Raw genomic sequence first — 144,179 nt, 5'->3', positions numbered from 1 at the left:
TCATCCTCATCCTCACCTGTGCAGCCTTAATCATCCTCATCCTCGCCTGTGCAGCCTTAATCATCCTCATCCTCGCCTGTGCAGCCTTAATCATCCTCATCCTCGCCTGTGCAGCCTTCATCATCCTCATCCTCACCTGTGCAGCCTTAATCATCCTCATCCTCGCCTGTGCAGCCTTCATCATCCTCATCCTCACCTGTGCAGCCTTAATCATCCTCATCCTCGCCCTCGCAGCCTTCATCATCCTCACCTGTGCAGCCTTAATCATCCTCATCCTCGCAGCCTTCATCGCCTACACCTTCTCCTGCTCCACCCTTATCTTCGCCCTGTGCTGCATCCACACCTGTGGTTCACTCATCACAGGTGTCTGAGACACACTCATTAAGGGAGGTGGGTAGAATCATTGGCTGAATTATTGGGATGGTCGGAGTATATTGCACTGGTAGAACTAGCGATAGATTTAATGAAATTATATATTATTAATATTTGTTTGTATTTCTCCTCTTCCAGATACCCTCTTTAAGGCCATCAAGAAAAAGATAGGTATGTGACTTGCCATGTAATACTTTATATGCTAATTTTTTTTTGTTGCATAATTAGGACTTTGCTTGCCAGTATCCACAATACGATGAAATTTAATGTTACAGGAACCACTGCCATGTACACTATGCCCACATACTCCCTGTTTTGTTAGATTCTGGCAGTGGTGTACTCGTGTGATCACTAAAAAATATAATAGAAAAAAATATTTTGTACTATTTGAGTAAGTGTTAAATTCTCTCATTCAGTATTCAGGAAGTGCTGTATGTGACACAGACTACAGCGATGTTGACTACATACCAAAAATCAGCTCAGAGGAATCTGATACATCCAACATCTCCCAAAGAGGCAGGTGATTCATCGGATCAATTTATAACATCACCAAAAAAGATTAAATGCCAAACTAAAGAGACAAGCACCTTTTCTGGTGACAAGACTTTTATTCAGTCAATGCCATCACCAAAGCAGGAACGGAAGGCGTACAACAAGAAGCGGTGTTGCCTTTATTGCTCTAAGCCATATTAAAAAAATGACAAGACACCTTGAATTTGTCCATCGCATCGAAGTGGGGGTTATAAAGGCAGTAGCATTTCCAAAACATTTCAGTTAAACCTCCTTAGAAAAAGGGGCAACTTTGCCCACAACACAGATGTGGTGAGACAAGGACATGGGGAGATGATTGCCTGCTACCGTCCAAAAAATAGATAAAGAGCCAAAGAATGTATTCACTGCATTTACTGCCAAGGGCTTTATAACAAGCGTAGCCTTTGGAAACATATCAAAAACTGTCCCCTGAAACCTAAAGAGGATGATGCCCTGGGCCGGAAAAGAGTTCGATCTCTGTGTGCTTTAAACACACCAGTCGGCTTAGAAGTGAGCAAAGGTTTCAAGAAAATACTGTCCTTTATGAACTATGAAGTTTCGCGTGTAGTTCATTCTGACAGATCCATCATGCAGCTGGGGGAGCACATGTTCAACAGGATGGGGTCTGATGTGACCAAACAGAGTTATCTGGCTACGATGAAGAGAAAAACTCCTACCACATTCCTTCTTTAGCTCTCAAACTTGGGCATTCTTTAATCAAGATCTGTAGCATTGTTGAGAGCAATGCCATGATGTATGGAGATCATGATCGTGCTGAGTGTGCCCGAGACTTCAGGAGAATACACCAGGCAAGGTGGAATGAGTACATTTCTGCTGGTGCTATAACTACATCGAAAGAAGCCAAGTGGAACACACCACAGATCATTCCTTTCACTCAGGATGTCAAAGTCCTGCACACACATCTTGAAAAGAAACACGATGGGCTCCTAAGTAAGCTCAGAACTTGCCCTTCTGCTGACAGCTACTCTGCTCTAGCCAAGGTCACACTGTCCCAGGTCATCCTGTTCAACCGAAGGAGAGAAGGTGAGGTATCCCGTGTGCTTTTGTCAGCTTTTAAAAGCAGGGATTCTTCTGAGCTACATGAAGATATTGCCATCTGTCTGTCTGAGTTTGAGAGGAAGCTGTGTCTGCACTTCACAAGAGTTGAGATCCGGGGTAAACGAGGCAGAAAGGTTCCTGTGCTCCTCAAGCCTTCCATGGTTTCTGCCATGGAGCTGCTCGTTGAAACGCGGGAGCTTTGTGGTGTTCCAGCAGAGAATCCCTTTATGTTTGCCAGATGTGGAGCAATGTCAGCCTACAGAGGTGGAGAGTGCATCAACAAAGCTGCTTGCGAATGTGGCATAAAGAACCCTGAAGCACTGTCATCAACTAGGCTCAGGAAACACATAGCAACCATGTCTAAAATTCTTAACCTTGATGAGAATGAAGCAGACCAACTGGCTGATTTCCTTGGTCACGATATCAGAATCCACAGACAGTATTACCGGTTACCAGAGGGAACACTGCAGCTGGCAAAAATGAGTAAAGTCCTAATGGCCATGGAGAAAGGAACACTGTCTGACTACAAAGGAAAGAAACTTGATGACATTGAAATCGACCCAAATGGTATGAGTATTTTTTGACTGTCTGTGTATCTTTGCTGTACATATTTGAAAAACAATGTATGTGATCATGTCACAGATGCTAAGTATAAGCAATAAAGTGTTATTTTTTTTGTCAATGAATTAGTTGAGGCCCAAGGTGATTCCATGTCAAGTGATGAGGAGGACTACAGTGACCTATCTCAGACAACAGCACCAGCAGAGACTGATCAACCTGTTCAATCTGATCAATCTGTTTCACAGGAGGATCAAGGTAAGAAATATATCTAAACTACACAAACAACAATAATCAAATAAACATGAATTAGCTCCATGCAGCAATATCCAGCCAAATTCAAATAATCAACACATTTGGACACAATCTTGATTTGGTCTTTACTCACTGATTTAGTTGTAATGAGAATGTGTAATGAGACTTTAAAGTTACTGTAATATAACTAACTATTTCGTAGGTTCTTCAAATGCTCCAAAAAAGAAATGGGAGGACAGTGAGGTAAAAGCAGTAGAGAGACACATGATGAAGTTCATCAAGACATGCAAAGTTCCTGGTAAGCAAGACTGTGAAAGATGCATTCACGCAGAGCCAGAAGCTTTGAAGCAGCGAACATGGACTGGTGTGAAAAATTATGTGCGGAACAGGATCACGACTCTTAAAAGAAAGGGTGGTTTGTAGAGAGCCATAAACACTTCAACACTTTGCATATTATGCTCTTTTTGTAAGAAATGGAGCTAAATTAAAGAAATGAGGATAAAGGTGTAGAAATATTTTGAGGATGGAATGAAACAGAATATAAAGTGAAAAGTTAGAGTATAAGAAAGCTAATGAAGAAGGAGAGGATAGTAAGATAATCAATTTTCATTATTCAGTTTTCTTTGTTCAGTTGCAAAGAAGTTGGATGGAATGCCATGTTAAACTTTTTGATATTTCTGTTATAGAGGGAGGAGAGAATGTAAAGACGATAAAGTGAAGAGTGATTAGCTGTGTTGGACATGGGCTGTGGCTGGATGTAACCGATCGGTGAGAGTTGCCGTGTGGAGGCGGGAGGAGCTGAAAACTGAGACGTGAGTTTGACACTTTCTGCTTCCCGTAGTGACGCTTGCGCTGTGTTTGCATACTTTACCACAGCTGAAGTGGAATAAATGCATTATTTGCCAAATACACAGATATTTTTTAGAGACATTTTGATTCAATACATGTACTGCTTAATACAGCGTCTGTTTGTACAAGAATAAAGTTCAACATAAGCCTAAATACCAATGAAGTTGTATCTGGCTACGATGAAGAGAAAAACTCCTACCACATTCCTTCTTTAGCTCTCAAACTTGGGCATTCTTTAATCAAGATCTGTAGCATTGTTGAGAGCAATGCCATGATGTATGGAGATCATGATCGTGCTGTGTGTGCCCGAGACTTCAGGAGAATACACCAGGCAAGGTGGAATGAGTACATTTCTGCTGGTGCTATAACTACATCGAAAGAAGCCATGTGGAACACACCACAGATCATTCCTTTCACTCAGGATGTCAAAGTCCTGCACACACATCTTGAAAAGAAACACGATGGGCTCCTAAGTAAGCTCAGAACTTGCCCTTCTGCTGACAGCTACTCTGCTCTAGTCCCAGGTCATCCCGAGGCTACATTGTATCAGTTTTATTTTGATAAACATGACAATATAACATTGCGACTACATGAAAAGAGCTTTCACTGTTATAAAAAACAGATTTGTGAGCATTAGTGGAACTGAAGCTGTGAGAATAAACACATGATCGTTGTCATGCGGAGAATCCAGCCAATCGTGGATCAGTTGTGTTGTCATCAGAGCTTGTGAGTCGCTCTGGAGAAACTGCTCTGGCTGAGTCTTCCTGCTCTCCAATCGCTCTCAGCGGACTCTGATGTCATACGGCAGTCACACGGCTTCGCTGTCTGAAGTCGGACACGAGTTCTAACCATCATGCACTGCTTCAAGTCAGCCGCCGATCAGTCTGTGCAACGCTGCATGAAGTCCAACAAGCCTTTTCTCTCCTCTCCTCCCTCTTTACATTCTCTCCCTCTTTCCATCCCCTTTACATTCACTTCCTCTTTCCATCCCCTTTACATTCACTTCCTCTTTCCATCCCCTTTACATTCACTTCCTCTTTCCATCCCTCTTTACATTCTCTCCCTCTTTCCATCCCCTTTACATTCACTCCCTCTTTCCATCCCTCTTTACATTCTCTCCCTCTTTCCATCCCCTTTACATTCACTTCCTCTTTCCATCCCCTTTACATTCACTCCCTCTTTCCATCCCTCTTTACATTCTCTCCCTCTTTCCATCCTCTTTACATTCTCTCCCTCTTTCCATACCCTTTACATTCACTTCCTCTTTCCATCCCTCTTTACATTCACTCCCTCTTTACATTCACTCCCTCTTTCCATCCCTCTTTACATTCACTCCCTCTTTCCATCCCTTGAATGTAAAGGGTATGGAAAGAGGGAGTGAATGTAAAGAGGGATGGAAAGAGGGAGTGAATGTAAAGGGGATGGAAAGAGGGAGTGAATGTAAAGGGGATGGAAAGAGGGAGTGAATGTAAAGAGGGATGGAAAGAGGGAGTGAATGTAAAGGGGATGGAAAGAGGGAGTGAATGTAAAGGGGATGGAAAGAGGGAGAGAATGTAAAGAGGGATGGAAAGAGGAAGTGAATGTAAAGGGGATGGAAAGAGGGAGAGAATGTAAAGAGGGAGGAGAGGAGAGAAAAGGCTTGTTGGACTTCATGCAGCGTTGCACAGACTGATCGGCGGCTGACTTGAAGCAGTGCATGATGGTTAGAACTCGTGTCCGACTTCAGACAGCGAAGCCGTGTGACTGCCGTATGACATCAGAGTCCGCTGAGAGCGATTGGAGAGCAGGAAGACTCAGCCAGAGCAGTTTCTCCAGAGCGACTCACAAGCTCTGATGACAACACAACTGATCCACGATTGGCTGGATTCTCCGCATGACAACGATCATGTGTTTATTCTCACAGCTTCAGTTCCACTAATGCTCACAAATCTGTTTTTTATAACAGTGAAAGCTCTTTTCATGTAGTCGCAATGTTATATTGTCATGTTTATCAAAATAAAACTGATACAATGTAGCCTCGGGATGACCTGGGACTAGAGCAGAGTAGCTGTCAGCAGAAGGGCAAGTTCTGAGCTTACTTAGGAGCCCATCGTGTTTCTTTTCAAGATGTGTGTGCAGGACTTTGACATCCTGAGTGAAAGGAATGATCTGTGGTGTGTTCCACTTGGCTTCTTTCGATGTAGTTATAGCACCAGCAGAAATGTACTCATTCCACCTTGCCTGGTGTATTCTCCTGAAGTCTCGGGCACACTCAGCACGATCATGATCTCCATACATCATGGCATTGCTCTCAACAATGCTACAGATCTTGATTAAAGAATGCCCAAGTTTGAGAGCTAAAGAAGGAATGTGGTAGGAGTTTTTCTCTTCATCGTAGCCAGATAACTCTGTTTGGTCACATCAGACCCCATCCTGTTGAACATGTGCTCCCCCAGCTGCATGATGGATCTGTCAGAATGAACTACACGCGAAACTTCATAGTTCATAAAGGACAGTATTTTCTTGAAACCTTTGCTCACTTCTAAGCCGACTGGTGTGTTTAAAGCACACAGAGATCGAACTCTTTTCCGGCCCAGGGCATCATCCTCTTTAGGTTTCAGGGGACAGTTTTTGATATGTTTCCAAAGGCTACGCTTGTTATAAAGCCCTTGGCAGTAAATGCAGTGAATACATTCTTTGGCTCTTTGTCTATTTTTTGGACGGTAGCAGGCAATCATCTCCCCATGTCCTTGTCTCACCACATCTGTGTTGTGGGCAAAGTTGCCCCTTTTTCTAAGGAGGTTTAAAGAACTTTGGAAAGAGGCTTTTCCAAAGAACTTTATTCTTGTTCAAACAGATGCTGTATTAAGCGGTTCATGTAGTGCATGAAAACGTCCCTGAAATATCTGTGTATTTGGCAAATAATGCATTTATTCCACTTCAGCTGTGCTAAAGTATGCAAACACATCGTGAGCGTCACTACGGGAAGCAGAAAGTGTCAGACTCACGTCTCAGTTTTCAGCTTCTCCCGGCTGCACACGGCAATGTCCAACACAGCTGATGTAAACGATGAAAAGAGGGAGTGAATGGAAAGAGGATGAAAAGGATGAGTAAATGTAAAGGAGATAGTAGAGAGATTTTGAAGAAGGGTGGATGGAGGAAGCACAGAGGATAGTTGGACACTGAGAATCATTCCCACCTCCAAGTTATTAGATTTGTCATTGTTCTTTTTTATTTTTTTATTTTATATCTTTTTGAATTTCTGTCATTAACTGCAATGTGTACTTTCAACACAATGTTTAATACTGTTAATATTAAAGAGTCATTAAATCGGAGTGTGTATCACTAGAGTCCCCAAAGAGTCATTTAATCGGAGTGTGTGTCATTAGAGTCCCCAAAGAGTCATTTAATCGGAGTGTGTGTGTCATTAGAGTCCCCAAAGAGTCATTTAATCGGAGTGTGTGTGTCATTAAAGTCCCCAAAGAGTCATTAAATCGGAGTGTGTATCACTAGAGTCCCCAAAGAGTCATTAAATCGGAGTGTGTGTGTGTCACTAGAGTCCCCAAAGAGTCATTTAATCGGAGTGTGTGTGTCATTAGAGTCCTCAAAGAGTCATTTAATCGGAGTGTGTGTGTCATTAGAGTCCTCAAAGAGTCATTTAATCGGAGTGTGTATCACTAGAGTCCCCAAAGAGTCATTAAATCGGAGTGTGTATCACTAGAGTCCCCAAAGAGTCATTAAATCGGAGTGTGTGTGTGTCACTAGAGTCCTCAAAGAGTCATTTAATCGGAGTGTGTATCACTAGAGTCCCCAAAGAGTCATTAAATCGGAGTGTGTATCACTAGAGTCCCCAAAGAGTCATTAAATCGGAGTGTGTGTGTGTCACTAGAGTCCTCAAAGAGTCATTTAATCGGAGTGTGTGTGTCATTAGAGTCCTTAAAGAGCCATTTAATCTGAGTGTGTGTGTCATTAGAGTCCTTAAAGAGCCATTTAATCTGAGTGTGTGTGTCACTAGAGTCCTTAAAGAGCCATTTAATCTGAGTGTGTGTGTCACTAGAGTCCCCAAAGAGTCATTTAATCGGAGTGTGTGTGTCATTAGAGTCCCCAAAGAGTCATTTAATCGGAGTGTGTGTGTCATTAGAGTCCCCAAAGAGTCATTTAATCGGAGTGTGTGTGTCATTAGAGTCCCCAAAGAGTCATTTAATCGGAGTGTGTGTGTCATTAGAGTCCCCAAAGAGTCATTTAATCGGAGTGTGTGTGTCATTAGAGTCCCCAAAGAGTCATTTAATCAGAGTGTGTGTGTCATTAGAGTCCCCAAAGAGTCATTTAATCAGAGTGTGTGTGTCATTAGAGTCCTTAAAGAGCCATTTAATCTGAGTGTGTATCACTATTTTTATTTGTATAAAGTTTTTCTTTGACAGTTACTACACTTTACAGAAGAAATGCCTAATGTCATAAAGCCCCAGTGAGTAGCCAAAGATGACTCTGGTGAGGAAAACCCCTTAAGATGTTTTTGTGATGATGATTAGTTTGCAGTCGATGCTAAATTAACTAGAGGGATGCTGGCCGTGGCCAGTGAAGTGTTCTCTGCCATGAAGTGAAGTCAGTTTTATTTCTATAGCGCATTATACAATACAGATCGTTTTAAAGCAGCTTCACATACATAAAATAACTTGCAAATTTCAACAATTATGTTCATCTTTTGTTCTCTGATAGTCAATACAGTCAAATCAATAATATTTCTGAATGTTAATTGTCATTCCCCGACTGAGACAAAGGCACTTGATCTCAAGCTACAAATCAGACAAAAATGTAGACTACCCATTTACAGTGATCATGAAGAAATGAAAAACCCAGTTTACTCTCTCACACCTGTATCTCTGCACTAGCTTGATTTCAGTGTCCAGTATTGGAACTTTGAATTGTAATATTCTACTTCTGTCTTCTTAGGATAAATAATATAACATCTCAACAAAGTCCTGAAAGTATACATTAACCAGAGTTTGTGTATCACCATGGTCCTCAAAGTATGACTTAACCAGAGTTTGTGTATCACCATGGTCCTCAAAGTATGACTTAACCAGAGTTTGTGTATCACCATGGTCCTCAAAGTATGACTTAACCAGAGTTTGTGTATCACCATGGTCCTCAAAGTATGACTTGACCAGAGTTTGTGTTTAATGTCCCCAAAATGGACATAAAAAATACTGTCCCTAAAGTGAAGGCAAAATGTCAGGTCTTTAAGGAAGGCTTTTATTGATAAAATCAAGTGATAAGTGTGATGACAGCTTCTCCAGAAGTGCAGTCATGTCTTTCTTTTGTCTCTAGACCCTTCAGAAAGGGGTGTCCCTAAAGGTAGGGTTCCCAGTCATACGTCCTCACATTGTGGTTAAGTAGGTATGTGTGTGTGTGTGTGTGTGTGTGTGTGTGTGTGTGTGTGTGTGTGTGTGTGTGTGTGTGTGTGTGTGTGTGTGTGTGTGTGTGTGTGTGTGTGTGTGTGTGAGTTGTGCATAAAAATGGCAGTGTATGAAATAAATGGCAGTCTGGATCCCAATGGAACATTGAGTGTAAAGAAGATCAGTTAGCAGCAATCATGTTATGCATGAAAGCAGCAATTGTGACAGAAATAGAGCATTGTGGGAAAGAGGCTGAAGCCATGTCAGCCACTATTAATACAGCACGGCCAATGGTCAGCAGCTCAGCACAAAACAGCTACATTACACGAGATTGAGAGAGACAATAGAGAAAGACAAGGTTTCTGGTACAGGATGAGCTCATTTGAACTCAGAGTGAAGGAAATGGTGGAATTATGTTGCTTGCACCCTCATAAATGTAAAGCCACTGCCTCTGAACACCTTTTACATTTTAGCAATGTCATTGAGGACAAGAATCAGATACACTTTGTACCCTTAATTTGCATCCTTCTGCAGTCTATGCACCAGAGAGCCAATGTGCGAATATACAATGTAAAATTGGTCTGGTGTACTGGTGTAATGATATGGATGCCTGATGCCCTTCTGGGATGATAAACACACTAGGATGAGAGGCACTGTCTCGCCCCTGTATACAAATTAAAAATTGAGAGAGGCTTGAAAAGAGAACCAGAGGACGTATACACGGCTTCAGGTATTCATAGAGGGAAAAGGCACCAATAAAAGATTATGCATGAAGTCCATGAAAATCTGTAATTTTTATTCATGGAAGACTGTAGTGGAAACAAACAGGGGCGTCATATTGAGACAGTTCGCTAAGAGGCTCTAACACTAGACTGGAGTCCCTGGAGTGGCTGTATCGCTTCAAAAGATAATTGAGTCTGGTAGTTTCTCCTTTTTCCCTGATATTTGTATATGGTCATGGTCACATTATTTCCTCAAAGCTGAGATGCACTAGAGGTACACTGTTAGTAAGAAACATTCTTCATCTCTTCAGTTTTCAAACTCTTTCTGTTATCAATGTATGTATATTTCATGGCTATAAGGAAGGAGTATTTTGTATTATATCCTTCAAAGCTTCTAAATGGCTGAACATTTTAAATATTACTTTCTTCCATCTTTCTGGGATAAAGCTAGTTCATACAAAGAATAATAATTATAATGGTAACTAATTAGCATCCACACTAATAGACAATAATGCTATTTATCATAAGCGCGTGCTACAGACGTCATCTGCCGCTTTATATTCTTAAGCTTTTTAAAGTCCCTGTAAAGGCAATTTCAAAAAAAAGTCCTAAACTTTTTCCGGATTTTCTGGGCGGGGCTAAAACAGGGCTCGATGATGCACTGGAGCCCCTGAGCTCCTAGACACGCCCCTACTTGATGACGCACTGGAGCCGCTGAGGCTGGCCGCTCCTAACAACATTCACATCAGTTTGCCGCTCATTCGCGAGTTACTGTCAGTAGTCAGTACTATTATTAGTAACAGCCTACAGATTGCTAGCTAGCTCTGCCTTCGTCACGGAAATGCGAACTACCTGGATGCGATCACCGGATCACGTACAAAACAGACCGGTGTCCTTATTTACATTTCCGAAAAACGATTAGATCAAGAAGAAGTGGATTAATTTTGTGAAGAGCCACCTTGATGGAGAGCTGAGGATCACCGCCAAAACCCGCCTCTGTAAGTGATCATTTTACACGGGATAGTTTTATAAACTTTCGTCGGAGACAACTGGGATTCACTGATAATCCGCTGTTACTGGTGAATGGGGCCGAACCGACTCCCGCCTCGACCTTCATCCTCCCGTCGCGCCGACAACTGGTGCCATCATCAGCAGTGCGTGCCCACCGTGCGAGCATCCATTCCGGCTGTAGAGTTCAGTGTGGCGACGGCAGCTTTCCCGCGAGTGGGCGTGGTTTCAACGCAGCCAGTGGACACGCCCCCAGCGTTTGAGAGCAGAGATTACTGCTCATTTTTTCAAGATTTTGATAGCTTATTTTATGTACTTGCTGGCTTTTTTTATCATTCAAATTTGGCTGAGTGACTAATAACACATTTTTCTGTGGTGTGACAAACTCAGAACACATACTTAATTTTGACTTTACAGGGACTTTAAGGTAACACTTTGTTTTGATGGTCCTCTGGTGTGTACAGAAGACCAGGAAACAGAGAGTTCTTTTTTTAGCAACTTCGTGATTATTCGTTTACTCAAGATCAGCGCACTTCACTTTCATAACAGAACAGACTTGACTCACATACCCAGACTTAACCAATAAAACACTTCTCTCTAGACATGCATAGTGATAACCGATCAATCAACCACCATAGAGAACACTACAGGTCCCTTTAGATTGTGATGGGCAACTTCGGTCCTGGAGGGCCACTGTCCTGCAGAGTTTAGCTCCAACCCTAATTAAACACACCTGAACAAGCTAATCATTGACTACGTTTACATGCAGCCAATAACCCGTTCAAAACCGGGATATTAGCAATAACCCGGTCGCGAACGGCCATGTAAACATCGGCAAAAACCCGAATATGCTCATATCCCGGATTTTAAAAACCGGGATATTATACCTGGGGTACCCCTTTTCTAACCCGAATTTTTGGTCATGTAAACGCGCATCGGCATATCCCCATAGTGATGTGTGTTCTGCGCATGTTCTATTCGCAAGGAATCTTGGTCTTTTGAGTAGAGAAACTTCTCGGCGCATACAAAAACCCGCGTGCAGTATACCAGAAGTAAACATGGCGAGACGCAGCACAGCATACTTTTGGAGCGAGGTCAGTACCAGCACCAAAGCGCAAACAAAGGCAATCGCTATCTGCCCCGAACTATTCATTATCCGCGTGCTGCTGTTGTTGTTGTCTTTAGTTTGGATACAGGAAGAAGAATCGGAAATGACGCATATTGCGTCTTAAGGTTGTCCGTACGTCCAGACGCTAACCGCGCGTCGCGTTTACATCGGGATATTGCAATTCCATGTATACAGGAGTAACTCTCTCTGCTCACGCATGTAAACGGGGTATCCCTAATGTTTCAGAAACCCGAATAGTGACCTTAACCCAACCATAACCCGAAATTTGGCTGCATGTAAACGTAGTCAATGTTTTCAGGATTACTAGAAAAGAGTTTTTGTCAGGGTTGGAGCTAAACTCTGCAGGACAGTGGCCCTCCAGGACCGAAGTTGCCCATCCCTGCTTTAGAACATTCTGTTACCAGTCCATAAGCAACTTTGCAACTACATGTCAACTAACTCCCATTAGAGTATCAGTAGACTGTCTGTTTAATATCTGCTAACTCTTTATTGTGGTGGTCCCCCAACAGACATTCTACTGACTATAAGTAACTTTGCACTCATGTCAACAGTCTAACCCTAACCCTAACCCTTACCAGTCTACTAATACTCTACTAATCTAATGAGAGTTAGTAGACATTTAGGTGCAACGTTACTTATAATCAACAGAATGTGTTCAAGGGACCATCAAAATAAAGCAGAACCCTCTTTCAAGCTGGATGGATTCTGATTGGTTGTCAGTGGTTTTTATTGTTCATCAGCTGGAAAATATTATTCTGAAAGTGATTACAACAATATTGTTAATCTGTGTCGTTATTCTTATAGTTGTAGTGTGGACTTCGATATTATTCTGATCAAATTAGAATGGTTATTAAAACTTTAGTGATAGTTTGTGTCCTTGGTGTGAACTGTTAGGCCTACTAGTTTCATGCCTCTCGAATAACACTGGATCGCACTTGTAGTGTAAATGACCACTGAGGACTTCTGTATATTAATATTAGACAGGCTACTGTAATATTTTTGCAATTCCAGGCACTTGGAAAAACAAATATTCTTATCTTTTTCACTCATGATAGACGTGAAGTCATTTATAAACATAAGGCTTTTTTTGACATTTAAGGAATTCTTTTTTTTATTTAAACGCTCTTTGAAAAATCTAGAAAAGTATAGAGACTGTGAACGATAAATTAACCTGTAATGGATTAATACAAAGCATACATATTGAAGGTCTGAGAGGGGGGAAATGTTAGTTCCTCACTCTGTGATTCAAGAGAGAGATTATGCGCTTGTGCCAGGTGCGTTAGAATAAAATGTTATTTCCGGCCTTCCAGAGATAGCTTTAATCATTTTCAGATTGGGTCCAGGAGATCTAATTCAATTTTGTGTTGCTATGGAACGGGGCCATGTGTATAAGTGTGTGTGTGAGTGAGTGAGAGGCTATGAAGAGACAAAGAGGGATTTAATCACACATCATACAAAGCCAGAGAGACAGAACGCGAGGGTGTTTTCCACTATCCCAACAGTTTCTTTGCCATTTACTGCTTCCCCTTTTGTTGTGTCCCTCCGCAATGGACGTGTGTCCAAAAACAAGAGATTAATGACAGCCCTTAATTATGCAGTTGTCGTGAACAAAGTATCATTAGAGCCAAATATAGTAAAGCAACATAAAATGTTTTAAGTACTAATTTGAGAGCCAACTACATCCACTAGTATTTCAGTAGTTCAGTAGTGATCAAAAGCTGTATGCATTTTGTATTTAGTATTTTATATTAGTGAATCACCATTCACTATTGAAACACTTGCATTTAGGGAAACCAGTTGGGAAAAGATTATTTCCATTTGATGACGCTAGTGCAGAAATAACATAGGCTACTTCCTCATTAACTTAATATGATTGTTGAAAGCAATACATTTAACCATTTGCTTGGGTTAGTGACAATATTTCCAACTTTTAAATTTCACTGCTTGGTTTTTCATGAGCAAAATATTGTTCTCAAGGTACTGTTATTTTAGTATTACTTATACTATTATAGTATTAACAGATAAGCCATAATGGAGATAAGAGCTGGTCTGAGGTCCTAAGGCTTGCGTTCTATGCATGTATAACCGCAATAAAGTGGACGGACAGAGAAAGCCAGGGCTGGGTCTGCCTCCTCAGGGGCAGCGCTTGCAGGCTCACCACCTGGTCCCAGTTTAAGGGAGAGGTAGGAACCTTGGGCACATATCCAGGCCGGGGTCTCAGCTGGTGAGAGTTAGTCGGCCCGAATTCCAGGCACAAGTCGTTGACCAAAAGCGAGCAAGTCCCTACCCTCTAGTAGAGACCATGCGAGCAGGAGAACTGTTTAAAAACAGAATTTTTAACTCACTGCCTGCAGTGGCTCAGGGGTGGTCTCTGCATTGCAGTAGCACCAGAGATAGGCTCAAGAGGATAAAGAGGGGCGCAGGGATGACCCTTGCTTCCTCAGGAACCTGACGATCAGGACATGCTTCCCATCCTTCTGCATATGATGTTTGTCATCATATTGAGGGTGAAGGAACAGCCTACTCCAACCCAACTTGCAGGAAAGAGAGCACTGAAATGACCAAACGCTCTCAGGATCTCCTCACCTGATAGAAGACTCATTCAACGAATAGGTTCCACTTCTAACTTAGCGAAGCACAACTGCCTTATCTTAAGGGGGTGCCTGCCCTTAAGTGATGGTCACTACCACATATCCTTGTGGTAGCCACCTGAACCTCCCCGTCCAGTTTTTTTAACGCGGGTGCCATCATGCCCCGTCCCTGAAATGTATTCAGGGGAAGTCAGGAAGGCTGTCGAGGGTACTAGGACTGGTTGGGCCAATAAGGGGCAACTATCAAGACCTGTTCACTCCTGACTTAGCACAGTAGGTGCAAGCAACATTCGCGCACAAGACAGGAGGACTGCTCATCACTATGATGTGAAGATCACTGAGCTTCAGGAGCATTTCTGCTCAACACCTGAGTGTGATGACATTCACTGAGCTTCAGGAGCATTTCTGCTCAACACCTGAGTGTGATGAAAATCACTGAACTTGAGCAGGGCCAAGCGATAATGAATCACATAGCCGTTTTTAAGAAGGCTCACTGGGGAACACATTTCTGCGTCAGCTGAGATCCAGTGTCTGTCCAAGGGATGTTCGCTCAGACAGAAAACACAACTGGCAGAGGGACGAGTCCGGAGAGGCAACAGATGTAACTGTGCGGCCCCGAAGTGGTCCCTGCCCAGCTGGACCGCCAGGGGATGGAGTCCCCACTCTCCCTGGCCATAGCTGTCGTGAGGCTTGTTGGCGGCACGATTGAGCAGGCCGGAAGAAATTTATAGTGGAATGAAGCGACCTCAGAAGCTTCTGACTCCAAGGAGGAGGTGACGGGCGAGTTGTGACATGCGAGGGAAGCTTAGCGCAACGGACGCGATGTTGTCTTTTCAGACCAGTACCAGCTCGCTGAGCAGCTGTGGCTCAAAGCGAGGTGAACTGCCAACTCGAGGTAAGGAATACCAATGCAGTCGGAGGTCGCCCAGGCCTCCGTTAAAGCATGCCCTTTGTACATGGGGCGCCACTTGGGGCGGCAGTGGCTCAGTGGTTCATGTAGGTTGTCTACAAACCAGAAGGTTGGTGGTTCAATCCACGGTTCCACCCGACCAAGTGTCAAGGTGTCCATGAGCAAGACACCTAACCCTGCTTCCGACGAGCTGGATGGCACCTTGCATGGCTGACACCACCGTCGGTGTATGAGTGAGTGAATGGGTGAATGTGAGGCAAAATGTAAAGCGCTTTGGTGGCCATTGGGTCTGTGAAAGCGCTATATAAATGCAGTCCATTTACCATTTTACCATTTACATGGCCCCTCAGTCTGGGAAATTGGGGAGACCAGGAACCGAACCTTGTCCGCATTCGCCATATCAACCAGGCTGAGCCAACAATGGCGCTCCTGGACCATTAAGGTGGACATCGCCACGCCAGACCGATCGCGCATGCCACGGCACTCGTGCCCCTGAGGGCCAGGTCAGAAGCACTGCGGTGCTCACCTATGAGCGCACGGTCTGGGCTACCCTCGTGCATGTCCATGGGTGCCCTGGCCTGACAGACCTGTAGCAGCGCCATGGGCTCGGGCAACGTTACACTCCCAGAGGGAGATTACACAGCCAAGTCGTCATCTCCAGAGGCCAGCTCACCCTCCGATGCTGCTATCGACATCTTATCCTCTGGGGAACCCCAACTTAAACGGCTGATCGGTCCATTACAGAGGGACCAGCACATCTAACAGGAATTCCATCGGCTGCGGTGTGATGGAGGAGTGAGGAGCCCACAGGGAATGGTTACCGGGCGAGACATCCATCACTATCCTCCGATCACCCATCCCACACGGCACCCGGGGGTGGGGCATGGTAATGGGGACTGGCGCTTTGCGGACGAAGGCGAGTCTCAATCTCAACACCACAACAGTCATATTCCCGCAATGGGAACATGTACCGCCCACAAAAGCTGCTTCAACGTGCTGTAAGCCCAAACACGTGATGCGACAATTGTGACCGTCAGAGAGGAACAGGGAACGACCGCATCCAGAAACATGCGGGTGGAATGACATCTTGAAAAAGACGCAAACGCACCCATGTTGCTCTTTCAGGAAATAGGACCCATCACCAGTGCCGGAGCACACAGGGGAATGACTGCGGCAACACTGAACAGTGAACCGAAACAGTGAAGCACCCACTTTTCCGCCCTCTAACCGGCCGTCAACACACACAAACATTTAGAATTTTGTTGCTGTTAAAACAGTAGTTGAGAGCTCAAAGCTCGCGATCACCGCTGCACTTGTGCTGTAGAAACCACTAGCACTGGGAGAGTTTTCCAGAAGAACACCGACACACTCGCTCGTTGTAAACAACAGCACTCTTCAGAGACATCAAACGATCGGCTCCGAAGCGAAAGGCAACTAGTGCGTGCATCCACTTCCGAGCAGAGAGAGTAATGACCTTTTCTTTTGCCTGTTTTACCTGTATTTGACCTGTGCCTCAGCAAACTAAAAGTAAAAGACTAACTTAAGTCCCGGTACCTTCAAAATTCAAAAGTAACACAGAAACAAGTTTTTTGTAAATGTTTTATTAACAACTGCAAAGTAAATGCATTGTAATTCCTCTGTAATCCTCTGCATAACATATTACAGTACACGATTTATTTTAACAAATTAAAATATAATCTGCATGCACAATAAAGTATAGTCAAATTTATTAACATCTCTCGACAGAAAGGTTTTAATAAAATGTTATTTAATAATAGTAGTCATAAGAAAAATATTTCCAGTACGTGCCTTAGGCTATAGTGTCGTCAACTCACTCATCAGACTCCTCTGTAATCCTCTGTAAACTTTGACAGTTGGTTGAACCAGCTCATTCGGTTCTTTTTGAGTTGGACGTGCTACTCCGGCTGTACGTCTTGCCTTGTCAACCCGGAACTAAAGTTCGATTAATTTCAATTAGTGAATCGGCTTCCTGAGAACCGGCTCAAAAGAACGATTTGTTCAAGAATTGGACATCACTAATTTCCTGCACCCGACATACCTGCCTAACTGTTTAGGTGTGTGAGAGGTGTGTATGGTATTTTGTAGAAAGTTGTAAATAATTTAAATTTCCCATGCACTGGAGTGTTGAAAATAATCAAGAGAAAACAGATTTGCAAACTGTGAGCCATTTTTTTGTCTAAAGACCTTAACTTTCCATCTGCCCCTCAAATCCCTATAAGCCCCATTTTCTCATCGACATGTTATTGGCTTCGTCTTCATGAACACACACTTGCAGGCTGTCATAGGACTTGTGCACTGCATTTGTAGAGGTGATCAATGGGGAACGGTAAACAGAATGTCGGCTCAACATATGTTTGAAACACCATATGGTTGATTAATCTCACTAATCGCTTCCCTTCACCCAATCATTGACGAATAGCACCAGCAAATATGAAGCGACTGGCCTTGGGTGATTACAATGAATCATCTGAGTTATGCGAATGGAAGGTAAGCGTTGTGGAATTACAAAAACTAGGGCTTATAATTTGTTCATGTAGTTGTATATAAAACACAATGAATTGCAACTTTCAGTTATATTCTTTTGAAAATCATACAGTAAAACTGCAAATTCAGAAAGGCCAGAATATCTAAACACCTTTGGCTATGACTAGATTTATTCTTCTTCGTTGCTGTATGGGTCACTTAGGGTAATTTTCACTTCTAACTTGTCAGATCAAAGTACAACTGAGTCAGCAATTATGACCTCAGTCGAAAAGCAGGTCAGCGAAATATCAATCCGCAGTCTATTAGATATAAGGCACAGACAATTTGAAGACTTACAGAGGAAAACACCAACCCACAGTAAGAGTTTGTCCTGAATCACCTTCAGTTTCAAGCTGGGGGATTTTTTTTTTTTAATCAAATCTATTTTATAAAAATGATCCCTATAATGATGATAATACTACTACTACTAATAATAGTAACAATTACAAATTTATCAAATCATTTTTTATTTTATAAAATGATGATGATCCATATACTCTAGGCCTATCATATTTGTTATTCATTATACTTCAGCTTTAATAAATATAATCTATCTATAAATTACTGTAACGTCTGTGTGTCTGTTATTCGCATATCTCTCGAACCGTTAGTCTGATGGATTTCAAACTTGACAGGTGTCTTGCTACGGGCACGAGTAAGTGCAGTGCCAAGTTTGACGTTGTTTGGATTAGAAATGTATCGTTAAATATATCGATAAAAGAAGCACACATTGAAGATGTTTAGATGATGTTTAGAAGGTTGTGGTTTAAAAATAAACATTCTGACATAAACACTCTGTCAGCTAAACATCAAGTCAGCTACACTGTTTACTTCTGAATATTATATTTTATTCACGGCCATCATTTGTAGTAGCCTATTCACAAACTTTTTGTTCAAGCGTAGCATTTTTTCGGAGTTCACTGTGTAGCCTGCTCCCTGAATCGTCATTAATTTGTTGATGTTAACTGAATCTGTAAGTCAGTCAGCTACACTGTTTACTTCTAAATATTATATTTCATTCTGGTGCGCTTAACATTATCGCTGTTTAATAGTAGCCTATGCTATTCACCAACTAAACATATCCTATTCAATGCGTTCACAGTCTCTTTTACGGCCATCATTTGTAGTAGCCTATTCACAAACTGTTTGCTCAGGCATAGCCTGGTCTCAATGCTAAGTTATTACTGTGTCATGCGCGCTGAAGTTATCCTGTAACTATGTCATGTTGAATATGCTATGTTAAATTGCTATGTAATCTAATCTAAACTCCTGCTACCTGCATGTCACCTAATAGCGCCATTATACATTGTTATGCAACCATGTACGGTAGTTCAATTTTCCATATTTATTGTCAGTATCAGTATTTCCTTTCTACCATGCACAAATAAAAATGTCAACTTTTGCTGTGTAATTGTAACAATGAGCACCCAAACACACCAACAATCACTAAAAACACACACAAAAACAGATTTTGCACGGGCACTGCTGCACTAGTTATAATAATGACAATCACAACATTAGATTTAATAAGCTATTTTAAGTATTTTTGATAATAAGCTAATTAAAAAGATAAAGTAAAACATAATTATGATACATGATTGTATTATTTTATAATATTATATTCATAATATAATTTATTATTAAATTAATAATGTATTCATTAATTTGTTTATTGAATTGATTTGAATTGTACTAAATAAACTTAGGCAAGTGTTTACACAAAATTAATTTATCATCATTTTAAACATATTTTTACATATGTTTTATAAATTAGTGTTTTGTTACATCAGTTCAATTATATTGAGCATATTTTAATATATATAAGTCTGTGATTTTGAGTAAAGAACCGTAAAGGTTTTACATTTATTTAGTACGCCTAACGATGTTCTGCAGCACAGTGCAAGTAGAAAATCATTCATAGTCCAACACAAATGGATTAAGTAAACTTCAATTTCAAACATTTGTAAGTGGATTGAAGACAATAAAATTAAGTTAGGACAAAATGCATTGCAATTGTGTTGGTTAACTCAATACATGCAAATAGCAAATACATGCAATTACTTTGAATTCCCATCTTGCCTTCTCACTTGGCATGTCTGTACTTTGTCTGTACATGTCTGAGCCTTTCAGCCTTCATAAAATGTAACAGGTCTGATTAAAATCAAGTCAGCCTTCAATTGTGTGCATCCAATAGCCCTTTCTCGTCTGACCCTCTCAGCTCTGTACCTGTTTAAAATTAGCCCCAAACAAATATGACAAAGCCAAACAAATGAACGGGGATGGGGTATTGATAATGTCACATCACATCCCCGCTGCAGCTCTGTCAGTAATGAGTGCCTTGGCACTATCTCTCTCTTCTACAGGTCAAAAGAGATTTACATGATAGCTTTGCACATTAGTAACACTCTGTCAGAACAAAAGCCTCAGTAAATCTGAATAACCCAACCCCCTCACCAAACATTTCCACTGCCTTTAATTGTGCTTTTCGCCAAGCTTTATAGGTACCACCCATGATTACCACCTGTTTTGCATTCTCAAACACGTGAATCAATGGAAGAGATATTGATCTGCCGACCTTACCAGCACATTGGCCATCATCTATTGTTGACACTCCCCCAACCATTTGCAATGCTGATTGCCCAGGGGTATAGTAACAAATCCTGGGCTTCGGTGCACCCGGGGAAACGGTCCTAGTTGGTCCTTTCCTACAGTTGTGCATGTATATATGCATGGGCAGCTGTTTATGGGTGTCTTGATTGCCAGGATGGTGTTGCGGTTGCTTTAAGGCAATGAATAATGAGAACGGCCTGCAATTTTTTTTATACCACCCTACAAACGAACACATGATGAAAGCTGACATTGAATTGAAAAGAAGGGAATAAGCAGCTCTCCTGGGTTTTTTTTTTTTTTTTTTTGGATAGAACATAAAGCCTAAGACATTCATGAGCATCAGTGCTGTTTGCACTTAAAAATATAATTGTTTTGTCATTGAAGGGAGCTAATGTGATTATCTCTGTCTAATAAGGGCCATATTATGAGAATCAGCTATGGTGAAAAGCAATTGTTTTGGGCTTGGCCTCTTAAACTCTTTTTAAAGTCCCATGTTAGTAAGTAGATGCATCGTCATGCTAGTCAGGTAAACGCAGACGCAGTCCAAATACCAAACAGAATACCGACAGCATGGCATTAATCCCTGCAGCTCCAAGATGAGAGTGGGAGTGATAGAAAGAGCGCAGGAGAATACATATGCTTCGTCCTTACTCATCAAGGTGTAACGAAAATAATAGCCCCATTTTCTGTAATTACCGAGTGCAACCACCTCATGGATAGAATGAAATGGTGATGAAGAAGAGTAAGGTCAGAGAGGCAAAGAGGTTCATTACTTATGACTGAAGTAAGTAAATTGTGTCAATCAGTGTTTCTGTGAAAATCAATCTTAGTTAGAAGTCTTGAAAATTAAACCGTTCATTGCTAGGAATCATCTAAATAGGGAAAATGGAAAGTGTCAAGCAGACAATATGTGGGTATTTTTCTACTAAACTTTAAAATTGGATTCAAAAGTAACATAAAACTATGAAATAATATGATTGACTAAATAAGGATATACTGTGTCGATTTTCTAAATGGCATTCGTAGACAAATTGTATATTACCAGTTTAGACCAGTGAACAATGTTTAAAAACGCAGCTATCAGCTTAAGGTGGATTTTCCAACAGGGATGGCAGGTTTGTGGGAGGAGACACAACCTACTAATATCCTCATTAAAATTGATCATAGGTTCACAGGTTCAGCTATTCCCTCAGCTGCTATATACAGGGTGACTCCCCCTACTTTCCAGGTCCCGCCTGTATTATAATGACCCGTCCACAAAGGGCTATAGGCTCATCTCAGCATGGGCTTAAAGCCTTAAAGTGTCAGTCAGTTCAGTGTGCTTCTGAGCTCTGACACTGGTAATTGTGCTCATCACATGAGCTTATTAGTCATGACTGGTTTGGGATATTCAGGCATGTCAAACGGCTTCTCTAAATCACTGAAAGAAGGGACACTGAGAGACATTAGTATCATGTGATGGAGAAAATGTGCATGTGGTCTTACATTTAAGAATATGCATGAATGAATGTCAGTATATGCATTAGACACACACAGGCTGAGATTAAACCTCTCACATCTCAAGTCTCCTCCAAAAATCGTAAAAACGTTGTCGGTGAGCCCTTTATAAGTCTTCTAAGGAACAGGCATTACATTTTTATTCAATTATTTTATTATCATTTTAATATAAGCAACATTCTTTAGCTTTAGATTTATTGTCTTATTCTTGTTAATCCAAGAACAATGTTACCAACTTGACTCTCCTCCAGGTCAATAATCCAACCATGGCACAGCACAAAAACAGCCAGCTCTCATAAAATTTTTTAAAAAAAACACGTGCTTGGTGGGATTTTTCTCACATCTGTCTTTAGATTGACTGCTCTGGGTGTCTGCGGACTATCTATGCAGCTCTAAATACAGCTGACATAAGTTCCTGCAGTCATCAGAGACCACACATACTTTCACGAAAGTGAGGATGGGCATAAAAGTGCCAACATTGCCTCATTTTTCAATGTTTATCAGCCTTGACAGAGTAACAGAGAGATAGAGGCTAAATAACTTGTGTGCTATGCGAGCTGTGTGAAGCTGCCTCAGGCGGTGAGACTTTCACATTCGGGAGAGATTTTCTGCCTTTTAGTCAGACAACAATTAGATGAACGCTGCATTTTTTCAGGCTGAAATGAAAATGCTTTGAGTATGTGTAGTTTGCTTCAATTTCCAGTGGAAAAGGGCATGAGGATTGTAAAATGCCATGCTGGAACCGTCTATACATCGAATTTTCTTTCTTACATGTTGGTTTACTTACTCCAAGAGCAATACATTATCATATACAGCTATTGATGTGCACGCCATGTCCAACACATGATTTCATAGGAACATTGATTGTGTCCTTTTTTATGTTGGACATGCTTTGAAATGCCCAATGAAATGAGCTGAATCCAAGAAAGATATAAATAAATGAGAAAGGCATTTATGAAAGTGATATTTCCACTGACCAGTGTGAATAAGTTTTTGAGTAATGACAATTAGATATTTGCATAAAATACATGTTACTGCATGAGTGTGCAGAGATAGATCATTCAAACAGCCTGTGCTGACCTGATCATGTCTGGTTTATTCTTTTGTGCTTTGCACTCGGCCTCTCTTGCTATTATTTACAAGCTGATATTTGACAGCCAATGGGTGTGCAGATGCATCTTCTATTGATTCCTCTGTCGGCTCTTTTTGTAACATGCAAATATTAATAGGTTTATTATGAATGTACAGTAACCCACATATTCAGTATTTAGCAATATCGTCTCGCTAATTACACACGGATGGATGATTTTCTTATAGTGTGTGAACTTAATCAAAGACAAAGGGCCAATACACTGTTAATGTATAGACACGATTGACCTATGTAAGCCATTACAAGCATCAGTGTCACCACTCATTACTACTCTTCACTTGCTGTGTGGTTGATTGTGTGCATTTTATTACTTTAAATGCCAGCATATATGCAAGAAGTACATGGGTCAATGACATGTTTTTTTATTTTTAGATTAGATCTATTAAAATTCAGAAAATGCATACATTTAATGACTTGAATATATCTTTTGTCTTCTTTGAAATTTAAGGTTAGTTCAAGTTGTAAAATGCCATGAGGTAAAGGCGAATGACATATAGCCTATTAATTAAATAAAATATAAAATAAATACATTTTTTATATAATTTAAAATGTAATTTATTCCTGTGATGGCAAAGCTGAGTTTCAGCATTATTACTCCAGTCTTCAGTGTCACATGATCCTTCAGACATCATTCTAATATGCTGATTTGGTGCTCAAGAAACAATTCTTGTTATTAATGTTGAAAACAGTGCTGCTTAACATTGGAAAATCATGTTATTGCTTTCTACTTGATAGACCATATGACATTTTACTTTTAAACTTTGTTTTGATGTTTTAACACTTTGTTTTGATGGTCCACTTTAGACATTGGACTAACTATAAGTAACTTTGCACCTACATGTCAACTAACTCTCATTAGAGTATTAGTAGAGTAAGACTGTCTGCATAATATCTGTTCAGACTTTATTTTGACGGTCCCCGAACAGACATTCTACTGACTATAAGTAACTTTGCAACTACATGCCAACTTATACCCGAACCCTAACACCTAAACCTAACCTTATAGCCTACTATACTTTTCTTTATCGTGGACACTCTGTCACTGACCCATATGTTTTTTCTGTAGCCCTTGAAGTTGAATAGATTGGCTGCATTTTTCTCAGCACTGAAATAATAACCATTATTAGACTCCAACAGACTTCCCAGGAGCTGTGAGAAAAAGGTGTGAACCAAACTTAAAATAACAGCAGAATATCAAGGTCCTGTAGTCTGAGTATGGCAAGGTATTGATTTTGAAGACAGAGGGGTAAGTGAACATGAAACTGTGAAAACCTTAGTGGATGTGTCTGCATCATAGTGTATGTGGCAGGGGCCATTACAGAATCAAAGTAAAATTGTGAGCTGCCCTCTGAGTACTGGCACCTTTAAAAGCAATTTTCTACCAAATAGCCGTAGTTCTCCCACAAATGGAGGAATTATGGAAATGGAGCGAATATTTCTGTCAGTCTTTATCCGAGGCATGACATGAGAAATCGGGAGAGATCAAAAAGAGAACAGGGATATCAAAAATACACATGAGCAAACAAACACAGTCAGGTCTGAAGATGTTGAGATAATATAGCAGTCTCTGGGTCAAAGTATGTGTCCACCTCTGAGTCTGGTTATAACAAGAAGAACCTCCTGCATTATTCAGTGGGGTCAAAGTCATACGAGATGAGGAACTTGAGCTCGATAGAAAGTAGATCAGAGCCCATGTGTGATAATAGACTGAGAATATTAAGTGCTCAGCCTCTGAAATGGCAGTGGTATTATGTGTTCTTACACTTGACTTCTGTCCTGCTCCAATGGGTACATTCATGAATTCTTCATTAGGTGCAGAAATCTAAGGATCGAGGTTTTCATAGGCTGTTCTTACCCGCAGTCCCAAGCATTGCTATTTGCTGCAACACAGATCACAACAGTCAATAATTCCCTTCAGGGGACCCTTTACAAACAACTACTTGGTTTTATTCTGTGAGTTCATTTTAAAATAATGATCAAGCTCTTCAATTTCAAATTAATGTCCTTATTAAAACACTTTTATTGTTATTTGTGAGCAATGCACCTGGGTGTGAAAGTCTGAAAATATATCAGAGCTCATTAAAGTATATTTCTACATTTAGTTATAACAGTGTAGATTCAAACACTAAATAGAAGTATATTTTGTAATAACGACTGACTGACAGACTGTACATTTATCCAGCTCATTACACGTCTTGCCAAATAAATAAATAAATATGTGGACATGAAGTATTGATTGGAGTTAAAAATTGTATAATTTTACATGTATACTTTCTTATAGCTTTTGTTAAGAAAAAAAATCCATTACAAAATAAAACAATCAGTAACAAGTTGAACATTTTAACACTATTACGTAATAATAATACTGAGGTCTCAGGTCATTTTCACTACAATCGATTACTAACGGCAAGATGGCAGCAGTGTGAGTCCACAGACCATAAACATGGGCTGTATCCACTGTTACTGAATCATACTTTTGACAACAAATTTGTCAAAAATGTGTATTTTGTTAGTCAATATATTAAAATGGAGACTTTAATGTTCTACTTTTGAATTATAGATGTTAAGGCCCTGTTGTCTTACTGTAATAATTAAGGTTATTACTGCAATAATTCATTTCAGCATTGTACTAATTAGTGGATTTCATGCATTGTAACTCTGCCCAGAGCAAAACGGTTGTTTTATCCTTGTTTTAGCATGTTCACCTATGGCATTTTATTACTTTATTAATGAGTATGTCTAGCACATAACACCTAAAGCATGATTTATTGTGCATTGTTCACACTTATTGTTCACCTTTTAAAACGTTGAATACAAGTATTTTGCTAAAACAGAATATTTACTGTATACGTTCTGTCCCTTTCATATAGAGGTTGTGAAGGACTCCATCACTTGTTCCCTAATTCATTGAGTTTATTTCCATTCTTTTAACCTCTTGAGACCTGACATGCAATATTGACGAAATCCTTTCACCATTTTGCTCCCAAGCTCACCTGCACCAAAATGATATTAACAATTCATATCCAATTAAATGAGAACAGACTTGCCAGTGCTTCAGGATAGCCTCCACTGGTGTCAGTGATCTTCTTTTTTATGCTTATGGTTATGAATAGTCTTTATTTTCAATATTCTCTGTTCCTGAATTTTGCAGTATACTAGGCTCAAGGGAAAAACCATTATGGGGTCTGGTGCTCACATTGTCACTCTGCGTCTCTACGTTCAAATCTTTGAACTTAATGTGTTGCTACTTGACACATTTTTAAGAATTCAGAAATACAGAGAGCTGCATGAGGTGTTCATTATTTTTAGAGCTAAACTTAAAATGAACCTGCTTCCAGAATAGAAACTGCATTGGAATAAGCTAGTGTAGAAAACATTCATCCTCTTTTTGTATATGGATATATTCATAGAATCTAGGCGACCAAAATTGCTTTACTGTTGATTCCTGCATACTGCATTGAGAACTTGATAGCTAAATCATTAGGAATTACATCCATTTTTAGTCAATCACCTTTGCAATCACTGCAGATGAGGATACTGGGGTAAAGTAAAGTGTCGGTCCATTAGCAAGGGAATCCATAATAATCGCAATGGAATTGATGAGAACTTCATGCATGTGTTAGAAGATTCATCCATTTATAGCCCTGTCTGTGAGAGGATATTTGATTATATTATGTGTAATTTTGTCTCTGTGATGGGCAAAAATACCCATTTATTCAGTAGCAGGGTCTCTAAAAAAATAGACATTTCCCTTTCCCTCTGAGATAGTCCGAGGTATTGCATCTAGTCCTGATATCATGCTTTTACTCTCAAGTGGGAAGCTTCATTCAGATAGCCATATTATCTGATATAGACACTGCACATAAAGGCTAATTTGATAATCTTTATAAAAAAAAAAATCTTGGTACCATCAGGTGTTTCAATGAGTAAATTGAAATGAGTTTGTCCTTTGAAAATCTTCCAGATTTACACAAGTATTACAAAAGCTTCAGTCTGTCTATAATATTATCAGGTAATGCTAAAAGCATGTGAAATAGCCTGATAAGTAATGGGATTTTGCTCTGACACCATATAGTAAGCAGGTATTTTTTATTGGTCTCTATGGAAAATACAGTTTATAAAAATTATTCTCTGTATTCACATACAGTACAAACACAATTTTATTTAAAGAAGAAAACTACACAGAAATTGCTGTATCTTATTCCCAATATCGTAAATATCCTAATCTCTATCCACTTTTCAGCATATTTGGCTCATATGAACATCAGACCACGTCTCACAAAAATGAAAGTATGAGTTTTTGATTTTCACAACCTTTACCAAGTTACACCCCAACAAAATTGAGAATTTTGGAACTGTAAGTCTGGTGGTATGTCGACAGTGCTTTTTGACCAATTGAAACATAACTTGGTAGGCATTATTTCCACTATGATTTGAGCATACCAGGCACGTTTGGTAACAGTGAATCTACTGGCCAATAGCATTCCAATAATTTTGTCTGGAATTATAAGCCAAGTCTGATATTGGATGATTTTGTTTTTACTACATTGAAGGCCATGCTTTGCCATGTTTATCAGGCTACATTAACTTATTATATTGACTTTTTGGCTCTAACATGAGACTTTGTTTTGTGTATCTTAAATGTGACATTTGCATAAATTAATCAGTCATAATTGTTTGTTTTGTCCCATCAGACGTTCATTATGTGTTTACTGTTGTCTGTCTTTTTCTACGACTCTACATTATTGGCCTTGGGATAGCCCTGACTTGTATCTGACCTGCATATCTGATGCTCTTCTGCTTGACTACACAGAGATGATCCCTCATACGGTGAGTGCTATGTCTCTGAGCCAAAAAAAAATAAGTAAAAAGACACTGAGCTGATGGAAATCAGACCTCATCATATTCGTTTCGCTTCACATCTGAACAGAAAGACTTTTTTTCTTAGATTGTCAATTAATTAATTCTGTGCTAATGGTAAAGGACCACCCCATGACACTCTTCTCCACTGGGTTTCAAAAGCTCCTCTGCATCAAGGGATTATCAAGTAAAAGATCTCATTAAAGAAGAAAGGAAAGAGCACATTACCCCTTTCCCCACCAGAAGAAAATGGACAGAGAGATGCATAAGTGTCCTAAATGTTTTCAGAGATTTTATCCCACTCCTCACAAACTGAAGCTCTTATAAAAAACGGCAAGAAGACATTTAAGGTTTTAAAGTGCAATGGCTTCAAACAGGCTTTGGGCAATTCTTTCAGGCTTTGTCTATCTCCCCAGTGCCTCTTGAGCCTCTACTTTTTACATTTTTGAAGAAAATGAAAAAATAACAAAGTTTCGCTTTAATAGAAGAATTGTGACTGTATCTAATAAAGGTGATTCCATAATGTGATTCAAAAATGCGTTACCAATCCATGATTCCCCAATGATTTCACTCTGTAAGTGAAATAACATCAAGTAGCTTTATATGATCAGATCTTATATCTGGTTTGTAGGCTACTTATTTTCCCCCTTAATATAATGTAGCAACACTCCTTTTTTCCCCCCTTCATTTTAAAAGAGTATAAAAAGCTCAAATAAACCAAGCATCAATTTCTGTCAAGCAGGGGATCAAATTAGTTGGTCTCACCTGCAAGGATTGCAAATAATTTGCTAATGCAGCAACAGTTGTAATAAAAATTATTCAACCCCCATTGCAAATCAGGTTTATTGGCAAAATTTACAGACTTTCAGCTGTTTGCATTAAACAAATCAAACGAAAGTAATTGCAATAGCTCAACACAACACATGTTTGCTTCTACTGAGAATGCAACTTTTAATGACTTCTGCAGTCTCAAAATTATTCAACCCCTTCATGGCAAGCATCTTTAGTACTTAATAGATCACCATTTTGCTATCATGACCTGCTGCAAACGGGATGTATAACCAGACACCAGCTTCTGGCAGTGTTTCTGAGGAATCTTAGCCCATTCCTCGTGAGCAATGGCCTATACAGGTCAGTAATATTCTTGGGTTTGTGTGCTGCAACCACCTTCAAATCCCACCAGAGATTTTCTATGGGGTTCAAGTCAGGTGACTTGGTGGAATTTGAGGTATGCTTGGGATCATTGCATCCAATCATTCTGTTGGAAGGTCCAATGATGCCCAAGCTTCAGCTTCCTCACTTACGACATGACGTTTCCATTGCCAGAGGATGTAAAGCAGCCGCAGAGCATCCTGAGCCACCACCATGCTTAAGACAGAGTGTTCTTTTCAGGATATGCTTCATTCTTCTTCCTCCAGACATACCGCTGATCATAGGGCCGAAAAAGACCATAGGGCCGAAAAGTTCCAGTTTTGTTTCATGGCTCCACAGAACAGAATCCAAAAATCATGGCTTATGTGATTTTGAGCAAATTGGAGCCTACTTTTCTTGTGCTTTTGGGTCAGTAGTGGTGTATGTCTTGGAGATCCAGCATGGAAACCATCTACTTTTAGTACGTGCCTTTCTGTGCAAGCTGAAACCTCAGTGCCTATTGCCACCAAGTCTTGCTGCAGGTCTTTTGCAGTCACTATAGAGAGTTTTTCTGAACCTGCCTTCTCAGAAATCTGGTTAAAGCAGTTGATAGCTTCCTTTTTCTGCCCGTGTCCTTTAACTTTGAACTTGCGAACTATGCTTCCAACAGTGTCTCTAGGAACATTTAGTGCCTTTGCTATCTTTTTGTATCCTGGTCCTTGTTTGTGAAGGGTGATGATATCTTCTCTTAACTTTTTGGACCATTCTTTTGACTTAGTCATACACTCACCTAAAGGATTATTAGGAACACCTGTTCAATTTCTCATTAATGCAATTATCTAATCAACCAATCACATGGCAGTTGCTTCAATGCATTTAGGGGTGTGGTCCTGGTCAAGACAATCTCCTGAACTCCAAACTGAATGTCAGAATGGGAAAGAAAGGTGATTTAAGCCATTTTGAGCGTGGCATGGTTGTTGGTGCCAGACGGGCCGGTCTGAGTATTTCACAATCTGCTCAGTTACTGGGATTTTCACGCACAACCATTTCTAGGGTTTACTAAGAATGGTGTGAAAAGGGAAAAACATCCAGTATGCGGCAGTCCTGTGGGCGAAAATGCCTTGTTGATGCTAGAGGATGCTAGAATGGGCCGACTGATTCAAGCTGATAGAAGAGCAACTTTGACTGAAATAACCACTAGTTACAACCGAGGTGTGCAGCAAAGCATTTGTGAAGCCACAACACGCACAACCTTGAGGTGGATGGGCTACAACAGCAGAAGACCCCACCGGGTACCACTCATCTCCACTACAAATAGGAAAAATAGGCTACAATTGGCAAGAGCTCACCAAAATTAGACAGTTGAAGACTGGAAAAATGTTGCCTGGTCTGATGAGTCTCGATTTCTGTTGAGACATTCAGATGGTAGAGTCAGAATTTGGCGTAAACAGAATGAGAACATGGATCCATCATGCCTGGTTACCACTGTGCAGGCTGGTGGTGGTGGTGTAATGGTGTGGGGGATGTTTTCTTGGCACACTTTAGGCCCCTTAGTGCCAATTGGGCATCGTTTAAATGCCACGGCCTACCTGAGCATTGTTTCTGACCATGTCCATCCCTTTATGGCCACCATGTACCCATCCTCTGATGGCTACTTCCAGCAGGATAATGCACCATGTCACAAAGCTCGAATCATTTCAAATTGGTTTCTTGAACATGACAATGAGTTCACTGTACTAAAATGGCCCCCACAGTCACCAGATCTCAACCCAATAGAGCATCTTTGGGATGTGGTGGAACGGGAGCTTCGTGCCCTGGATGTGCATCCCACAAATCTCCATCAACTGCAAGATGCTATCCTATCAATATGGGCCAACATTTCTAAAAAATGCTTTCAGCACCTTGTTGAATCAATGCACGTAGAATTAAGGCAGTTCTGAAGGCGAAAGGGGGTCAAACACAGTATTAGTATGGTGTTCCTAATAATCCTTTAGGTGAGTGTATTTCTAACATGCAGTCAAACGTGACACTCAACAAACCTAGCCAGTTCAGATATTTCATATGTTCTAGCTCAACAATGAAGCCCTTGATTAGTTGCATCAGGTGTGCTTGAGACAACACCTGTTTTGCTGATTTGTGTTTTTGTGAGGGATTCTATTCAGGGGTGTCGAATAATTCTGAGATTGAAAGATACATTTTCAGTTGAATTTGGGAAAACCACTTGAAACATTTGTTGAGCGATTTCAATTACTTTTGTTTGATTTGTTCATTGCAAACAGCTGAAAGTCTGTAAATTGTGTCAATAAACCTGATTTGCAATGGGAGTTGAATAATTTCGATTACAACTGTAATTCTACCCATTCATTTAAAGGTTAAATCAGATTGGAGTTGGAAATCTGAAAGAAATATAATCGGCAGACACACAGTACTGTCCGCTAAAATGAACATTCCCATGTTTTGCTGTGCTCAGTGGGTGATTTATTCACACACAGTGTGAGTCAGGCCTCAAATGTTTTCAGCCCATATACAGCCAATGGCTCGTTACACTTCAAAGGGGGTTGAGGCTCAGTTTTTCATTGTTTTGGGTGTATATATCCTTGGTTCTATAAGTTTTAGAGCAATATCTGATTTTGTATTGTCACATTAAAGCCTGTTGATGGAAACCTGTGGTGCTCAACGTTTTATTTTTTATGGAGCTTGCTAGGCTTTCCACAGCTCACTAATGTAATTAACTTTAGCACCATCTGCTGGACAGGCAGTTTATTTTAATGGAAAATCAAAATTGGAGTTAAATGGCAATTACTTAATGACCACGAAATCAAAATTGACAGTTCTTATTTTTTATAGAATATTGCAGAGTTTACAAATAAATGATTTATCCGTGTACATTATTATTTGTGAAAAATAAATGTGCCCTCATAATCTTTAATCAAAAACATGATATCCTCCCCCTGGCAAAAACATCTCTTTTCTGATTAGGGTATGTGTACATTGGTTTGAGGGCAGGACAATAATCTCACCTCTCCAGCAACATGTCACTCAAGTGAGATCTCAACAATCACTCGTATATACGTCACAAAAGGGAAGAAAAGATGATCACAATTTCCGTTTCTTGACGACGTTAAAGGCAGGGTATAGGTCATTTGTTCCAGAAACATTTTTGTTATGCTGGTTGAAAGTCTCTTCACATCCTGATAACAATCATAATTAAGTGGTCTAAATGTACCATAACATGTTCGTCCAATCACTGCATTTGGTCCGAATGCAATGGTTCGATATCCTACCTTCCTGTCAGCGTATGTATTTCCATACCTCAACGCGTGCTACTCGCGCAGACATCACAGTCACCAGATGTCACCAGACAGAAATCAGTCACCCGAGCGCCACAAACAAACAGCAGCCACGTTTTACAGTTCCTCCTGCACCAAAGTTTTGCACCGTGAAGTTATACTCGGAGCGGTTCATGACTCCAATTTATGCGTTTCAATGGCAACACTATGGTCAGTGCTCTGTAAGTTACTGTATGTGGTTCATTATTATTGTAATGTCATGTGCTTTGAGACATGAGGTAATTTAATGGCGTCTCTTGTCTAGTGACGCTTTGCAAATTGCTGTGTTGTGTTCATGTGTTTTGAGGAAGGTGAGGCTTTGGAGAGCCCCCTTAAGGGAGGGTGGGATCTCATGCAACCCTGAAGGGGCTTTCACACAGGACGCGGAATGCGCTGCGCTGGCCGCTGGGTTCAGCGTTGCCCTTCAGATACAACGTGATTTGCGCTGCGCTATGCCAGAGCAAAGTAGGCGGAGTTTTCAAAAACTTTAAGCGGGAGTTCTACACGTCAGTATAATAACGTTAGTTATTTTGATTTTTGTTCCTCCTTTCGGTCAGCAGTAAACTATTTATCTGTCCCGTGCACAGTGCTAGCAGTTCATCCATTTTGATTTCCGTGTTTGTTTGGATGTCCCTTTTCTATTGGCCGCGCTGGTAATCGTCACAGAGCGCAGCGGCAAAAGTTGAACTATTTTGAACTTTGACCGCGGCATGCGCGCGAGCTGCGCACCGCTGCGCTTGCGCTTTGGTCGACGCAGCAACAAAACGTCTTCGCGCGGCGCAAGCCATTGAAATGAATGGGTTTCATAGCGCAGCGCAGCGCTTTCCGCGTCCTGTGTGAAAGGCCCATTACCCTACCTTTAAAGGGATACTTCAGGATTTAGCATTAAGCTTTGTATTATTAGAAAACCTGTAGTATTTTCGAATTACCATGCTTTCCACCCTCATATCCCCCTGAGACGAGAGATTTTTTGTCTGGAAAAAAATCTCCGATGACGCAAAAATCGTCATTTTGCGTTATCGGAGGATTTTTTGGCCAGAGGCTAAAGACTACAGTCAGTAGGGGCTGTCCCGCATGTTTTCAACCCGCCCATAGAGGGTGGGATCTCACTCACAGAATGTACACATAGTGTCAGCCATCTTTTTTTGGAAGCTAAGCTAGCAGGCTCTTGTTCTGTGGAGAAAGCTGAGTAGTAGGGGTTACCATCCTCTTTTTCCCGGACATGTCCGGCCGTCGATGTCCGTGATTCAGCTTTAGCTTTCTGCAGTCGCCATTCATTGTTTACATGCACACCTTTTGTTTCAATCTAACTGAATTCATTCCGATTGGTGAATCTGAATGTAGTGTTTACATGAACGCTAAACAAGTGATCGGTTGATGTGCGTTTTAACATTGCTAAGAAAATTCCCGCTCCTCCGTGAGAGATAGGAGACCGGTGCGTCTCACAGGTGTCGCTCATCGGTAATCACGCCACCGGCCTTGCGCCGGTCTCACGCGGCCCTAGCCTCGGCCTGCTTGCCACAGTATACATAATGAATGGCGACTGTAGAACGCAAAAGCCAAATCCCGGACATTTTGGGCGATCTCGAAACACATTTTCGGGCAGACTCATCACGGAGACTCACTAGTAGCCTAGACTTGTTGTTTAACTACTGCGCTCTGTTACTGGTAGGCGTGGCCTCCTAGGGCAGCGAAGCAAGTGCATTCTGGGAGTTGTTGTCTTTCATCCACATAAGCCAAAAATCAATTTTTTGGCTTTTCTCAGTCTAGAAAGCTCCAAATTCAAAAATAATTTCACATTTCTTCTACATAAATGACCCATTTTAAATACACATTCATCTTTCCAGAGGTGAAGTATCCCTTTAACTCTTTCCCCTCCATTGACGGAGTTTTCCGGCTTTCCTTGTTTTCCCTGTTATACGATAGGGGGTGCTATTACGCATTATGCAGTAGAGAATCTCTGGATCAAAACAGGCAAAAAAGGAGCAGAAACAAATGATAAAAGCATTGCTTATCCACGTTGTAGTCTTTGGAAAAAACGTGATTTTTTTCTTCTTTTGTTCAAAATATTGCTTTTTTTATTAAACTTACCCACATTCAAGTGTTGATAAAAAAGAATGCATGAAGCTAGAATAACAGAAAAGATTCAGATTTTCATACTATCATTATTCTGGGGGCCATGAAATGTTTTGTGAAAATTATAAAAAAAAGTCCTGTGGCTGGCAATAAAAATAAAAAAAAGAGCTGTCGGGGAAAGAGTTAATGTCTTTGAGTGAATGCTATTGCATTGAAAAAGTTGACAAAACACATCGTTATCAGATAAATGGATTTAATGCAGATTTTCTCCTGTAATAATCCAAATTATCAAATAGTACAATAATAATCCAAGCAAATAATCCAATTCATTTATGATTCGTCATTAACTCAATGCAACTCTGGCTTCATCTTGTGTCTCTCAGTTATTGGGGAAAATAAGCTTGCACCACTTCAGAATTAATATTAATATTGTTGCTGTGTTCGTCTTGTTCCTGATCTGTCGCTGTTTATTTGGCGATAATGAACGCTGTCTCACAATAACTTTTACTTATGCTATCGCACTGACTGTAAACCTTGTTGACTGGAAACGTTTGATGAATCATGCAATTTGTAAGCACAGTAGGAACAGCAATAAAAGCATTTTGTTCCACAACAAGTCAACAACCAAACATTTTGCACCCCAAACTATTACGCGTCTTATAAGCATAAATCTTAATATGTGAATCTGCATTTAGGTTGATCTCGAATGCAAATATTCCACACTGTCCCAGTTCAATGACCCATTTAGGGATGTGCCATACCTTTACATGCGTTTTAACACAAGTGAGTCCAGGCTGGCATCCAGGGAGAAAAAAAAGCACAGCGCTGCCCCTAAATCACCATATCTCATCTCTTCATTTCCACTGGTGATCACCATAGCTGATTTATCGCACTGTCCTGCTTACTCTGTTTTATGAGGACATAAGTGGGACAGAAGTGACCGTCCATACTCAGGAATTCATGTGATTTTCACTTCCCCAGAAACAAGCACAAAGTAAATTTGCTTTCACACCCCTATTAGCAATCCGAGTCACAAAATGCTCCGTCCTTAGTGAATTAAAATGTAAAAGCAGAGTGCAAATAGAGCACTCTGTGATTTCCATTCCATTACTTTAGACTAGAAGAAAGACAAATGAAAAGGAAAAAAAAAGTGACGAAAGGCCAAAAGATCTCAGGAAAGGAGAGATAATTGGACCATCTTTGCATATTGCAGTGAGTATGTGCATGTGTCTCCAAGTATTAGAATCAAATTAACTACTATATATATGCAAAACATGTACCAATCCCTTTTACTTTCTCTCTGTTTGTTTTGGCTAGCTCATGTTTCTCCAGGGAATGTGTCAACCCTGATAAGGACATCATTTTCATACGGGCCAATCTGTTTAACAAGCAAGGCACCCACATACTCCCACACAGTTCTTAGTACTATTAGTGTCGTGTCATGCAAGTTTGAGCTTGACAGCGAAGAAGGAATGTTAAGGCTCTAGAGGAAGAGGTGGAGGTGGAGGAGTGTCACAAAACTATGACAATATCCATCATCACATGGGCAAAGGAAGTCCCTTTGTAAATCAAGATCACATGATGTGCCCTCAGATTTCATGTTGTGCATCAGGAAGACGGGGCTTTTCTCAGTCAGCCACGTCAACATTTGATGTATAATTATATTGAGAAAAGTGCTATTTCAGCTGTTAACTGAATAAATGTACATAGGGCCAGACGGAAACTTTTTTTTTTTTACTTATTTATTTCCCATTCTATCATGGATTTATGCATTTAAAAGCATTACATTGAGTACACTTTTATAGCTAAAAGTGTGTAATGCAAACTCATAACGGGCTGAAAATTTCAAGAACTTTGTGAGAAATCTGTTCAGATCAACTTTAATTGTCAGACTCAAGGTTCATTTGAAGACACACATCATTATAACACACTAGATTAGATGCATACAATAAAAACGTATAAATAATTATAAATATTTCCTTTAAATTTAATGATTTATGCATCAAGTTCACATACAGGGGTCGGTAAGAATTTTTTAATGTTTTCAGAGTCTCATGCTCACTAAGACTGCATTTATTTGGTCAAAAATACAAATACATACATTTTCTTTAATAAAATATTTTAAAGTATAAAAAAATTTGATTGAAAAGCAGAATTTTCAGCATCATTACTCCAGTCTTCAGTGTCACATGATTCTTCAGAAATCATTCTGACACAATCATGCTTATTTATTTATTTTGTCATTTTTGTGCTGCTTGATTATTTGCTTAATTTTAAAAGAACTGAATTTATTTGATTTTTTCAGATATAATTTTCACTTTAGATTGTGGACAGAAATAGAAGTATAAAGCTCACCGAGCCAGTCAGACACAAAAGTTGAAAGTGCTTTTCCAAAATAAGAGTGAAAGCAACAAGGTTTGAGAAATCTGATGTCACCAGATACAAGTGACAGTGTGAACGACCAGTGATAAAACGGGGCTTTCATGACACTTTAAAGGAAGCTGTATTTACTGTATGTAACTTATAGCCGCAAGACATATTTTGTCCTCCTTTTATAAACTGATAACCTACTGGTGTGAAACTTGTGTGAGTCTTTAGGGATTTGATCAGGCTGTTCAGCAGGTTTTGAAGACAAATAAGGAGTACAAAATCAATACAACCATTTCAATGAGTTCTGATACCAGCTGGTAGCAAATGCAAAGGGACTACTGCTTCTACACCTCTAGCTTTGGATTAACTGTGTGTTTGTATTTAACTGTATATTAATAATATTTGAATGCCCAGTATCCACCTCTGGTTTGATCATCAGTCCAGGAGTTCTGGGTCAGTGGCGTCTCAGTGACTCATGTGGCATGATGTAATGGACCTACTTCTGGCAATGTGTGTAAATGTAAAATCACTCTTCAAACATTTTCTCCCTGGCACCAGAAGGAAGTCAGGCTTATATTATTTAGCTAACAAGCTCAGTCAGACCAGAGCAATTACACTCTAATTTCCCTTAAGCAGGAAATAATCCTAATGATTTTAATGCTTAAATAGGACACTAATGGTGTTCTGGAGAGAGCCTGGTGCATGGTGAATAGCTAGACTGTTCATTTGTGGGGATTCACCAGAGACTGGACTGTGTACATGAGAAAAGCATAGTTGTGGTTTAAATAGTTTAACATTCATTAGACTGTTTTTCTGTGTAGACTGCAGTGTTTTGTTTGTCAGTGTTTCATTGCTGACTGTTTTATTAAAACTGACTGTTTTATTTTATTTATATGTCATCACTATTGCCAAGTTTCACAGACAAGGCTTAAGCATAGTCCTAGACTAAAATGTCTGAGCTGTCTAAACTGAAAGCAACTTGCATTGACTCTAGAGCTGATAACCACCTGACTCGTTTGTGAGGTCACTTAAAGCTAACACAATATTGCCCCCTAGTGGTCATAACAATTTTAGCTTTAGTGGTGGCAGGGGCAGAAATTAACTTTTTATTATTATTATTAAAAGGCAATCTTTACTTCCACAACTAATGTTTTGGTAGATTTATTTATTTACAAACTTGTCTATTTATTTTCAAACTATTTAAAAACACATTGTGACATTGCAATTTAAAATATCTGTTATTTTATAAAAAGAATAATATTTTTTGCTGAATTTTCATTACTGTAGTCTTCAGTGTCACATATTCCTTCAGAAATCGTTATATGCTGATTTGGTGATAAATAAACATTTCTTATTATTATTAGTGTTATAAACAGTTGTGCTGGTTACATTTAAGGTACACTCTAAAAAATGCTGGGTTGTTTCAACCCAAATTTGGGTCAAATATGGACAAACCCAAATGTTGGGTTAAAAATGTAATTAAAAAATGTACAGTTGAAAGTGAATACCTTTTTAACCCAACATTTGGGTTTGTCCATATTTGACCCAAATTTGGGTTAAAACAACCCAGCATTGTTTAGAGTGTATGTTTAACAAAAAATAGTGACCCCCATATATAACAAAAAGAGAATAATCTGTCAAAAATGCCTTGAATAAACACCCAAATAATGAATACCATATGCTTAGACTAAATGGTTGAGTCTAAAATCAAAAAAAAAAAAAAAAATCAAAAAAAAAAAAAAAGGATTGAGTCTACAGAGCAAGCGTCTCAAAGTTGTTATGCAACAGTTTCTCACCAGTAGGCGCTAAAGTTAACAACAACCAACCAATAAACGTGTCATGATGTTCTCAAGTTTCTGTTGTCAACATTTTCTTTAATCGAACAACGTATGTGACATATGTAATATCATATGCATATGTTTTAAATCAATTTATTTTTTCTTTGCTTGTGCCATAAATGCATTTTTTTAAAGACTAGGCTACACTTGAAATCTGTAGCACTTCAAACTTACTAAGTGAAAGTTTAAGACACACCTCATCTATATCATTTTCAGCATCGTGGCAGAAATGCCTTGAAACAAACAAATACTTGTACGAGTTTGCAGGCAGCACAAACTGTAAACACAAAAACCAAGTGTTTAGACTTCTCTGCACTCGACTCCTCCCAGGCACCGTATGATTGACAGCTGTTTTGAAGCATACAGAGACGTGAGAAGGGGGGACTCTGATTTGGAGATCACATGCTGCAGTTCTTTCGCAGGCAAGAAAGAAGGAGGGAGCAGAGCTCAGAGTCCCAAGAATGCTCCTCTCCCAGCTCAAGGGATCCCTGATTGGCTGCCTGGCTCTTTGCTATGAAACATCCCACTTCCTTTACAGCCCAGCAGTTGTATTTTAACCTCGGCTCTTTGGCCCTGTGCAAGCTTTTTCCGCACACCATGTGATTGTTTGTTTGTTTGAGCTTGTCTAAGCTTTGCAGCCTTGACAGGGCTCCTTTATCAGCTTACTTCCCCACTCATACTGGAATAGTGTGGAATGCCGCAGCTGGACCCAGTGATAACACTCTGGTTTGGGAGCTGCGCACTGCACAGTTTCCCGTGACAGCAGAGGAGAAGCGCGCAGATCGGGTGTGCAGGCTCCGTTTTCACACAGGACAGGTGTTGATATCTGTAGAATACCGAAGCAGCTTGATTTTTAGGTGCTTGTTTTCTCTCTATAGTGTTTCCCTTCTAACTTTGCCTCTGTGTTTTGCTCAGTAGCAGCTGGATATGTTTGCCCTCACTGCCTCTGTGCTCCGGCGAGGAGCTTTGAGGTACCGGGACAGCCAATGCACCATGGCAACCATTGTGTCCGGAAACAAGACCTCGCAGTAAGTTTGAGTGTTTAAGAGGCCCTTCAGGTAGATCAGGGGTCTTTAATCATTTTCAGGTCAAAGTCCCCCTTTTTTGATATAGAAAAGTTACATATTATATGAAATTGAATTGCATTTTAAGGCTGGCCATATGCTCATAATATAATACTTGAATTGTTACATAGATATATTAATATTAAGTAATATAATAATTTATACATTTATTTATTGTTATGCATTGATGTATACACATTGCATTTTAAGCCTGGCCATACACTCATAATATAATAATTGAATTACTAAATGCAGGTATTACTAGTAAGTAATATAATAATTAATATATTAATTTATTGTTATTTATAGATATATACACAATCGTTCGAAAACGTTGGGTCAGTAAGATTTATTTTGCTAGATTTAATGCATGGATGCATTAAATTGTTGAAATGTGATAAAACATTATTACACAAAAATTATATTTCAAATAAATTTTGTTCTTTTGAAATTTATATTCACCAAAAAATCCTGAAAAAAAATGTAGGCCTATCACAGTTTCTACAACATTATTAAGCATCACAACATTGTCATTGATAATAATAAGAAATGTTTCTTGAGCATCAAATCAGCATATTATAATGATTTCTGAAGGATCATGAGACACAGAAGACTAGAGTAATGATGCTCCTTCACAGAAATAAATGACATTTTAAAAATATAAAACAATATTAAAAATTATATTATTTGATCAATAATTTGATAAAGAAAAAATCCCCCCTTTTAAGACCCTGGAGGTAGATCAAATGGCATTCCTCTCTGTATGTCCAGACAGGTGAAGGAGCGATTGAAGAAGGAGGTAGCAGAGATGAAGACTCAGTTCCCTGGCTTCAGGCCTGGCCTGGTTGTGCTGCAGGTCATTCTGGACATCTTGCTTATTATTTTGGTCCATATAATACACCTTGTGGTGATAGCTAGCTTTATAATTTCATCTCTCTTGATATTCTGACTCATCTTTCTTCTTTTTCTCTCACTCTACTCCAGATGGTCATTTGGTAATGTGCCATTTTCTTCTCTCTCACGGTTGTGGGTGTTTTGTTAAAATAGATAATCTCTCTATGGCTTTATGGTCATGCGTTGATAAATGCAAAAGTGTGCAACGTGAAATAAAGGTGTGTTAGTTTAAGGTCTTTGGGATAAGATAACATTGATATGGTGTGTGACTCATGTCTTGATTCATAATACTGTAACCTCACTGCTTGTTATGTGTCGTTTTGTTGTTCTTTTAAATATTTACGGTCTGTTTTGATAAATGCATTTGACCATTACATACAAATAACTAAATTTAAAACAATAAATAAATAAAATGCATTTACATTTCAGTATCAAGATGTAATATATATTATAAATATCTTTGTTTAAATATTCATATACAGTAATTTCACAAATATTCAATGTAATAAATGAAAAATAACATGCAAAATAGTTATACTTGAATATATTTGAATGTTTTTTCATTATATGTATATATTCGTATAAGAAACTAGTATAGAATATTAAGCATAATCTGAATTATTTTTTTTAAATCTCAAAAATATTAAAATACTTAGATAATACAGCATTATTTTTACCAGTATTGTGTGAGATCATAGATATATTAGACATATTAGATCAGTGAGTTTGCTGATTCTGTTTTTCAGGACGTAAACATGTAAAAATATATATATATGTATATATATATATATTATTACTATCCTCTGTGCTCTCATGTAGCCTCATGTAGCCTATGATTTGTTCTAGGTCGGGGACAGAGATGACTCAAACCTCTACATCAGCATGAAGCTCAAGGCAGCGGCTGAGGTTCAGTGAGCTGATTTAATAAACAGAAATCATTTTTAACATAAACCTCTCGCTGACACTGTCTTTCTCCCTTACATAGATTGGAATCAATGCAAACCACATTAGGCTTCCCGAAACAGCCACAGAAGATGAAGTAAGAGAAACAGGCCTCAAACAATAACAAATGTGTGATTCACCTCATCTCATTTTCTATCCTTTCTCCTTTCATACATGCGCCATTGCTCACAATTCATTATAATGAAAATTAGAGCTGTGGGAAATCTTCTGTTCATATCAACTTTGAGCCATGCAGTTCAATCTCATCTTGTTCTGGTCATAGATCAACAGCATTATAAACTATTAATAAAATGTGGCCCACAGCAAATTAAACTTTGTTTTGTGAGAAGAAGTTTGAAGGCTGATGCCACTGATTTTCTTAAGGTCCTACAAAGCATAGTTGCAGTGAATGAGAACCCTGCGGTTCATGGTCTCATCGTACAACTACCTCTTGACTCCATCGGCCCAATAAACACAGAGAAAGTGACCAATGCTGTGGCCCCAGAGAAAGATGTTGATGGGTAAGTCTCTTTTTTTTTTCTTCAAGAAAGATATGGTGCAGCTGTCAAACTGACATGCTTGAAATGTTTGTTTGAGGAGCACAGCAAGAGTATGGGGCAAATAGTGGATTTTATTATTATTAAACTAACTGGAATAGACAGGTATACGGGTCCGACAGACTGCTAGTTCTAGTTTCCAGGTTTAAACACTTTGCTCTCTTATCTGTATTTTTCCACCCAAAGTCAGAGAGCGAATGTCCTCTTTGTAGATGTCTGTGAATATTGGCCCTTTTTTTACTGATTTCAGATGAGTTATCTCTGAGTAAAGTTTGAGGGGCAGCTGAGTCTAAAATCTGCACAAATAAGCAATATCCAGCTGCAGGATCTTTACACATCCTCATGATAGTTTCATCAGCCTCAAGCATAGATCAGTTGTGTTACTGATTTAAAATGTGTTCCTCACAGTGTTTACTGTGATTACTGACAGGAGAACTGAGCTATATTGAGCTTTTTGGGCTGAAAAGGGCTGGTAATCATTTTAATACCTTGGTGAGGAAGAAAAGGGGTTGTAGTAAGACAGAAATCTTCATAACTGTTTGTCAAGATTATGTTTCAAAAATATAGTTCAAATAATCAATAATACAAGCTCACAACAATGGTATCATAAATGTAGCTTCTTTTTTGTTGTTGCTCAAATCACACTGTGAAATAGTGTATTTTTCATGCATTGCGCAGCAAGTATTCATGCCTGCTCGATATCAATTTTCAGGAAAACTTCCTTAATGCATGATATATTTAAAAAACAAACCCTCCACAGAACATTGAACTGTATATTATTTGATTTGTCTTCCTCCCCAGCTTGACCAGTATAAATGCGGGGAAGCTGTCTCGTGGAGACCTGGGCAACTGTTTCATCCCTTGCACTCCTAATGGCTGCATGGAGCTAATCAGTCAGACCGGTGGGTGGGAATCTTGTGAACCTTTACCCAAGAGCTCTAGCTCTTTCAGTCAGAATCATAGCACGATTGTCTAAGGGGCCTTCATACTACAGCACAATCAGTGTGCCGTGTCATTGGATAGGTGTGAGATCTATATATACACACACAGAGAGCAATGCCATCTGATGACTGGGTGATGAAATGAGCTGTCACCCTAAGGAAAGGAACGAAGGATCCAGAACAATCTTTTTTTGCATCACATCTAGATGAGTCAGAAAGGAGCTCTGATCCAAAACCTAGTGAGCTTCCTTATTATCTACTGTCTACATGGACAGCATCTCCATTGATAAGCTTAAAAATACAACAAAAATATTTAATCATACAGTTCCTTTTTATTGGTGTTTTGCAGTCTTTAAAGGACAAGTTCGGTATTTTACACTTGAAGCCCTGTTTCAAGATCGTTTCTGATTAAATAGAACAGTTAAGATTAAAATTTGGACACATGCTGCTGTCCCGAGAAATTTCGGTTTCTGTGGTTGCACCCCCCAACCTCCACCATGGTTGCATAGGTGCACAGAAACAATCCTTCCTAAAACGCATTAAACTTTAGTTTACAAAGACGTTAAACTCACCGAGTGGTCAGGGGTGTTCATTGATTTGCTCACACAAAAATCGCTGAAAAAGACGCTTTCCAACAGGTTTTATCGTAGATTTTGTCCAAGTCAAGTGGAGTTGTTCAAAAACTACGATAAAACCTGTTGGAAAGCATCTTTTCCAGCGATTTTTGTGTGAGTTTAGAAACAGGGCTTCAAGTGTAAAATACCGAACTTGTCCTTTAATAAAATATACACCACCGTTCAAAAGTTTAGGGTCGGTTAAATTTTTTTATGTTTTTAAAAGAAGAGTCTAATCCTCAACGAGGCTACATTTACTTTATGAAATATACAGTAAAAACTATAATGTCCTGAAATGTTATTACAAATTAAAATAGCCGTTTTCTTTTTTAATATATTTTGTAACATAATTTATTCCTGTGATGGCACAGAATTTTCAGCAGCCATTATCCCAGTCTTCAGTGTCACATGATGCTTCAGAAATCACTCTAAAATGCTGATGTCCTGCTTAAGAAACATTTCTTGTTGAAAACAGTTGTGCAGCTTCATATTTTTGTGGAAACATGATACATTTTTTCAGGATTTTTTGATAAATAGAAAGTTGAAAATGAACAGCATTTATTTGAAATTGAAATCATAATAAATGTCTTTACTGTCACTTAATTGCTGAAAAAAACCTAACTGACCTCAAACGTTTGAACGGTAGTGTACACACTTTTATTCGCAACCCATATTTATTTTCTATAACCTTGTCGACCATCTTGTCTTTTTTTTAAAGCTGAACATATTGCAATGAATTCTGCCTTCTCCACAAACCATACATGTGTTTCTGCTTTATAATTTGACTCAAGCAAAGCAGGACATTAAGATACAAGCTTTTAGAATTTTCAGAAAATGCTGCCTCTCTGCAAGTGTGATTCATGTGTGCAGGTGTGAGTGTGATGGGAAAGAATGCTGTCGTGATCGGCCGCAGTAAGATCGTTGGAGCTCCAATGCACGATCTGCTCTTATGGAACCACGCCACAGTGACCACCTGCCATTCAAAGACCCTCGACCTTGCTGAACATGTTGGTTTCATCTGCTTCTCTCATTATCTTTTATATCCCTTTTCCCATTACAGTTTTGAATATGAGCAATTCCTTTTCGAATGGGAACACTGCGTCCTCTAGAGGGCACTTTGTGGAACATCTCCGGAGTGACTGGTGTCTGAAGCAAGTGTTTAAACGCAACAATGTCATTGGCCGACAACAGTCCGTGACGTCACATGATGTTTTATTAACAAAGTTCGGGAGGAGCACGTTCAGATAATTAAACCTAATTAAACACACGTGGAGCACATTCAGATAATCAAACCTAATTAGACACGAGTGGTGCTTAATCAACGAGTTAAGCGCTGTGTATATATACAGCAAACTTACCTCCGTTCATTGACAGTTTAACAGCATGGACAGTTTAACAGCATTTGGCCCCGCAGTACCTTCCTAACATGCCCGAATCGAGCTCTTCCCGTTTGATGAAGAATCTTTCGTCCTTCAGGATTAGGAATCTTTGCCACAATCCTCTGGTATTATCTCGTGGGCGTCAGGCCAAACAAATGGGTCCTCGCCACCGCGGGCGAAACATCAGCAATCTACTTCCGCGTATTTCTTTAAACTGTCCCATTCAATAATTCCTGCCATAGAGAAATGGTCATAAGGCAATGCCGCCCTCTTAATTCGAAGGAACGGGTCTTCCTCCAGCGTCAGGCCGCCGCAGCAGGCCCTAAGTAAGCCGCGCTGCAGATTCAGTCCCGGTCAGTCCACACTCAACATCTGCCGGGTCAACTCTGTGAGTGCTCAGCTCAAAACCTTTCGTTTTCTGTCCCTAATTGAACTTCGTATCACTTCAGCTGTTGAATCACGAGCAAGTTATGCTATCTGGATACTAATTTTGATCGGGGGAACACGCGTTTTAAATAGTTTCCGTACAAATGATTTGCCGTTCATTAACGCGATGCTTCCTTTTGGTAAACTCACACGTAAACAATAGGTCGCACATTACGTGCAGATTGCACACAGAATCATTAAGAACCTTTCGTTAACACCGTCCTGCAATTTATTTACAAAAATCGCTTAGAAACTTAAAGTTATAGCATAAATGTATTTTTATTTTATTTTTATTTTTTGAAGTAGGTAGGCTAGTTTAAAGCCACAGTTTCACTATTGGTTTTTCTGATTCAGAACGAACAAACCGGCAGGGAATATGACCCATAGAAATGATCAAAATAAACGAAATAAACTGAGAAAATAAGAATATTTTCGTACGTTTAATAATCGATCTCTCAGCCCCGCACAGTTTCTGCTGAGCTCGGGATTCCAATTGCACAGGTTAAAACCATGGGTTCAGCCACGCCCATTTGAATTCTGGGCATTAACTTGGATACAGCTGTTTTCCAGGTCTCACTGCACAAGAAAAAATCGATAGGATATTTTTGATCTCGTCCACCTTCCCACTGTTCTAAAACGCAAACTGCTATCTTTGCTCGGCCACTTAAACTTCAGATGCACATAATCCTGCAAGGATTTAATCTCTCACCTCCTCTTCGCGTTTTTGATTAACGCGCAAGAAGACGAGCATCGGCCCACCAGGCCCCAACCTACTCCTCCCTTTGCTCAGCCTCACACCAGAGGAACTCAATTTGTCCAGGTAAATTTCTCCACTGCCGCAGCAGTGATGTCTTCTCCGCTCCCGCAGGAGCTCATTTCTCCAGGTAAGTTTTCTGCTCCCGCAGGAGCTCTGTTTCTCTGGACACAAGTTCGACCCATGCTTTTTGCTTAAAGTTGAAGACCCAACTTTGTGTATGTTTGGTAAAATTCCCTTATCTGTCAAACATGTTTTATTAGATTGTTCTGGCCTTAACGCAAGCGAATGCTCTTTTATGAAGTTTCTTCATTGAAGGACATATTTAATGAGATTATGCCTGAAAAGGTTTTGGATTTTTTATCATGTTAATTTAAATATATATATTATATAATATGACTTGTTTATATTTGCTTTGTTTTTATTGTATTTATATGATATTTGTATTTTTGTGATTGAATTTTTGCCATGAAAATAGCATCTGCTCCCGCAGGAGCTCTGTTTCTCTGGCTATTTTCTCCACTGCCGCAGCAGTGATGTCTCTGCTCCCGCAGGAGCTCTGTTTCTCTGGCTATTTTCTCCACTGCCGCAGCAGTGATGTCTCCTCTGCTCCCGCAGGAGCTCTTTTTTCTCCAGGTAAGTTTCTCCACTGCCGCAGCAGTGATGTCTCCTCTGCTCCCGCAGGAGCTCTGTTTCTCTGGCTATTTTCTCCACTGCCGCAGCAGTGATGTCTCCTCTGCTCCCGCAGGAGCTCTGTTTCTCTGGCTATTTTCTCCACTGCCGCAGCAGTGATGTCTTCTCTGCTCCCGCAGGAGCTCTGTTTCTCTGGCTATTTTCTCCACTGCCGCAGCAGTGATGTCTCCTCTGCTCCCGCAGGAGCCCCTTTTTTTCTCCAGGTAAGTTTCTCCACTGCCGCAGCAGTGATGTCTCCTCTGCTCCCGCAGGAGCTCTGTTTCTCTGGCTATTTTCTCCACTGCCACAGCAGTGACGTCTCATCTGCTCCCGCAGGAGCTCTGTTTCTCTGGCTATTTTCTCCACTGCCGCAGCAGTGATGTCTCCTCTGCTCCCGCAGGAGCTCTTTTTTCTCCAGGTAAGTTTCTCCACTGCCGCAGCAGTGATGTCTCCTCTGCTCCCGCAGGAGCTCTGTTTCCCTGGCTATTTTCTCCACTGCCGCAGCAGTGATGTCTCCTCTGCTCCCGCAGGAGCTCTGTTTCTCTGGCTATTTTCTCCACTGCCGCAGCAGTGATGTCTCCTCTGCTCCCGCAGGAGCTCTGTTTCTCTGGCTATTTTCTCCACTGCCGCTGCAGTGATGTCTCCTCTCCAGTACCTCACTATTCAGAATCAATATTCCTGTTAAAACCCCTACGTGAGGCCTCTTTCTCTGTCCAGCGAGCATTGGTCTCCCAGCGGACGTTGCATACATCTATGTTTCCTCTTTCTCCGTCCAGCGAGCATTGGTCTCCCAGCGGACGTCGTATGCATCTGTTTCCTCTTTCTCTGTCCAGCGAGCATTGGTCTCCCAGCGGACGTCGCATACATCTATGTTTCCTCTTTCTCCGTCCAGCGAACATTGGTCTCCCAGCGGACGTTGCATGCATCTATGTTTCCTCTTTCTCTGTCCAGCGAGCATTGGTCTCCCAGCGGACATTGCAAGCATCTATGTTTCCTCTTTTCTGTCCAGCGAGCATTGGTCTCCCAGCGGACATTGCATAATTCTGTCCAGCGAGCATTGGTCTCCCAGCGGACATTGCATAATTCTGTCCAGCGAGCATTGGTCTCCCAGCGGACATTGCATGCATCTATGTTTCCTCTTTCTCTGTCCAGCGAGCATTGGTCTCCCAGCGGACTTTGCATGCATCTATGTTTTCTCTTTCCCATCCAACAGGTATCGATTTCCCAGCGGACAGCAAGAAATCTCCAGTCCGGGCTTCCAAAAAAAAAAAAAACGCGCCACTCCACCGTCAGCCGGTAGGGCCCATCAGCCCGACGCTGTGAGCTGCTCCCGTCGGAAGCTACATGGGCCCTCCTGGTTGGGCATTCCCAAATCTTGTCAACCAGTAGGGCCCGTCCGCCCAGCGCAGTGAGCTGCTCCCGCCAGAGGCAACACGGGCCCTCCTGGTCAGGCGGCATAAATCACGCTGTTCATCGGCCGGTAGAGCTCGCCTGTCTGACGCTGTGAGCTGCTCCCGTCGAGAAACGGTGCGAGCCCTCCCAACTGTTGTTCCAAATTACGACTGCTCCCCGTTCGTGAGCCAGCAGGCCCTCCTGGTCAAGCAACCAGGCTTATTCTCAAAACGCCAGCCCGCCAAATTCTCTGCGTTTTGGGGGGTCTTTAGTCTGGCGGCTGTCCTTTGCTCTTTTTGCCTTTTGGGGGAGTACTCTGGGTTCGGGAAAAATTCCGAGCTCGGAGCCCTCCCCCCGGACAGCACGCCAAATACGCATAATCTTTACTCTGTTTAATTGATGTAAGTGTGAACTCGTGAAATGATGTTTTATTAACAAAGTTCGGGAGGAGCACGTTCAGATAATTAAACCTAATTAAACACACGTGGAGCACATTCAGATAATCAAACCTAATTAGACACGAGTGGTGCTTAATCAACGAGTTAAGCGCTGTGTATATATACAGCAAACTTACCTCCGTTCATTGACAGTTTAACAGCATCCCTCCACCACCCCATCTCCTCACTTACAGTCCTAATACTCTTACAACAACGGGGGGAGTACTCTGGGTTCGGGAAAAATTCCGAGCTCGGAGCCCTCCCCCCGGACAGCACGCCAAATACGCATAATCTTTACTCTGTTTAATTGATGTAAGTGTGAACTCGTGAATACACTTTTGTTTTGAAAGCGTCATTTGGCTACAATGGATGCATGCTCTGACAAGCATTTCAGGAAGTGTGTGCCACCATATCAGTGTTATCTGACACCAGACGATACACATGACTTGTGCGTCATTTGTTTTGGAGAGGATCATGCGCGTTCTGTTCTCGAGGGTGCAGAATGCGCTGATTGCTAGGGCTTTTATATGAAGAAGCTCCGTTCACATCTATACCCTTTTTTGAGGGAATAAGGACAGGCGTCTACACCCCGCAGTTCGGGACCTGCTGCAGCCGAGGCCCAGCAGAGACTCAGATCGTGGGGATCACTGGTTGAGCTTGTGATTCAGAGGGTCTTTCTGATGAGTCCTCAGCTCCCCAGAGAACCCATCTCTGGGCCATGGTAAGAAGTGGTTATTGCCTGAGTTTTGCATCCCTTCTCACTGGTTGAGCACCCATCATTTGGAGTGCTGGCTTTGCAAGATGCTGACTCTTGGTCGGACGGGGTGGAACATTTTTCTACTAAAATGCTCCCCTGTGGTGTTTAGAGGTTGAACCAGATCCCCCTATATATATTCAAGGCATGCCTCCCCCTCTAATGGCGGGTTTCTAAGTAGGCAGCTTCCTTATGTTTCATGAAGCACGGCTGCCTCCCAACAGGTAGGGTTTAAAAGCAGGCGGCCCCTTCATGAGTCAAATCTAAGGTTGAAGCTGCCTCCCCCTGATTAAGTAGACAGCTCCCCTAATGACAGGAAAGGAAACTACAGTTTTCCTGTGTCAGTTTTCCCTTAAGGGCCCTATTTTAACGATCTAAGCGCATGGGCGTGTCCGAATCCACTTTTGCTAGTTTAACGATGGGAAAAATGGTCGGCGCGCCCGGCGCATGGTCTTAAAGAGTTGTTCCTATACTCTTAGAGTAAGTTTAACGAGGTTCAGTTGGAGACGGGAACCGGCGAACATTCAACAAGTTTAATAAAGAAATAAATACAAAAATTAAAGTATAAGCCAGCAACCCCTCGCGGACGACTGCTGGCTACACAAAACAAACACAAAATCAGGCCTGTTCCTCTCTCGATCTTCACTGTCGTCGCTCCTCCGTGAGAGATACGAGACCGGTGTGTCGCTCATTATCAATCACGCCACCGGCCTCGCACCGTTCTCCCACGGCCATAGACCTCGTCCTGCTCGCCACAGAAATCAAAAATCAATCAAAAACCAATCAGAGTCTCATCTCCCATTGCCTTTAAAAGCCAGTTGTGCTCGCGCCATTGTGGATTTCCTATTTACATGGCGGAATTTGCAAGCGGAAAAACTGAACGCTTCTCTAGCGAGGAAACGGATCAGCTCGTGCGCGAGGTTAAAGCTTGGACCCGCCTATAGGTGCATATTACTAACGCGCTCTTTAAATAACAATTTGTTTTTTACTTTAGACCAGGTTTCAGTTGGTCAATGGCACAGTCTATTTCAGTTGCCTCAAAATAGCAACACGCCAACAATGCGTCCGAACACACCTCGCTTTCAGACCAGCACGCCCATGGGCGCACAAATGGGTGCTAATGCATTTGCTATTTAAACAATGTGGCACAGGATGTGAAAATGATAATGGCGTCGGGTTGAAACTAGCAAAAAACACTTGCGACGCCTGGCGTATGATAGGGCCCGATGTCTGGCATTCAGGCTGACATTACCAGACCTTGAGCTCTGCTCGTTTTAGGGCTTGGAGCTTGGGTGGTGGCCATACGGAATTGTGTCATTGACAGTTCCGAGAACCTGAGTGAGGGAATCTGACTCTGGCATCTAAGTCTGTTGAGTCCTTGCTTGTGCTTGTCACAGTCAATTAGGCAGTCATACCCTCATATAATATGACTTGTTTATATTTGCTTTGTTTTTATTGTATTTATATGATATTTGTATTTTTGTGATTGAATTTTTGCCATGAAAATAGCATCTGCTCCCGCAGGAGCTCTGTTTCTCTGGCTATTTTCTCCACTGCCGCAGCAGTGATGTCTCTGCTCCCGCAGGAGCTCTGTTTCTCTGGCTATTTTCTCCACTGCCGCAGCAGTGATGTCTCCTCTGCTCCCGCAGGAGCTCTTTTTTCTCCAGGTAAGTTTCTCCACTGCCGCAGCAGTGATGTCTCCTCTGCTCCCGCAGGAGCTCTGTTTCTCTGGCTATTTGGCGTATGATAGGGCCCGATGTCTGGCATTCAGGCTGACATTACCAGACCTTGAGCTCTGCTCGTTTTAGGGCTTGGAGCTTGGGTGGTGGCCATACGGAATTGTGTCATTGACAGTTCCGAGAACCTGAGTGAGGGAATCTGACTCTGGCATCTAAGTCTGTTGAGTCCTTGCTTGTGCTTGTCACAGTCAATTAGGCAGTCATACCCTCAGCATGGCGGAGTGGACATTGGTTCCCCAAAGTGTCCTCTAGAGGATGAGTTCCCATTCGAAAGGGAACTTCTTAGGTTAAAAATGTAACCATGGTTCCCTGAGAAGGGAAATGAGACACTGCGTCTCTCTGCCATGCGTCGGGCCAGCCTGTCTACGTCTCCTCAAGACAAAGAAGATGATGTCTATTACAGGGGCCCTTATATACTCACGGTTATACCAGTTGTGACATCACAGACTGTTGCCGGCCAATGACATTGTCCCGTTTAAACGCATGCTTCAATTCAATTCAATTCACCTTTATTTATATAGCGCTTTTTACAATACAGATTGTATCAAAGCGCTTCACAGTGATAACATGAAAACAATATAACAAAAACAATATAACAATATAACAAAGTTTGTTTCTAAAAGAAAATTGCGTCAACGTCCACCTAAGTAAGGCAGATCAATAATATTATTGAATATTAAATGTCCCCAACTAAGCAAGCCAAAAGCCAAGGCAACAGTGGCAAGGAACCAAAACTCCATCAGGTGACAGAATGGAGAAAAAAAAAACCTTGGGAGAAACCAGACTCAGTCGGGGGGCCAGTTCTCCTCTGACCAACGAAGGAACAGTGCATGATTCGGGCAGCATTACAAGTCAGATTGGAATCGGAACATTTAGAGTATTTGTCCATTTCCATCTTTTGGAAGTCCAAGTAATCACGCCGGTATTAAGACGAGTTGTTGAGGATCAGTGCCGTCCACCATAGAGAGTCCAAGATACCAAGATACTTCAGACACCAGTCACGCCAGAGGCATTCCCCAAAGTGTCCTCTAGAGGATGCAGTGTCTTCTTCCCCTTCTCAGGGAACCATGGTTACATGCGTAACCTGAGACTTTCTTCATCTAGATTCTACAACAAAGAAGAGCTCATGACATAGTGAGATGTATTTATCGTTTGCTTTTTTGTTGTTGAGTACAGACCTTGTGCAGTTTGGTGTAATGAATGGAGTGCTGGAGTGAATGGAGTAACTTTCAGTGTCTTGTTTTTTTTTAGGTGGGAAGAGCAGATATCTTGGTTGTGGGTGCTGGCAGAGCTGAGATGGTGAAAGGAGAGTGGGTGAAGGAGGGGGCGGTGGTCATAGACTGTGGTATCAGTCATATACCAGGTCTCTCTGCTTGACTGTATCTGCTTGTCTAAAGCAGTTACGGAATATTAAATAGCTACTGGTTTTAGCTCACGTGTTTACATTTAACTCACACACAGACCGCAGTAAAGCCAGTGGGAAACGAGTGGTGGGGGATGTACATTACTCCTCAGCTAAAGAGCGAGCTGGATACATCACCCCAGTGCCTGGTGGAGTCGGACCCATGACTGTAGCTATGCTGATGAAGGTATCATTTCAGGAGCAAATGACTCTAATTGACTTGTTTGTAAAGTGAACAGCAATTGATCGTTCGCAAAGACCCGCCCCCTTTAGTTACTGTTGCTATGTCCGACAAGCTACGCTGCTCTCACGCCCCATCATGTTGTCACGCAGTGAAAAATACATCACGGAGCAAAGAGGACACTGACAACGCATTGACAGACAGGACAGACCAGGTTACTTTTGATATGAAACAGTCTCAACTTTCAAATGTGGCAATTTTTTAAAGAAATTTAAACAATAAATACCATTTTGTGGCTCTTTAATGTGTCTGACAGATCGCTGTAGAGCCTCAGTTAAAGCTGCTCGTGAACCGATCATCTCTTCCTTCTAGTTAATTTATAGAAGCAAATAAACATGGGGAATGTTGTTTTAACCGCGGAAAGACGTCAGTCAGTCAGCAGTCGATTCACTCCGTTTTTCAAGTTCAAATCCTCCAATGTTAATGTACTAACTCTCCTGACTGACCTTTGTCACAAATTAAAAGTTTATAACGGTCATAGTTGATGCTTCTGGAGCCCCTAAGGGGACATGGTGGTGGAAAAAAATATGAGATGGGAAGAAAAATAATAAGTCACTGGTTTGGCGTTCTCTTGGAAATGTTTTGCTTTCCCCCAGAAACTTTGCGTTAGCTTGCAAAACCTTTACATTCCCTCGCAAAAAATTGTGTTCACTCGCAAAACTTTTTTTGTTCTTTGCGAGCAAACGCAAAGTTTCTCAGGGAACGCAGAAAATTTGCGAGAGAACGCAAAACCGTTGCCTGCCATCTCATATTTTTCTTCTTCACCATGTTCCTTTAGGGGCTCCGTAGATACTGTATTAGAGATGGGTCATTATTAAAATTCTGGCCAGTAGAAATAAGCTTATTATTATTTTTTATTTTATGGCTGATATTGAAATTCTAATTAATGAATAAAAAAATTAAAACCATTGACTAAAAATTAAAACCAAGGGAATCACAACATTATAAAATACACTACTACTACTGTTCAAAATGTTTGCAGCATTAAATAGATCAAAAGTGTCAGTATAGACATTTATAATGTTACAAAAGATTTCTATTTAAAATAAATGCTGTTATTTTGAACATTCTATTCATTAAAGAATCCTGAAAATAAAAATGTTTCCATTTAAATAAAAAAAAATTAAGCAATACATCTGTTTTAAACATCGATGATAATCAGAAATGTTTTTGAGCACCAAATCAGCATTTTAGAAGGATTTCTGTGGGTCATGTGACACTGAAGACAGGAGTAATGACTGCTTGAGAGGCTTCTTCCAAAAACATTAAATCTTAATGACCCCAAACTTTTGAACGGTAGTGTAAAGTATGAAAATGGATGTACATTTTGAGATTGGCTAAATATTAAATGTTTAAAGTGGAGGTTTAAGTAAGCATTTGATGACAAAATATCATCTACATTTAAAAATATGGGGAAGTGAGCTTGCTGAGTTAAATATTGACTAATGGAAATATATATTTTTTTAAAATATAATATTGGCCGACAACTGATATTATTTGCTTTTACAAATGTTTGTTATTCTCATTTGGATTTGGATCAGAATACAGTTGAAAGTGCAAAGCGGTTTCTGCAGACATACACTCCAGGGAAGTGGAACATAGTGTTCACAAAGAAGAAACCCCAAGAGCCTCAGCCCAGGTACTGTCGGGCTTGCTTGCTATTATAAAGATTATTTAATTTAAGCATATTCTGTGAAGTTCATCATGACTTGCTGACCCATGTGATGCCAATTGCTTTTCCTAGTGATGCTGCAATCTCACATTCATGCCAAAGCAAACCAGTCGGTCAGCTTGCAAGAGAGGTGGGCCTGTTTTCCGAAGAAGTGGAGCCATATAGCAGAAGTAGGGCTAAGATACGACTGGATGTTCTGAAACGCATGAAGAAACAGCCTGATGGGAAATATGTGGTTGTCACTGGGTAAGATGCATCTTGAAATATAATTATGTACATTAGCATAATCTTATAGGGTAGTAACTTTCCACAAGCACCAAATGGGATCTTGCAACACTCCATTAAGCCTGGGTCACACAATGCATTCACATCCAGCTTAAGCTCTGTCTCTGAGCAATTCGCCAAACAAACTAAATGCATTGCTTTCAAAGTCAATCCATTCTGTGTTACTGTGACCAGAATTACTTCTACTCCATTGGGCGAGGGAAAGCGCACCACCGCTCTCGGACTGGCTCAGGCATTCGGGGCTCTCCTGAATATCAACGCTTTTGCTTGTGTGCAAGAGCCTTCCCCAGGATCCTGTTTTGGTGCTAGGGGTGAGAGACAAACATTTGTTTTTTTTCTCAAGTTTCCAAGATAACTACTGTAGAAGCTCATTTCCACAACATAAGAAAAAAAATCATGCTTTGGTAAATCGTAATTTTGAGATAAAAAAAGAAGATGTGAATGATGTGAATAATAACAAAAAGTTGAAATTATGAAATAAATTTATAATTATGATAATTACAGTACACCATTTTGAATTTTTATGTTATTACTTATCTAATAATTTTGACTTATGTCATAAATTAAATTGAGATAAAACGTTAGAATTATGACAAACGCTAATAAGTCATACAAAGTTGAAAGTATGAAATATAAAGTCAACTAAACTCAAATCGAAATTGACTAAATAAAACTAAAAGTTATAATTATGACATTAAAAGTCACCAATATCCCTTAATATCTCACAATTGCAAATTGATTACAAACATTTGTAAACTTATATTTCTCATAATTTCTTGCCATGCAACTTAATGTCTCACAGTGTGGCTTACTTCTTATTTTAGTTTACGGAACTCACAATTACCCATTTTAATTTAGACTCTGAGACAAAAAAAAACAGGCTTTTATAGCTTAAGTGGCTCAAAAGATTTGTTGGTTGCTTTTTGTTTACAGGGGTTGCTGTTGGAGGTGGATACTCTCAGATTATCCCATTGGAGGAGGTATGTTTGAGTTCCTCTTGTAGCACAGATTCAATAGAAGATATTCAAGTTCTATTTGATTAAATATGCTAACACGTTGATCCCAGGCCAGCCTTCAGCCTTCAGGCCAGAATGAGCTCATCTCTGCTGCCAGTAGAGTTGTGATGGACACTATTAAAGCACATGCTCACTATGAGACCAAGCTTTCTGATAAGGTCAGGTTTGTGTTTGATATGTGTGTGCGGTTATACTCATGTGTTTGAATGGCTTGTATTTGGTATGATCTCATATGCTTGTATCTTACAGGCTTTGTTTGACTTATTGGTTCCTCTCAAAGAGGGCCAAAGATCTGTCTCCCCAGCCCAGCTTAGCCGGCTGAAGGTAAGTCATAAGCCGCGTTTCCACCGCAGGAACTTTACCCAGGAACTAGGAACTTTGGCCTGGTACTCGGTGTGTTTACACCGCAGGAACCAGGGTCTAAATGAAGTTCCGGGTAGATATTTCCCCCTCCGAAAGTCCCTGCTCGCGAGGTAGTACTTTTTCAAAGTTCAGGAACTTTCGCGGGTGGGGCTTGTGCGCTGAACATGCTGATTGGTTGTGTTCACGCCGCATTATGATTGGATAACTCCGCGCAGCATTTTATTTTAACCGGAATTTTTAGAATCTATTGCAGTTCGTGGCTTCATGCAGTAATGAAGTTCCATGCAGTAAGAGTTGTCTGTCTGCAAATATGGAATTTAATAAAAATAAAAAAGGCAGCTGGACCGACGACGAGATTCAGGCTTTATTAAGCGTATTTGCGGAAGAGAAATTTTCTGCGCGTTCGTCCCAGCCTTCTCACGGTCAATGTCCGCAATAGCTGATAACATACGCTGTCTAATTTTAGATCTAACGTTAGCATTACGAGCTTTCTGAACACGCTTTAGTATCAGTGCTCGTCTCTTTTCTGCCGTTTTGTTAATTACCTGGTTAGTAAACCAATACATCTCAAACAACTGCAGCACAGTGTGAATCTCTTCCATATTTATTATAAATGTGGCGCTCAAAACTGATTACTGTCTTTTACAGTCTACTGTCCGTCACAAGCAAGCAATGAGCAGTCGCGCGCAGTTTACCCGGTACTTTAGACCGCGATGTAAACGCAGAAAGCTACCGGTCTGGGGCAAAAAAAGTTCCTGGGAAAAAAGTTCCTGGGACAAATTGTTCCGGGCAATTGCGGTGGAAACGCGGCTATAGAAAACACAGTCTAGAGTCAAATATTAATTTCAAAACCACTGCAAAAGTATGATGACATGGTCACTGTGTCCTTTATGACCTGTAGAAACTGGGCATTGAGAAATCTGACCCCTTGACCTTCACAGGGACCGAGATAAGACGTTTTGTCCGATTGGACATTGACCCAGAAACTACAGCAGTATGTATCAATATCACAATGTAATTTTGTCTCTACATTTGACCTAGTGCCCTTCTTGATAATGTAATTCACATTGTATTATGTTTTGTGTATATATATATACAGTGTATTTTTGTACACATGCATTTTTTTTGGGAGGGTGATTTGTTTACTTTAAGTATCTGTGCTGTTCAGGATTCTGACTCTTTGGAAAACGAGATCATGGCTATACTGTCACTCAGCAGCAGTGAAGAGGAGATGCAGCAGAGGCTGGCCAAGATAGTAGTGGCTACAAACAAATCTGGATATCCTGTCACCACAGAGGATTTAGTCAGTATGTGTTCATGTGTTTGTGTGTCTGTATTATGCGTGTGATCTAATGCACACAACTTTGTCATCACAGAATGTCAGTGGCCCATTGGCCATGCTATTGAAAGATGCCCTTAAACCTGTCTTGATGCAAACTGTAGAGGTAAGATTTAATAGCGAAAAATGTTGCATGACCGATAACAATGTCATTGTCATTTTTCAGAATAAATATTTTAGAATCACTGCACAGAATCATTCTTATTTATTTCAGCTCTGTCAGATTCTGTCTCAGCACATCTTTCTCTCTAGGGTACACCGGTGTTTCTTCACACCAGCCCATTAGTTGACATTGCCCAAGGCAGTCCTTCCATTCTGGCAGACAAAATGGCTTTAAAAATGGTCGGATCCAAAGGATTTGTAGGTGAAGAAGAATTACACTTTATATTTTTTTATGAATTTTTTTTTATCATTCTTTCATTCTTTTTAAATGCTGTGCACTCATGTTAGAAAAAATACTGCACAAATACACTACCATTCAAAAGTTTGGGTTAGTATAGGTTTTTTAAAGAAATTAATACTTTTTTTCAATAAGGACGAATTCAATTGATCAAAAAAGACATTTTTAATGTTCAAAGTAAGGATTTATATTTAAATGCTGTTCAATTTTCTATTCAACAGAATCCTTCACGTTTGTTTTCCACAAAAATCCTAAGGAGCACAACTGTTTTCAACATTGATAACAATAATAATGTTTCTTGAGCACCAAGTCCTCATATAAGACTGAATTCTGAAGGATCATGTGACACTGAAGACTGGAATAATGGCTTCAAAATTCAGCTTTGCCATCACCAGAATAAATTACATTTTAAAATATCATTTAATATATTTTTATATATTAGAAAACAATTATTTTAAATTGTAATCATATTTCACAGTATCACTGTTTTTACTGAATTTATCATCCTATAAATGCAGCCTTAGTGAGGATAAGAGACGTCTTTCAACGTTAATGTACAATAATTCACATGGTCTAGGTTTCTGGAAAATAAATGGCAAACACAAATAAAACTGCCACAATATTCAAACTCTGGCTAATCTGAAGCTACTTTCCTCTCTTTTCAGTTACTGAGTCTGGTCATGGGGCTAACATTGGCTTGGAGAAGTTCTTCAACATTAAATGCCGCTACTCTGGCCTGCAGCCTGATGTGGTAGTGATGGTGGCCACTGTTCGTACCTTGAAGATGCATGGCGGCGCCCCCCCTGTGAGTCAGATCCACAAATCTATAGATAGATTTCCGTTACGGGTTCAATTGAACAAATGACACATCAACTGTTTATTAAATGATCAATCTTGTGCTTGTGACAGAGGCAATAGCTTACATTGTCTTTATGCTTCTATTCTTTCTTGCTTATAGCTTCAAGCAGGTTTGCCCCTTCCAAAAGAGTATTCACAGGAGGTAGTGCAATCTTTCAGCTGCCACTTTTTGGCATATTTTTAATCTCTTAATATTTTAAATATGTTTATAACCTATAATTTACTGACAACCATTTAATGTTCAGTTCTAAATTTTGATGATCATCAGTCAGGTGGAAGCCGTATTACTGCAAGAAAATTAGGGGCACATCATTCTAATTACATGCATGCCTATGAGTAGATGAGTTTATATACCACATGACTTGAGGTGTTTTCTCCAATGCAGAACCTCAAGCAGCTGGAGAGAGGCTGTCGTCACTTGAGGAGACAGGTGGAAAATGCACAAGCTTTTGGTTTGCCAGTGATCGTAGCTGTCAACAAATTCAGGTACGACATCAAGCAGCCAACAAAAATTATAAATATGTATAATTTTATCGCTAATATCACTAATTATATTCAGATAGTCTCTCAGTTTTTTTATCCATTGTACACTAATCGTATGCTCACAAGCCAATCTGAACCACACACAGCCCTCCCACTCTGAGTGAATGTGTGTGAATATGGGCTCTGATTGTATTTGGCGCAGCTCTGACACTGACGCTGAGCTGGAGCTGGTGTGTGGCCAGGCGAGGCAGGCTGGTGCCTTCGATGCAGTGAAGTGCACTAACTGGTCTAAGGGGGGCGCTGGAGCGTTGGCTCTGGCCGAAGCTGTTCAGAGAGCAGCAGATCTACCTGGACGGTTTAGGTTTCTGTACGACTCGCAGGTAAGAAGTGGCAGAGTGGGTAAAATCTGCTCAGATACATTTACATTTATGCATTTAGAAGGCACTTTTATCCAAAGTGACTTACAAAAAAAGAACATAAAATACAAATAAGGTAACCAAGGTTTAAATCTCACAAGGGATCATACACTAATGTTACCACTGAAATGATATCTGTTAGCGGCATCATTAAATGCCTTATACAAGTATACAGTACTCAGGATTTTTTTTTTTTTTTTTCATTACCTAAGGTCCTTGTGCTGTTCTTTCCCACACATATTCTGAGATCAATTAACACTTTATATATAGAGCTGTTTCATTACCAGCCAATTACTTTATCATGCATGAAATCTTTTTAATTGAAGGTCTAAATATAACCAGTATAAAAACTGTTCATCACACATTATACCAATTTAGGCTAGGAAGACGCCTGTGTGTATTAAAGGAGAACTCCGGTCAATTTTAACATTGAGCTCATTTTTTTGTACATTTGGAGTCCTGTCAGTACAGACAAAAACGACAAAAATCGGTGTTGCCTACACCGTGTTATCCTCTTTTTAAAATTCGCACCCTGTTGACTTCAATGGGGCAAGTTCTAAACCTGCTTTTAGCCTCTTAACAACCTTAATGTGTCATTACAAGTGCACAGCCATGTGAGTGGTGTTATTAAGAGTGACCACGGTCAATCTGACTGCAGCAGATGTGCAAGATATTAATAAAAATGATGTTAATTTAGCCAGCTCACATACCTGTATTTACTTCCTGTTTTCGTTCGAAGTCCACAGTAGTCGATTGTCGAGTTCGCGCGCGCGATCATTTGTAACTATATAACTAATGATCGCGCGCGCGAACTCGACAATCGACTACTGTCTGTACTGACAGCACTCCAAATGTACAAAAAAATGAGCTCAATGTTAAAATTGACCGGAGTTCTCCTTTAAGTACAGAAAGATTCCATAAGCACAAATAAATGTTGTTTTTTTCCTCCAGATTCCAGCTGCTGATAAGTTAAGGATTGTGGCACAAAAGATGTACGGTGCGAAAGATATCGAGCTCTCTCCAAAAGCAAAGGAAAAGCTTGCACTTTATACAAAACAGGTGAGCTTCCTTTACACAATAGAGTTCACACAGAACGCATTTTTCCATTCCAATGCGATACTTTTCCATTTTTTCCCTGTGTAAACGTGCTAGACGGTTGTGTATAACCGTTGCATTTCGCCTCTTGCATCTTTTGCAGCGTCTCTTTCGCATGACACGGTGTTCTAAAAACGCGGCGCTCAAGTTAAAATCAGTTCAACTTAAAAAAAAAAACGTGTCTCGAGACCTTGCACGTTTTCCCCATTTCATTGCCTAGATCTCACATTTTTCAGAGCAAAAAAAGTTTGTTTAATTACATATACATGCAGTGATTCACATAAATTTCTAAGATATTTGCTTCATTATAGAACGAACTGGATTAATGAGAAGTTCTCCATCAAATGCAATATATACTATGACACAAATACTAACACTGTTGGTTAATTAATGTGAGTTGGTTAAAATTAGTGGAAGCAGCTGTTGAAAGTTAATGAGAGGTTTATAAACATATGGTATGACATATTGTGGATACTTTAAGTGGAAAATGTTGTGTACCAGATTGTTGAAGAGATAGGTTTGACTGTTGTGAATATGTGTGTGTTGTATTTTGTGTGTATAAAAAGAAGGGGGGTTCTTGTTATTTTGGAAAATTATTGGACTTCTGGGAAATGTCAATGTGTTCTTTAACACATACTCATTCTGCTTCCAGAAGCTCTAAACTTGCACTACAGTATTTAATGCATGTATCCCTGTCTATCTGAGGGAGTGTAACATTCTCTCTTATTCGACTTCTCTCTTTAATCTCTCTTAAAGGGCTTTGGGAATTTGCCTGTTTGCATAGCCAAAACACACCTGTCCTTGAGTAATGACCCCATGATGAAGGAAGAACCCACCAACTTCATGCTGCCCATAACCGATATCAAGGCCAATGCTGGCGCAGGTTTCCTCTCTTGTCTGACAAACTCGGTGAGATTTATAGTACTTTATCTATCCGCAGCAATATTATATATATACACCACCGTTCAAAAGGTTGGCGTCAGCAAGGTTTTTTTTTTTTTTAAAGAAATTAATACTCTTATTCAGCAAGGACACATTACATTGCTCAAAAGTGACAGTAAAGACAATCATAAATTCTAATGTTACAAAAAATATATATTTTTGAACTTTCTATTCATCAAAGAATCCTGTAAAATATATCAGTTTCCTAAAATTTAAGTTGTAGTAATTACTGTAAGTAGTACAAATGTTTTCAACATTGATAATAAGAAATGTTTCTTGAGCACCAAATGTGACACTGAAGACTGGAGTAAAAAATCTTAACAATCCCCAACTTTTGAATGGTAATGTATGTAAAGGCTATATTTCTCACACCTTGGTGGTGTACATTAAAACACTACATCAAATGAGCCCAGTCACATTAAACTATCTTCCCATGCCTGAAGAATAGAAGGAAAAAAACACAACAATAAAGTGATTGTTGTTGTCAACCGTGTTTATGATAACTGGCTGAACATACTAATGGAAGATTAAATGATGAGATTACATGAACACTAGGGTGGTTAACCTCTAGTCAGATGATGTCATTGACTAATTTCTGTCCCCTTTAGTCAGTCGCTCATCGGGTGAGTCTACATTGCAGAAAAGAAAGAGAGAATATTTGGTCACACTTGTTGTGGATATTTTTATCCAGACACGTTGCTAGGCTGCATGCTGTGCTGAACATGAGCTGTTCCACTGGTGGTCCAAGTGACCTTATCCAACGTTTATGTTCATTACAGATTACAAATGCAAGTCAATTTGTTGAACTGCTCTTCAGGGTAGCAGTCATATCCGTATCCATTTTTGGTTAACTTGGCTCAGGATGGTTTTCTTTAGCTTGTCGGACAGGTTTAATTTTTTTCTGTTCATTGCTTGAGCTAGCTTTTTTTTATTTTTTTTCGTCTCTGGAAAACAAAACATAATGGGGTGTGTTATTAAGATAGTCTCCTTCATGATAACACCAGATTGACTAATTTCTTCAAACTCTCCAACAGACAAATACAGAAATGGATGATCCAATGTGGCCCTGTTTCCATGGCAACAACCTTTACCATGACAGCAAGTAGCTCAATGGTTACTTGCTAAGGTGGGAAAGCTGAAATTGGTTTAATTAATGGTCAATCAAACTTTTAATAACTGGAAAGAGACACTTTTCTTTTTAACATGGCTAAATGATTTTTAAAACTTACAAAGACATTCAAATCATTGCATCAAATTCGAGCACCAAATGGTCAAAATATAGACCATTGTCATGTTTTGCTGTAATTTGCTATAAAACATCCTATGTAAAAAAACAACAACAACCCAGCTATTTATCAATATCGTTGTCACTATATTATTTGTAAACTGACAAATGATGTTGCTGTGTACAGTATTTTAATTCACTCCAGATTTCACAGTTATTACACTGGGCTCCTTGAACCATAAGATATTTTTAGCCATGACTGAGCTTTAGCAGCACAGAACCAATTGTCTGTCAGTATTTTTCTTAGCACATTTACGCTGCAGTTTGCCAGTATTATTGAAAGTCATTGATTTTATGAGATAGCTTCCATGTCTACACATTGTTATCTTATATGACTTAAATAAAGTCTTGGCTTGGCCTTTAATGAAGTTTCCAGTTGCTATACTAAGCTGACAGCCTGATTGTAAACTATATATATATATTGTATATTTGTCCAGCTTGTTAGTCCAGTTTATTTTTAGCCTTTTCTTCAATACCCATGTTACCCAGCAGCCATTTCTGCTGTCCAGTAGTCAAGGATCACATATGTCTCCAGTTATCTTATTGGATGAAACCATACTGTACCGTTCAAAAGTTTGAGGTTGGTATGATACTTTAAAATATTTTTGAAAAAGTCTCTTATTCTCACCAAGGCTGCATTTATTTGATAACAAAATACAGTAAAAACTGTAATATTGTGAAATATCTATCTATTTTATAATGTAATTTATTCCTGAGATGGTAAAGCTCATTAGTGCAGTCTTCAGTGTCACATGATCCTTCAGAAATCATTCCAATATGCTGATTTGGGGCTCAAGAAACTATTATTGTATAGTTTATTATTATCAAGAAATTATCGATGTTGAGAACAGTTCTGCTGCTTAATATTTTTGTGGAAACTGTGATTTATTTGATTCTTTGAAAAATAAAACGTTAAAAGGAAAAGCATTTATTTGAAATAGAAAGCTTTTGTTACATTTTCAATGGTTTTACTGTCACTTTTGATTAATTGAATTCATCCTTTCTGAAAATAAGTATTAATTTCTGTCCAAAAAAATCTTACTGACCCCAAACATTTGAACGGCAGTGCGCTGGGTAGATTACTTACAAATTGTAGTTTGTTACTGATTCCAAATTACATGACAAAAATTGTAGTTAGTAATGTAATCCATTACATTACACATTTTTAGGTAATATAATCTGACTACTTTTTGATTATTTTTGACCTAACTGGTTTACCACATTGAATTGAATTAGGATAGTATTGGACAATATCAATATTAAAATACAAAGGGATCTGATTACTTAATCCAGATTATATGTAATCAGCACTGTGTTGTCCTGAATAAAAGAGGCAATCCCTCTTCTGAACAAAGTTTAAAACATGCCTGAATGATTAAAATAAAATGTCTGCTACAGACATAACTATAAAGAAGACCCTGTGAAAATGAGATAACAGGTCATATTTGCACATATGTCTATTGCAAACATCAAGCGTGCTTCCAAATGACAATTAATTTATGTGTGCCATCTGCTCAACATGGACGTTTCATTTAAATGCCAGATTAAAGATTTTTATTCGTGATCATTTGAGGGTCACTGAACTGATAAAGTGAATATTGCCTATTTTATCAGTGTATATAGTCCAAGGTGAGCCAAGGTCATTATTAACCTACAAATTGAGTTTAAACATAAAGCATGTATAAATCAGAGAGAGACAGATTTAAAACTGTCCCTCAGTTTTAAAATCATCTCATCTAATCAAGACCAACAATGTTGCCCATAAAATAAGTAAATCAAATCTTGGTAGGCTACTTATTACCAAGGAGACAAAATTGATCAGATGAAATAAAGACATTGGATGTGTGAAAAAAACAAGGCAATTATCACATTAATAAAACAAATAATTTATCATTTCCAATGAAGTTGTCATTTTATCAGATATTCAAAAGTGTTAAAACAATAGATAAATTAAACTAATGAGAGTGTGAAAAGAGTTTCAAGGGCCAAAAGTAGTTGAATAAATTGAGTTTAGTGTATTTTCGACGTTTAAGTGTGGACAAAAATGGCAAAATAGTAATTGTTTCAGGAAATTGTGTATGTGGTCGGAATGATGGATATTAATCTTCACATTAGCCGAGCCTCCGCCGTGTTGATTGGATGGATGACGGGCACGCTCACATAAAGCGTTAATCAGCTGGTCGTTATGGAAACCGATAGGCGTGTAACCTGCTGTGCTGAGTGTCAGCGCAAGTCTCTGCGCGCGGCAGATCTGCAGACTCTGCGAGGGGATTTATAAACGCCACAACAGTGACAAGTTTAAGTCGTGCTCTTCACTTTACAGGTAGGTGTTTTAACTGAACATTGAGGAGTACGTTGTTGTACCACTTTTTAAATCTAAGTTAGATGTTGTTGTTCTTCGCATGAGGTAGCCTATATTTGTCATCATCATAAAGATTAAGATGCAAAAGTAATGACCGTTTGATACATTTGTCACAAACGCCACAAACAAAAATACGTTTTTAATCGGAGTAACGTTAGTCGTCGAGTTGTGACATCTTTATTTATCCATGTCGCCTCTAATTTAAAGAGATGAAGTTGTTATTTGCCATTAATAGTATTTTTATAGTTAACTTTTACTGTTAGAACCGGTTAGCAAAACGCCTAACGTTAGCCTGAATTATTTAGGATGTTTTCATATAAAAAGACTTAGCATTTGGTGTCACGCCCAGTATGTGAGTTTGTTTGTGCTGTAAACATTGCAGTGTGTCGTCTCTGAATAAAAATATATACTTAAAGACACACATTTTAAATGCGTGATATATAAAAAGACAAATAAGTCACTGAATATGATTCAACCCACAAGTGAAATACAGCCTTTAACTTCAGTAATACAATGTTTTTGTGTTGGTTTGCAGCATTTCCACATCTTTAAGCAGACAAATATGTAAGTGGAGAAAACACCCGCTCATGTAATTGATCCAATATTGCCAGTGAGAACTATTATTGACTGTAGTACTGTTTGATTAACCATGTCCACACAAGAGACTGAATTACCAGACTGTCAGGAGAAGGTGGGCTTGAAGAGAAAACTCACAGGTCCACCCAGGCTTTTGCTGGGGAAGTCAAAATCAAAGGAGAGATTGGAAGGTAAATCACAGAGGCGGCAAAGACAAGCGAAATGTTGTGATGGCACAGTGGAGAATAATGATCAAGAGAACAGTGATGGCAAAGACAATGAATCCTCACTTATTACCCACCACAGCCCTCAAAAAGCCTCAGAGGAGTGGGAAACCAAACCAGATGCTCCAGGAGATACCGCAGGAATTATTGTAACACTGGAGGAGAGTGAAAGCAAAGATGAAAATATGGAAAGTAAAATGGACATGACCAGAAGCACTTCGAAAACATCCATTAAGAGGACATTTTCCTCACTCCTCAGGTGTGGCAAGAGGAAGGAATCGGACAGAACAGAAAACAAAAACAATTCTCAACACAACATGTGCAACTCTGTGTGTGAGAATAAATTGAGTAATGCAAACAATAAGGAAGTTCCTAATGGAAAAAGTAAAAAGAGAGTTTTCTTCACAGTGTGGCCCATTTCTAAGAGATCAGCCACATCCAATGTCAGTCTAGGAAGGGGATGTAAAGAGCAAGGCGGTGGCATGGTTTTTCAGGAGATAACGGCACCAAAAGATTTGACATTTAAAAAGATCTATCGCATCTTTCCAAGAAGGAAGAAAGCACCTCCTATTGATCAGTTTGAGTGTAGTGCTCACAATCCAACACAAAAAGAAGAAGCTGATCAACTGAATCAATCCCCTGCAGCTGTTATGGACATTCCCGGTATCAAGAAAGAAGAGAGCCAAAAGGAAGAAGAAGAAATACAAGCAGAAAGCATTCCAGAGACATTTACATTCAGTGCAGATGTGAGCAGTAACATAAATATGGAGTCTGACATGGATAAAGAGCAGGAAATGTGTCCTGACCAAGACGTGAGTATGAATGAAGAAGATCAGGTGTTACAAACTAGTGGTATTTTGGATTCTGCGGTTCCTCTGTCATGTTGCAGTGTTTGTAGTTTCGACTCCGAGTTTCCGGCCACAACATCAGGTAGTGATCTGCTAGTCTTAAATAAGGAGACTATAGAGAATTATGCAAAATGCAGGCCAGTGATTACTATAGAGCATGCATATTTATCAGAAGAAGAGAACATGAACGAGGCACCACAGTTTGATGGTCTTCCAATGAATGGGTCCTGGCAACATTTAAAAATAACAAACACACTACATCCTTCTGACCTAAATGTGTCTACTGAACATGACCATGGCAGATGTAATGAGACCTTACTGATTCAGACGGCAAGTTCAATGGTGCGAGCAGCCATCCGTGGTGCTGTGGAACAGCTCACAGTCGAGCAGCAGCACAATCAGATACGTTTGGACCATGCGTGACCACACATATTCACATTCTTTATTCAGCGAATGAACTTCATATTTCTCTGAGATGGTATAAATAAGCTGCATAAAAGAGGAGAGGAATTTCATTAAATGTAAGATGACGCATGTATAAACACATTGGAAATGTGATTGATGTCAGATTGTGGAAAAGTTTGTATTCACTGTGTTATTTTAAATGCTGTAAATTTGTTTGCATGATTATTTACACTTTGTATTTAATGTTACCTTTCATTGTTCATATTTTTTATACTGCAATTATTATTTCCGATGTTAATGCAGTCTAGTTTCTATAGCAATGAATATCTCACACATGATTTCAAGAAGGCACTGAGCCACAAATTATGTTGTGTAAAAGTTAAGGCAACGTTTTTATGATAATAATTGGTCTAAGAACCCAGGTGTGTGTATCGGTTGCTCAATTCATATTTAAATGAAGCTCTGGCTGAAGCCTACAGTGAAGTTGTTAGATGTTATGTTAAGTGACTGTATACATGACAAACTAGTAGGGAGTAATGCTTGAAGATAAGGATGACAGAGTTGGCAGCAGGGAAGATGTTTGCTTTTGTGACTACATGCTACTCTCTTGTGGCACTAAGATGCTACTACAAGATGGTCAGTTTCAGGATAGTTCACCCGAACATTTTAATTGTGTCATCATTTACTCACCCTCATGTTGTTGCACACCTGTAACCGACTTTCTTTCATCTGCGAAACACAAAAGAAAATATTTTGAAGAATGTTTCAACTGTTTTGTCCATGCAATGAAAGTCCATGGGGTCCAAATTGACTTGCATTGTATAGAATGTTTTAGTCGCATTTCCACCGCAGGAACTTTCCCCATGGCAACTAGGGACTTTGGGGTGGTACTTGGTGTGTTTCGACCGCAGGGAACAGGGTCCCCTAAATGAAGTTCTGGGTAAAAATTTCCCCTTAGAAAGTACCTGCTCGAAAGGTAGTAGCCTACTGTTTCTTATTTCAGGAACTTTCGGGGGTGGGACTTGGGTGCTGAATCCAGCAGGAACTGGAAAGTCGCCCGCAGTCCTACGTCACCGGACTAATTTTCGAATCTTAACGGTACTGAAACGCAGACAGCAACAGGTCTGGGGGAAAAAGTTCCTGGGACAAAATGTTCCGGGTAATTTCACTGGAAAAGCAGCTTTTGTGTTAAAAGTAATAGAATAAAGTCATGCAGGAGGTTTATTATAATAGGGGTTGAGGATGAGTAAGTGATGATAGAATCTTCATTTTAGGGGTGAAACATTAAAACCAATGACAAGTACACAAACAAAGCATATGCATTATAAATCACAGTTTATTCAATGTGCCATTTATTAAAAAAAAAAAAAAAATAACCAAACACATTATCACACAATGGCACTGAGTGCTGATGATGAATAAAACTAAATGGGACTGTTTAAATGCACTACACAAGTCACACAAATAACACAAACGCAATTTTTGCTGATTTAAAATACTCATCACAGTACACCAGCCTCAATTTGGGTATTCAATTAATATAACTGCAAAAAGTGGTGATTTGACAGTTCAAATACAGCACAAAGAAACCATGTCTACCATCAGTGATGTCTTAAAGTTGATCAATCATTCTAAATAAAACGTTTTATCATGTCTCAGTGTTTGAAACATGACTGGAAACTATGTGCCATTGCTGTTTTTGTCCAGAATTGTTATGTTGGACATTTACAGTGGCATTGTCCCATCTTAGTTATGCACTGCCCCAGTTTATGTACTAAAATTGTTAGCAAACTTGGATTATACTTACTGTTTCATACACAATATAATCATGAAAATCCTTCAACATCAAAAAGCTTTTAGAAAAGCACCAGTTGCTCACATTCATTTGATAGATTATTCTGATTGTGTAGAAGTCTTGGACAACTTTGCACAAATAGGCACTGTTCACTTGAAAATGAAAAACAACTGGATTTGGTTCAACAGGCTGAGCAATAGTTTAAGTGCTTTTCTTTACAGAGATGTTTGGCAAAATATATTCTAAGGCACTGAACCCGTTTTGTAGGAAATTCGATTTAGGGAAGAAATCATTTAGACTCTTTGCACAGTCAGTTTCACTCATTAGGCCACAACCCAAAAATAAACAGGAAATAATAACATATTATATTAGCTTAAACTGGCCTCTAAAACCAAATATGATTGCAGTCATTTGTCAAATGTGCCACTTTATAATGCTATTTGAGTTTCCCTCACATGTGCTTGTTGATTTAATACTTTCTTTGAATATATAATTGATCCAACAGTGTTCAGTCATCCAAGAGTCAGCAACGTCATTATATATCAACACTACAATCATCAACACTTAAGTTTTAAACAAAATTATGTTATGTTTTAACACTGACAGAGACTTTTGGGACAGGACAGAAGTGCTGAGTCAGAAAACAAAATTCAATCAAGGAATATTCTGTGTTCAATACAAGTTCAACTCATTCGACAGCATTTATGGCATTTCGCACAAGACATAATTTCGACTTGTCCGTGTTTAAAAAAGCAAAAATCGACATTATGGTAAGGCACTTGGAATGAAACTTAAAAGTTGTTTGAAAGTTTTAGGGTTTACAGCATTAAGCACAAAGTAAAGCCAAGTGAAAAGTAAATATACCAAACTGTATTTTTGCTAAGTATAGCTACTACAAATACATTGACATATTTATGTACTTAATATACCCTGCAATTGTACTTATTGATATACTTATGGTCTGCTAAATTGCAACAACTAATTTTGTACTTAATACACTTCAGTTATCTGGAAACAGGTCCAACTAAAGATATTCTATATTTGATTGTGCTAAAGTGGAACTATTGCAAGTATACTTTAAGTACACTTTAAATCTCTTGCATTTAAAGACTGATATTATTACTGAGATCATACTATCCGTACTAATAGTGATATTAAAACACGACTAAGTATTAAGAAATGTGCATTGTGCAATTAAGAAGTACTCCAAATAAAGTTTAATTATAATATTTATATCAGCAAGTATCAAGTGATATGCCAGTAAATATGGTAATGGTTTGTACTAAGTGTGAAATAAATGTATTTTAAATACATTTTGGTATAGGTTTTTTTCACTAGAGTATATATATATATACAGCTGAACACAGCCTTTCTAAGGATATTAGAAAATGTTATCCTTCCGGTGTCTGCGCTATTTCTTTCCAGAAGTTATGACCGATAATTTTTTTTAATTTGGGTTGCAGGTATTTCTTAACCCCACACAAGCGCTCGTCAACATGTGCGCCTGTTGTTGTCGACTTGAAAACAAATGGCCTGGATATAGTATAACTTAGGAAACTTAGAAAAGGATAGTAAGGGATTTTATTCTCAGACTAAAATCGTGGTAACATACACATTTTTTTTTACGTCTTGTGGCTGTACTATTGAAACAGTGCTTATTTAAACATTTTAGGGATTTACCCCATTCACTTCCAAAGTGTCTCACTCTAACCCAGATTTTTGCTCTTTTGTTTTTGAGTAAAGGAGAAACAGGTGGAATTGTTGTGGTCATCGAAATTATGCCACAAATGCTGTCAATTGAGCTTAACGTACTGAACCCAGAACGTTCCTTTACCTTACATTGTGTGTTCACATGAATATGTCAAACACGACGTCATTCCACAGTCACTGCGTCCACGCTCTCCTGAGAGACCTCAGAGTCCAGTGAGTAGCAGGAGCTGCCATTATCCTGAGTGTCTTTGGCTGCGTCCTCTCCCGTGGCTGCGGTAATATCAGGCTGGCCCTCGCAGCCATGGAGCAGCTGCCCGCAGAAGCGGCTGTAGCGATGGTATCGCAGTGGCTTGCCCACATGGGAGAACATGTGCTCCTGCAGCTGGCTCTTCTGCGAGAAACGAAGATTGCAGACGGCACAGGCCATCTTGCGCTTTCGCGTGAAGGCTGCCAATGGGCTGCCGCTCCGTCCGGTCCCGCCGCCTCGCCTGAGTTCCACAGCCAGCTCATCTGCCAGGGCCTGGCTCTGCCGTAGGGCCTCCTCCAGACTACCAGAGTCTATGCGCTCCTTATGAAGCCGCCTCTCCTCCAGGGACGTGTGCTCCCCAGTTTTGTCCTCTGAAGGGCCTTCCATCAGACCGCTAGGCTCGAGGGCACAGGCTGTATGGGTAAAAAGGTGCTCTTGTAGGCCTTCAGGTGACAGGCATCGTTCACCACACCGGGGGCACAAAAGCGCTAGAGGGCCATCTTTGAATAGACTGGCTTGACAGGGGCTCACCTGGGCTGGGGAGAGAGAGCAAAGCTCCTTGTCGCCTTCCTGTTGTTCTTCCTCCTCTACCCTTTCCTGTTTGATCCGTGCCGAAATGTCAGATTCATCCCCCGAGGCCACCGAGGACGCGGCACGGAAGCTTTGAGGCTGTCGCTCAGATGCGATGCCCTCCAGCCCTACAGCGAGAGCTAAACGGCCATGTGTGCGATCAGCCCTCGTGCTGGAGCAGCTGTCCTCAGGGTCCCGTGAACCACCAGCCTTCAGGCCTGAGTTCTCTTTACTGGCCAGCTGCGAAGAGATTTGGATGCCATACAGATTGGACATACGGATGGGGTCAGAGGATGCATCGGGGCCACCCTCGCCTGTTTTACGGCAGAGCTGGTATGCATGGAGGAACTTGATGCCTTCCTGAAGTCTGCCCTGGTCTACAGGTTGTTTGGGACCCATGCCTGTGTACATGATGTGTAATAGGTAGCTGAAGACATCTGGTTGAATATCTGTGGGCTGGATCTTGATGCACTCACTGAAAAAAGCAAGACAGTCAATTAAAAACACAATAAGCAATGTATTAATTCTCTACTAATTGTGTTTAATAATTGTCATTTGCTTATATTTAATATTATTATTAACATGCAACAACTTTTATTGTTTATCAATCAAGTTATCTTGACTTCCTCCACATTCTTTTTTGATTATCAGACTATTAAGCATGATGGGTGACCCTTCAATTCAGTACTGTTATGTTGGTACAGTTCAAGATAAAGTCAACAGGTGGTAGTTTCAAAAAGTGGTAGTTTTAGAGCTTTAGTTAACCTGGACTGGTGGATAAAGATCATTTTGAAGTAGTTTGAGAAGGCAGCGAGGACTGCACGATGAGCCTTGAAGTATACATTGCCAATGGCAACAGTGCAGTCACACAGAAAGCCAAACTCCCTTTGGACGTTCAGCTGCTGCAGGAGGAACAGACTATGACCAGACACGTCCATCTCAACCTGTTACATAGAACATACATATAGGTAGAAGACAGATTTCAACCAAATAAATCCCTATGCATAACTTGAATGTTGTTATGATGTAATAATGGCTTTTACCTATATTAATACATTTTAGTCAACATTTCTAGGAACATAAAATTTAGTATCTTTTGTATTTACGGAGTTATTTAAAAGCCATCCTCTTATATTATCTTTTCTGTCTCATGTCTTTACAAATATAAAAAAGTCATAGTTTTTTTTTTTTTTTTATCCACTATTTTAGCTGGGGGGTTTTTCATGTCAAATACAGCAACCTTAAGAAAACTTTTTTAAATTAACGAATATCATAAAAAAAAAATTAAAGAAAATGTAAAAAAATATATATATTTAAAATATTTTTTCAAAATGCATGACTCCAGCAGAAATACAAGGATTACATGTGAAAGGACCATACTTTTAAACTATATTTCTCTTTTTTTATCCTCTCGGACATACAATTTCCTTGTCCCGCAGATGCATATACATGACCAGTGCCAGAACCAACCAATGAAGAGTCTCTCAGAAGAGCCTGAGTTTACTGAGTAACTGGCGACCTCTATCGATCAAAATGGCCATATTATTTTAACACATTTTGAGACATACCAGATGTTTACATCTGGAGAGGATTGGCTTTTTTGTTTTGTTTTTTACATTGAAACGCATGTGTAAATTACATTCTTAAATTATTTATAGGTAGGCTGCTATTTGGGGATTTTATAGGAAGAATTTTCTTCTGAAGCGGCCATAAGCTATAACTTAATCGAAGAATGACATCTTGAATCATTGTATCAATATAGCCTACGTAATACCTACGGATAAGCAGCAACGACTGGATTGTATTTAATGGTTACAGACTAGAGCAACATTTTAAAATCTTTGCATGCAGACCTGACCAGACAATACCTGACAGTGATTCTTATATTTCATTACACAAAAGGACATTTACAAACAGCAAACATCGCACAGGAAAATGTCAACGAATGGATATTACACAAAATATCGTGTAGGAGCTATTTAGTTCATGCTTCTGTAACATGCATGGTCTGACTCCCAGCAGATTTGCCCGCGACAGAATCATAATAATTTTTACACGTCTAGTCTACACCGATCAAGTGTTGTCGAAGAAAAGGTGTCCGTTTTCATGCACCTTGGCCAACAAAACATGCATTAACCAAAGCACAGACAAATGCATTCACGCGGTCAAAAAATGCAATCTTACCAACTATATGAGAGAAACGGATAATAATTTCGTGTTTGTTGCAGCAGGAAAATTCTCTTATGGTCTCGCGGTTCTTCATGCGATTGACGGCTTAGCTTGTTATCCGTCACGTGACCGTACTGTACATTAGCTGATCCAGACGCACGCATAGTGAAAACATATAAAGCAGACGCTATGCTTGTATTTAAATGCTCGTTCGTTACATTTTTCTTCTTTTATGTCGAAAGATCACTCAGGCCCAGTATAACTATAGACACTGCTGGTAAACTCGCTAAACGAAAATGCGTAAAGAATAAACATTTGAAACCTTGCATGGACGAGAGAGCAAATCCAGGTTTGCAAAAGAGTCTGACAGACCACCCGAGGCGCTCATGACATTGTTTTAGTTTAACACACATACATAGGGACACTTCTAACAACTTAAATAGCCTACTTGAAAAATGATAGCCTACATCTTTAAACTCATCTGTGTAAAAACGTAGCCTATCACACATCTTAGATTATAGACTTAACAACACAATAGCTATAGCAGTCAATTGACTGAATGTATAAAAATATTTTTATTAGCCTATATTTTTTAATTTTTGAGAATTGTAATTATATCAAATGTAAAAATTTAAACAACATGTTTATTAATGACCTAAAAAGCTATGTGGTGTAAAATCAATATATAGGCCTACAAAAATAGTTATATTTCTCATTTCAGTTATAATCAAATACAAACTTATTTTGGAGAAATTCAGTTCCCCAAAATGCTTGGCATGGTGGTAGCGATTTTTATTATTTATATAAAAATTACATTATATAAAACTAGGCTACTACTTTCTGGGGGGAAAAAAAGGCAAAATGTAAGATATATTACATCATTATTTCTATTTCGTTTTCAACACAAGTGTTACCGCATTCGTCCTGAAGAGCATATTTTCATACATGGTTTGGTTGCATTTTCACTGTGCTGCGCGTGCTGGGGCGGGCTGGATTTGCGTGAGCGGGGCCGGATCTCAGTGCGGTGATAGAGCTCGCAGAGCGGCTGTGCGGAAGTTCTTTCATCCGCGCTGCACAGAAGGGGCTTCGCCCTCGAGATTAGCTATTCTCGTCCCAAGTTTTCGCTTGGACGAAGGCAAAAGAGGTGGAACTTCTTCGCTCTGTGTTTTAACTCGAATTCTGTCGTTCGCTACAAGTTAGCGCCCATTACCGTCGGTGAGTATTTTCCGTGTGTTTTGCGTGTAAACACGAGCTGCAGTAATGTGAAGCTCATAGCGTATGTGCGGGAAGCTGCGCGGGGGTGGCACTGCATGCTTGCGTGAGAGATCTCCCTACGACAACGGTCAGATATATTCTGTTCTGCTGTCTCTTGAGTAACAGATCCTTTTAAAACTTAATGTTGACACTATGGACAATCGTATGATCAGATCTTTTGTGTGTTGTCCAAGTAGTTTGATTTTACTTTTAAGTGCGGTGTATGATTGACAGCCACATCGCCCGCATGATTCAGTCTCTGAAATGGGCCAATGAGAACGCGGGGGCGGGATGTAAACCTCTCTGTTGGCTTTATGATGGAGCTGAACAACGGAAACGTGCTAAATTTGAAGCTAATTAATTATACTGTAGATGCCATTAATTATTATAGCCAGATCAATTGAGTTTATTGACCAAGTTTGCTCCTTTTAGGGATTTTTTACCTGGTGAGTTCCCCATTTGGTTACAATATAGTGCAAATATTTGTTTAATGTAGCCAAATGGCAATTACTTTAGTTTTACAGGTGTGAGTGACTAATGTCGACTAGGTGTTCAATACTGACTGTTGTTTAGTGAGTTTGACTATTTTATCTATATTTTTCTTATATACACTACTGTTCAAAAGTTAGGGGATCAGTACCAAATCAGCTAACTTGAATAATTTCTAAAGGATCATGTGACACTAAAGAGTAATGATGCTGAAAATTCAGCTTTGCCATCACAGTAATAAATTACATTTTAAAATGTATTGAAATCAAAACAGTTATCTTAAATTGCAATAATTATTCACAATTTAAAATGTTTTACTCTGTTTTTGATCAAATAAAATTAGCAAGAGACTTCTTTCCAAACCATTAAAAAGCTTTTTAAGTGTCAGTGCTTGAATTAGTGTGCTGTTCCTCAGCTGACAATTTGCATTTTAAAACCCTCTCATAGAAGTTGGTTTCTATTTTTCATCCTGTTTTTAAGCAGGCATACGAATTCACTTGTCTTTGTCTGTTTTTGGGTGTCTTGTCATGATGAGTGTTATAATTTTTTGACAGCATGACATTTCAAGTTAAAAATAGTTCAACTTTTAAAAACGTATCTAGAGACATCTGAACTCCATGTTTCATTCCATTTCAAAGGTATGTTTTGAACATCCACAATTAGTTTGCAAATCAATACATTATCATGATGGTCATGGCCAAAGGGCACCTGTGAAAAAGAAGATTCCTCAAACTTGGGTCTTACTAATTACTATGTGTTTCTTTATGATTGTTCACAGGGTAATGGCAAGGCCAAGCCACAGTGAGCATGTCCTGCAGCAGCTCAACAACCAAAGGGAATGGGGTTTCCTCTGTGACTGCTGCATTGCCATAGGGGACATTTATTTCAGGGCCCACAAGGCCGTGCTGGCAGCCTGCAGCTCTTACTTCAGAATGATGTTCATCCGGGATCAGCAGGGGACTGCGCGGTTTGATCTCAGCAACATGCAGATCAGCGCAGAGTGCTTCGATCTCATCCTGCAGCTCATGTACCTTGGCCGAATCGTTGTGGATCACTATGAGTTTGAGGAGCTGAAATCATCTATGACCTACCTACAAATGTACTACATCCCAGACTCTCTCGAGGACCTCCGAGACATCAGAACGTCCAATTTGACACCTTCGTCATCTGCGTCGTCCTCTTCATCGTCCAGTTCCTCGTCCTCATCCAGCGTGGTTGGAGGCAAGATGATGTTTGGCGTTCGAATGTTTGAGCAGCAGCGGCCAAGCCCTTCTGAGAATGAACGCACAGCAAAAGCCTCAACCACAACTGCTCGTCAAACCATTAACATCTCAACTGTCAGGCCTTCTGAAGATGTGGTCATTCCACACCCGCAGCCACACTCAGAGACTGTTGTAGACCAGCCGTGTGACTTGAGGAAGAGAACTTCAGGCCGAAGCTCTGCCATGAAAGAACGTCCTCGGTTTGGACGCACATACACATGCGACGATTGCGGCTTTGTGTTCAGCTGTGAAAAGCTGCTCATCGAACACATCCTCACATGCACCAATCGCAAAGCTTTCCAGACGCCCAAAGTCGGCAAAGAGGGTAACAGTGATGCTGGTAAAGCCGAGAGTTCGAACTCAGAGGGTACAGATGAACACAGAGCAGTTTGCAAGGGCGAAGAGGACTGGTCAGACCACAAGCTGGATGCAGAGACCGTGATCAGGTCCGTCGCCACTGGCATGGACAGCGAAGCTGCCTTCTCCAGGAATATAACCATTAAAGTGGAACGAGACAATGACTCCGAGAGCGATTTGGAAACTATAAAAGTCGTGAAGGTAGGGAACCATAACGTAGGGAGCTGCAAATTTCGTACTAGGGCATACAAAGACAATCTTGCAGACCAGATTAAGTTTGACAGCGAGGAAGAGGCTGGAGTATCTGCCATGGATGCTTTGGAGGGCCAAAGCACAGGGTTAGAGACGGATCCAAAGGTGCACCGGATCAAAGAGGAAAAGCAAGATGGTGCGTGCATTCCATGCGAGTTGTGCGGAACCCTGTTGACGGAGGAGAATCAGTCTGCTCATTACATCTCCAGCCACATGGGACATATCTGCGCCTGCGGAAGGTGCGGCCAAGTGCTCATTAAAGGCAGGCAGCTGCAGGAGCACGCAGAGCGCTGTGGTGAACCCCAAGGAGCCGAGACGGACTCCCCAGGTGAGGATTCGCTTCTACTTGAAGATGCCGAGGCTATGGATGAAAGCTTGCTGGAAGGAGCCGACCTGGGCTTTCGCTGTCCGCTCTGTGGGTTGATATTTGAAAGTGAAAGTCTTGCAGTGGAGCATACGTTGTCTTGTCCGGAACAGGAGCCCTTCCGGCCCGTTCTGTTGGAAGACAGCAGCGAGCCAGACCATCGGCGCAAGCATTTCTGTGCAATTTGTGGCAAAGGCTTTTACCAAAGGTGTCACCTACGAGAGCACTACACCGTGCACACCAAGGAAAAGCAGTTCACCTGTCAGACCTGCGGGAAACAGTTTCTGCGCGAACGACAGCTTCGGTTGCACACTGACATGCACAAGGGAATGGCGCGGTACGTCTGCCCTGTGTGCGATCAAGGTACGTTCCTTAAACATGATCATGTGCGACACATGATCTCTCACCTATCTGCCGGAGAGACTATCTGCCAGGTGTGTTTCCAGATTTTCCCCAGCGCCGAGCATCTGGAAAAGCACATGGATGTGCATCTGTACATCTGTGGCGTTTGCGGAGAGAAGTTCCGCCTCCGGAAAGACATGCGGAGCCACTACAACTCCAAGCACACCAAGAGACAATGAGAGGCCTCTCTCTGCAACCTTTGAATCTTTGAAATAAGCCATACTGTAAATGTGAGAACAAATCTATGCACTTAGACACCAATTGTAACCTTTACAACTGCACTTTCTATGTGTATGCAAATTCTGGATGTCTTGCTCAATGTTTTTGGTGGGATATAGTGCCTCAAGCTTTTGTTTTAATTTTCTTATACTTAAAGATATCTAGTTAAGTTAAGTCTAGATATCAACTAAATCACACTATCAGTGGTGTTTCAGTTGAAAATGCTATATAGGTTTGTAGTTAGGAAACTGACCCATGGCTATTAGTTTTACATCCAATGTTCATAAAGCTTTAATGATGGTGCACACTGGCTTGTTAAAGTTTAAAGTTTACCAACATTTTAACTTTAGTATTTAAGATAACTTTTGTCAAAGGGGTCATTTGTTTTTTTATGTTATTGGTGGTGCTCTTTCTTTTTTGTGAACGCATAGATTCAAGCACATACTGCTACCATTTCATCATTATTTCAAATAGCTCTGGTGCCATTACCTGTCATAATGCTCCATATACAATTGCCCTTAAAAAGATAGTTTAGCCAAGTGAAAATTCTGTCGTCATTTACTCACCCTCATGTCATTACAAACCTATGTGACTTTCTTTTTTCTGTGGACCATAAATACCATTACAACTTTCTTTTTTTTTTTAATTTTTTTTGCTTTTTATAGACGGCTTTTGTCAACAGGGTCTAATCTTGTTTTGGACCCCATTGACTTTCATTGTGTGGATGAAAACATTAAGAAGAATATCTTCTGTGTTCTGCAAAAGAAAGAAAGTCACACAGGTTTGGAACAACACAAGGGTGAGTAAATGATCACAGAATTTAAATTTTAGGCTAACTATCCCTTTAAGGCACAGATATAATAAGGAGAGTAGATTGCTAATAGTATGCGGGCACTTTTCCTTCCTTGCACCAGAACACTAAAAATACTGTAAAAAGCTAATAAAAACACTCTTGTTGATGCCTTTCAGCTAGCTGTCCATGCATAATCGTCACTCATACGAAACCCAGGAATCTATGCAAACTGTTGTAAATTCAACCCTAATTTATTGTGCATTCACAGAGTTGATGTGAATGGAGTTTAATGGAGTAAAGCAACATTTATTGTGTGTAGTTATTTCAGTATCCCAAAGATATTCATGTAATATTCATAAACAGATTTATAAAGTCTCTCAGTTTTTACACAAACTACAGTATCTGTTTCTAATAAGGACTATGTGACTTGTTCAGAGCAATCGAGCTATGTGGTTTTGTTAGGGTCCAGATAAAGCTTAAATCGGCTTATAAGAGGTCTTAACATTTCAAATATTTCACACCTTGTAGAGTTATTGTGGCTTGATGTGAAGTATGTGAAAATGCAATATAATGCTTGCACAAGGGTGTAGGGTAAATTATTACATGTTTGTATTAATAAACAAGCACTTCTGCAATCGTTATCTTGTCTGAAATATCCTGTGAAATAACCAGGTTGGTTTGTTTTTGTGTTTTTAAAAGTTGAATTACATGGCGTTCATACAGGCCACAGAGCAGATTTTTGGAGCTGCGATCAATGAGAACCATCAACGTGGCCATGATATCATACAGATTAATATGTGCAGTAAATGTTTGGATTAAGAGCAGGCAGTCTGGCTAAACTTTGGACAGTTGGTGCTCCATGCTTCTGTTTGAAATAAGTTGCCACATCCAAGTCAACTGGCCTATTTAGGCTAAGGTAACTTAATGACATAATGTATTGATTTTGTAAAAGTATATCAAGACTGTGTTACAGTGGGGTTTATGCAGATCACATCTATTCTTCATCAGTAGTCACATTTGTCAAGGGTTATCAAACAAATAGAGTATAAGGACCAAAGCAAGTAATATAAATGTACAGACAAACAGCTCAAACATTTGCGCAGGCTTTTCAGCAGTGTATTTGAGTTGTGTTGTGATCTAAACCTATAGTGAAAAAAATGTGGTAGAAATATTAAAAGGAATATATGCAAATACTGGTTTTTGTTCATATTTAAAAATGTTCCTTCAGTGTTTCATACTTTCTTGGATTTAAAAACGATGGATTTAAATAAAAGTTTAAAAATCTGTGATTTGTTTGATGTAATTGACATGAAATTCTAGCAAACAGGAATGCAAAACATATCATTGTATAGGATGTATTTACTGTTTTATTTGACAATGATTGATTTATCATATTAAGTATTTTCTGTAGTCAGATACAGGCTGACTGCTGAATTATTATAGCCATCTGACTGTTGGACAATGGCAGTGTAATATTTGCCATGCAAATGATCACTCCAAACCCATCCGGGATATTTTATCCGTTTATTTAACCTGTTAACCTGCAACCCCATTTTTGAAAAATCCCCAGATATGGCATTCCCAAACCGAAACAGATACAGTTCATGAACCCTTTGTACTAAAAGCACAAGTAAGATCTCATTTGAAAGCTGACACCTGGAAGTTTATTGTAAATGTAGAATTAATTATTGTCATAATGAAAAAAAATAGTTATAAATAGCTTCAAAGTTTTGTAAAATTATTATACATTTATTTTTATGAAACATCTTCATGAAAATAAAATTGAAGTTGGCATTGTAGCAATCTAGAAATGCACTGCAGCTAAAGCCACATGTCTGGCCATGTTATATTTAAAATCTGAAGATGATAAGTCTAAAACTCTGTATTTAGTTCAATGTTTTTCAAGATCATGTCATATGACTTTATTTTGATTAGACTGGGGTTTATTGTCATCTTATAAGCATCTATTCAGTCTATTGCCTCTATTGTTTTGTGATGCAAAAACGAGCCCCATTCAGTGTCAGTCTCCCCTGCACATATTCACACCTCTCCAGCCTGTTTATTGCTCTAAATATGCTTTTCTTTTGTCTGCATTATAATCACTAACGACTAGCAATTCACACTGTTTCAATCCCTCATTTCTTTTATAAAAGTTCTCACTTCACAGTGAAACTGTATCAAATGCCCTTTTTGAAAAACGAAACATTTTAGTAAGCATTCTTATTTAGAAAAAAAATCATAAAAATTACACCGAAGTTAGGTAGCAGGTGCTCAGTACTAGCTAGCATGTTAGCTTAGCACACCATCAATACACGACAATTTATGAGAATAAAACTATGTTTGTGCTCCAAACTTACTTTACAGCGCAAGTCGAGTGTTTTTAATAACTTTCTGTAATCTGATTTGGCTTCAGATAAAAAAATCAGATAGAAAATATATTATTTTATTGTATTCTGCACAATTTGAAAGTCTATCTCGATTAGCATTACATTATACATATAATCTATTATTATGAAAATACCTGACATGACTCGAAGAACACAGGTAAATCAAATATCATTGCAATCATGTTTATTGTCTTCAAAACATCTTTATCTGCACTTTACAGCGATCTCTGATAGCTTTGTTGTGTCAGGACTTCCTGAATGTCACATGATTATGGCTCTTCTTCATGTGATCCATATATGGACTTTACTGTCCAACAGCGCCCCAGACTTCAGTATGAATTGATAATATACAGTAGATCAGAGTATCCAGCGCTCAAAATGATTACATCGACGCATTTGGGTATAAATTCAATAAATATTATTCTTGTCTATAGAAATCTGATGTAAACTTATGAGAATCTATCAATATTTCTCCAAATCTGCACATGTTTGAGCTAAAAGCCCTGAGGGACGTTGTTTTGTCAAGCGCTGTCATGACGATCGCACGGGAGTTTTTTTCTGAATGAGAGCAGCTGACGCTCATAATTCATATTAAAGGTAACGACTCGTTTTTTAATTTCATAACTCCTGACACAAATTAAGACATAACTGTCACTATAAGTTTCTCAGAATACAATAGTGGTCAAATACTGAAACTTGAGTCTTATATCGTTTTAATGATGTATAGTTTGTCAAGTTAATAACATTAAATATGTAGTAACTTTGAACTATTTAAAAAAAAAACGCTTCAGAGCGCCCACGCACTGGTGACGGTTAACAGGTTTTAACCAACCATATCAAACACAATAACTTGCAAAGATAAATCCTCAAAATTATTTTAAAAGGGTTCGAGTTATAATTTGGTGCATTATTTGCTGTGAGATTTCTGTAACTTTGTTTACAACTGCTAGCTTCATTTGTCAAATTTAACATAAAAGATCAACGACATGCATTTTAGATTACATATCACTTTTCTGGATTGTGTATACCAATGGCTTGCTTTGCTGATTTCTTTTGGCTGCATTGTCTGCAGTGGCAATGGAATATCAGTCGTGTATTAGCTCATGTGCATTAGCATTGATACCGATCATCTTACGTCCGTGCCCTCTAAAAGTGTGTCCAAAAGAAAAGTAGAAAGCCACGACTCTTATTTTGAAATTAAGATGCAAAGTCGGAACAAGGAGTGATCTGTGTAGGTCTGTAGGAAAGTAAAAACATAGTGAACTAATAAAACACACGGGTCAAATTGAACGAGCATTTACAGTGTTTGTTTGTTTCCAGGGTAGTGTCATCACTAACCTCTAGATGGTGACATTTCTGTCATAATATTCGGCCTGAAGTTCTAGAGGTGCTTTTTATACTCACATATCGACAGGTTAGGTTTAGGGGAGATGATTTTAGGGATGTATACAGCTGAATTACAGTCTTTTTTTTTTTGGCAGTCTAGAGATGGTTTCCAAAACCACAAGCTCATTGGCTGCAAAGGCAGTCAAGCTGTTAGAACGTAGGCATTATCTTTTAAAATCATCTTAAACATCTCCTTTTGGATTGTATCCCTAAATGTCATTAGGCCACTTCTATCCCATCTAGATATCAGCACAAAACCATCCCTCGCATACATTTTGCTATAATTATCTGCATAAAAACAGGCCCTATCCCAGGCTTTCAAATGAGTTTATGTCTGGTTAAAAGCCTTTTAATGCCTACATGTTCCCCCAACAGCTTGACTGCCTTTGCAGCCAGTGAGCTTGTGGTTTTGGAAACCATCTCTAGATGCCTTGCGGTGCTCACTGTGACGCATACAAACTCTATTTGTCCAACCAAATTAGTTTAGCATGGAAAGGAACTTTTTGTTCTCTTTGGGGAAATACCTGACTAAGATGGCAGAATGTGTTTAATAAAAAGACCATTGATTAGAGATGTGGAATTCTTCTATATTTCAGACCAAACTAATTTGAAGGATTCAAAGTAGCTGTATTGCCTTTTGTATTTAATGTAAATTAATGTAATGTGTTAGCCTACCTTTCTATTAACTGTGGAAGCACACGCTGTCTGTTTTGTTTAGTGCTTTCATGTTATTCTTTTATTATCCACTTGGTGGGACTGTTTTATTCTTATAAATGCGTTTTTTAACTTTTATACCACATTATGAACAGGTTATGTACTCATGAGTGAATTTAAGAAGCTTATGTCTGCTTGGCTGACAAAATTTAGTCTACTACTAAATAAGTAATATATTACATGACATGTCTTGGCTGTGTGTTCTCAGATTACATTATACACTCACCGGCCACTTTATTAGGTACCCCATGCTAGTAACGGGTTGGACCCCCTTTTGCCTTCAGAACTGCCTCAATTCTTCGTGGCATAGATTCAACAAGGTGCTGGAAGCATTCCTCAGGGAGTTTGGTCCATATTGACATGATGGCATCACACAGTTGCCGCAGATTTGTCGGCTGCACATCCATGATGCGAATCTCCCGTTCCACCACATCCCAAAGATGCTCTATTGGGTTGAGATCTGGTGACTGTGGAGGCCATTTTAGTACAGTGAACTCATTGTCATGTTCAAGAAACCAATTTGAAATGATTAGAGCTTTGTGACATGGTGGAAGTAGCCATCAGAGGATGGGTACATGGTGGCCATAAAGGGATGGACATGGTCAGAAACAATGCTCAGGTAGGCCGTGGCATTTAAACGATGCCCAATTGGCACTAAGGGGCCTAAAGTGTGCCAGGAAAACATCCCCCACACCATTACACCACCACCAGCAGCCTGCACAGTGGTAACAAGGCATGATGGTTCCATGTTCTCATTCTGTTTACGCCAAATTCTGACTCTAACATCTGAATGTCTCAACAGAAATCGAGACTCATCAGACCAGGCAACATTTTTCCAGTCTTCAACTGTTCAATTTTGGTGAGCTCTTGCAAATTGTAGCCTCTTTTTCCTATTTGTAGTGGAGATGAGTGGTACCCGGTGGGGTCTTCTGCTGTTGTAGCCCATCCGCCTCAAGGTTGTGCGTGTTGTGGCTTCACAAATGCTTTGCTGCATACCTCGGTTGTAACGAGTGGTTATTTCAGTCACTGTTGCCCTTCTATCAGCTCGAACCAGTCTGGCCATTCTCCTCTGACCTCTGGCATCAACAAGGCATTTCCGCCCACAGAACTGCCGCTCACTGGATGTTTTTTCTTTTTCGGACCATTCTCTGTAAACCCTAGAGATGGTTGTGCGTGAAAATCCCAGTAGATTAGCAGTTTCTGAAATACTCAGACCAGCCCTTCTAGCACCAACAATCATGCCACGTTCAAAGTCACTCAAATCACCTTTCTTCCCCATACTGATGCTCGGTTTGAACTGCAGGAGATTGTCTTGACCATGTCTACATGCCTAAATGCACTGAGTTGCCGCCATGTGATTGGCTGCTTAGAAATTAAGTGTTAACGAGCAGTTGGACAGGTGTACCTAATAAAGTGGCCGGTGAGTGTATGTGAGTGAGTTAACGCCTCCTCAGGAGCATTTCTAGCCTTTCAACAGTCTAGACTGTAGCCTACTGTTGAAAGGCTAGCAATGCTTTCTATAAAAAAATAATAATAATAAAAAAAGTGTTTCAATATTTGGCATTCTTTTTTTAAACTGGCATAGAACTGCTGCAATTCAGAGTGGTTCAAAAGCGGCATGCGCAAGAGCTGCTTCATTGTTAACAAACATGTTTGTTTCCTATATGGATTCACCTCGTTTTTGTTATCTGTCAAAGAAACCCGTTACTTCGCAGTGCCACTGCAAACGATTCAGTGCGTGAGTGAACTGCCCGAATGAATCAACAATTTTGATTCTGAACAGCTACTAGAAATCAAAGAATCATACATGACATGATTGCTGAAATATTATTTTTCTACTTAAACGATTTCAGGTCGGTTTACTATAATCTCTTTATTGGCAGACAAAAAAATGATCAGTAATATTTTACCGGTTCACAACGGTATTCACTGTTACGTAAAGTCCGTAAACGCAGACGCATATGAGCTATGCTTTCTTAGCGTTGCCGCAAGGGGTGCTATAGGGTGACTGTTTTCTTTTACTACTGCTGCATCCGAAATCGCATACTCAGGTACATGTTTTAACAAGTAAATATGGTGCATTCAAGTCATCTCGTAAAGATCGTATTTACGAGTAACGCACACAAACCGCTAGGGGTCGCTAACCTCTTACAATAACAAAGGCGTAGGTTGATGATGACGCATAAGCGGAATTATGGAACTTGGTGGATCTAATAATGTTTATGGATGAGTGAATACATTGATGTTTTTTAACATGACTGTGGTATGAAGCAGGGCGTGATTGCTAATGATAGACAGATATCAGCGCCACACGCGAGTCCCGCAAATGTAAGGAATAAGGACATTTCATTCTACCGAACTACCCGCAAGTGCTGAATTACTACTCACACGGGTCAGTTTATTTAACTTGTGAAGTAACGCAGCGCTATTTCACTTGGTCGACACTATCATACTAAACTGCATTTGAGTGTGTTGAAAGTTATATAATGTTATTCTAGTTTGTTGGCTGTATGAAACATTAGAATAACATACTGATCATATTCTAACATTTCATCATGTTGAGCTATATAACATTGATTTGTTTTATGTACATTTGCTCTCCTGTCTAATAAAGTACATGCAAGAGCGGCATCTCTGTCAAGTCGTGACTCGTGAAGCTCTGTCAAGTCTGAGTTAGTCGCTGACATGGAGCTCTCGGCATCTCGAAAACGCCAATATTGATCCTTGTTTTATTTCTCCTTTTGTCCCAAAGTCTGCTTGCCATGATCCATAATGTTTGAACGAAAAAACAACAGCATGAGCATGCCGCTAGACATAATGCAGTTGTCCACGTCTGTCGCCATGGTTACTATGGCAGTACAAACGGAAACCAGGGATATCGCTGATATTACGTCATTGACAGGCGACAATGACCAGGGATGAGCCATTATTTAAAATTGGAATTTCTCTGAAATTAAAAATCTTTGGGAACTTTTGGGATATTATAAGTACACAATTGCAGGAAATATATCATACCGTGCAAGTGATTTTTGGATATTTTATTACAAAAATCATACATATTGAACCTTTAAGCCCTGATCTTTACGAGTTGGGGGCGTGAATACCACAATACTTAAAGGTATTTAGCTCTGATATTGTTGTGATTCAGAAGTCGGAGTCAGGTCCATTTGCAACAACGTTTATTAAAGTCGCTTAACAGGAGTCAAAACAGCTTAAACAGTGTAGTGGGGCGTGCAGAAACGTGAAGTAAGCCAGGCAGGGGATCGATAGGCGGGCAGCAAACCAACAGAATCCAGGGACAGGCAGAGGGTCAATAGGCAGGCGGCTGACAAACACGGAGATCTAGAATAGCAAGGGGTAGAGTCAGGAAAGCTTCCAGGAAAAAGGCTCGGACATGCAGCACAGCTGTGAAACAATACTTCGCACCGAGTGAGCCGTGGGCATGGTTGATATAGGCTAAAGACAGGTGATTATTAGACACAGGTGGAAGGCAATCAGTGCGTGGGTGATGTATAATGGGATTTGTAGTTCTGGAGACATTAGTATTCTCGGGCGAGGACACATATTTATTTTTCTCAAAAAATGGCCTTATCTTTGACGCCGCAGTCTGTTTCCGTTACACCCAGCTAATTGAATTTCTTCTCCATTATCCCTAATTATATGTTCCAAAACAGCAGAGTTCTGCCTCGGATCACAGACCCAGAGAGCCGGTCTCTCATTTCGTGCCCCTCTGATTTAGTCTGGTTTTCATGATGTCCTTTTAAGGCAGGTCTGTTTGTCACGACTGTGGGTGTCTGGTCCTCATGGAAGCTGGTCACGCTGACTTCAGTAATGGAGAGTTTCCATAACACATCATCCACCCACTCCAGTCATATGTTCATGGGCTTGGTCCTCTACTTTACAGCACTTCACAGCCACCTGGTCCTTTTGTAGTTGCTTCATTATTTGTCAATTAGCACAGACAATGGCTGTCACTCCTCTTTACTGAATTAATCTTTCATGAGTATTATAGGCTCAGATGAAACACAGGACACTTCTAGTTAGCCATTTTGTTAGACATTCAACAGATACCTCTGTCCAGGGTGACTTAAGATTGAACTTTGATGAGTTCATCGACTATGGTTTGTTCGTTCGATCTGGGCTGACCTTATAAACTCTTTAGTTTTCTTGCTGATTCCTTATTCCAGTCCACCCACACTCTAATGTGTCATGTGTGGATATATTTAAGACAGGCACCAGGTCATCATGTCTAATGCCTAAGGAAAAACACAACTTTTTATTTATTTATTTACACCAATTGCATGTGATGCTAGAAACCCCCAAAATAGGTTCACACTTTTTGTTTGGCTTTTTCCACTTTCTCCTTATCTGTTACTCCCACCGTCTGTCCTTTCACACAAGAGGCAGTTGAAAATACGAGCAAAAAGCTGTGACTTGAATCATGTACTCAATGGCCTTTAGATAAAATAAAATAAAATTATAGCCTATGTATGTCGAGTTAAATTGTCTTTTTTTTCTTTCTTGACCCACTTTTTGGGTGTGAATGTTTACAGATAGCTTCTGTGCTACTGTATAAGTGAGATATAGCTTTTAGACCCGCATGCCTTAAAAGGACATAAACAATTCTTGAAATATTTCAAAATGACAACAAAGTCCCTTAAATCTGCATGCTGGTTAAAAATGTGGCTGACATTATTTGCCAAGAACCTCAGCTGCCTGCTGGGGAAACAATATACATGATGAAAAAAACGTGGCCTATAAATTCATTCCGTAATGATGTAGGGGAAAAGACAGTACATGTTGGCTGTTTATTTATTTAATGACATCTTCACAATCATCCACTGTATCCGTTTTTGACAGAGGAAAAAGTGTCAAAACTGTATTTTGGCCTGCTTGACGAGTGTAGATATTAATCAAGGTTGGCTCTTGATGGTATTTGATAAGATTAAATGTGTGCGTCACCAAATCAATTCCTCCCCTTTGTGAATAACCTTGACTAAAAATTGTTAACACAATTACTTTTGATCACCAAATGCAGGTTGGATCCTGCAAATCCTGGTTATGTGACGTACACAGTTCTGTCTCTATATTTCTCAATCTCTGTATGATTTAAGGTCAGATTGGGACACTAGTTTCCAAGTGTTTCAAGACGAAGCCAACCGCAAAATGGGTTCTCTGCTACCTTTTGCCCTCATTTCCTTTTCTGTTATTTAAATAATAATTATTAATATTAATTATGATGAGGTGAGATATGTCAGTTATTCTAGCCCTATGGGTGATATACAAATGTTTTCGTCTGAGGGCACCTGTCCTGCTCCCCTAGTGTTTCTAAATCCCAGGGTTTGTGTGGTTTGTCATGTGACGCCCCCTGTGAAATGTCAGATAGAAACCACAGACAGAGTATCATCAGGAACTTTAGTTAATCCACAAAAGGTAAAAGAGGCCAATCAAGGTGAACTGATACTTTCACAGTACAAACTCTTGGAACATATACCATAATAGAATTATGACTCAAAGAACAAATCATTTTAATCTTTGAGATTAAAAAGACTTTAATCTTTGAAGTGGATGGACAGAATGTTGCTGCAGGTGAAATTACTCACGTTTCACAGTGACATTGATCAACATAATTGATGCCACAGAGATTTCATACACATTGTCACCCCATCCAGAGTCACCCTGATACACTATACATGCCTTATAGGAGTATAAATTAAATTGGAAACTCAATTTCATGACAGTTCAAAAGTTTGGAGTTGGTATTATTTTGTAATGTTTTTGAAATAAGTGTCTTATGCTCAAAAGGCTTCATTTATTTGATTGTAAATACAGTAAAACAGTAAAATGTATATTATATCCATTTAAAATAACTGTTTCTTTTAATGTAGTTTAAAATGTAATTTATTCCTGTAATGACAAAGCTGAGTTTTCAGCACCCGTTACTCCAGTCTTGAAAGTTTAGAAGAACAGCATTTATTTTAAATAGAAATCTTTTGTAGCATTATAAATGTCTTTACTGTCACGTTTGATCAATTTAATGCATCCTTTTTAAACTTCTTTAAAAAAAATGTACAGACCCCAAACATTTGAATGGTCAACTTTGTGCATCCTCTGTACATTATATCTATGGCATGTTAATATGTTTCTTTGGAAAAACAATCTGATTGCCTATTAAGACTGAAGTTTCAGTGTAGATTGTAATCTAAAGTACAGTATCATGTTTACTGCCCCTAGTGGTTACACTTTACACTTTTAAATACACTGAGGAGCCAAAACATTATGACCACCTCCCTAATATGTTGTTGGTCCTCTGCGTGCTGCCGACTCATCTGAGGCATGGACTCTACAAGACCCCTGAAGGTGTCCTGTGGTATATGGCACCAAGACGTTAGCAGCAGATCCTTCAAGTTCTGTAGGTTGTGAGGTGGAGCCGCCATGGATCGAACTTGTAGGTCCAGGAAATCCCACAGATGCTCAATTGGATTAAGATCTGGGGAATTTGGAGGCCAGATCAACACCTTGAACTCTTCATCATGTTCCACAAACCATTCCTGAACAATGTGTGCAATGTGCATTATTCTGCTGAAAGAGGCCACTTCCACACCATTGTGATGAAAGGGTGTACTTGGTCTGCAACAATGTTTAGGTAGCCTAGGTGGCACTTGGAAAACTTTTCATCCACATGAATTGCCGGACCCAGGGTTTCCGAGCAGATCATTGCCCAAAACATTTTTCCTCAGGTAAAAAGGGCACACGTACACAGCCGTCCATGTGATGTAAAAGAAAACAGGACTCATCCGACCAGGCGAACTTCTTCCACTGCTCCAAGGTCCAGTTCTGACACTTTCAGCAGTGGACAGGGGTCATCATAGACACTCTGATTGGTCTGCGGCTACACAGCCCCATACAAAGTGCAATGCACTGTGTTGTGACACATTCCTCCCATAACCATCATTAAAATTGTGTATGACCTTCTGTTGGCTCAGACCAGTGCCTTGCCATAACAATCTGGCCCTTGTTAAAGTCAATCAGATCTTTATTCCTGCCCATTTCTCCTGCACTCAACACTTTGATTACAAGAACAGATTGTTTGATCTAATATATACCCAGACCTTATGTGGCCTTGTTAGGAGATTATCAACGATATTCACTTCACCTTAGACTGGTCAGAATGTTTTGGCTCATCAGTGGCCTTGTTTAAGTCCAATTTTTTATGCCCTTCCCTGGCTAACTTCCCTTCATCTCGCTTACTTGGATGTACGTCATTGCTTATGTTGCACAACTGCCCACTACAGGCGGAACCTTGCAATGTTTTTAAATGGAACGCCCCAAACCCTTGATGACTTGAAATCCGCAATGAAGCTGATTTATTAATTACACTTTATTTGCTTTACACACCATTCGGCCTGTATGTATGCTTGGGCTGTTGGACAAAATAAAAAAAAATTGACATACGAAAATTATCAAAATAGGCCTGCAATAGACTAGGCCTAACAGTCAGCTTAAGGTAGCTACAAGTATTATGTGGTTAAATGTCAAAATAACTAAAAAAATATGTCAAATATGTCAAAAATATAATACACTAGATTGTGTGGGGTCGGGGTAAATTAAGCACCATCTGCTGTGACTTCACAATCATGTTGCATTGTGGTCTATGGATCTGCCTGAAGCCCAATTTATACTTCTGCGTCAGTTAACCACTGCTAGGTAGTTAGATGATCTTTGTTCAGTTGTTAAGTCTATTTAAAAAGACTATTTGCTATTTAGCTTTTATAAATAGTGGTAGATTTCCTACACTTATATTTTGGATAAAGACTGTCAAAATCCACCATAAACTTTTGAAATAATTTTCTCTTAAGTGTTCTATTAATGGTTTCAGTGTATGTTTCCATGTATTAAGTGTTACCCACAGGACCATTTTTATAAATGCAGGGAATGTCCAGTTCCTTGTGTTTTAAATGGGCCAAAAGGTGAAATAAATAGCGAGGTCCCATATTAAGTCGATATTGCTATGCCGCAAACACTCTTTGCTCATCTAAAGCTAATGGGAATCTGCTGAGAGGCAGTGCTATTTGTTTGGTCGACTGGAGGCTTAATGTGATGAAGAAGTCCCCATGGAGAACTGATGGCTGGAGGCGAGAGATACTTCAGGTCACTTAAAACCAGCAGCAACTCTTTTTAAGCAATTTTTTAATATCCGTATATGGCTTGTCCAACAGGAGTTTAAGAATTTGTTTCTAGAACTGTTTCTAGATTTTTGTTTATTGGACTACTTTGGTTTGATAACAAATAGTTGAAAGAGTATGATGTCAAGTCTGTGTTAATTAGGCAAACGATTCCCTTTAGACAGAACTGATTAAATGCATCATGTCCCTAATGCACTGTCCCTTGATCCATTCATTTCCAGTAACAAACGTGAATTCCCTATATACAATATGACAACCTACTATGTATGAACTTATTTGTATTTGTACAGACTAAGCATATATAATTATCTGAGACTCCTCTGTGGGGTTTGGTTTACATTGCATGCATTCTCAGAGAGATTGATGATTCAGAGATGGCAATAAGCTTCAGTTTTGAGCATTGGTCACTTGTGCAGACATCTGTCACTGTGAGTGTCCTGCTGCTATCTTCAAGTGCTTTAAACGGAATGGTTCGACACATAAATCTGACTTTTTTGATGAGTATTTACATATTTCAAAGTTAGAGTTATCTGGTTACATCTAGCCAAAATTATTAAATACATATAAACTAAATAATTAGTGTATATGTCTAGCTAACTTTAGAAATAAAACCTGACTAGCTGGTCTTTTTGTTTATATAAAATATAAATATAAAAATATTGGTATAAAACATGGACCAAAAAGTCATTTAATACTAGAACTACTTCTAGATTTAAATGTAATGTCTTTTATTCAATAAGGATGACTTTACACATTTTTAAAATTTAATCATGTTATTAAATAATAAATAATAAAATTACAGGAAGAGCTTAATTCCCAAATATGTGTCAGTTTAAAACAAGGGCCTCATAAACATGTTTAAGCAGGGCCACTTTGTTTATAATTAATCACTTTATAGTTCATAAGGTGGACACATTATAATCAAGTTGAATAACAGAGCACTGAAGGAAAATCTTTGTTTATTCATACATCATATTTTGCATCTTATATATCTCGTTCAACCCACGCTGATTTATAAAACACCCTTTTCAACATGAGTGAGTTTGCACAGTGTATTCTTCTAGCCAGGCATTTTGCATTCAGATATTTCTTTCCTGAGCATCCCTGAAGTCTATTGACAAAGTGTTTTAACTTGCTTTAAACAGTGTTGCTCACAATTACTACACAATGAAATAGATGCTACTGTAGGATGTGTGTCCAATGTTGGTGATGTGAATGGCTCATTTTCCTATTGTTCCAAAGGACATCATCCTGGCTAAAAGACATCATCATGTTGTTCTAAAGGACATAATTATGTTGTTCCAAAGGAACCATAAGCCTGTCGCTCTTTGTATGTAAAGGCTGTTATTATAATTTATAATCCACTATACAACAGTTAGTTCTTGTTCTCAAATTATTCAACTTTATTTGTCTATGTTTGGAAAACCTGACGTGAATGTGGAGCGGGGCTAGGAAATCTCTGTGGCTTTGCTTCGCTCCACTTCACTCACATATGCTGCTCCAGACCGGCGTTTATTCAGTGCTGCTTCATGACATGTGTTACCGGTCCTACTCGACCTGCTCCAAGCGAAATTGGGTTGGGAGGCGTGCGCGCTAACAAGGACGCTAAAGACCATAATCTCTTGAGGCCAGGGGAGTGAGGTTTACATGCACAACTCTTACTGGCCTATACGTCAGTAATACGCATCCCCCTAAACCTCACTTCCATCCGAGTCACGGCACCAAATGTAGTCCTACTTGACCCGCTCTGAGCGGGATTCGAACCGGTGTCTCCAGCTTGGGAGGCGGGCGCACTAACAAGGACTAAGACTGCCAGTCACTGGCATGCCTTTTGTGGCAAGAGCAGTGAGGTTTACACTCACAGCTCTTACTGGCCTACGTCCGTTGCACATGCAGAGTCGATGCTTTGACTTCTCTTGGAACTATTTTCATTGGAAAGAAATATACAAACTAACTGGTCAATTTTTGTCTAACATGTAAGTTACTGGATATTCATTTCCATGTTTATAGAACTGTTGTATAAAAGCAATATAATCCTTCTGTTGTTCTGAATATCAGCGTGGCTGTGATTACCTGCAAACGAATTATAGAGTGCAGCAGTGCCCGGCCACTTTTTCAACGGCCTGGATGGTTCGGGATGTATTTTTCACATAAGAAAAAAAAAAAAAAAAAAACTTAATTAAAGAGTTGTAAGCCATGAACCAAACCAGGTATGAGATAATCACATTACAAACTTTGATTTGGAGCTAAATATTATTTGAAAATCAGAAAAAAAAAAAAATCAAGGTACATGACTGTGTACTTAATTGCTTTACAATCTCATGAAACACTGCAAATTACATCATTGAATTAAAAATGATGGATAAATATAGGCCTAATTTATTTAAGGGTGTTGATTATATAGAAATATACACATAGTTAAGTAGTTTTAGAATGCAAGAAAACTACCTCTACACATCATTCACAGTGCTCAAGAGCTCTTTTTGCGCAATTTGCTTGTCGCAATTATCAGATTGGTGGAGATTTCTCTGCAAAATCTGCCAAAGTAATGCTGTTTTTTCAACAGGAATTCTGCTATTGCCTATTAAACAAGACTATTAAAAAAATATATATAATGTGCGATCAGAAATAATGCGGGCTGGTAGCTACAATAAAAACACATACCATTAATTAACAACCTCGCAGTATGTCTGTCTTTACAGCCTATGTTTATAAGTTAGGCCTACCATTCAAAATGAATTCCCATTTGGAGAAAATAAATAAGATTTTTATTTCTGGAACCTGACTGTTGCACTCTATAATGTGACAACCTTTATAAGAGCTTTCCAAAACAGGTAGGTCAACACAGTTTCTGTCCTTGAAAAATAAACAAAATTAATAGAAACTGTATGACGTTCACAGTTGTTATTTCTCTCACTGCACAGTCATCGCCGATAATGTCATATAATTACATGCCAGTGATGCCTCACAAATAATCTGGTGTCACACTCCAATAGCTGCATTCTCGGTGTCCTTGGTAACCAACTCCTCTTGCAACGGTGACGAACCCTCCATTAATTCTAGACCATGTTCTGTCAAAGACGAGACGTCAGGTCTTGCACTGTAGCTTATCAAAGATGCTTGGTCAGTTGTGGGAGAGGCTGAATCCCAAATATTTGGCTGATTCTCAGGGGTGCCGAACCCAGAACTGCCATATACGTTTTGTTTAGTCGAAGATGTGGCTCCATGTGCCGAAGGAGGTTCAATTGATGCACCTGCTACCAGAAAACTAGTTTTCGACTCATCGCTAACTTCTGCTGTACTGAAACGTCCTGGTTTTTCGTGAATGTGTAGGCCTACTGGGTCAAATGTTCCTATTTGGTCAGTTTTCTCTGTTTTTGTTGTGGGGATATTTGGTAGGCCTTCATGACCTTTGTTGTCAACCAAGTGCAGTTGTCCCTGTTGAGAAGTGGAGTGGGCGTAGGTGGGAGTCTGTGTTGATCTCAAACTTACCGGTGGTGTATTATTCATCTTGTTAATTGTCGGTACATCACTTGTTGTGATATTACTTGTGTTTATGGGTATCATTGCGGCCGTCATCAACACATCTGACCGTCCAGACACAGAGGCAGACGTCGGTTTCCATATCAAACTGTAATAAATTGCCAGTATTATAGCAGCCAAAGACACTGACAAAACATAAGCGAATACCGTAGCCAGTCTCACCCACTTTTTATTGGTTTTAGCAGCCATTTTAGCCTTTTTATCTCCCGTGTATGTAGCCGGTTTGCCCCGTTCTATGTTGGGCATAAAGTCCCGTTCCCTCATGTTCGCGCGGATTCTCCCTCTGTGCTCCAGTACGCCTTCCGTCTTGAACGCTTGTTATTGACGACTAACGTTAATTCAAGAGAACTGCTGACGGTTTAAAACACAGCGCTTGTCGATTATCCACGTCGCTGTTTTTTATTCATTCATCATTCATCCAATCTTGCAAATCCGATCCAATAATGATCCAATAGAGAGATGTTTCCAGCATGACAGTAGCGTGTGGTCGTTATTCCATGCAGAGATGGCCGGTAGCTAAAGCAATCTAACTCTGTCTAAACCAGAGAAGAGATGGGATTCATCTGCTAAATGACATGAAAACTGACATACAAGACAGCCTCTGTGTTTGTGCAGTGAGGGGACCTTGTGCTACAGCTAAAATGAACGGAGGTGGGTCTTACTAACAAGTCGCTGCCCACAGCTAAACGTCATCCTGTCAGAATCCCTGTGTTTGGGTAGCAGAAAAATAACATAGGACATGGTTACATTTAAAGGGAAACTGTATCCATTTGGCCACAAATACATTTGAACAGTATTGCATTTATCAATTCGCTTATTAATAATTATAAAATAGGTAGGGAAATTCTGTTTTTTGCAGGACACTGTCTCTGCTTGAAACTTGTCAATTATAGCAACTTTATAAACTATTCATCAACTGTACAAATAGACATTTGTACAAATTTCAGTTCTTTTTCACCGGTCTTGATTCGATTAATAGTTTTCTATTCTGTTTTAGAAACCCTGGTGCAGGACAGTTGTTTTCTTATTGGCTATATTTAAAAAATAAAGGCAAATAAAGGCTATCAAATATATTATGTATTGAATAGTTTAATTTGGAGTTTTTTTTTTTAGAAACTAGTCAAAGATTTTACCGGATCTGTCTAAAGGACACTTTTTGGCCATTTCAGATGTAGGATGGTTTATGACTTTTGTCAAATATTGCTTTTGCCTTTGTTTTGACACATTATTCATGGATATTCATCAATTAACTGATGCCACCAGCTGGGCAAACAGCTACACTGCACTATTACTGATTTTTTTTTTTTTTTTTAGCATATTACAAGTCAATATTTAATTTATTGGTCAAACAAAGTACACCATTGCTGTTGGTTATGATGATAGAATATATATGATTGTCTGAAGAGAGATATTTGAAGATGTTTGGAGAGAAGATAGAGTTGTGTCTCATTCTACTCCCAAAGCAAGCTTGTCATTTTTACTTACTTTAGGTGTCCGTTTGACACCTCTCAACATGTTTTTCACACAGCAGTTTTTCTTTCTCTTTTTCCTTTTTTTTAGTAACCAGACAATAGAGAAAACACTGAGGACAAGTGTTGCCACTAGATGGCTTTACTTTTAGCAATGCAGAACAATAACAGACTATTTTTTTGAGTTATGTTATACAAGTATTCAGTAACGTGGACTTGGCTGAGGGTGCTGAATATGCAACCTAATGGGTATAAAATGAATCTGGATGCACTCATCAATGATCATATAAAAGCTTCTTGCATAGTCATGAGCTGCCATGTGATTCTCTTCTGTATACCTTCACAGGCTACAGCAGTTAGTTGTAACAGAATACATTTTTTTAAAGAATTTAAAGGGGTAGTTCACCCAAAAAACGTTATCATCATTTATTCACCATCAAGTTGTTCCAAACCTGTATGATTTTTCTTTCTTCTGTTTAACACAAAAGAAGATATGTTAAAGAATGTTGGTAATTAGAAAGATGACGGTAGCCATTGACTTCCATAATAGAAAAAAAAATACTAATGGAAGTCAATGGCTACATCAACTAGTTTTTTCTATTTTCCATCACAATTATCTTTCCATTTGTTTGTTTCTTTATTCTTTTAGCTTCTCTTTATTTGCTTTATTAAACAATTTTCTGCCTCAATGTGAATTTTGAAGCTGTTATTTTTTTAAATGTAAGTTGTTAGCAAGTTGCTATATAAGGACTAAAGCGGTTATACAATTCCCCGAGCATGAACTCACCTCGGTGATTCTACATTTCTATGGCTTAAAACACTTTTTTTTAAATATTTTTTTTTATATGTGTGATAACAAACCCCATTACAGGAAATAATGACCTCAGTGAATTGTGTGTGGGTTAAAGACACTAGACCAAGACATAATTAAAGAGTAAATCTGATGACAAAAAAAAAAAACAGTAACGGCAAACTAATTTAAAACAATTGATATTTTAATTAAGCTTTTGTTTGTTTGAATAGTTTACTTTGCACTATATTCATTCATTATTAGCACATGGGTACATTTATTTTCTTTAGTGTATTTTCTCTTATTTCATCAAATAACTTAAGTGATATTAAGTCACTTAAAGGGAGAGTTCACCCAAAAATGAAAATTCTGTCATCCTTTATTTCCATAGTATTTTTCTTCCAATGGGGTCCATCATCTGTTTGGTTACCATTATTCTTCAAAATATCTTCTTTTGTGTTCAACAGAAGAAAGAAACTCATACAGGTTTGGAACAACTTGAGGGTGAGTAAATGATGACAGATTTTTCGTTTTTGTGTGAGCTATCCCTTTAATTGGCGTTTTCAATAGAAATGAATCAGAACCATACTTGCTATAAAAAAAAGTAATGAAAGTGCAGATACATTTTCATAAAAGAAAAAAATCTTAATAGTTAATTTTCGTGAAGAAAAAATCACATTGAAATGCAAATAAATACATTTTAATATTGCCAGAGCGAACTTAAGTTCTTAACCAGATTGTTAGAGAATAAGGAAAAATGGCACCTAAAAATGTGTTTCCTTATCTCTACGCACCTTTAGTTTGTATTTGTCAGTTAATGAGGTGAAACGCTGTTTAGAAGCAAACTCTGACTGACTGCATGTGTTTTGACGAAAGCAGAACCCATGTTGAGATGCCCCAATAGGTGTCAAGGGCCTGCTCTTGACTGTGCCTGAGTCCACACGGCCAAGCTCAAGAACAAAGGGTTGCAAGACTCTCCTTGTCTGTGTCCCACAGATCTTTGACGACCCCCCTCAACCCCCCAACATACACAAGCACGGCCCATACCCCAGCACATACATACAACCTCAGCATGTGGCAGACTACCGGAGCCGACCCAATGTTGCCCCATTTGCATTTTAAGCACAGGATGGAAAGAGAACACTTGAGGTGTTGTAGCACACAACGGCTCATCAACATTTCAGCATTTCAGTGAGTTTTTACAGTACAGCTCCTCACAGGCACGATTCACCCATATATACCATAACAGCATGATGCTTGACTTAGAGTTCAAGTTTGTTTGACTTGCAACTTTCGGACTGGCTGTTTAAGACAACTGAAGCAATAATTATGTCAAATTTGGCATAAGAATAAATAAATACACGCTACAGGGATCTTCCGCATTGTTTTAAGCCTGGCACCAATCTCTCTCCCCTCAAAAAAACTGGACTGGAGAGGATGAATTTAGGGGGGGGGATGTAGGTTAGTGGGTAGATGAGGTCGAAGAAGAGGGGGTGTGTGGCTGAAGGAGTAGAAACAAAAGGTTCTGTGAAAGGCTGCAAAAGGTGGACAGGCAGAAGTGTTAAAAGTGATACCCTGAAGAAACAAGAGGCAGATATACACCTCACCTTCCCAGATCTCTCTCTCTCTCTCTCTCTGCCATTTGCACATACTGTCTGCTCTAGCACAACTCCAATCAACAAATTTGTGAGCTTGACCTTGTGTGTCCTGCTAGTCTGACTTGTCTTTTAGTGAGATAACTGGAGCATGAGCAGCACTGTGACTAAAAGGGAAATGGTTTTGGAAAATTGGATACCTGCTGAATTTATGGAATCCTGAGAATGTTTTGAGGGGGTTCAAATGGAAAACAAGGTCTTTCTAACCCATTAAAAGAGAGCACTGCACTAAACACATCCCCGGGTATACAGAAAAATCTATCTACATCTGATTGAAACTGGACCCCAGGCTTTTGCCGTGGAAAGAAAACACTTCAAAGCCATTGTCTGAGGGAGTTCACTTTGAGCTATGGAAATGGAAATTTCCAGCATTCCTCAATGATAATTGGCTAACTCCAAAAGCGCAGTGAAGCTTAACTTTAATTACTAAGGAAGCAATAGACCCTATTCAAACTTTGTTTTCCATTTAAAATCTTTTCATTTTTGAAGTGTTATTGCTGATATAAAAATGCAAACATATAAGGTTGAACTTTGCAACAAACTTTTCATTCAAACTTTTTGAGAGAGACTGTTCATTTTCAGTATAGGCCTTTTCTAAAGTAACATTACTTAACAGATTAAAGTAACAATGAATACAGTTAACACATGTGACAGCATTTGCAAGCAGCTTTACCATAAATAATCCATATTTTTTATATATATATATATATATATATATATATATATATATATATATATATATATATAATTAAGGTCAACAAATTATCTAATTTAAAATGCAGCACTTTTACATCATTTGCATGTCTTCGGTGGTACTAATAGCCATATAAAAAAGTTGGCTTTTGTTTACACTTCACATTGAAAATTAACTTCCAGGGGCCTGTGTGTGGTTTGTCTATATCAGTAAGCGCAAAATTATTTGGAAAACATCCTCACATATTAGATATAGTGAAGTATGTCGAAATGTGTGGACTTTTTGTAAGGCCACTAAATGAGTCAAATTGTGTTTCACTTTCAATCTGCTACTATTAACCGTTTTGTAAAGTTTATGGTATAATAAACATTAGTATAAAAACCATTGTGTCAGAGAGAAGTCCTCATTATATTATGTGTGTGTGTGTGTGTGTGTGTGTGTGTACAACGCAACTAAGTGATTGACAATTTCCTGGAGGGAGGTCCCTCCCTTATCATGTGAAATTTCCACTGCTTGGGTTCAGATTGCGCTCGTTGTCACCTATGATGAGCACGTTGTCCACCTCACACAATGGATTAAACTTGGAGTTGTGAGAAGGTCACAGTTTTGCAATTCCTGACTGCTTTACGAACTGATTTAAACCTCAAGGGAGGGAAACAGTAAAAAGCTAGGTAAGCCTATTCGCGCGATAATTTTGTCCGTTTGAATAGTTTACTCTGAACGAAATTGTTTGTAATTGTTCAGAATAATTCAGTTTTACATATTAGTCCACTTTTATTTTCTCAAGTGTAGGCCTATTTTATCTTATTTTCTCAATTACTTAATTGTGTTAGGTCCACTTAATTGGCGTTTTCAAAGGAAATGGACAAAACGTTAATGCATAACCGTGCATGCTAAAAAGTAACGAAAGTGCTAAGTTTTCGTCTGAATTGTGTTTTTTCGCCTTGTCAACGTAGGCTCGTCTCAGTTGCGTTTGGGCTTCACTGTATTATTAGTGAAAAGTTTCTGTTACTGATTTCTGTGTTAATGGCTTGCCGTTTCTTGTTTCCATTTAATACATGTTCAGCAATCTATTTTACTCTTTTGATGGCCTCAATATATACATATATATATATAGGCCTATATATATATTTCATTTTAAAAAAGAGTTTCATAATTCAGGGAAAGTATGGGTTGGAATCTACAGTAAAATTCATTTATAAACCATTCATTTATAAATCTACAGTAAAATTCATTTATCAAATTTTATTGATAAACCAAGAATAAATGCATAGGCCTATTTACTTTTTCACTTAACATAACAATACATATAAATATGCCATTTTATAATGTGAATCAACCAGTTTCTTAATCAAAACGGGGCTCTGTGACTACTGACATGATTACATGTTGTGATCATGATTTCTATGATACAGATACACCCTATAAGTGTTATATGCAATAGGCTTCTGCTTTTTCTAGAGCTTCAGCAATTTTAAGAGGGGCAAACTGGAACTAAACAATGATGTAAAATGTGCACATGAAATCAAGTATTAGTTGTAAATGCTGTGTGAAATGATAATTATTGGTTTTATTTTAAATTTTGGTTACAAAAATGGGTTAACTATTAAATTGTCAAATTACAAGTCATCGCATCGTCATTTTACATATTACTCAGCATTATCATAGCCTATGATAATGCTGAGTAATATGTAAAATGATGATGCAATTTTACATTTGATACAATTGAATCGTAAATTATTATGTTTCATAGGTCCTTCTGTTATTATCACTGCTATTTGTATTATCCAAAAAACAAAATTAATTTCATACAAATGTTTTAGATTTTTTCTCATCACAGTGCTGAAGTAGAGATCTCTCTTCATAGATATTTTACATCTGTTTATAAAAAAAAATATACGCACATTTTGCAACCCCTCAAAATCTGCTAATGTTAATCTTGTTGTTATTTCTTCATGTGTTTTCTGTGTAGGCATGATTCAGAGGATGGAGGTGGTGCTCTCAGTCTTGGGGGAGCTGCAGGAGGCCACAGAGTGCATGGGTCTTGATGCCCTCACTAAAGTTGCTGTGGAGGTGGAACAGGCCCTGGCCTCTTTCTGTCTTCCTTCAGCACTCTGCTCTGAGATCTCCTCATGGCTTGGCATCGACGCACTAGCTCACAGACTGTACCCGGCAGACGCCCCGGCGGGTTTGCTTCCTCTGGTCTGCAAAGGAGAAGGAAACATGCTGTTTGAGGCAGCTAGCATGCTTCTAGTGGGGTCTACGTGCCTGAGTCTGGAGCTACAGGTCAGGACAGTGGTGGAGATGCTTCTCTGGAAGAGATACTACCTGTGCGGAATGATCGACTCAAAGGTGATGCTGCAGGCTGTAAGGTTTTCCCTCTGCACCGAGGAGTCTCAGGACATGCTCAATCTGCCGATTCAGGTGCTGGAGGCCATCTTCGACGCAGATGTCAAGGCCTCCTGCTTCCCTGGCTCGTTTGCAAATATGTGGCACGTGTATGCGCTGGCGTCTGTCCTGCAGTGCAACATTTATTCGGTTTATCCCATGTTCAATTTAAAGATTCGGCCCTATTTTAATCGACTCATTCGCCCAAGGACATGGTTGAAAGACTCTGAGCCCTTGACCCTTCACATCATGTGGTCGGGTGACCTGGAGGCAGGCTCTGTTTTCAAACCCCTCAACTTTGTAGCTTTGATTCATGCTAGCGACCTCAAAATCGGGAGTCCCAACAGCGAGCAGCGAATGCCCTCGGTAAAGTCCCTGGAGCTTCTGAATCAGGATGCCCAGCTGTCATACTCCAACCTCAAAGACAAGTTCAATATCACCAAGAGCACCTTTTACCGCTGGAAGAGGCAAAGCATCGAGTACCACAAGAAATCGGTGGCCAGGTATGAGGCCAAACACTTTTTCCTGACATCCTACAAGCAAGGGAAGCTGATTCCCCTCAGCCACTTTAAAGGGCTTTTCCCAGAAATTCCAAGATCCACTTATTACGCGTGGAAGCAAGAGCTTGTGTCTACTTGCAGGATCTCGGGCGGCTCCACAGGGGAGCTGAGTCCTGGAGACAGCACTGAACAGGACTACTGGTCCTCACCAGAAGTCAAGAAGAAGCCCAACCAAGGGAGCTTTGCTAGCATGTTGGCGTTCAAGTGCGAGAAACTGGAAGGAGAACGGGCCCAAAATGTGGCCTTGATGCAGGAGGCGAAGAGCAGCTTGCAGAACTGTATCATTGCGAACGCCTCCTTCCCCTACAGAATTTTCAAAAGAAGGTTTCCAGGCATCTCCAGATCCACATACTACAACTGGAGGAGGGAAGCCATGCTGTTCACGCCTTTCAAAGAGCTCTCAGGTAGCAGCGAGGAGAGCTCAGATGCTGATAAAACCCAGAGTCCCAGAAGTCAAGTGTCTCTTGCTACGTTTGACAGACAAAAACTGTCACCAAGAGTGAAGATCTCCAGACGCAAGCAAAGGAACCTGAGGCTGGCATACCACCAGAGGAAAATGTTAAGGGAAGAAGCCAAAATGCACATCCGGAGGTCAAAGATGTCCTTCATTAAATTTAAACTCAAGTTCCCTTCAGTTTCCTCCTCTTTCTACTGGCTCTGGAGAGATCCTTTGAAAGGGAAAACCAAGATGCCTGTCCTGATGTCTGAGACGGAGGAATCCCAGAGCTTGGCTGTCTCACCAGAGGTCTTCGAAAAGATAAAAACTCCAGGAATGTTTACTTTTGATGGGAACATCGATTGCCTGAATGGACAGACAGTTCGTCCCTCTGTATTCACACTGCCTGAATACACTTTGCCTGAGCAGTCCAATAATGAACATATGTTTGTAATGGATGTCGTGGCACTGGCTAATTTCAAGGCCCAAGCAAAGCTGTTTTTGCAACAACGCTTTGAAGAGAAGTCCTTTCCCACATTCAAAGAGTTCCGGTCCTACTTTCCTCTTACACCTCGTTCCACCTACTACATGTGGAAAAGGGCTCTGCATCACGGGGTGCCATTAATTCATGGCTGAATGCTGTTGTTTTCTTCACCACTGTAAAGTCCAGTAATAACATCCAAAACTGACACTGCTCTTTTTTTTTTTTAGTTCACAATGCAATGTTTCTTTGAGACTGACTGTTTGTTTTTGTTTTTTTAGTCACCCAGATAATTGCAGTTCATGCATCTTAATTATTTGTCCTTTTCCTTTACTTGACCACTTGGTTCTAGCTCAAGGACATTTGCGTGTGTGTGAAATCAGACAGTCTTTGTGTCCACCTACAGTAAGTGCTGATGGCCCCCAGGCAAAAGGCAGTTCAAAGACACTATCAGGCTCTCTTCTGACCCCCACCCCCAAATATTTACAATTTAAATGAGTTCTAAGTTCTGATTAGGTTCATTTTATTTTCTTGTCTATTTCTTTTTAATTGTTTTTGGGTCTTTTTTATTTTTTATTATTTTGTTTTATACTTGTTTTTTTTCCAGTTGAAAAAGTTCCAGTTGAGGATTTTCTTAAACAAAAATGTATATTATTTGAATTCTTACATTGGAGTGTTCTTTATTTCTTCTTTTATACATATATATTTTTATACTGACAATTGAATGTGATCTCAAAACTTTGGGAAATGGGAAAACTTTGTGGCCAATTTAAAATGTATTTCTCACTATTGAATGTTATAGAATTGTTGCTGTTTTGCACATTGTTTTTGACCATGATTCAGTTCACGCATGTATTTTTTTTTTCTTGCTGCTAAAGCTGTGAAAATTTGACAATCTCTGATTTGATACTGTTGAAGTGTTTGCTGAAGTTGTGTTCTTCAACTACCTAGCTGATTTGTTTTTTTCAGCTTCACGTTTATGGTGTTCTATAACTTTTGGGTTAACTTGTGTAATTTTTTAGACAAGTTCACAATGTGCTCCTTGGATCATTTTGCTGAATTGGATGAGTACAATGCTAATTTTGTTCATTTCATCATGTTGAGCGTCTCATGTATGAGACCAATTGCTCTGTGCAATAAAATCTGGTTTATGCCCACTGTTCTCTCTGTAGGTGAATGTTTATGAAGTATTAGAAACTTTACCACCTAGTGTTGAGTTAATTTGTTAATAAAGATGTGTGTTAGAGTTGAGAACAAAGATGCTCTGGGGTTGATTATGAAAATGAATATGTTGACCTCAGATTAGGCAGGTCATTTAGTCCAACAGCCTTTGAGAAGAAACTGTTGTTTAAATTGGCCCAATAAAAGTTGCACCTGCATGTTTAAATGATCAGCTTGACATTTTCTCAATGTGTAATTGGTTTAAAAAATGGCAAATGAGAGTGAGAGAGCTTGCTTGTGTGATTCATCAACATTGTGATGTTTGTCTTGTGTTTCTGGAGCACTCATAGTCCAGATTTTTCCATATCGACACTGTAGAAGTGTTTACTGCACAGTAGCATGAAAATAATTGACAGGTGGGCCAAGCATTCAGAGATGAGCATCAGAATTAAGGTGTGTTTTTCTTTATGGATGCCAGAAATCTGCAGAAATAAACGTGCCTCTTTGAGTCAGTTTTGAATTTGCACCTTTTTAATGGACATATCAAAAGAACAACAGATCTTCATAAGCATCCCCAAAACGATTGGAAACGTAAGAAAATCCATAAGAGTTAGAGAAAACCCTTTTGAAATCTAGGAATATTTTCTTCCTGTTTCTGGTTTAATTTGTACTTCTATGATTGTATCAGTGAACCTCTTCAGTTTTTGCACATCATGCAAAAAAATCCAGAAGTGAAGGCCTGTATGTAGGCTACAGATGCACTAGATGGCAGTGGAGGGCTTTTTTAGGAGCATCATTACCGGTATTATGAATCTTTTTTTTTTTGAGCTACAGAGTTCTCCTTTCAGCAATCTATTGCTGGAATTACCCATATTGCTTGTTATAAATGAATATTATTAGGCTACTTCTTAATCAAAATGCTAATTTTTAATGCCACATACAGTTTTTAGATACAAAATCAATAGAGGTTAGTCTTTATAATTGCATTCAGAGTTAGTATTCAGTGTAGTGGTTTACATAGGCTAAATGTTTTTTACATTAAAAAACTTAAATTATTACATTCAATTATTAATTTTGTTTGGTCGCTATAAGCGTTCCAACATGAATTACACATCATGAAACCAATTACTTAAATTATTATTTTATTTTTTAATTATGTGATTTAGTGTAAATCTTTTTTTTTTTTATATATTTTTAGTTTGTTTTTGAGCATTTGGTGGGTCTTTTAGTTTGACATCAGTTTATTCAGCTACCTGCAAGTTACGTCAGTGCAAAAATGAGCGCGGATCGGATGATGCTGAAGCCTGAAGTTCAGAAAGAGACGCCTTCACTAAAAAGAAAGTAAGGTAGGCCTACTTATTTTATTTTGATTCCGCGGGAAATTTTGTGACGTTTGATACTTAAATTTATCAAAATGTTTATATGTAAAGGTACATTTTCGTGATAATTTTCAGGTTTACCTAGCGTTTAATGTCTGTTTTTCCGTGAAAGATGCAATGTTTTATCTGACCTGAACATATTCAAATAACTGTTTAAAATGGTATTGTGTCATAAGTAAACACTTGCCATTTATAATTTGTTAGCATAATCATTTTGGCTATTTTTACGTTCTCACCGTGTGTATTTGATTTTAAATTGACATATTATATGTCGTGGTATGGTTGGTTGTGGATTAGTAAAGTGCTTTCAGAAGAGGCTATTTTACTTTACAAACATAAAAGTACAAAAAATCGTCCCAAAACCACTGGCACCAACTAATCATGAACAAAAACATAATGAGTGCACTTTAAAAACAATCAGTTACAGTTGGGACCTCAGGTAAATACAGGCCCTGTCCCAAATGGCACACTCCGGACTTGTAGACTTCCTCAGAGTCCACACTTCGGTGGCGTCATGTAGTGCAGACCTATGCACCTTGTACCGCTCACATATCGCGTCTTTTGCGCGCTCAAGTTCGTTATTTCAAATGTAGGCGCGCGGTATGCGCGCTCATAATGGAAGCGACACGCTCGTTTTTTCCATGCGCGTCCGCGCTGCATCGAGATAAAAACATCTCAACTTTTCAGAATGCCGCAAGCGCACCATAAGCGCACAGTAGGTCATGTGACAAGAACCAACCGGAGCGCAACCGCCGTAGCGCTTTGGAAAAAGGAGAATGCTGCGCGCCCAGCGTTTTCTACGCGTTTTTAGGCGCTATATGTGAAGCCGGCCTTAAAGGAGAACTCTGGCGCAAAATGAACCTTTGGTCTAATAAAACATTGGTACCTAGTCAACCGTTCTCTGAGATTTGTTTTCATGATAATCGAATGTAAAGAGTTTTATCTCTAAAAACTGTTTAGCGTATAATGCTAGTAATGGGGGCATCTATTAAGTAAAAATAAATTGCTAGTTTATACCACTAACAAGACTCAAAATAGCCCCACACTAACACAGTAACATAATGAGGGTCCCTACATGCAAAACGAAGCATTGAGAACTTTGTAAGTGTACAGACCGTTTAATAAGAAGATATTTTATGAAGACAGTCCACTTCGTGTATACAGACACGAGCCATCTTTGGAAAACAGTCTAGACTAGTCAAACCACGAACGCCATTCATACAGTTCAGAAGTTCACTGAACTTCATACAGTTCAGCTCACTTAGCACGTCGTTCGTGGTTTGACTAGTCTAGACTGTTTTCCAAAGATGGCTCTTGTCTGTATACACGAAGTGGACTGTCTTCATAAAATATCTTCTTATTAAACGGTCTGTACACTTACAAAGTTCTCAATGCTTCGTTTTGCATGTAGGGACCCTCATTATGTTACTGTGTTAGTGTGGGGCTATTTTGATTCTTGTTAGTGGTATAAACAATGAGGGTCCCTACCTTCAAACCGAAGCATTGAGAACTTTATCAGTGTCCAGACAGTTTAATAAGAAGATATTTAATACATACTGTCAACTTCGCGTATACAGGCAGAAGCCATCTTTGAAAAAGAGTCTCTACCAGTTGATCTATGAACGCCGATCCAAGTGCGCTGGTGAGATGTGAACGAGCTATAAGTTGTGATAAGGTGAGCGCGAACAGCAGGCTTGGATCGGCGTTCGTAGATCGACTGGTAGAGACTCTTTTTCAAAAATGGCTTCTGCCTGTATACGCGAAGTGGACTGTATGTAAAAAATGTCTTCTTATTAAACTGTCTGGACACTGACAAAGTTCTCAATGCTTCGGTTTGAAGGTAGGGACCCTCATTATGCTACGATGCTAGTGTGGGGCTATTTTGAGCCTTGTTAGTGGTATTAACAAGCGATTTTTATTTGTCATTGATCTATGCCCAATATACTAGCGTTATACTAGCTTTATAGGCTAAACTGTTTTTAGAGATAAAAATATTTACATTCGATAATCATGAAAACAAATCTCAGATAACGGTTGACTAGGTAACAATGTGTAATTAGACCAAAGGTTCATTTTGCGCCGGAGTTCTCCTTTAAAAGGAGAGAATGCCCATGTCCGGTTCGTATCAGCTACATTCAATGCCAAAGAGTAGACGTTTTTGGTTAGCTACGCTAAAACTGAAGCATCCAACGAAAAAGGTGTATGTCTCTCTGCACCATTTTGTTGACAAACGCCTAATACGTTAACAGTAGGGATGGGCATTTCAAGCAAAAATAATAATCAAAGATTGCTGGGTATTATTCAATTATTATTCGAAAATCGCACCCCTCCATCACATCATGCACACATGCATGTATAGGCTATAAGCTACACACCAGAGCACATGAGCAAAGCGGAGCAGTGATGCTTAAATATAAGTAAAAAAAAACTAAACTAAACTAAACTAAACATACGTTTTATATTTAAGTTTCACAATATAATGTTTTATTTATTTATTTCATCTATGTTGATTATATGAAAAGGGAACCGCATGGGATGAGTCAGATATGATCATAAGATGCCCAATATATGGGAAAACATTTGGAATGGCTCAGACAGACAGACATGATTTTGACCACTTATTAAGTTTTGTTTTGTAGAAAGCCTTTCTTTAAAGTGAATTTCGTTTAGTATAAAATGTATCTTCATTTTAATCAATGTTTTATCAACAAATTGCCTGGAATACTAATAAATAAGAAGCAAATATAGTAGATATACAGGACACGGAGGCGCGGGCGCGTGAACTGGAGTGCGTCTTATTAATCAACGAAACTCAGCGTAGGCTATAAGTTACTTGCCTCACATACATGAGAAGTATATCTACAGAAAGCTTGAAATGTGTACTTTTAAACAAAATAATTAAAAACGAGCAAAAATGGGCTGCTCTTTGCTTATGTATAGGTTAAATCGTATGAAGTGTGCATTACTCTCTATAGGCGCATTCTCTACTGCGAACATGGCGAGTCAGCATCATCAAATTTATCTTTGTAGTCGACACTTACAGAAAACACTAGTTTATTAATAAACAATTCAAATGTTTCATGCATAATCATTACTTTTGCCGTTTTTTTGTGGCAAGCTTTATGCGTGCGTTGAGATGCAGAATAGTCAATATATTACGAAAACGCCCATTATGGTTTAGCATTCTCTCCCATATAGTATACATAACTTCCAACCCAACTTCAGTCGTGCACGGGCAGGGGCAGCCCTACTTATTTCACATATTTTCTAACCAGCACATCACTGCGGCGTTCTGAGCGAGCGGCGCTTAATCTTCATAAAGCTTCGAACCGGAAAAGGACAACCGGCTTCCGGTTCAAACCCGCTATGAATCATGGGTAAATTCGCTAACCAGGAAAAAGGTGGATAGGGCCCTTAGCGCGAGTCCGCGCCGGAAACAGGAAGACGGTCTGATTGTTGTTATGGACAGGAGCTACAGGTTCGGGGAAATATGCTGCCTATTGTTGTTGTGTTTACATATGACTCAATAAAGCCCTGACATTCTGTTCTATTTATTTAATGAATCATAATGCGATAGTATTATTCAGCTCGCTATTATTAGCCTATGTTTGAGACATCAACCACTGGTCGATGATCATAATGTTTGTATAAACTTGTCATAAAAACCATAATGATAATTACACTTAAAGCTGCTGTCCGTAGCTTTTTTTGGGTTAAAAATTATCCAAAATACATATTTGATAAAATACATAACCAGCCAGTGTTCAAAACTATCTGCTTGCCTTAGCTCGATGCAAAACGGTAAGCTTGTAATAATGTTTTTCATTTTAGTGGTACTGGTGGATTTCCGCGGGAGATTCGAGCATGTCTTTGCGTCATTACGTCACATCTGTACACATAAAGACGGAGTCTCGGCTAGTATAAGCTATATTGCGTGTGAGGATGTTGGAGGTAGAGATTTATAGCCTTTTCTCACAGCACTTGATATAATTAAACTTATCAATTTGATGGCGGATCCAGAAAGGTTCAAACGACGATCATCATCAGTGACAACTAGAGATTCACCCGCTGTAAAATGCAAAAGACTTCGTTCGGACTTCGGAGTGGCTACAGAAAAAAAGAGACTGCAACTGGACCCATGCGAAAACAAGGATAATATCGGAAGGACATTACATGATGTAGTCACGCAATGCTTGCTGACGTTGTTAACATTAACAATTTGAGAACATAGTATAGCTACTTTGCACGGTTTTGCGTGAAATGATAACTTATAAGCGATTGTTAGATTTAATCAGCGCGATTTACTGCAATGTCAGAACCAGAACAAAAGTGAATGTTTCTTACTAGTTCAGATGACATTTCCCGGTGAAAATTCTTATGTTGGTCATACTTCCAAAAAGAATAATCTGTGATTCTGAATGACAATATCCACATCGGCGCGGTGACTGACAGCTGCACACTCTCCTCAAACATTGTGTTCATCCGCGCTGTGCCGTGTCGAGGGTGTTGAACTACAACTCACGTAAAGTTGATAATTCCGCGAATGACTGCAATTGCAGATTTCGAACAGAGATGGCGACAAAGAGGAAAAATGCCGGACTGCAGCTTTAAATATTTTCTTCTCAGCCATGTTAACAATTGTCCGTGAGCGAAATCTCCTCCCATCCGTTGTCTGATTGGCCTTTCGCAAGGATTTCTGGGTAGTTAAAGTGCGTGGAGCCTGCATCTATGCGGGCTTCGCGGTAGACCGCTTCAAGGGTACAAAGGGGGCGCTGCTGTTAACATGCTAGCATTTAGCCCCATATACCATGTTAAAATGCTAAATTAGTCCCATTTAGCATTTTAACATGGAGCGTTAAAATGCTAATTGGGACGGCCTACGGACTCGTAGACTCGGCGAGCACGCGCAATTTAAGTCCACGAGACCGAAAGTCCGCATGAAGTGCGCCATTTGGGACAGGGCCACAGAGTCAAAACTGTACCAGGAATTGGAAGTTAGTAAGGCCATTAAAACGGTGGTATAAAGAAGGGGGTGGAGGGGGTCATGAACCAATTATCCTAGTCCAGATAATCTTTTCTTTTGGATATTCATCATCAAACACTTGAATGATTTGGTCATATTATGTCACTGCATTCAAACAGAATGACTGGAGATTTTTTTAATGTGTTATACAATTGTTTAATTTGTGTCAGGGAATCAGTCAGCTCTGACTAATTGTACACACTTTTGCTAGATTAGACATGGCGCTCTGCTCATTTTGAGTAATTTGTTGTACTGCTCATAATGCGTGATGTGCATATGTGAGCAAATCCTAATGCCCTGAAATTTTCGGAAGCATTGAGAAACTTTTCGCTCAAATTTGTCTGATCCCTGCACTTGTTATTTTTCATCACTAAGGTGTCTAATTAACTCGTTTGATAGTCAATTTGCTGTCATCTTTCATTTATGCCACTCAGAGGCACTTACTGTGAAATAACCTACACAGACAGCACTGGAGCTGAATTTACCATTCCATTGCCAATGCAATTATTGATTGCCTTCTGTGCAAGGTTGTAAATTTCATAAATATAATGTTTTATGGCGTTAAACAGATTTTTCCATCAGACAGTAAATATGACAGCACACCTCTGAGATTGCTTTGGGGCTACATGGGCTGTCGTGGTGGGATACATTTTAGATTGAGGATGAGAAAGAAAGAGTGAGATTGGCAAACCTAGTTCCATCCATGGGATGCTAATGCCTCGTGTCTCTCCTGTAATAAGACCACCTCATTAGTAAACCCAACTCTCTCATTTAACCTCATACCTGATAATGACCAAATGACTTCCATTGTGGAATCCTGCTCACCGCTGCGCCTCCCTAATGGCCTCTCTCCTCTGTGATTAAGAGGCAAACATCCTCAGTCACAAGCCATGTCGCCTTTTGTCTGCTGTAGAAGAGGTGAAAGAGAAGGACAAAGGATAATTTTGTGGTTTTGTTTAAGCAATAGCAAGAGAACCATAACAGGGTTTAAAGAAAAACTGCAATGCAAATGGATAGTTATTTTAAATACATTTTAGTGGGCGTGCCGTGAATGAGGATAGCCAGGAGACCATTAGTGAGAGAGTTTTGGGCCAGCTGATGGAACTGTCTCTTGCTGTATTGACTTGAGGCAGTGCTATATCTTACATATTTTTGATCATGCCATGTTCATTCATTTCATGCCTGTCTTTTTTTTTGGTAACATTTAGTTGTAAATTCTGCTTGTAAAATGTTTTGGCTTGTCAGTAGATAAAATGATCTAACTCAGAGGTCTTCAATCCTGCTCCATGGGGTCCCACTGAGTTTAGCACCAAAATCAAACAGCTAATCAAGGTGTTCAGAAAGACGACTCGAAATTTTCTGGCAGATGTGTTGAAGCAGGTTGGAAGTGAACTTAGTGGGTCTTCAGGAGCAGGGTTCATGATCTATGATCTAACTGGCTTACATGTGTGAGGTTTTTAGTCTTGGTAGCATAAGTAAAAACAGGTTAAACATTACAAACCAATCAGTACTAACATTTAGCTATGTAGGCCTATGCCATTATTTTACAGTGTTTGTGTGTTTTTTCTGTATTATATGGTATATTGTTAGCTATATTGGAGATTTTAGATTTTCTCAAATTTGATGAATTCTTCAAAATAATATTTTGAAAATAATTATGAAATAATACATATTATGAAATTTTTTAATTATGAAATAATTCTTTTAATTTTTTTTAAATGTGAATAAAATAGTAACTTAAATATAGGGCTGGGCGATATGGCCCAAAACATTTATCACGATATTTTTTTTATATCAGTCGATATCGATAATTATCACGATAAATGTCAAATCTTTATTTCTTTCAAGTTTAAAGGCAGATTTTTGCTCCTAAGTGAAAGTTGTATAAACCAGAGCGTTGTGGTTTTAAAAATCTGAGGTAGAACATTCAAACATTTGTCATTTTTCCTTAACAAAATAAATATCTGAAAAGAAAAATATTTCTTCAGCACAGTTTGCAGTGCAGGCTGCAATATTCAAATTACATGTTTTGTCTCGAAATGGATATTTGACAGTGAGTTGACAGTAAATCTACATCTAACTCAAGCTAATGCTACTATGTTAAATTTATGTTCATTAACAAAAACAGTAACATCTGTTTTTTTTTATTTAAGGACCACATTTTTATTTGGTAAAATGTAATATTCTGACTGTTTGAGTTTTATTAAAATTAACCATTGGTCATTCAGTATCATGCATTTAGATCATGATAACCACAGATAAAGCCAGGCATAACCTATAGCACCTCACTATCATGGCAAAATGTAACTTTATTGTTTCTATGGTATTAGGTATTTGAATGAAAAACAGTAGCCTAACAGTTAAATACATTATTAAATACTGTAATTATATTACATTAGTCATTTAATACATTGTCTACATTAATAATATAATACAATTCAATATGTATATCCCACATTTCATGGTGCAGTTAATATTACTAGGCTAACGTTACAGTAAATCCATGGTAGGCTAAACAGATTCAGTATCAATTCAGATTCTGACTGTATCGTTGCGTACAGTGTTTCTCCTGTTTGTCAGCGGTGTTTCATCTTCCTTTAAACTGATTTAAACTGGACATTTGTGTTCTTCGCTGAACTCAAGCGCTTCTCACTGGATCTCGTGAGCGAGACGATCAGAGTAAACGCGTCTGCTCTAGTGAGCTCGCGCTGCCGTTTGGACTTTGAGCCGAGCGGATAAACGGTCCGTGAGGCGCGCGGTTCAAATGAGTTTTGTTCCGCTTTTGGCGCACATTATCGAACATTTATCAACCTTTTGATATCGTTTTATCGAGAAAAATTATATCGCGATAATTATCGTTATCGTTTTATCGCCCAGCCCTACTTAAATGTAATTATTATTTTTAAAAAACTATAAAACTTCTCTTCATTAGAAATTGTATCCCCCCCCCCCCCCCAAAAAAAAACTACAGAATGTGGACTTATTTCCATTTTTGAAAGGAAGAATGTCCATTGCACTTTAAAGCAGCACTAAGTAGGAATTCCGTTTTTGTCAAACAGCGAGGAGTACTTGTACTGTCGTGAATAGCACTCACGCAGAGATGGCTCGCACTCACGGCCGGATCCCCTCCCCCTGTACACCGGTACCTGTTCAGTAGGATGGACGCTATAACGAGTGGAAATAAGGGGCCATACCTCTTAAAGGGGCCGGGTTATTTCTGTTTGATGCTCATTTTATCAGAATTTTATCAGATCTGTTTTTTGCCGTAAAGCAATTCGTTACCTCGCGATATCACACGATACTTCCTAACACTGAGGCCGGCTCGCCCGCCGGCCCAAAGTTGCAAGGGTGGTTTTGCGGCTCACAGGCACCAAGGCGGTGCGAGACGACCACCATTCAACACGAAATCAGTAATATAAACATTACAATGACTCCAAAGCTGTTCGGTTAAGGTAAAAAAAATTACCTAGTTCACCTTTAATGTCCATTGCCTTTTCAGCTCATTAACAGATTTCTCTACACAAGCTAGTAAACATCTCAGGTTAAGACTGTAACCTTTGTTCCCTGAGAACAGGGAACGAGACAATACGTCATCGACGCTATGGGGAACGCCTCAGGCGTGACAGGTGTCTGAAATCACTATCAAATCACGTCAATCACATTGACCGGCGACAGCCGTGAATCATTAGTGTGAATGATTAACGTGCGACCTGGAAGTATATAAGGGCGCCTTGCAAACATGACAAATCACCTTATCGTCTGAAGGGACTATACGGCAGGCGGGTCCCGAGGCATGGCAGGGAGACGTATTGTCTCGTTCCCTGTTCTCAGTGAACAAAGGTTACAGTCGTAACCTGAGACGTTCCCTTTCGAAGGGAACTCAACAATACGTCATCGACGCTATGGGGAACGAAATACCAACTCCGCCATGCTGAGGGGAGTGCATGCCCTCAGGCAGTGACAACTGTCCGAACCAGCAAATTCAAATGAAATGCTAGAACCACTCACCCTCAGGTCACACTGGGCTGTCAGTGACATCATTCCCTACGGTCATAGCCCAAGCTATAAGCTTCACAGGAAAACCTCCATAAACATGGTTAAATGAAAGGCCTACCTGGGCCTGCTCAAAGGCCTAGGACCACAACTTCAATTAGAAGGGGTCCCTTCTAGGGAATGTGGCTAGGGAACCCGAAGGAACCCCAGCCAATCACTATTCAGGGGAACGTACTCACCCCGAAATGCCACCAGGACGGCCTGCCTGACCCGGGATCAGATCTGTCTGGCCAGTCTGGCCACTTCCTGTCTGTCCGAAGACAGAGCCTCTAGACACTTGCCTTAGGTAAGGCATCCAACCCGAGGGACTGCGAAGCTGGCAGTGAACCACTCGGCCCGGATCTCAGAGAGGGGATATCCCGGAGAGTATGACTCAGCATTGTGCTTTCCAACCCTTGCTAGCGAGGGGAGTTTCTCTACTCGATCCACGGATCAACCCAGTGTCTGTGTTTCAAAACACTGAGGAGGCCTGTGAAGGCCTAAGGACTGATCTAACTGGGAGGCCTCACGAGAGGCCTAAGACCGTCTGACCAGACTCAGGAGTCCGCGTGCTCACAGCGACCCTCAATGAGGGGAGCATATGGTCCCCTGGTAGGCAAAACCAGGCTGTAGGCAGGAAAGAGGTTCCGAGAGGGAACCAGTAGCAGAGAATGAACACTTTAGTCGAGCCAGGGCGCAAGCTTGCCTTCAGCAGCTGCCTGATAAGGCCAGCTGAAATGATAGCAAGAGGCCACTAGCTTCCTGAACCCAGCACCGCTAGGGAACCACTCACAAGGAGGCCTGGTGAGGCCTACTACCTGATAGAAACAGTATGTGGTCACCTACAGGGAGGCCTAGAGAGGCCTACTACCCGATAACGATAGTACGTGGGGAACTCACCCTCAGGGAGGCCTGGTGAGGCCTACTACCTGATAATCACAGCATGTGGGAACTCGTCTTCAGGGAGGCCTGGTGAGGCCTACTACCTGACAGCCATAATATCTGGGAGCTTTTTCTGCTACCCGATAGAAAGTCAGGCTAGCTGTCCAGTTGTGTGTCCTTGGGCTTGTCTCCAGGGAGGCCTGGTGAGGCCTACTACCTGATAACCATCTTAAGTGGGAATTCACCTTCAGGGAGGCCTGAGGGGTGAACCTGATAGCAACTGGTAGCTGAGTCCGGATGACAGTTCCAAGGCGGCCTGCTAAGGCCAGCCAGCTGGGGACTCGCCTATCAGGGAGGCCTGGTTGGGCCTACTAGCTGATAGCAAGTCAATTCTGCTACAAAGGAACACTGTTGGGAACCATACTACACCAACGTAACTATTGGGCCCACCCACAGGCGGCCTAGTACGGCTAGCTACCTGTAGCGGCTATAAAGTATGTCCCACAATGTTGGGACTCACCTCCGAGGAGGCCTGTTTAAGGCCTACTACCCACCGGTGAGCCAACTGCCCGAACCACCAAGGCCAACCATTTATCTCGAGAAGTGGCCTACAGCGCCCTATTGGGGGCTGCCCATACAAGGAGGCCTGCTGAGGCCTACTACCTGATGGCGCAGCCTTCGTTGGCAGATAAGCTGTTTACACAGCACCTACAGCATCCTGGTGCCAAATAACATTGCCCACGGCAGTGTACTCAGCAAGAGAGCTTAGCACCCTTAAAAACAAGGGGAGTACAACATACGCCACTCTGCCTCAACGGAGGCCCCAGTTAGTCAGGGGCCTACCATCTATGCATGGGCGTCAGCTCAGGGCAATGCTCTGGCTACAGGGGAGCGTACTTCGACCAAAGAAGAAGTGAAGGCTTACTTCATACTCGACCCAAGCCATAGTGGTACGAGGTAGGATAAACAGAACTGGGAGTGAAGTACTCAGACCTACCCTGAATCACAGGGAAATACTCACACCTCACCCTGAGGTTACTAGGGGGCGGGCCTGCCAGCGGCTCTAGGGGTGACAGAAATGTATCTGTGCCCAACCTAGGGGAGTGGGGCTAGAATGAAAGCCAACCACCTACAACCCGGCGCTCGAGCAGTAGCTCAGCGAGGTAAGTGAAGCCCATACTGGCGGCCTAAATCCGTAGGCCAGTTCTGCACGGCAGGGTCGGGCAGGAGACTCAGTCTTCTTCGTGAAGCAAAAGACGGCCTAACCCTGCTCAAAAGGACTTATATACCACGGAGGCCTAACTGAGGCCTACCATGTCCTTATAAACCATCCTCTGCACCACGCTGCATTACTCTAGTCACCCCAGAATGCAGAGAAGGGGGCGGGCCTTGGCCTAACGACTCCCATGGGAGGAGGCTGATTATACAGGGATGCCAAAAAACCTACATTCACAAAGTGAAGGGTCAGAGGAAGAAATACTAATTTTAGCAGAACGCCTCTAATATCCCTGGCACAGCCTAGGCCAGCTACAGAGGCGGCCCTGGTAAGGGCCAACCTGTAAGCATAGATCTATCTGAGGGCTCAGATGAGCCACAACCTACTAAAGAATATAGTCTGTATTATTCCATACAACAGCTCAACCTACTGAAAACTCAACAGAGCTCAAGGGGCGAAATACTCAGAAAAGTCAAAACGGTCCCATGGGCCGGACATAAGATCTATCTGAAGCTCTAGCGTCAGTCAACACTCTAAGTAAAACATTCTATCAGAGAGAGACCAACTACTCTACCCTGAGGTGGCTAATAGCCCGAAGGCTAACATAGTTATCGTTCTGGCCACCTAACGGGGAACTTCAGGGCCCTGATAATCCAAAAAAGTTATCTTACCTTATTACCTTGACATGGCCCCATAACTCTATACAGGGAACGAGGTCTGTAAAGAGAAACATATTATTTTTAATCACAAAAAATACTCTTTGAAAGACCAGCAGCTCACCTGCGGCGTGCGAAGTGAAGACTCAGCAGACAGTTCTTCATGAACATGGGGTCTACCACCTTTACATACCTGAAAGAGGCACTCTCACTAACCAAGCCGAGGCGGGCCATCAGAACATTGTTCTAACCATGAGCCCAGCCTCAGGCCTGGGGAGTCGGGGAAGAGAGGAAAGGGCTAAGATATAATCACGCCCTCAGGGAAGATGATCCATGACCGACGCAACGTGCGTTTGTGCCGGATCACCTCCCTTAGATCCCTCTTCTTGCGGGAGTCGTGCCTCCTCTGCGATCTACTACTCCACGGAGGAGGCGCACGAGAGGTGACACTGGCTCTCTTGCCTCATCTAAGGTCCTCGGACCATGATAGGCCAGGCCCTCCCATCTGTCTGGGCGTGGACACGGATCTCAGCGGTATGTATGTCCTGGATACAGCTGAGCGTGCCTTCGCCTCTCTGAACTTTCCAACCGCCGCCAACACGGAGGTGCCGAAAAGCTCAGAGGGCGAAACCAGCGAATCGAGGAGAAAGCCTTTCTCTTTCTTCCCGATGTCGGCCAGGTTCAACCACAAATGTCTCTCCGTGGCCAGTATCATCGCCATCCCGGAGAGCTATATATATATTAGGGCTGTGTATCACCAACAATCTCACGATACGATACGCATCACGATACTAAAGCCACGATACGATACGTATCACGATATCAATTTGGAATTTAAATTTCTTTTGAGCTGAGTTTAGTAACAGTAATTTCTGTTTATTGAATAACCAGTGTTATAACAGTTGTGATAACTGAAAAACAATTTAGTTTTTGTCATTAAATAAACAATGAGTTAAATAAATAAAAAAAGCTTAGAATGGCTCTTCCTTCTGCTTTTAAAGTCTGCCTCAATAACTGAAATGACAGTTATAGTGACACTGAAGCATGTCTACACTGCTCAATGACTAAACAAAACTTAAAACATTCCATAAAAGCAAAAACGTTAACAACTTAAATTTAACTTAGTTTTCTCAAACTCTTTTAAACACCTAGGATTTAACAGGTCTTAAGTGTTGGAATGTGCACCAAACAAAGTCATTTCTTCTACGTTGAAATCAATTTAAATGATTACATTTTCAGATTTTAATGCAGAAACAACAATTGATTGACATGCTCAGGGCTCAGGGTTAAGAGAGTGACAGCAGAATATCTCGCTTAATTTCATCATACAACCGGGGAATTGCCGTTTCTGTTAAAAACTTTTATGCTTATTTAAGACATAACCAACTGTGTTTAGAGGATACTTACCAAGACCGACATTTCTGACATAATTTTGCGTGTTTTAGTCTGTTAAAGCGATATAATCTCGCGAGCTGTATGTGAGGCGGCTTTACTCCAGTCTATGTAGGCCTATGCACACAGAGAAAACCAACTCAACAGAGAGAGCGCAAGTGCTGAATAGTTTAAAATCGTTTGAATGTTTAAACTGTTAAGACTTAAAGACGTGCAAATGGTAAACTTTAGTCACGATGCAATGCTGGCCCGATTAAGCTGTGAATATTCCGTCATGTCACGAGTCACAACTCCTAAACGCGAGTGTGTAGCTGCACCGGCTGCAGCGCTGGACGCTTGCCTTGAGCAGCCGTTTTGAGAGACGAGAGAGAGAAGACGCAGCACCATTGAACTCACGCTGTTTGTGAAATTTCGTCTCGCAGAAAGTTTTTAAATTACTGATTTGATTTTATAATCTGTGTGGATTCATTTACTAATACAACATACATGCTAAAGTGAATCAATGTTTGCGGGAATTTCCCGCATTATAAGTGGGAGAGCTGCGGGAATTATTAAAATTATGCGCAATACCCACAATCCAGCGCCGAAATTCGAGCCCTGATTGGCTTCAACAGTTCAAAAGCACAACAGTATCGGTACGGCAGCTGCTGTATCGATACGCGCATCGCCAGGAGTTCATGACGATGTATCGTTGTATCGATATTCTGAGCACAGCCCTAATATATATATAAATTTTTTCATTTGTGGCGCAGCTCAGTAACTGCCTCAGGGGCCCCACCCCCTGGTCGAGATCCCCCAGCAGATCGGCCTGGTGTACCTGCAACACCGCCATGATGTGCAGGCTAGCACCGGCCTGACCCGCTGACGTGTATGGTCTGCCATTCAACTGGCAGGGTTTGAGCTCTCAGTGTCGATTGTTTTCCCATCGACGCATACCCACGCTCTCCTATCCTCTCAACATCAGCGAGACTAGCCTGCTGATGTTGGTGGATACAGGCAGAGTATGGGTTCTTCCATGTCCTCTCGATCTCAGTATGAGATCGGGAAGAAATTAAAGGCTCACCTGAGCTGGTGGTTCTATGACCGGGGAAAAAACGCTCTCATCGCGAGCGATTTCTCCCCCAACGAGCAGCCACGGCAGCTGCAGCCTGTCCGCGGCGCGTTCTATAATACCAACCAGCTCAGCATACACGGGGCAGGGTGGCTGAGAAGATACAGGAAAATATTTTATTATTACCACCCTCATCAGCCATCTCCTGTTTGTCCGGGAGAGCGCTTGCTGCCGGACTAAGTTTTCCCCTTTTTTTTTTTTTTTTTGAAAAACTTCATCCAATTGCAGCTTCTCGTCAGCCGCCGCATCGTCTGAGAGGATTACACCCCTCTCAAGGCGATCGGCGAGCTTCATGTGTGACATCCATACGCTGAACCCTCTTCTCTCGAGAAGAGGGACAGGCGTGATCACAATCGAGAACTGCCTGTGCGCGTCTTCCTTCCCAGACAAAAAAATGCACAGTTCGCGTGTGTCACCCGGCTTCAAATATCTTGAGCACGGGTCTGCACACTTCTGAAAGCATTTCATAATTACCTGATTTTCAAAGCAGTTACAGACAAAACAGTCCCTTCAGACGAAAAGATGATTTGTCATGTTTGCAAGGCGCCCTTATATACTTCCAGGTCGCACGTTAATCATTCACGCTAATGATTCACGGGCTGTCGCCGGTCAATGTGATTTAGATTTGACAATAGCTGGTTAGGAAGCCTCCGGAGCTGAAATGAAGTTATGGTAATGGGCATTTCGATTCCGACACGCGCTGTAAGCGGTAGAACAATGACTGGGCTGTCTGGCCAATCAGAGCAGAGTAGCGCTCGGAAAATAGGGAATTAGAGAGTTGTTAGAGAATCATTGAAAAATGTGCGGATGTGTAATGTGTATATTATGAGAAAATTAAAGTGTTTTTTGACCTTTGATGCATGTAAACCTGTTGTAGGAGACCTTCAAAATCGAGGGGCCGCAGCTCATTTGCATTTAAAGGGACACACACAAAAACGGTGCGTTTTTGCTCACATCCAAAAAGGGGCAACTTTGTCATTCTATAATGAATGATCTGGAGGGTATTTTGAGCTGAAATTTCACAGACACATTCTGGGGACACCAAAGATTTATATTACATCTTGTGAAAAGGGGCATAATATGTCACATTTAAAGTGACATTTGGTTAGTCTTGTAGCTTTAAATACTTCATGATATAACATACAGTATGTGTCGTGGGCTTAGGTGTGACATGCTACTGCATTTCTGCACCAGACATGACTGGGAATCAGCAATGGTGATTTCAAATGACTGTTAAATTAGGTTTTTTAGCTGGTAGCTATGGTAATAATGATTAAGGCTACAGCAGGTGAATTAGCTGTGACTGAAGTCCATTAGTCACCTTTCGCCTCTATTATTCACTCACATCAGTTGACTTATTTCTTAAGCTGTTCAAACGTGAATGATCTCAAAGTAGCTTTATGGTCATTGTTTTATAAATGCATATCAGTTATCGAAGTTCAGCTTATAGGACTTGCTGTTAATATCCCTAATAATCAGCACTTCCTTGTTTTAAGTGGGGAGAGGGGTAAGAACGTCATTAGGGTCTTCAGGTGGGTACCCTCCTTCATCGGTGTTTCGTTGATAAACCCACGACACCTCCAAAGGGCTCAACGGCAACACCTGGCGTCCCAGGTGAGCCCCCTTCTGCTTTTACCCCTCTTTATTGTTCTTCGCAGCCCAGTTGGTGTCCTTCCTCTTTATCCAGATCCATCTGCTGCTACGCTCTGCTGCCTCCGACAGTGATCTGATGGCTTTCCTGAAGGCCTGTCCCCGAACTCCCACCCCCTTCAGGAGTCTGGGTATGGATGTGGCCACAAATCCTCTGCACCCGACCTCTACCGGAAGTACCTGTGTACGCCAGCCTTGTTGTTTTGCCTCAACAGCTATATCAGAGTATTTCAGCTTTTTCCGTTCATACGCTTCTCCCACAGCAGCCTCCCATGGTACAGTTAGTTCCACGATGAACAGGGACTTCTGTGAAGTAGACCATAAAACAAGATCCGGCCTGAGATTGGTGTTTAAAATCTCCGGTGGAAACTTGAGTTGCTGATCTAAGTCCACTTGCATTTTCCAGTCCCGCGCGGCATCCAAGAGGGTGCTATCCACTCTTGCAGCTGTTTTCACTGGGCACTGCCCTGCTCTCACGAAGGGGATATTGGATGAGTGTCCGGCTGTTGGGTGAGGGAGGGCATTGATGGACGATCGCTTTCCTTCCAGAATGACAGCCAGTTGTCGTAAGACTTGGTTGTGCCTCCAGGTGTACCGGCCTTGGGACAGGCTGGTTTTGCAGCCGGTGAGGATGTGCCTGAGAGTTGCCGGGGTTTGGCAGAGAGGGCATGCTAAATCATCTCCAAACCACTGTTTAAGATTCTTGGGTGTAGGAAGAACATCATAGGTGGCCCTGATGATGAAGCTGATTTGGCTTCCTTCCATCTCCCACAGATCTTTCCAAGTGAGCTTACGGTTCTCCAGGTTTTCCCAGGTAGTCCACTGGCCCTGCTTGGCCTGTGACACTGCCTTTGCGCATCTCTCTGCTTCCTGTTGGTGCCGGAACTCAGCTACTACCAGCTTTCTTCTCTCTGCAGGTATTGCCTTGTGCCATGTAGGTCGACTTGTCCCAAGTCCAAACCCATATCTTCCTTGCTGCACATGTCCCAGTATGTCTCCATGTCTGAGAGCGGATTGTGCTTGCTCTACCGCCTCAGCTGGGGTCCACTTCCTCCCAGTTGCCAATCTGGGAGAAGCTGTACGTATGGCTGCATCTTGAGACTCTGCCAGGGTCATGCTCAGTCTCACTTTGGTGCACTTATATTCTTCGCTGAGGCTAGAGATAGGCAGTTCCAGTGCTCCGTGTCCGTACAACCCGATGTTACTGAGGCAGCGCGGGAGTCCCAGCCACTTCTTGACGTATGCACTGACTGTCCTCTCCAGCTTCTCAACTTTGGAAATGGGAAACTCGTACACCGTTAGGGGCCACATTAGGCGGGGGAGCAACCCAAACTGCAGACACCACAGTTTCAACTTGCCCGGAAGTAAAGTCTTATCAATACTGACAAGGCCTTTGATGGTATCCTCCCTCAGTTGGTCACACTGCTCTGTGTCTTTGAGACTTGCATTGTACCACCGTCCTAGGCTCTTGACGGGCTGCTCTGATACCAATGGAATGGGTGTTTCATTGATATTGAACCTCTGGTCGGTAAGCTTTCCTTTGATGATGGATATGCTCCTGGATTTACTGGGTTTCAACTTCATCCTTGCCCATGTTATGTTGGAATGAAGCTTCGCCAGCAGGCGTTTGGTACAGGCGACGGTTGAGGTCAAGGTGGTCATGTCGTCCATATAGGCGCGAATCGGAGGTAGGATTAAATTAAGTCTCAGTTGTTTGTTAGCCTCACATTATGCATATTTGATACTCTCACATTGTGCCTTTAGCATGCAGGGTAGTATGCAGTGTAGTGAACTAGGACTGAACCAGACTGTGTACAGTGTGCATAAGGTAAATACAGGATTTGCCCCATGTCTTTGGTGAATTATTTCCTTATCACTTCCTTTCATAGTGTACAGCCGCATGTTAAATCAGTTTGTTGCCAGACTAGTTGGCACTCAGCGAGTTTGTACTTTCTGTCTAGGGAATTACATGGTCTCCTTCAAATCTTGTAACTTTTTATTTTGACTTTCACTTTGCTTTACAGTTGAAGGGTACCTAAGCTTGGAGACCAAAGCAAAGCCATGCAATGCCGTCATCAATTCTCTAAAGCTTTTACTTCCTTCGCTTTATACTATTTATATCCATCATTTTTGTACTGACTGATTCAACTGAGGCTATTTAAATTGAATTTAAGTTCATTATTATCACCCATTATCTTAGTAAGTCATTTCAGGAAAGAGTATTTTGGCATTTTTCATATTTCAGTTCTCATCCCTCTGATTGTAATACTGGCAGTCAATGGTCCACTGGGATCCGGGTTTAACAGAATCCATTTTCATTGGTGAGTAAGGTGAACTGTGGCATCTCATGCGTTATGCCTCGATATACACCCACCCAGACTTGGAGTTAATTCCTCTTCAGGCACCATTATAACCGCTGACCCTCTTTTTCCATTTCTGGTTATTGTGGAGGGGCTCTGCTTGAGTTTATCAGCTTTCAATTTGCCATGTTTGAGCTCTAGGGGTCACAGTGCAGTCACACTACTCTCCCTGGGTTTATGCCTTTTTAATCAACTTCTACAACCTCTTCTATCTATGAGGTTTAGCCCGAGGGAGCAGGGGATGTGGGAGGATATAGAATTGTATCTTTAAAAATACTGAGTGCAGCAAAACGGTCACGCCGATATCTAAATGAGCCTTTAGCTTCTTAAAGCATCAAAGCCTTTTGCTGAATCTGTAATGCCTACTGTGGAATATTTTCATTGTAGTGTGTCCTATAGGTGGTTTTGTTTATGCTAATGACAAGGTACATTATTACTATGGGCAGTCTGATAGATTGTTGCTGTAAGCCAAGCCCTATCTGTGTAACAATACAAATGCAATCTTTAGTTTTCTGGTTTAGTCATCATTTTTTTTCTTTTGAAGAAAATGTTCTTTATATGCAGCAATATATTATATTTTATATTGTTCAAAGGTTCAGTACATTTTCATACTTCATTTATGTTTTTGAATAAGATAGGCTATTTTATGCTCACCAAGGCTGCATTTATTCGATCAAAAATACAGTACAAAAAAACAGGAATATCATAATATTATTAGTTTTTCAGGATTCTTTGATGAATAGAAAGTCTAAAAGAACATAATTTATTTGAAATAGAATATGTATATTGTATGTTCTATATTTTACTACTTCTAAAATGTCATTTTGTTTTCTATTAAATTATCATTTTAATGATGCATATTTTTGTCCCTATCTGTTATCGTTGCCGAAGCTACGGAGAGGAGACAAAAATAAAACAAAATTGTTGGTAACCTCTTACAGTGAGATGGTTACACTTTGGAAACACTCAAGTTTAAATAAATATCGACAAGCAAATACAGGTGTATTTGTTAGCACTGAACATTTTAACTTCAAAGTGCAGGTTCAACAAGAAACCCAAAGGCACCATTAAAGCAGAATGACAGACTAGGTGTCAGCATTGAGGCCTGCACAACTTTGGGTCACTTTCAACTCTCAGATCAGTATGAGCTGTTACAATTTCACAGTTGGTCATGCTTCACTGTTTGACACTTGCTCCTTTAGCGTGGATTGGGAGAGTTTCTGAATGTGTGAGGCAGGACAGAGAGAGGCCTGTCGCCATATGGGAGCTCACATTGACACCTCCGATGCACAGCTCCACTTGGAATGCAGTCGACAGTGTTCGTTGAAGGGTAGCTGCAAATGAGTCCAGTCTATCTCTCAGTTCCCCAGGCGGCAAAATAACCCCTTTCCTCACCTCCATCAGAGTATCCTAGAGACCCTCAGGCAGTGATATACAAACCTTAACTTTGCCTGGCTCGATGGGGGGCATCATGTATAATTTAATGGATCATGTATACAAATGCCCTCTTCAACACTTTTAGTCTTATAGAGAGTGAGTGGGATGGCAGAGTACCGCAGAGTCAAATGTGTACTTCAGTATCTGGTACTTGATTGAAGCTGTTTGCTTGTGCTAAGAATATGTTTTCCTAAAATTAGTCCTCATGTTATTCCATGGTAAAAAAAAATAGGTATGCACAATATCAGTAGGCCTACCATTTTTCAGTGGTTTTCAACCAGAGGGCTAAGGCCCATTAGGGGGTCTCAGCACACTTCCAGTGATGACTTAAAAGGATTTAAAATACGACAAAATAAGCATTAAAATAAACAACATTAAGTCTAAACAACAAAAATCAAGATATTTCTTATTTTAATTCACCACGGTTCCCATTTTCCATAAAAACCTGAATAGATAAGGTAGCCTAATTTTGTGATAAGATTTCTATAATGTACATAAATATAATCTTATTATGCCAAGCTCTAAATATTTTATTGTGTTAAAATTTAGATTTTTTTTTGTTGTAAAAATCCTTATCCATAATCCTTATCCTGTGCATCATGAAAAAACTGGTCGTGGGGTCTTTTTATATCGTTTTGGACAATGAGGTGCCCTGGAGTCAAAAATATTGAGAACCATTGCCATATCAATTAAATGGCTTATATACCGTATTTTCCGCACTATAAGGTGCACTTAAAAGCATATAATTTTCTCAAAAAACGACAGTGCGCCTTATAATCCGGAGCGCCTTATATATGGATGGTGAACACACGTTCACCAAGACGGGGAGACAGCGCCGGGCGACTTACGCAACTATCTGAACCTGCCAATGGATCGTGGATGCCTGGGCTGATATATCAGTCTCAACTGTGATCCGAGCTTTCACGAAGGCAGGAATAATCTCTTTATTCAGCCGGCTCACATACCCGTATTTACTTCCTGTTTTCGGCCGAAGTCCACAGTAGTTGATTGTCGAGTTTGCGCGCGCGCGATCAAACCTCCTCCGTGTGTTCAACACAAGCGGCAACATTCTAATCTGAAAAATGACGCCTACCCGGAAGTGCGAAAAACTGCAATACATCGAAAATCCGCTAGAGGGAGGTCCCAAAAGGGAGCAAATCTCCATAGACCCGCATGTTAAAATGTCAGTTTTCACAGCATAAATTCATGTTTTTACAGGTTGGTCCCATGGACTTTTATTGTATTTTTCGATAGGTTCCGAGTGCCTGACAACTGTGAGGGGGGTGAATTTTTTTCTAACTCGGTAGTTTAGATCGTATTTAGATATAAAATGTATGACAAATAAGCGCGTGATTGACAGCTGATAACGGGCTGCGCCGAGTGGAATTCCTGAAAATTGACGTCTCGGCCATGATCTGACACAACACATCATACCACCTCTGTATCCTTTCTGAACATTTGTATTTGAAATATCGTAAGATTTTCCAAGATGGCACCGCCCATACCCCCCATAAACAGCCTCAAAACCGTTCTTCAGAAAGTCTATGGGTGACGTCACAGACGCTTTATCCATATTTTTTACAGTCTATGGTTCAACATCTGATTCGGATGAACTATCCATTTGAGCTGATATTCTCAGAACACCACACAGCACCATCATCGGCTGACAGTCTGAGTCTCCACTGTTGCTTAGTTACCAATGATCGCGCGCGCGCACTCGACAATCGCCTACTGTGGACTTTGACCGAAAACAGGAAGAAAATACGGGCATGTGAGCTGGCTGAATAAACAGCATTTTTATTCATATCTTTCACATTTACTGCAGTCAGATTCACCGTGTTCACTCACATGGCTGTGCACTTGTAATGACATATTAAGGTTGTTAAGAGGCTAAAAGCAGGTTTAAAACTTGTCCGAAAAAAAGTCAAATCGCAGCCCTGGTTGAACAGTACTACCCGCGCTCTTAGGCAGGAGTGTAGGAGGGCTGAACGCAAATGGGTTAAAGATAAATTACAAGTCTCTTATGAGATTTTGAAGAACTGCTTAAACGAGTATCAAAGAGCTGTTAAATTGGCTAGATCAAATTATTTCTCTGACATCATCTCCAGAAACTGTAATAATTCTAGAGTACTTTTTTCTACTGTAAATGCTGTTCTTCATCCTACTCCTACTCCTTCATTCACTCCTTCTGCTGACATGTGTGAAGAGTTCTTAAACTTTTTTATTGGTAAGGTTGATGGAATTAGATCTCAGATTTCATCTGTTGGCAACAATTGTATTGCTTCGGTTGACCCTACAAACCAATTAAACAGTTTTATACCTGTTTCTTTGCAGCAGCTTAATGATATAACTGCTCATATGAAGCCCACCAGGTCTCCTGGTGATGTGCTCCCTTCTTCTCTGTTTAAGAAGGTACTTGATTCAATTGGCCCAAGTATTCTGTCTATTATGAATACTAGTCTGTCATCTGGTGTTGTTCCGGTTAGTTTTAAGCATGCGGTTATTGAGCCCCTTTTTAAAAAAACGGCTTAGACCCCTTTGACATGAGTAGTTTTCGTCCGATTTCAAAATTGCCTTTTATTTCTAAGATACTGGAAAAAATTGTGAATGCACAACTTAATGACTTTTTAATGAGAAATAACATTTTCGATAGATTCCAGTCAGGTTTTAGAGCTGGTCATAGTACAGAATCTGCTCTTCTGAGGGTCTCTAATGATATCCTACGAGGTGTTGATTCTGGAAATCGTGTTGTTTTGCTTTTGTTAGATCTTACAGCGGCATTTGATACAGTTAATCATAACATTCTCATTGATCGTCTTAGGGATCAGGTTGGTATTCAGGGCTTAGCCCTGAAATGGTTCTCTTCCTATTTGAAGGATAGGACTTTTTCAGTCAGTTTAGGGAATTATTTTTCTTCCGTTGCCCCTCTTGTGTGTGGGGTTCCACAGGGCTCTATACTGGGGCCAATTTTATTTTCCCTTTATATCCTCCCTCTAGGTTCGATTTTTGAGAAATTTGGGATTCAGTATGTATCATCTGTATGCAGATGATTCTCAAATTTATTTACTACTGAAATATGGCCATAATTGTGCCATTCAGTCTCTTCATGCATGTTTGGCTGAAGTTAAGTGTTGGCTTGCGAATAACTTTCTCCAATTAAACGAGGATAAGACAGAGATGATTTTATTTGGAAATAAGGGGTGTGTGGATGATGACTGCCTGGGGTTGTTTCCCGGGAAAAAACTGTCTAGCGTGAGGAACCTTGGTGTCATTTTTGACTCTGAGCTTAAATTCGATCGTCAAATCAATGCTGTCGTTAAGAATAGTTTCTTCCATCTTAGATCAATATCTAAATTGAAATCTATCCTTTATTTTGACGATATGGAGAAGGTTGTTCATGCCTTTGTGTCATCTCGTTTGGATTATTGTAATGTGTTGTATCTGGGTGTGAGTCAGGCCTCTCTCTCCCGTTTGCCGCTCGTTCAGAACTCAGCTGCCAGGCTTTTAACGGGTACTAAGAAGAGAGAGCACATTACTCCGGTGTTAATTAAACTACATTGGTTACCCATACGATACAGAGTTCAATACAAAGCGTTGTTGTATGTTTTTAAGTCTCTGCATGGCCTAGCACCTGAGTATGTTACTGATTTAATCAGCCGCTGTCAATCCAGTAGATCTCTGCGCTCAAATGATCAATTGCTTCTCATGGTTCCGCGATCCCGTTTAAAATGTAAAGGTGATCGGGCTTTCTCTGTTGCAGCTCCTAGGCTCTGGAATGAGCTTCCTCTGTCTGTAAAAACTTGTCCTTCATTGGGTGTTTTTCAGAGTGCGCTTAAAACTTATCTGTTCTCTTTAGCATTTGATAATGCTTTGTAAGTTGTGTATGTCATGTTTGCATTGTTTTTATGTCTTTGTTTTTATTTTATTTTTTATACCTTCTGTACAGCACTTTGGTTCCACTTGTGTTGAAAGTGCTATATAAATAAAGTTGAGTTGAGTTGAGTTGAGTCCCGTTTAAGTTAACCCTCTGGGGTCGGCGGTCTCGCCGGCGATACCAGCTCACTTTTTTCCTTATCAGTGCAAAAGAGACTCAAATTACTCTGTTGATTTTGATCTTACATATAAGTGTTGTACATCATTCGATCCTGTTAAGTTTGTATTTTTTTTGTGGAACCTCACAATAAAAACAAAGTGTTGTGCTTTTCGCCTAATAGAGAAAAATAAACATGATGCGCGTTCTGCGTTCTCTCTGTCAGTGAAGTCCATTCTGAAACGCGTCCGAAAAATGAACTGTAACTCTGCAAATACTCAGTCAAACAGGTATACAGGCACACAGGCATGAAGCCTGAATTATCTTCTTTTAAATGAAGTAATTTATATAAAAAACAAATGTTCTCATTTTATGTAATCTGTACGAAAAAGAGAGAGAGATGATAGTCGTTCTCGTCTCAGCTCATTAAAGTAAATATGACCACGCCCACGGAGCACGTGCTCTATTCAAACACAAATGCTCTGAGGCGATCCACGACCACATCAGCTGGATAACCAACCGAAAGAGACTCAGATTTACGACGCTGTGAGGAATAATATCTTAATAATAATCCTGGAAAAACAAATACCTCAAGTGCAGGTAGTTTCATTTGGAGGAGCAACGGATCCAGCTGAGGAATAGGTAGCCTACATTCTTTATTGAATGTACCTCCAGAGGGTTAACAGGGTGCAAATTTTAAAAAGAGGATAACACGGTGTAGGCAACACCGTTTTTTGTCGTTGTTATCTGTACTGACAGCACTCCAAATTTACAAAAAATGAGCTCAATGTTAAAATTGACCGGAGTTTTCCTTTAACGTTTGAACAACGTTACCATGGGAGTGAACGGAGTTGTCAGAACGCTTAATAAAGTTTGACTTTATCTGACTGTTTTGTTGACATTTGTTGACATCTAGTGGATGCATAACGCAAACCCAGTCAAACGTTTGACTGCAGTATCTTATGCGCCTTATAATCCGGTGCGCCCTATATATGAAAAATGTTCTAAAATAGGTCATTCATTGAAGGTGCGCCTTATAATCCGGTGCGCCGTATAGTGCGAAAAATACGGTATTGATTTTTATTTAGTTATTTATCAGTACCGACTGATATTGGATATTTAATTGCATTTAACAGTTACATTTAAAATCTTTAGTTTTCAAGCACAAGAAGACGTAAGAGAACTCAATTCAGTATTTGCGTGTAGTTAGCTGATTTTTTTGTAGCCTGGTAATACCAAACTCTGCTACCTCGCTTTGCTTCGTAGACAGAGTCTGGCATGGCATAATTGAAAAGTGTTTTCTTTATAACGTCTGGTTATGACGTGTGTTATTCGCCAGCTCAGCCGCATCGAACTTCCACTGTAAACACATGTATGATGCGAAAACGAAACCATCGAGCGAAATACCGGGGTGAACATGGCTGACCGAGTTTTGCTGCCTCCTTAACCCTCTGGGGACCAAGGGTTTTTTGGGGCCCTTGGGATGTTTTGACATGCACTGACATTTGTGCTTTTTTCAGTTATTTATAATGTTAATGGCAAAGGTGTAAATTCCCTCTATATAGCACAAACGGGGCTACCATAATATGTGAGCAACATGTATGTACATGTTTGTATTTTTGAGAGAATATTATTTATGCATGGTTATTGAAAAACTTAAAAATAAAAGTTTCTGAAATAAGGCCACAAAACACATATTGATTATTTCTTCACAAGACTTTTGAAATTGTATCACATAGTCTAGAATATTTGCTCCAAAACTATGTGAGAATCATCCTGACTACTCATTCAGATAAGTCAATGATTTCCATTACACGAGAGTAGATGTTAAAACTTCATGCTGATTTGTACTCGGCTTTCGCCAAGATAAGAACTAAGACGTAGCTTTATAGTAAACTATGTTTCTCCATCCATTTACGCTTCTTTCCATACGGTGGTGTGACTCCCCTTCTGTCCGGCGTTAACGTCTGCAGTGTACTTGGCGCATCAGCACACGCGACGGCTGCAACTACAGGACCAGCACGACAACCGTCTGGATTGAGCTGAGTAGGGGACATCTCTAGGGTCTTCAAGTGGGCACCTTCCGTCCTCAGTGTTTCGTCGACTAGCTCACGACACCTCAAGAGGGCTCGACAGTGACTCTGGCATCCCCCACTCATCTCAGCCCAGCTTACTGACCTCTACATCCCTCCTGCTGCTGAGACCTAACCACAATCTCACAATATCTCCGCAACCCAACCATACGCGCCAACCCGTTTGACTAAGGCTGTCGAGCCCCACTGGTGCGTTAATAGGCAGTTTTAGTGGCAACGGTTCCGGATGGCTTACCACCTACCGCAAAATACAATATCTGCCCAATCTAGGGGTCGACCGATTATCGGCGCCAATATTAAGCATTTTTATGGTTATCGGTATCGGCCATTTTCAAAACCGATTTGCCGATAAAATAATTTTATTTTGAAATGCGCTATATTTGGCTCTGACGCAGCCACCTTTGTCGGAACTCACCACTCTGTAGACTAGACTAATGTCCCCACACATCTGATTTGTTGGGAGTCACAAGTCCGGCCAATCAGCGCGGAAAGCTGAGGCACTGAAAGTGTTGCACTCTCACACCGAGAGAGCACTTGCTGACTAGAGCTGCTTCAGTTGTCTCTCAAAGTTAAGGCAGCAGCAGACTTTGCTGAAGAAGCAATAGATTACTACACTGAAGTTGCAAAATACCTCAATATAATAGAGCCCTGTGATTTCCACGATGCAGAACAGACGGAGTCGCGGAATCCAGTCATAAAAACGTAATTTACTGTATAAAGCGGAATATCACGGAATTTGTCAACTTTTTGATGAATTAATATAAAGCAGGTCAGTACAAATCAAACCGCAAAAAGACTATTTAAATATGAATCCTGCGTGTCTCTAACGTTAAATGAATGGCGCAGAGACGCGTGATTTCAGTTACCACACACACACACTGGAGCACGCGTGACACTTGCGCTGTTTTCAGCCTCAGCCGCATCATTATATGAGGACATGATTGCATAAACATCATCTCCAGAGCCGCTTAGTCACTTCATGAGCTTTTTAATGCTTCAACTGAGAAAAGTTATCGACATATCATAAACACACAGAAACTCAAAGATCTCCACGGCAACCCGTCAAAATAAAAGTTCGGTTTTTCACAAGGCCCTAAAAATTTAATTTTTGTTAAACTGTAAATAAATTGAATAAGTTTGATTTTAATTCATTAGAAATGCTTTTTGATTACTAAAATTTTATTTAAAAATTAAAATAGAGTCTTTAAGTTTTACAAAATGTTTACAGAATGCTGCTGGGTGCTCCCTGCACTTTTTACAAGTTATTATTATTATTATTAAGAACAGTTCTCAGATTCAAAGATATGTTTAAAATCATTTAAAGAAAGTATTTGTCAAAACCCTTTGTTATTCTTAATTTTGACATTAATTTACAGTTTTACACCAGACATAGCTATAATACATTTACTTTTACATTTAGTCATTTAGCAGACGCTTTTATCCAAAGCGACTTACAACTGAGGACTAAACCAAGCGAGTCATCGTGAAGAGGCAAAAGCAACGCAAGAAGTGCTCAAAATACAAAGTTCAGACATAGCTCGGAGTAGCATAAGCCAGGCAAGCGAGGATTTAGAGGAAAGGATTTTTTTTTAAGTGCTCCCGGAAGAGATGAGTTTTCAGTTGTCTTTTGAATGTTTTTAGGGATTCTGCATTCCGGATGAGGGTGGGGAGATCATTCCACCAGCATGGAACCGTGAATGAGAATGTTCTGGAGAGTGATTTTGTGCCCCGCTGTGATGGTACCACGAGCCGTCGCTCATTGACCGATCGTAGGCTTCTGGTAGGGATGTAGACTTGTAGTAGTGAGTGGAAGTAGGAAGGAGCTGAACCTGTGGTCAATCTGTAAGCAAGCGTCAAAGCCTTGAACTTGATGCGAGCAGTGAGTGGAAGCCAGTGCAGAGAGATGAGCAGAGGAGTGACGTGGGGCCTTTTGGGCTCGTTGAAGACAAGACGAGCTGCAGCATTCTGGATCATTTGTAGAGGTTTAGTTGCACATGATGGAAGTCCAGCCAGAAGAGCATTGCAGTAATCAAGCCTAGAAATGACCAGGGCCTGGACGAGAAGTTGTGTTGCATGCTCAGTTAGGAAAGGCCTGATCTTCCTGATGTTGTGCATAGCAAACCTGCATGATCGAGCTGTCTTTGTAATGTGGTCTGTGAAGGTCAGCTGATCATCAAAGATTACTCCAAGATTTCTGACCGACCTTGATGGGGTGATTGAGGATGAATCTGAGGATGAATCTAGCTGGATAGTGAGGTCGTGCTGTAGAGACGGATTGGCAGGGAGGACGAGAAGCTCAGTCTTTGCCAGGTTGAGCTGCAGGTGATGTTCCTTCATCCATGCCGAGATGTCCGCCAGACAGCTTGAGATCCGTACAGCTACTGTGGGATCATCTGGTTGAAATGAGAGGTAGAGCTGGGTGTCATCAGCATAGCAATGGTAAGAGAAACCATGTGCCTGTATGATAGGTCCCAGTGATGTGGTGTAAATGGAGAAGAGGAGCGGTCCGAGAACTGACCCCTGAGGAACGCCTGTGGTCAGTTGATGTGCTTTGGATACCTCACCTCTCCATGTGACCTTGAAGGACCTACCTGTGAGATAGGACTCAAACCAGTTGAGGGAGGTTCCAGTGATGCCCAGTGATGAGAGGGCGGACAAGAGGATCTGATGATTCACAGTGTCGAAGGCAGCAGACAGGTCCAGTAGAATGAGAACTGATGATTTGGAAGCAGCTTTTGCGATCCGCAGGGCTTCCGTGACTGACAGCAATGCAGTCTCAGTTGAATGTCCTTTCTTGAAGCCAGATTGGTTGACATCCAGCTGGTTGTTCAGAGACAGGAAGGATGATACTTGGTTAAAAGCAACTCGTTCAAGTGTTTTCGCAATGAATGGTAGGAGAGAGACAGGTCTGTAGTTCTCTAGAAGTGATGTGTTTAATGTTGATTTTTTAAGCAGAGGAGTTACCCGAGCCTGCTTAAATGCTGTAGGGAAAATGCCAGTGTGGAGGGATGAGTTGATAATGTGTGTGAGAGCTGGTAGAAGTGTGGGAGAGATGGCTTGTAGAAGGTGTGAGGGGATGGGGTCTAGAGGGCAGGTGGTAGGATGACTGGAGAGGAGAAGTTTAGATACTTCTTCCTCGGTTAGTGGAGTGAAGGAGGAGAGAAGGTTATTGGCTATGGGAGAGGTTAGTCTGGGTTCCTGTGCTGAGAACTGACTGCTGATAGTTGTAGCTTTGTTAGTGAAGAAGTTAGCAAAATCATCAGCAGTTAGCGAGGAGGTGGGTGGTGGTGGAGGTGGACAGAGGAGAGAATTGAATGTCTTGAACAGTGAACGTGTGTTAGAGGCGCTGTTGATCTTGTTGTGGAAATATGAAGATTTTGCGGCGTGAACATCAACAGAGAAGGCAGAGAGCAGAGATTGATACCTACTGAGGTCAGATGTGTCTTTTGATTTGCGCCATTTCCTCTCCGCTGCCCTGATGTATATATATATATATATATATATATATATATATAATATATATATATATATTAGGGGTGTAACGGTTCACAAAAATTCACGGTTCGGTTCGATACGATACACTTGTGTCACGGTTCGGTTCGGTACGATTCGGTACGTTTCCGATACAGCAAAAAGAAAGAAATGCCAGAGAAATTTCCTTGATTTAATCTTTTTAATTATATTTTTATTAAAACTAACATCATAAAGTATGATATTTTTTAACTTTGAGCAATGATGGAGCTATACTTGACTTTTCTTAGGAGCTTATAAAACAAAAACAGCTCCTTGGACAAAATTAAATGTAATATTGTAGTAGTTATAAACAAAGGTTTATTTTAGTTCAGATTAACATTTGAGGGCAGCAATTGTATTCATAATGTCAAAATAAAACCGACGTGATGTTACTTGAAAGCATTATAGCCTACTATTCCTGCCAAACTTCCATGGTTACAGTTAGTAGTGTTACTACAGTAAACCCATGGTGAATGTTGCTGATCTGTGGACACTGGATAGTTCATTCATGGCACAATGTTTCTTCCTGGTTTCCACGTCAGCGCTGTTTGATCCGTTAATAACGGAGAAATGCGAATGTTTCTCACTAGATCTTGCAGCGATGTTATTACTTCAGTGGCGAATTCAAATGCTTTCTTTACTGGATTTGGCTGTGTAGTAACAGTGCTGATGATTAAGATCGGCTCGCGCTGTATTTGTCCAAACTGATAAACGGTCCTTCAACCACACAATAACGAGTGGTTTCGTTCCGCTTACATTACATTTGCCATTTGATGTTGGGCAATGTTGTGGTCACGCACATTATGAGCGCGCTTGCCACGCGTGACGCGCCTTCATTTGAAATAACGAAATTTTGGTCGGCAGGAAAAATGGTCCAACGAACCGTTCGGTTCAAAAATGCGTACCGAAAACCGAACCGAAAGCCTCGTACCGAACGGTTCAATACGAATACGTGTATCGTTACACCCCTAATATATATATATAATATATATATATATATATATATATATATATCGGTTCAAAATATCGGTTATCGGTCTATTTGACCTGTAATAATCGGTATCGTCATCGGCCCTGAAAATCACATATCGGTCGACCCCTAGCCCAATCACCCGTCATTCGCGCAATATCCACAGGAACGTATACAAATAAACCAACAGACTCTTCAAGTTTTCTACGAAACCGTAGCGTGGCGGCGGCCTGTACTCAGCCAGCTAGAATCTTTCCGTCTCAGCCACAGCCAGTTGCTGCTCCTTTCTGCTGCTTCAGATAAGTTCTTTACTGTGCGACGCAACTCTTGGCCGCTGAATCCGACGTCTCTGAGGAACCGGGTTGTAGAGTGTGCCACAAAACCTCGACAACCCACTTCCACTGGATAAACCTGGACTCTCCATCCTCGCTGTTCTGCTTCAGTGGCCAGATGAGCATACCGCAGTTTCTTCCTCTCATATGCTTCATCTACCGCATCCTCCCATGGCACTGTTAACTCTATCAGTTGAACAATGCGTGCTGATCCAGACCACAAAACAATATCTGGTCGTAGGTTAGTGGTGGCAATCTCAGGTGGAAAAATAAGCCGTTGATCAAGATCAGCCAGCATCTTCCAGTCCCTAGCAGCTTCCAGTTGTCCTGGGCGAGAATTGGTGTTAACACTAAATTCAATAAAGTCTTTTAGAATGTGTATGACGTGTTTTATTTGAGAAAGCTTTATGCGAGGAGGCGTGATCTCTCATTAATATGTATGGCATTTCACACCTGAGAAAGACAAAGACCCTCCCATAATGGCCCTATTAGGTGCTATCAGGCCATATCATTACGAGGAGCCTTGCACAAAGAATGAGGAGATTTAAAAAAGAATGGCTTTTAGATTGTTTGGATTTATTTACAACACAACATAATCCAAAGATACACAACAAAGGACAAAAAAGCACATTAGTAAACACACTGATCTAAAGACAGAGGCTTGCACAGTCACACAGCATTGTCCCATTCCTGAAACATAGTACATACCTGTCATTTCCAAGGTGTTTGATTTTTCATTTTACCATGTTCATGTACAGTCTCCTGTGAATGTTGAAGTCAGCAGGACTCATCAGTGGCATCTTGTCCCTGTAAAAAAATAAATAAACACCTGTGAACATGCTGATATCAAGAGAAACTATATGGCTGCACGACTTTGGGCATGCTGTTACATGTCATGTCCTGAGTTTCCCCCCGTCACTGTGTATTTGGTTTATTCCTGTTTCTCAGTTTTCCCTCTCCTCGTTAGTTTTCAGTTCCTTCACCTGTGTCTAGTTCATTTGCCCCAGCTGTGTCTTGTTCCCCTATCTGTTCTCTGTGTATGTAAACCCTGTGTTCTCCCTCACTCCTTGTCGGTTCTCGTTAATGTATAGCGTGTGTTGTGGTTCCAGAGTTTTGTTCATTAAATCCTTGTTACCTGTTCATCCTCGTCTTCTCGTCCTTCCTACCACCACGGATCGTAACAGAAGAACCGACCTAAAAGAAAAAAAGGAAGATGGAGATCTGGAAGCAACGTTTTGAGGGAACCCGCTTGGCCAGATTCTCTGGGACTCGGGGAGGTCGTAGAGGGGGACATGTCCGTCAATCCACAGTCCACAGTCCATGTTCGCTCTTCAGCCAGGTGCATGTGGTCCCATCCAGCACAGAGCCCGTCGCCTGCCCGCCAGAGCCTGAGCCCGTCGCCTGCCCGCCAGAGCCTGAGCCCGTCGCCTGCCCGTTAGAGACTGAGCACACCGTACGTGAGTACATCCAAGAGGACACTGCGCTGATTGTAATGTCTGCGGCGATCCTGTATGTGTGGGCTACACGAACATCAGCTACAGCCCATGAACTCAGCCCTGAGTTTCCCAAACGGCTGGTTCTGCCCAGCTCGAAGCCCTCTTCACCGCTGGTTCCGCCCAGCTCGAAGCCCTCTTCACCGCTGGTTCCACCCAGCACAAAGCCCTCTTCACCGCTGGTTCCGCCCAGCTCAAAGCCCACTTCACCGCTGGTCCTGCCCAGCTCAAAGCCTTCTTCGCCACTGGTCCTGCCCAGCTCAAAACCTTCGCCACGGGTTCCGTCCAGCCCAGCCGAGCCCTCACCGCTGGTTCCGTCCTGCCCAGCCGAGCCCTCACCGCTGGTTCCGTCCAGCCCAGCCAAGCCCTCACCGCTGGTTCCATCCAGCCCAGCCAAACCCGCGCCGCTGGTTCCGTCCAGCCCAGCCGAGCCTGCACCACTGGTTCCGTCCAGCCCAGCCAAGCCTGCACCGCTGGTTCCGTCCAGCCCAGCCGAGCCTGCACCACTGGTTCCGTCCGGCCACGTCCAGCCAGAGCTTCACGTCAGCCACGTCCAGCCAGAGCTTCACGTCAACCACGTCCAGCCAGAGCTTCACGTCACGCCTGCCGAGCCAGAGCTTCACGTCACGCCTGCCGAGCCAGAGCTTCACGTCAACCACGTCCAGCCAGAGCTTCACGTCACGCCTGCCGAGCCAGAGCTTCACGTCACGCCTGCCGAGCCAGAGCTTCACGTCACGCCTGCCGAGCCAGAGCTTCACGTCACGCCTGCCGAGCCAGAGCTTCACGTCAACCACGTCCAGCCAGAGCTTCACGTCACGCCTGCCGAGCCAGAGCTTCACGTCACGCCTGCCAGGCCAGAGCTTCATGTCACGCCTGCCAGGCCAGAGCTTCATGTCACGCCTGCCGAGCCAGAGCTTCATGTCATGCCTGCCGAGCCAGAGCTTCATGTCACGCCTGCCGAGCCAGAGCTTCACGTCTGCCCTTCAGAGCCTTCTCCGCTGGTCCCGTCCAGTCCTTCAGAGCCTTCTCCGCTGGTCCCGTCCAGTCCTCCCGAGCCTTCTCCGCTGGTCCCGTCCAGTCCTTCCAAGCCTGTCCTGGAGCACGTCCCGGAGCCTGGCAATCCCCCCAAAATTTTCTTGGGGGGATTGCCAGGCCACCTGAAGGTGCGTCTCTGCCATGGCCGCCCGAGGGTGCGTCTCCGCCGTGGCCGCCGAAAGGGGATTCTCCGCCATGGCCGCCCGAAGGTGCGTCTCCGCCGTGGCCACCCGAAGGGGTCTCTCCGCCATGGCCACCCGAAGGGTCTTCACCGCCATGGCCACCCGAGGGGTCTTCGCCGCCATGGCCACCCGAGGAGTCCTCTCCGCCCTGGGCCCCTGCACGTCCTGCTCCGCCCTGGAGGCTTCCTGCCCCTGTGAGACCACGCCCTGGTCAGCCATCAGGGCGCCCACCCCCCCCCACCCCATTGATGTTATACGGCGCAGGGACGCGCCTTTTTGGGAGGGGGCGTAATGTTACATGTCATGTCCTGAGTTTCCCCCCGTCACTGTGTATTTGGTTTATTCCTGTGTCTCAGTTTTCCCTCTCCTCGTTAGTTCTCAGTTCCTTCACCTGTGTCTAGTTCATTTGCCCCAGCTGTGTCTTGTTCCCCTATCTGTTCTCTGTGTGTGTAAACCCTGTGTTCTCCTTCACTCCTTGTCGGTTCTCGTTAATGTATAGCGTGTGTTGTGGTTCCAGAGTTTTGTTCATTAAATCCTTGTTACCTGTTCATCCTCGTCTTCTCGTCCTTCCTACCACCACGGATCTTAACACATGCATTGTAGATTTTTTCTGGTTAAAATTGCTTTTTAATTATACACACACACACTGCTTAGAATAAGTGAACACACCCATGCTAAAGTTGCCTAAAAAGAGGAATAAAAAAATCTTAATGCCTGAATTAAAAAAATTGAGGAAAACTCCAACCTTTAGGGACATGAATAATGTCCCTGAATTCTTTGTGAATGAATAATGTATCGCAAATAATTAAATGTTCTTCTTTAAAATACAGGGTGCATACGTCTGGACACTTCTATCACACACCCTTCACCATATAGACATGGTTTTATTTCAGTTCAAAGTTAGATTTGGAAACATCTTGAAAAGAAAATAGTCTTTTTCCATAAATGTCTTAGTTTGATCATACATATTTCAAAGTTGAGGATTCATTATTTTGATGTAGCTTGCATTGGAACAAACATCTTAGTTGATTAGTTTAATGACAAAACATACTATATATTTAACATATGAGCAGAAACTCCTAACAAAAGCTTATTTGATGTCTTTATTTTGAAGCTTATTTGAAGCTTATTTGATGCTTATTTGATTTGAAAAACTTTATCCAAAACTAGTCAACGAAATGTTGTCTTTTATTTCGTCTGTAACAGTGCGTATATGTGCATTCATTCATTCATTAATTCACACACACACACACAGAAACATGATTCACATTTAAACAGTATGCTATTTTTCCGTTTACAGACACTAACGTTATTCTATATCGCGATTAGAACAAAGCACAAGCATAAAACACTTACACTTCTCAGCTGAATCTGTTGCTCCTCCTCGAAGTGAAAATAAACCAGCACTTGTTCTGTGGTAAATGTCCCAGGATTATTCCTTATAGCCGCGCAAGACGAATCTTAATCTGACTAAAAAATATAGTGTGTTTACAGCATTTGCATGGGGGCGTTTATCTATTTTGCATATGGCCTCAACACACTATCTTATGAAAAGCGCGCTCTGCGAGTGGGTGTGAACAAATTAACGATAATGAGCTGAGACAGGAGAAACTGTACTTCTCTTTAGTTTCATACAGATTACATTGCAGGAAAATATTTGTTTTAAATGTGAATTGTTTTATTTAAAAGTAGAAATGTAAAGCTTTCTTTAGATGTATGTTTCATGTTTGTGTGATAAGTATTAGCTGAGTTTCAGTTCATTTTCCAGACATGTTTCAGAAAGATTTTTGCGGAGACAGAGTGAGCTGAAAGCGCACCCTGTTTATTTTATTTATTTTAAAAAAAGACAAGGTTTTGATGTTAATGTGAGTGTACACAAAACAAGAATTATAATCATGTATTGATTTTATTTATATGACCATAAATGACGGAGTATTTTAAGTCTATGTTGCTGCTATGTGAAAAAAAAAAAAAACAGCAAAACGCGCCGGCGCGTTTGCCGTCCCCAGAGGGTTAACCTGATCCTCCATGAGTGCAACCAAGGGGGACACAATCACAACTATCGCCTTGCCGGCCTTTGGCCTCCCCAGTTTCTCGCTGACGATCGGTAATAGTTGATAAATTAAACTTTTCCCAAAACCTGTCGGGAGTAGGGCCACAACATCACCTCCATTCAAAATGTTTAACAAACACTCATCTTGTTCGGGCTTCAGTTTGCAAATGCCGGGAATATTCTCCACAACAGAGCGAATTGCATCCCGTGTCTCCACATCCGTGGTCGTTTTCGATTTCCCCTAACCTAAAATACAATCTTAAACTTGGTGCTTAGCGTCTACGTCACGCCTCTCAGCCCGCCCTCTGTTCGTTGATTGGCCGGCTGTTTTCAGGCCGGAGGAAAACTGAGAGACATGTCGATGTCTCAGTACAGAAGCGAACTGAAATAGAGCGGAAGTACGAAGTCTGACGTAGTCAGGCTAGATTTTTTGGGCACATGCTTTAAATGTGTGCACACAAAACTTCTCACACAGCGAGTACGGAATTGAGTTCTCTTTCTCTTCTTCTTGTGCATAAATGTTTAAATTGGCAAGGCTTAAAAACACGTGCAAATAATAAACTTTCTTGACGATGCAGCACTGGCCTGATTGGGACAGTGGCAGTTCCGTCCATTCTTGGCCATCGGACAGTCCCTTATTTTGCCACACTGAAGGTGGCAACCCTACATAGAATCTAGGGATGTGCACGAATATTCGATCTGTAATTAATATTCTAAAAATAAAATACTATTTAAACTTTTTTTCCTTTTTTCTTTAATTTTTTTCGCAGTTATAATTAAATGCACTGGGTGGCGCTGTGGAGCGTGTTTAACAAGTGGATTGTATTTGATCACATGTCGTTGTCTGCCTCCCGAAGTTTGGAATTACTTAGATGAAAATGATATTACAAAATGGAATTACTTTTAATCAATTATTAATGAAACTGAGTTATCATAATATCACCACCACATTGAGAAATCACATGAAATATAAACACCAGTCGACTGAGGAAGCAGCTGTCCATCACTGCGCAGCTGCAGTACCCCGAGAGAATCGTGATTCGAGATGATATCTTCTGGTAGCAAAATGATTTTGAGACATATGCCTCCTTTAAGTGTCGTTGAGGGAGACAGGTTTAAGAACAGAAAATGCAAAGTGCTGTTAGTAACTTCACTTTGCACACTGTGTCTCTGCAACGTCTGTCAACTCGAGCATGTGGAGATTATTGTTTTTCTCAACATGAACGTGAAACAATATAAACACGATAATGCTGACTTGAGTGCACATACGTTCTGTACGATAACTGCGCCGTCTGCTTTATTAGCGTTTTTTTCCGTTCGAATCGCGCTGCTTGAGCTTAAATGCTTTTGTTCTTTATATTTTTGGTTTACACATATTGTGTAATGTGTTCAAATAAAAGAAAACCTTAAGATACATAGTAAGCTTGTTGTGTATATTGCCTAATGTAAGCTTGTTCAGAAATGGTGACAAAAACAGAAATGGTGAAAAAAAAAGGTAAACTTAAAAAATAACGCATTTCTCTTTAAACGACATTTAAAGGTGCCCTAGAATGTTTTTTTTTTAATTATTTTATAATGTTTCCTGGGTTACCCTTATAATGTTAGTATGTTTTTTAGATAAAAAATATTCATAATTTAGAAATAAATGGCATTTTTCCTAGCCTGCTTTTAGCCTCTGATTTGAACACTCTGTTTGAAGGGGCGTGTCTGCTGTGGGATTCAGTGTAACCGCGGCCACTGCTGTGATTGGCTGACATGCTTGAATATGAAATAGCAACACATTACATGTGAAACTCTCTCCCGAATACTTTTACTACTGCTATTATACGTTTTTACTACAACAGCTATCGAGATTAACGAATCGTGAGATGTTTTTAAAGTATTTAGATCTATTCCCATCACATAAAATGTTGCCGTGATGAGCATTGAGCAGATGACAGTGTGTTGATCGCGACAATGAAGATCTTATCATTGCAAAGCAGTTTCTGCACTCTCTCTGCTTTCACCAATGCAAACACGATGATGTAAATACAGTAAGAGCTTCGTTGTGCAGTAACGTGCGTCAT

The 144,179-nt window shown here is 40.4% G+C and overlaps 5 protein-coding genes across 7 annotated transcripts; 3 read left to right on the top strand and 2 right to left on the bottom strand.

The window, feature by feature from the left end:
* The first annotated feature begins 39,182 nt into the window (after positions 1 to 39,182).
* mthfd1a (methylenetetrahydrofolate dehydrogenase (NADP+ dependent) 1a, methenyltetrahydrofolate cyclohydrolase, formyltetrahydrofolate synthetase) lies at positions 39,183 to 63,406 on the top strand. 3 transcript variants are annotated; one of them, XM_056256254.1, is made up of 27 exons: positions 39,183 to 39,550; positions 39,683 to 39,792; positions 40,600 to 40,684; positions 41,569 to 41,628; positions 41,708 to 41,761; positions 42,049 to 42,185; positions 43,023 to 43,123; positions 44,647 to 44,783; positions 52,581 to 52,692; positions 52,791 to 52,918; positions 54,514 to 54,611; positions 54,717 to 54,890; positions 55,104 to 55,240; positions 55,863 to 55,909; positions 55,996 to 56,103; positions 56,195 to 56,269; positions 57,210 to 57,302; positions 57,477 to 57,611; positions 57,685 to 57,753; positions 57,900 to 58,011; positions 58,713 to 58,852; positions 59,006 to 59,047; positions 59,291 to 59,391; positions 59,591 to 59,768; positions 60,756 to 60,863; positions 61,656 to 61,808; positions 62,876 to 63,406. In XM_056256254.1, the coding sequence occupies exons 2-27, from the start codon at positions 39,692 to 39,694 to the stop codon at positions 62,945 to 62,947; spliced, it is 2,757 nt and encodes a 918-aa protein (XP_056112229.1). In that variant the 5' UTR covers positions 39,183 to 39,550; positions 39,683 to 39,691; the 3' UTR covers positions 62,948 to 63,406. The 3 variants fall into 3 exon arrangements, with proteins under 3 accessions (XP_056112229.1, XP_056112227.1, XP_056112228.1); XM_056256252.1 differs by having other exon boundaries at positions 39,183 to 39,580; XM_056256253.1 differs by having other exon boundaries at positions 39,183 to 39,580; positions 39,680 to 39,792.
* Positions 63,407 to 70,933: 7,527 nt separating this feature from the next.
* Positions 70,934 to 74,177, bottom strand: zbtb25 (zinc finger and BTB domain containing 25). Its single transcript, XM_056256226.1, has 3 exons — positions 74,048 to 74,177; positions 72,629 to 72,807; positions 70,934 to 72,338 (listed from the first exon to the last, which is right to left on the bottom strand). Exons 2-3 carry the CDS (start codon positions 72,799 to 72,801, stop codon positions 71,210 to 71,212), a joined length of 1,302 nt encoding a protein of 433 aa, XP_056112201.1. The 5' UTR covers positions 72,802 to 72,807; positions 74,048 to 74,177; the 3' UTR covers positions 70,934 to 71,209.
* An 856-nt stretch (positions 74,178 to 75,033) lies between these two features.
* Positions 75,034 to 79,296, top strand: zbtb1 (zinc finger and BTB domain containing 1). Its single transcript, XM_056256250.1, has 2 exons — positions 75,034 to 75,247; positions 76,554 to 79,296. The coding sequence occupies exon 2, from the start codon at positions 76,558 to 76,560 to the stop codon at positions 78,589 to 78,591; it is 2,034 nt and encodes a 677-aa protein (XP_056112225.1). The 5' UTR covers positions 75,034 to 75,247; positions 76,554 to 76,557; the 3' UTR covers positions 78,592 to 79,296.
* Positions 79,297 to 94,839: 15,543 nt separating this feature from the next.
* zgc:153157 (uncharacterized protein LOC751674 homolog) lies at positions 94,840 to 96,256 on the bottom strand. Its single transcript, XM_056256225.1, has 2 exons — positions 95,807 to 96,256; positions 94,840 to 95,728 (listed from the first exon to the last, which is right to left on the bottom strand). The coding sequence occupies exons 1-2, from the start codon at positions 95,902 to 95,904 to the stop codon at positions 95,080 to 95,082; spliced, it is 747 nt and encodes a 248-aa protein (XP_056112200.1). The 5' UTR covers positions 95,905 to 96,256; the 3' UTR covers positions 94,840 to 95,079.
* Positions 96,257 to 100,785: 4,529 nt separating this feature from the next.
* vrtn (vertebrae development associated) lies at positions 100,786 to 105,061 on the top strand. Its single transcript, XM_056256249.1, has 2 exons — positions 100,786 to 100,919; positions 102,221 to 105,061. Exon 2 carries the CDS (start codon positions 102,223 to 102,225, stop codon positions 104,266 to 104,268), a length of 2,046 nt encoding a protein of 681 aa, XP_056112224.1. The 5' UTR covers positions 100,786 to 100,919; positions 102,221 to 102,222; the 3' UTR covers positions 104,269 to 105,061.
* The last annotated feature ends 39,118 nt before the right edge of the window (positions 105,062 to 144,179 follow it).

The sequence above is a fragment of the Rhinichthys klamathensis genome, unplaced genomic scaffold, assembly GCF_029890125.1.
Source record: "Rhinichthys klamathensis goyatoka isolate OS25496 unplaced genomic scaffold, OSU_Roscu_1.1 h1tg000125l_1, whole genome shotgun sequence".
NCBI classification, from domain to species: Eukaryota; Metazoa; Chordata; class Actinopteri; order Cypriniformes; family Leuciscidae; genus Rhinichthys; species Rhinichthys klamathensis.
The sequence above is the reverse complement of the archived record's forward strand: the minus strand, read 5'-3'. Positions and strand labels throughout refer to the sequence as shown.

Bases quoted from the DNA above. Each gene is read 5' to 3' on its own strand.
- zgc:153157 (XM_056256225.1), bottom strand. From the start codon at position 95,904: ATGAGGGAACGGGACTTTATGCCCAACATAGAACGGGGCAAACCGGCT. The intron at 95,729-95,806 runs GTGGGTGAGACT...AATTTATTACAG, and splicing joins GCTGCTAAAACCAATAAAAA to TTTGATATGGAAACCGACGT.
- vrtn (XM_056256249.1), top strand. From the start codon at position 102,223: ATGATTCAGAGGATGGAGGTGGTGCTCTCAGTCTTGGGGGAGCTGCAG.
- zbtb1 (XM_056256250.1), top strand. From the start codon at position 76,558: ATGGCAAGGCCAAGCCACAGTGAGCATGTCCTGCAGCAGCTCAACAAC.
- zbtb25 (XM_056256226.1), bottom strand. From the start codon at position 72,801: ATGGACGTGTCTGGTCATAGTCTGTTCCTCCTGCAGCAGCTGAACGTC. The intron at 72,339-72,628 runs GTTAACTAAAGC...TGCTTTTTTCAG, and splicing joins ATCTTTATCCACCAGTCCAG to TGAGTGCATCAAGATCCAGC.
- mthfd1a (XM_056256254.1), top strand. From the start codon at position 39,692: ATGTTTGCCCTCACTGCCTCTGTGCTCCGGCGAGGAGCTTTGAGGTAC. The intron at 54,891-55,103 runs GTAAGATGCATC...TACTGTGACCAG, and splicing joins AAATATGTGGTTGTCACTGG to AATTACTTCTACTCCATTGG. The intron at 56,270-57,209 runs GTAAGTCATAAG...TATGACCTGTAG, and splicing joins CCCAGCTTAGCCGGCTGAAG to AAACTGGGCATTGAGAAATC.